This window comes from Fistularia commersonii, chromosome 6 (genome assembly GCF_037954325.1).
Source record: "Fistularia commersonii isolate RoL2024-O1a breed Wild chromosome 6, RoL_Fcom_v1.0, whole genome shotgun sequence".
Lineage (NCBI taxonomy): Eukaryota > Metazoa > Chordata > Actinopteri > Syngnathiformes > Fistulariidae > Fistularia > Fistularia commersonii.
The window spans coordinates 9,613,522-9,735,417 of NC_141289.1; the positions used below are offsets into that span (position 1 = coordinate 9,613,522).

The following is a 121,896-nucleotide window of genomic DNA, read 5'->3' on the forward strand; positions in this document are numbered from 1 at the left end:
GGACTGTGAATACCAGTTTTATTAATGAGTCTCATCCTGGAATCTCAAGGCCGATTCATTCACAGTATAACCGCTGATCGCAATGTTGTGATAAATACCTCCTACGCTCCTGAAAATTCTGCCAGCGTTTAATTAATCGGGAAAAGGGTGAGAGGATTGGTTCGCTCCACAAGGCGTGTTCATCTGGGAGTCTCATCGTGGCTCTGGGCCTGTTCTCGTCTGGCGTCTGCCCTTTCCCCGCCGACAAATCCGTGGAGAGCTCTCTGAAAGGGAGCAGCTGCATGGAGATTGATGTTGACTCCACTCCAGGATATCTTTTTTTTTTTTTTTTTTTTAATTTATCGTCTCCTATTTTAGAATTTCAAAAACTTCAGACTGATTCAGTTTCATCCTGAAAAACCACAATGGATTCCTGAGTCCATACATGTAAAACTGAAGCTCTTCTTTTCCTTTTGGCCGTTCCCTTCTGGGGTCACGAAGGCCAATCATCCTCCTCCATCTTCAAACCTCCACTCTGGTCATCCTCTAGACCAGGGGTGTCAAACTCATTTTAGCTCAGGGGCCACATGGAGGAAAATCTATTCTCAAGTGGGTCGGATGGGTAAAATCGTGACATATTAACTACTGTTAGTGTACCTATTGTTCAATTCACCCCTTAAACCTGGTATCGTTTATCTTTGCAAGTCGTATTTTACCTGTTTGTTGGCCTGATCCGGCCCGCGAGCCTTGAGTTTGACACACCTGCTCTAGACCATAGGCGTCAAACCCTGGTCCGCGGGCCAAATTTGGCCCGCACTGTAATTATGTTTGGCCCGCAAAGGCATACCAAATGACTATTAGAGCTGGCCCGTCAGTATAGTCTACAGTGCATGTATGGCTAATTCTACAAATCCCAGAATTCTCTGTTGGTGTTTTGGCACGAAAATCACTCTCCTTCTACAGTAGTCATAGCGACCTTATGCTAATACTAGCACCGTGCTACTTAGGCACAAGACAGGATTTTGCATGTGTGCAATATTAAGTTATGTATTGTATAGTATTAAGCTATGCTTGTTACATATTTAGTTTTTAAGCAAAACTTGTTTGGCTCCATATGAAAAGGTTCATTGTTATATCTGGTGTAAGATTTTTTTCAATGAATATCAATGTTGGCCCGCGACTTTGTCCCAATTAAGAATTTTGTCCCACTGCGTATTTGAGTTTGACACCCCTGCTCTAGACCTTCCACCTGGCAGCTCCAACCTCACAATCTTGCAAGCCAGATCTTCACCACCCCTCCGCTGTTCATGTCCAAACCATCTCAGTCTGAAATTTACCTCCAGAATATCCAACATGTGCTGTCCCTCTGATGGACTCACTCCTGATCCCATCCATACTCTACTCCAAAACTGAACCTCCACATCTTCTCTGCTTTGCCTCCTGTCTTCTCCTCAGTGTCTCCGACCCAGAAACCATGATTAACCTTCATCTTATACATCCTCCCATTGATGTGTATCAGAAAGTAAGTGTCGAATTTGACGCCTGTTGTTTTTTTTTCTTATTTCAAGGTCCATCTTGATGCTAAACTTTGCTCTGATCATTATTTAAGCTGCTTTTAAAGGCATATTTCAATCTTCTCTTCTCTCCTGGCTTTGTAAAATATCAGTTTATGCAATCTTTATTCACGGGATGCCTGAATTTATTCCCCTGCTGTTCTTTTTAATTTGAAGCCAGATGCACAGGTGGAATGAATATGAAACTACAGGAGCTGAAGTAACTAAAATAAGAGTAAAATGGGAACTTCCCCCCCTCTCTCCTCACAACTGGCTGTGCAAGTGCTGCCACAGGTGACAGCTGGTGGACATGATGACTTTGACTCAGGTTCCCTGCCGTGGCATCCAAAAGTGAACCAAACCGCTGCAGATGTTTTGGGACAGCAGCTGCTCATTTCTTTTCATAACCCCTCAAGTAATGACGGACACGGTCTGAATTTCCCCTGGGTGTGGCCTTTGTGAGGAGAGGGAATGCTTGGGACTTTGACATTTTTTTAACTTTCACTACAGGTTTTTTTTGTTTCAATACGATATTGAATAATTTTTCTTGTGTTTTACACTCCAAACCAGTGACGTGCGGTGAGGTTCAAGCTTATTCACCACTTTATTGGCAGCAGTTGACATATTTTGTTTAAAATATCATATCAGCATTCTTTACATATGCAAACTGTAGCATAGGAAAAAGCACATCTAAAAAAAACATTATTATCTCTTTCCTTTACTGATAAATGAAGTCCATGCGCCGCTCCTTCTGAAGCATCGATAACTTGCTTGTAGAAGTCTTCCGCTACTTTCTTCAGTTTTAAAAGTCTCTCTGTCTCAATGGAAATCACTGCCAGTGAAGACAGTCGTCCTTGATCGGTCCTGTTCCGACAGTAAGTTTTGAGCCTTTTCGGTGCCGAGGATGACCGCTTCACCGGACGGCGACCACCGGCCGGAGCAACTTTGTCGCCTCAGGAACAGTTTGAATGAGATCCTTCTGGGCCAAAAAGTTGAGAAGCTGCCCTGGAGATTTACATTCATCCCTCACCGTTTTTGAACTATACAGCCTGATGAGATTGGCAAAAAAGTAGTTGGATGGCCGCACTTGACTTGCTAACTGTTTGCTGTAGCTTGCTATTACTAATTCTATTATTCTGTAGCCGAGTAGTAAGAAGGATCCCTGGGATCAGCGGTGCCCCCTACCATGAGGCATTGTCACTGCGTGCCTCACTTAATGTCTCTTCACAGTCGTTCTATGATTACGAGTAACACGTTACTGTTGTTGACGGAATTCATTAGACACGTCAGCTAAACTATGGAAATTTAGTTCATATATTAAAAGTGTTCTTTTAATAGTGACATCCACAGAGACAGCACTATGGTCCCGGTGCATAGCATGGAAGCACAGTTAGCAGAATCATTGCTCAATTTATAGTGGGATCAGCTGGTTGCCGCGTCACCCCGCGTCTCTTCTTCTTCAAACAGTAAATGTGATTTCTTTTTTTTGAAGCTACATGGAAAATAACTTAACAGTACAAATCACTTAATAGATATAACCATTCAATTTATTTTTGTCCTTTGTGCATTCTTTTCTTTCCATGATGACAGGTGAGGCCCAGCCACCCCTGCCTCCGCTGACTGCACGTCACTGCTCCATATATCCTTTCAAACCAGATTGATGGGTAACCTTTCGCGAAGCTCTTTTGACTCCGCATTAGATATTGCACGTGCATGTGGGTGAACTGGTGCTACTTGAAAATGGGGACTCAGCAGTTTGAAGGGGAAAAACAGCTTTTATCTGCTACTGCTTTGTACTTAAAAGCAACTCAAGTGACTTTTAAGCATGGAAAAAGTCTGCTGTATGGGATTACTTTTTATAAAGAGACAAAAAAATGATCCTTGCATCTGTTCAGAGGTGTCAAAGTTTCAAAACCCTTTAAAAAGAAAAGAAAAGTAATGTAATTTTATAAGAAGCATTTAAAGAGACATTTTAAAAAGATGCTTCCAACAGAACCTATTAGATATGTACTTACTACACTATATCTTGTGTATCCCCTGAACCGTGATGTCAGTTTTATAGTTCTACTCATATACTTTTCAGAAATAATTCTAAGAAATATTTTGCACATTGATATGAAATGAATGTTTTATCAAAATAGAGTTGAATAGATTATTCCTTTAATCATCCCAAAGTGGGAACATTTCAACAGTTATTTCAGAAAGAAACAGAAAAGACCAACAAAGTGAACCAAAACAAAATAAATTAAAATACCATAAAATAAAACACAAAGGGAGTGAGACCTGTTGGTTCACATGAACTGAAGCTCATATGGACATTATCTGGGCCTGGTTCTGATGGTGGATCTTTCCTGGTTGTTTGGAAAGTGCAGATGGGTCTGGTCCGTGTGTGCAAATCCCTACGGGTATTGATCCCAGTATGCTGTTGTACATTTGTGAAAGGTTGCGTCTGAGAGATATTCAGAGATGGTTTTCCTGTCTTGACAAATTTGGCTTCTTTGACTCCTCTCTCAAACCATTAGTCTTCTCTGGTCAGAATATACATTGCTGTCTTCAAATGAATGGCCCTTGTCCTTCAGGTGTTGGTGGACTGCAGTGTCTTGTCTTGAAGAGGTGGCTGTCTTGTGTTTGGCCATTTTTGCAAAGATTGTTTAGTCTCTCCAGTGTAGATGTCATCACAATCCTCAGTGCAAGTGACAGCATACATCATATTCTCTATCTTGTGTATTGTTTATCTTGGTGTTTTGTCCTTGGTGTGCACCAATTTTTGCCTCAGGGTGTTATGGAATTTGAAATGTACCGGTATATGATGTTTGTTGAACATCCTTCGGAGTTTCTGTGAAACACCAGCGGCATACAAGTATGATGATGTTCTTTTGTTTGTTGTTGTCCTCCTCCTATTGTTCCTGCATGTGGTGGTTCCTGATTTGGCGAAGGCCCAATTAGGGTAACCACAGGATCTCAAGGCTTTTCTAATGTGTTGTACCTCGGTCTTGCTTCCTTCAGCGGTTGATGGGATGCTCTTGGCCCGTTGGCGTAGAGTTCTGATTACCTCCAGTTTGTACTCAAAGGGGGTGAGTCGAAAAGTAGATACTGTTTGGTGTGTGTTGGTTTTCTGTAACTCTTAATGTCCAGGCTTCTCTCCTGTTGGATGTGAACCCAACAGTCCAAGAAGGGGAGCTGGTCAGCAGTGATATCCTCTCTGAATTTGATATGGGTGTCAATCGTGTTGAGGAGAATGGTGGATAATGCTCTTGTCCGTCTAGAGTGTGGAGAGTACTGTCTTCTCTTTAGGTGTCAGATTGGACGGGTGTAGAGAGCAAGAATGAGGTAGAAGTGTCCACCACTCACCTCAACATGATATATATATATATATATAACATATTTATTCTTCCATTTATTTCTACCACTTTGTAATTTTTTATTCTTATTGTTTTCATTGTTTCTTCTAAATCTGTATTTTCTGGCAGGCAGAAGATGTTCTGCAGACAGTTCTGCATTTACTATTGGAATTATGAAGCAGCTCGTTGCTGCTCATTCAAGGCTTTGGTTCTGATAGTAGGGCTTTAGATTCCAGAGCGACCTCAACCCCTGCGATGTAGTGACCCCCCTCCAACCTCCAACATTTCCCCCCTGGAGTTTGCTGTGAGTGAGTTTTCATTTCACCAAGATGTTCCAGGTTTGTTTCCCGTGTATGTCACACGGCGTCTCTGAGGTTTCCAATTTACACAGGGTTTTCATCTCAGAGCTCCTCTGTAATACACTGTTTCAAGCTGTGCATCCTAAACATGAGACCTGCTCGGGGAGGCTGACTGGGCGCGGCTTCCACTGAGACATTCAAATGAATATAACTAGTTGTCTTTGACAATGACTTTCACATTTACCCTTTATTAACAATTAAGTATTCTCTGCCCACATCAAACTAGTCAGGAGCTTTGAAGCAACAATGTTCTGTCTGTAGCCCTCGGGTGGTCGGCATTCACCCGCCCAGCTGTGTTTTAATCATTCAGAGCAAGTAGACCAGGGACCCAAGTCTATGCAGAAATAACCATCATCTGAACATGTTTAATATTAAATTTCGCCCGTCGAGTGCGGTGGCTTTGGGTTCAAAGAGAATAATAAAAAAAAAAATAAAACCACAAGGACAGGAGTGTTGTCTACCACTGTGTGCCCACATGCAGGAACAGACGGACAGGCCAATGATTCGGTCTGTTTTTTCAGGAGGAAGAAAAAATCTCATATTCTCTCCTCGGTGTGTGTGAATATACAGAAAGGGAGATAGAGAATATGACACAAGGGGCAACTGAACCAATACCCTTTGTGGCAATTTAGCTCCCGAGGGGAGCACATCCTTCATGCTTTGTTGCCCTGAAAGTTGAAATTATATCTTAATTAAAAAAAAAAAAAAAAAAAAAACCTTTGCATGACCTTGATAAAGTTCTGTCTTTTATTATTTATCTATTTTTGTTTCTCATTTCAGTTTGGGGCTGTGTGACCTTTATTACTTTGGTCCTCGGAGAGTTCGTTGCAATGGTGAAATAGTGTGTTCTTTATCAATACCAATGTCATTACGTCACTCGCTGTTGTCATTTATTTGGGTAATTGATTTTTTTCTGGATTGAAAATATTCCTGCTTTGCTCACACATGCCAAATCAGGTTTATTTACCTGAGCAAACACTCTGCTAACAACTCTGATCTCATTATCAAGTCCCCGATAAATTGATGCAGCTGTTTTTCTGTCTATTTGCTTTTCCGTTCTAGCTTAATTAATATTAACTGAAAAGGGTTTCGGAAATGACACACACACACACAAAAAAAAAAAACAAACACAAATATTTTTGCATGGAAGGTAGTAAATTAGCTGTCTGATGCACAAACTATTCACATCAACTCTCAGCATCAACACTAGAACCACCTTTGCTGCCTTATTTTTCTTTCATTCCCTAAACCTGGCAACCCTACGTTCTGCAACAACCATTTTCAACCATTGTGAAGTTCTAATGAAATGTTTTATCACAGGTATTTTTTGAATTGAAAATGTCAACACGCTCTGCAAAGCACACATCATCAATTAAGGATATGCATGGTTTATTCAGAAGGTAATTCCTCTAAGAATCACACTGTTGTTTTGTGACTATTTGTTATTTACTTGGCTTTAGGTGAAGGAAACCCTCAATTCTCATGTTGCTGTGAATGCCTCCGGTGCAGCAACAATTTGTATTGCTATTTTTCCAAGTAAACCTGAACAGTAATGCTTGATAAAGGGAAACTGCATGGTGGAACGTGCATATGAATTCCCCCAGGTGGCTTATGAGTTCCTGCATGTGGTGCTGTGCAGGTCAAAGGGAAGAACTGTCCATGAAAAGTTTAGAAACCATTGTCATTTCTAATGATGGACCACTGGCAGTCATTGCCTCCTCAAAAACATGGTATCCCTCAAGACTTTGTGTCCCTTTGATGCCAACAATAGCTTCCATCACTTTTTCCTCTGCTCTGGCTTTGTCCTCTTGATCTTCCTTGTCACCAGAGTCATCCAACAAACCACCATCCTATGCTGTCTGGCTACACTGATCTCTTTCAGGTTACCTCTTCTATATGAGATGTAGTCTACCTGCGTGATCCTACCTCTGCTCTTATAAGTTACCCTATGTTCCTGTCTTTTCCGGAGAAAAGTATTCACTACAATCATTTCCAACCTTTTTGGAAAGTCTACCACGATCTGTCCCTCTGTGTTCCTATCTTGGTTATCAGATCTCCCCATCACTTCTTCATCACCTCTATTGCCTTCATCAACTTGTCCATTGAAGTCTGCACCAATTACCACCGTTTCATCTCTGGGGATATTCTGCATCACTTCATCTAATGCATTCCAGAACTTCTCCTTCTCCTCTAACTCACATCCCACCTGCGAGGCATAGCCACTAAAAACGATGAGCATCACCTTCAATTTCCAGTTTCAGACTCATAAGTCTATCTGACATTCTTTTCACTTCCAGACCATTCCTCACAAACTCCCCCTTCAAGATAACTCCTGCTCCATTTCTATTCCTGTCAATGCCATAATAGTACAACTCCTCTCCTTCTTCGACTTACAGCAGCCCGATTTCAACTGGTACCCTGTAGGTTATCGGTGGCCGTTGTTAACCTGAGCCTCAACCGACCCCCTTATGAGACTGTTATGTTCAAATCGCATATTTGGTTTTGGCACAAGTTTTTTGCTGGATGCCCTTCATGACGCAACCCTCTGTATTTATCCGGGCTTGGGACCGACTCAGGGAGAGACTGGCCTGTGTCCCCTTGAGGCATTTACAAATGATTCATTGTTAATTTTGTTTTACACACACACAGACATATATACATTTTGAGCATATATAATTATATGTGCATGCACATACATATAAATATACATATACATAAACATACACACACACACACACACACACACATATATATATATATATATATATATATATATACATGTACATATGCATGTGAACGTATGTTTGAATGTATGTAGGTATGGTAACATTAATTGGGTATCTAAATAACATGACTTGGTATGGTATGGTTATATCAGTTACATTACACTTTTTAAAATGTTTTGTTTTTTTGTCTGTAATTCGTTTTCCAAAATATTTCAAATTTGTGGGGTTTGTTGTGGTTATTTAGCTGCTGGAAGAAAAAGACCAGCCTTTTCATATTGGGCACTGGGCCTGCAATAATAATGATAAAAATGAAAATTGAATGATTATCTTTATTTTAAAAAAAAATAAAAAAAATGGGGGAGGGGAGGGGGGCGCTTGGCACAGGAAGTAGAGCAATCCTTTTTGAAACCGAACATTCCTTGTTCGACTCCTGCTCCTCCGACTGTGTCAAAATGTTGTTGGGCAAGATTGCAGAGAATGAATTTCCCCACAGTAATTAATAAAGGATTAATTATTATTATATGTTTACCTACAAATCCACACTGCTCAATTTTGGCTATTTACACAATAGGTAAGCAATCCATGATTGATCTGAAATGTTTCTGCTTTTAATATTTGATATTGGTTCCTGGAGATTGCACCATTCATACACAAGCCGTCACCATGAACAACTTGTTCTCTCTTTGTAATCTTTAAATTAATCTGATTGAGCCGCTACTTTGTTGTTTCCTTAATTTTTGGGGAGGACTTCCGCCTCCAAGAATAATGAATAAAATAAGATAATTGAAACTGTAAAATGTCCACTTTATATGAGAGCTAAACAGAGTTAAACTCAGCATTTATCTGTTTTCTCAGCAGTATGCCTTTTTCAGCTGTGATCAGTACAGACAGGATGTCTGGGAATGATCATCACCCCAGGCTTTTATTAATTTCTAAAAGCCAAAACTCTCTTTTAATTTTAGATGTTTGGAGAATTAAAGATCCCTGATGTTTACTTTTCCCAAGTCTGAGATGAGTGTTCTTGCGTTTTTCAAACTTTTTGTCCTTTTGACTTCCACTTTATTTACACAGGAGAAGCAAATCTAAATAATCAAGGCTAATGTCTGGAAATATAATTGCAATTACAATATAATTATAATATAATTGCAAATTATAATTTTCTGTGTGGAGTTTGCATGTTCTCCCTGTTAATGCGTGGGTTTCCTCCAGTAACAGTTGTTGAGCAAGACACTGGACCCTCAACTGATCCTTAGCTACCACTCATGGTCTATCCATGATGGGTTGAATACAGTTGTACAATTTTGCGGATGTTGTGCTCTATGTCTAACTGATTGTGACAATAAGGGCATTTCTTGTGCTTCAAAGACCTGTGGGTTGTATGTTTTTATATAACATCTGAATGGAAGTCTATACTGTGTGTGAATAACTGCAGGATAAATGGTATGTATAATGAATAAATGAGCAAATTAGCTAATTCAATAATTTCCCTGTCACTATCGAGAATTACCACACAGTTTGAAGGGAATACCAAATGAGTTATACTCATAAAAACCTCCCCTGAAAAATCTTAAAGAACTAGGGTTAGATAATATTACATGAATTCTTGGCGAAATCTTCTTGTTTGGCAACTGGACTTAAATTTCTTCACTTGAAGATTTCTCACCCCTCATCTGAGAAGCTTCTTCAGTTCTAATGACCCTTGCGGAGTTTCTGAATATAACTGCCAGGGTTTTGGGCGGGTCTCGGGTTATGGTGGCTTGTCATGTAAATGGAAGAGTTGATCTGTAGAAACTACATCTAATGGGGTTGTTATGCTAATGGAGTGGGGCTTGTTGGGGACAAAGGAGCAACTTTTGGGGATTACCTGGATTGGGATATAAAAAGGTAAAGGAGTAAAGGAGTGAAACCTTTTCAATCACGTGAACTAAGACTCGTGGAAGTTACTGGGGGCTGGTTCTGATGGGGAATCTTTCCAGATTGTTTGAAAGGTGCAGAAGGGCCTGGGCTGTGTGTGCAAATCCATCTTGGTATTGATCCTAGTACACCATTATACGTTTGTTAAAGGTTGTGTCCAAGGTCCCCTCCTCTGTACAGAAATGGCTTTTCTGCTTTCACAAGGATGGCTTCTTTGACTCCTCTCTCAAACGTTATGTGTTCTCTGGCCAGAATACAGAAATTGTTGTCTCCAAATTTTTAGCCCTTGTCCTTCAGGTGTAGTTGGGCCACGGAGTCCTGTCCTGAAGTTGGGCCATCCATTTGCGCAGAGGTTGTTTAGTCTCCCCAATGTAGACATTATCACAATCCTCAGTGCAAGTGACAGCATACACCACATTCTCGATCTTATGCCTGGGTGTTTTGCCTTGATGCACCAGTTTTTGTCTCGATCTTAACCCATGTGTCGTCTACATACCTGAACCAGTGGCTCGGCAGTGTGCCCCTGATAGAGGCAGGGGCTTTGCTTCCGACCTCCTCCATGTAGAAGTTCACCACTATGGGGGATACGGGCGAGCCAATGGCTCATCCATGTTTCTGTCGATAGAAACCACCATTAAACTGGATATAAGCGATGGAGGCTTGTGCCGTAACTTCCGCCCTCTGACTTCACTTATTTGTCTGTCTCTAGCTCGCATTCTCCACCGCTGCTGTTCAAAACCAAACTAGGTCAACGAACTCGGAGGTTTCATGCATCTGTCACTGGATATTAGCTATTATATTATCAGGCAGGCTGAGAGCCCCAGGGGGGTGAGGGATGTTGTAACTCATTCTATTACATGTAGAGATTAATTTGTCAAGTTGCCCACCATTTGAATTAGGTGTACTTTAATTTTTGTTGAGTAATGACAGCAAAAAAAAATGAATTTCAACCCTGAATAACTCATGTCTTCCACTAGGTGGATCCCAAAAGGTCTTCCTATCCCATCTTGCAATTGTGGCCCTTTGTTAGTGCATGATAGTGAGCTGATATCTTCCTCCCAGTCCTTTGGCTCCCTCATTTCACAGGTTCCCAGAGGGCTTGGCTTGATCTACAGCAGCTGTCTTGCCCGGCATCTCCCATTCTTATTTAGTTGATGAATAATAAAGCTATTATCCTATAATTCCAGCTATTAGCGTGTCACTGTAAGCGCTACTGGTATTAGTAGGAGATCATTTGCGCCTTTCCCTCCCAACCCATATGTTCTATCTCTCTGTCACCATCCTTTCTATTGCATTTGGTCAAGGCAGAAGGCCGTCCACATTCAGACAGGATCTGTTAAAGGTTGCAGTGTTTCCTCACCGCTGTCGCCAAGTGCTTGTTAATGGGATTATTGGATTTCTGTCAATTATTTTAGAGAGTGTCATCCAGATCTGCTCTTCATAGAAAGCATCAGCAGACAACTTTGTTGTGATCGCCGAACGATCATATGTCTCTATATGTGAGCGCTGCCTCTCACCCAATGACAGCTGAGATGGGCTTCCCCTGCCACCCTGAGCGTAGGATAAGTTGTATAGATAGTGAATGAATGAACATTTACATGCCATCTTGGACTACAGGTCCATGTAACCCCCTACGTGGGATGTGACTGGACTGAAGTCAGTAAATAATAACATTTGTCTATAAACATCAGTTGCATATTGAATAGCAGATTATGTTGTCATTATAATGTCAATATGAATATCTGGGGAAAATTATCCCACATTCCCAGAAAAACTAGCGGTTAAATGTAGACATAAAGACATATAATTAAGCCTGTTTCAGATGAAAAAATAAAAAGGTAAAGATCTGATTGCATGACATTAAAATCATGTAGTGATTGTCCTTCGATTGATTGTCGTTGGCTTGTGGGATTAGTGCATTTGAGACTGGTCTTGGTGTCCAATCCTAGGAGATGTTGACAACGATTCCTGGGGATCGGAGATGTTAAGGGAAGGTGAATAAAAAGGCATATTATAATGGGGCCACATGCATGTCCAATCACCATTAAACAACGGGAGGAACATGTTAAGCTTTTGTTCTCAAGAAAAAAAAGACTTCACAGAGGAACTTGACAAAAACATTATTTATTAATATAAGCAATGTACCACGAACTAGAAAAAAGATACCTATTTTCACTCCAGATCCTGTTTTCATAAAATATTTCCTGTACAAGTGCTGATCCAGGATCAGTATGGCTTTTCTTTCCCTCAAGCCAGGCCCTTCCACAGACGTCAGTGACAATCAAATGAAGATTACAGGGGTTGGGAGGGCGGTACTGACACTTCTACGCAACTTGTGCTTGTACCTTGCTTTTTTTTTTTCCTAAGGAGCTGGAGAATTTTTAATGGGGATGCCGAGGTCTGTGGAACAGGCTCATGAGGGAGTTCATTATACTCGCCAGTGCTGATCGTGGGTTAGCACTTGGGATTCCAAAGAGGCTTTAGAAACACAGGTCCCAATCAGTTGAAACACACACAAGTGATTTTCATTAAGACGTAGAAAATAGTGATTTTGTTTTTTATTAAAGTATCTCAATGGACTAAGACACTTATAAAGTGTAGAAATATCAGAGGTGAGGAGAGTTTACTGCAGTGTGGGCCGAGCTCTGTTCGATTCAGTCTGCCTGGATCGATCGACGTCGAAATTCGAAGGAAATGTCACTGTCTCAGTCAGTGGATTAAGACCTACAGGCCCTTCGCCTGTGTATTTATCATATGTGATTACAAACCTCTGGACAGGACATAAATACGTGGTGAGGCCTTATAAATATTCAGGTGCTCTAAATATACACTAATTTAGGCTGCTTGACTGAACTTGAACCAAATCGACTCGGGCCTTGCTACTGGCTTAACATACATTCTGTAACTGTATGAAAATAGAAACATTAATTAGATACATCTTACATAAAAGCTTTTTTTTTTTTTCTTCGAACATACAAATATCGAGGAAAAAAGTATGTGAGTTGGGAAAGAAGGGGTGGGGGTAGGGGGTGGGGGGCTGATTGTTCTACAAAGCCAAACGACTGCAAAAAACACCATAGAACAGTAAACAAACCCTAAAAATGTCAAAATGCCGTTGGTCCCATCCACGGTTTGTTCAGATTTTTGGCATCTTGTCGCATCCCGTCATATTTTTTACACAATAGCGTCCACAGTCGTCCGCCCCGAAAACAATCCCGCTAACACGGATGACAGTGGAAAGAGCCATTTTTCAAAACCACCTACTAATGATAAATAAGCAAATAATATGGAATTGAAATATTCGCCAGGATTGTGCACATTTACGCCATGCATGTGAACTGTATGGATGGTTAGAAGGTCATTCAGCATCTGCATCTGAAATAACACCATTTAACCATTTTGACAAGAAATCGTGTTATTTCACTGGAGTCTGTCGAAGCAGGTCTCCATTTCAAAACCTGGCGTGATGATTAAATCGGGCTGATTGGATTTCTATTGACGACTGGGATCTACAGAAAAGCACGTGCGGAACCACCGGTCAATCCTGCTTGAAACGTTCTATGGGCTTTACTTCAAAATAAAGTTTAAGACATATTTAGAACCAATACTGAGCTTTTACTATATTACTATATTACTATAAAATTGTCCACTGGATGCATCCTATTCATTGTCTATGCATTTATTGTTGCTTCGAGGAAATGTTCACTGAATGGTCTTTATTTAGTATTATTAGGCAAATCAGGTGCACAGCCATGATATAATGGATATTTAAATTAAGTCAAATCCGTTGCAGATTAGAAATAACGATAGATCTCGCAACAATATGGCTTTTTAGTCATAAAGTTTTGTGAAATACTGTGTATTGGGATGTAGGACTTTACAAGTACTCTTCCATGTTTGTTTTGGTCTCAAATCATCGCGCTTACAGCCCACAGAGTGAAATTCAGGGGCAGCCAAGAAGTTTTTGCATGCTATTACCGGCATGCCGATCAAGTGTCCGATATCAGCCAAATTTGACATAAAGCTGATGTGTAAAACTAACAGCCCAGTGGCACTGGTAAGGTTTGCCGTCTTCTTGGATGTGTGACGAGGCCACTGTCTTTGGCACATTTCTCTTGTCAGAAATTCATTGTTGGACAGTTTCTCTGTAAAAGTCTGATATTAAAAACAATGAAATAGTAGGCAACGTTTTGTATTTTTTTTTAAATCCTCACATTTTGGTTAAGACAAGAAATGCACAACGTAAAAATAATGCTTAACTCAATGCAATATTGTGGAATGCTCAGGAAACAGCGGATCGGAAGAGATGGAGACCAAGTAGGTCACTTGGAGACCTACAAAACTCAAACATTGTGCAAAACTCAAACATTTTAGAAGCAATTTTCCTCAGCATGAATTAATGGGATGTAAAGTAGTGCTAAACATACCTATGAACCATTTTGATTGGGAAGAGTTGTAGGCATCAGGTTCAGAATAATTATGTTAAAAACTGTGTATTTGTTAACCATTAAATGTTTGGGAACCGCATCCCCATCGTCCATCAGAATTTAAAATCATTGATGCGAATGGTCAATGTTGTGAAAACCATGTGTCTTTTGAAACAAATGTTGATGGAATTTCTTTGGGGTTAATTATCAAAACAACAGCTATGGGGATGGGGGGGCAGCATGGCTCAAGAGGTAGAACAGCCATCTAGTAGTGTGAAGATTACCTGTGTGCTTCCCCTATTAACTCGCTTGACGGTTTCCATGCCGTCGTTGTGCAAATTAAATCAAATTAAAAAGCAGTGAAATGATTTGTTATAGCTCTGGCAATGGTCAAACTGGTGTGGACAACCTATTCATTTCCATGACATATTTAGGGATGGAATTAAGCCTGTTCACTATTTTTTTATATGTGTTTATCTAGTTCTTAGGTGCATAAGAATGCAAACCAGCTTACATTTATACCACCGGGAACAACGTTGCCAGGTCAAAGAACATCATCAACAAACGCTCACTGACTAAATAAACATTATACCGACAGAGACCCTGATACTAACTCATATCTAACAATAAACAACTAATGAGTGAGCTAATTGACTTTATGTGAAAAATATTATTATAATGCATAGTACTATTATTAATATCATCACTATAATAATAACAATAGTAATATTCATAATAATAATGATAATAATGATAATAATACTTATATTGGAAAATAAACTAATCCTAAAGTACAACTAAAACTAATGTGCAAGAAAATGAATGAACACTTTAAATGTCTCCTGTGGGTGGAAATGTGTTTGAGTTTTGTTTCTTCAAAGAATAAACAGCTCAGCATGCGCCAGTGTGATGGATGAGGTAATAAAGATAATGGAGGGGACTCTGAAGCTGCTTCTGCGGTACTGCACCCTTTCTAAAGAAGGCACAATGGGTGCTTCGCCATCTTGTTGACAAAGATCCAGCAACCCCAACGTCAAACTAACAGCCGTCTGTTGTTTGGTTGGAGTGTCAACCAGGGCCCATCTATTCAAGTTAATATGGGAGGCTTGTTGTTCTGCTGTCGCGCCTTTCATGAGGGTCCGCAATACACTCAGAGTGTTGCAGCCTTGACGCCGAGCGCAGCAGCACAGCATCCTTTTTGTCACATCGCTCCAGAGTGCATCCCTCTGAGTTCACCTCATTTCCTCCTCCACGCTTGGTCCTTACCCTCCAATCACAGGCCACAGTTCAAAGGGGCAGGCTGACTAGAGGTAGAGATAGCTGACCCAGTAGACAATATTGAAGAGCAAGAAAGAGGTGGGAAAAAAAACCCGTGAGTATGAATCCAGCTCACGAATATTGACGTGGATGCGTCCCTTCTTCCAGCCACCCTCTTTACACTCATCATAGCAGCAGAAGAAGCTCTTGCAGTCTTTTCCGTCCAGGCACTCGTACAGGCAGTTGTCATCGTAGTCGTGCCAGAAGAGGGAGTTGCCCATGGGCATCATGGACCGGGGATTGCGACCCATGCTTAAAGACGAGTAGGCCTGTCGGGATGACGGAGAGGGAGTAAAGATGTTGATTATTCTATGGGCATCCATTGAGAAATGCATTTCTTAGCGTCTTGTTTCATTGGGTATTACTTCTGACTGCTTTGAGTTTTTGTCGTGCAATGATTCAACTCATTAATATGGAGATGTTTGCATGCTTTCTATCTCTGTATCCGTCTGGTTAAGGTAGAAGGCCACACGCATTTAGCTAGGATACTGTATGTCCAAGCTTTCTGCAAAAGTCGATGTCACAAAGTGCTCGCTCACAGGGGGAATGATGGGTTTCTGTAACTCGTTTTATAGAGTGTGGTCCAGGCTCTACATGGAAAGTGTCATGAGACAGCCGTGTTGTGATCTGGCGGCATATAAATAAAGCCTGACTGGCTGAACAAGATGTTTCTGCTCTCTTTAGGAGCAAACCGTTACTTGGTAATCTGCAATTATTAGCATGATATATTACTAATATATTACTGCCAGAAGAGGTATATTCACGGTCAATAAAGCTCTTTATATCATATTCATGTAATGGCATAATGCTGATGTTTCTTTCCTGTGACCATGTTTGTTTTCGTTCTCTTAACTTAAAATTCCTTTTTCATAAGAAGGTCCAGTGTTGTCACTATTTTCATACACAATCTGTTTAAAAGGCCGTGGCTTTGCTATTATTATAATATTTTTGGGAAGCGCGCATTGGCAAGAACACATATTCAACTATACAGATGATCAAAATCATCCTACTGTGAATGATTATAATCTAATGTATTTGCTGATATAATTTTATCCCAGCGACTCGACGTGTCAGATTCCTTGGAGGTATCTGGACTGAAACCTCTTGGATGAGAGGTTCAAATGTCATGAAGATATTAACAAGTCCAGTTTCCAAGAAAATAAATATCAGTGACCACCTTGACCTGGATGACCAAGAATCCACACAGACATTATTACTGTGTCACTCCTGCTTCACCTCGGGGAGTTTTCGTGGATTTCTGCCGCTTCCAAACATGGTCTGCTCACGCGCTTTCAGATCCAGGTAACTGCCATCCAAAACTGTGCTCAGCTTATTGGACAACAAGATAAACAGATGAATTAGTGTCTGACACCTGCTACAATGTTCTATTGTAAGAAGAAACTGAACATCAGTCATTATTATAATAATAATAATAATACATAGGATTTGTATAGCGCTTTTCATGGTACTCAAAGATGCTAATATGGCCAAAATTCACTGAAAAAGCGAGTTTATTGCGATCCCTCATCAAAAATCAAGCATTTCTGGCATTATGAGGAAACTCCAGCTACGAGTTTGAGGGCTGAGGCTGTTTAGCCATCAAACCAAGTCACCGCACCTTGCAGATTCATAGAATGGCTCACAGAAACAATAGGAAAAGTCCAATCATTGCCTGTTCACAACAAAATACCTGACTGCAGATCACAACTATTGAACTAATAGACTGACATCCCCAAACAGATCACAATATATAAGCATTTTATCTATAATTTTTCAATTCTTATCTCAATAGATAGTATGCTTAGCCCTGAATGAATAATTGCTCCTAAGAAAGTTCTCCACATGATGCTCTCCCAAAGGTTTATTAAATTATGAGAGCCAAATTGGGTTTTTAAAAAAAAAAATCCACGCATTTTTATTAGCCTCCTCGGCTCTTAAAGAGGGTTTCGGGAAGCGAGAGGTGGGGGGGGGGGGGGGGGGGGGCGTGAGGCGCGTCATGAAGAGCAATATTTGACTGAGTGGGTGGCACAAGGAGGGAATGTGGAGGGAGTGGGGTTTGAGGTTTCCCCAGCAGAGAGGCTGGGCAAAAAAAAATAAAAACAGCAGATGCACAAACAGATCTGGACTAAATGTATTGCAACACATTTATTCAGGTAGAGCGTACAGTTTCAGCCTTGAGACAAATTTAACCCCCACTGTTCCACACTTGGAAGAAATTATAGAGGAAATGGAGAGAAGGGGGGGGGTAGGGGCCGCAGCAGCAGCAGCATCTGACTCAATTTTCGGAGATGAGTGCCACTGCCATTGAAGTGTTTGCGACAGGTGCAGCCTTGAAAACGCCCACATAGAGCTCCGGGCTCTTTCGCGGGAGTCATCGCTGGGGAAGAAATGTTTTTTGCCGGCACACTTGTGCCTGTAAAGGCACATTTAATGCATGCGGGTAGATGCTGAACAGTACATTTTTTTTACGTTCTATTTCTTTTGAGGACAATGTTGGAATGTCTCACAGGGAGTGCCTGAAGAGCCTGTTTTGACCATAGAAATCACGAACACACACATAAATGTAACTAAATGTAACTATTTTTTTCATGGATTCGACTGTTTGTTTCTTTGTTCGGCAGGTTCAGCACAATCTCAGGGACTGACCTTATTGACAGCGAAGGTACTTGAGAGTTGCTGATGTTGCCATGGCAATCCTAGACTTTATATCATGTTTTTATACAAGCTATTTAGGTTTATTGTGGTTTATAAATCACAGATTCTCATAAGGGATTGAATATTCCTTTTCTCCCATTCATTTTAAAACTCTTGTTGATAATAAAGAAAAAGAACAGCAAAAATCAATGCCCTACTCGTTCTGCCAATACAGACTTACCATTCTCCGTGTCTTGGCAGGGGGTCTGCATATACTGTAGGAGTAATAGTTGAGCATGGCGTATTCGATCATTGCGGCGAAGACGAACAGGAAGCAAACAGTGACAAACAGGTCCATGGCCGTCACGTATGAAACTCTGGGCAGCGAGTTCCGGGCCACTGTGCTCAGCGTGGTCATGGTCAGGACTGTGGTGATACCTGGGTGGTGAACACAAGAATTAGGGACAAGTGCAGAACATAGATTCTTAGATAGATTTCTTTTTTTTTTTTAATTTTGTTTACGATTTACTTGCTTTTTTTTTAAATTAAGTGAATAATTCTTTTTTGATAAAAATCAGTTTTTCTGTTCTGTCTATTTTGAAATTACTCCTTGTATCTAAGAGTTAAATTGGAGTGGAAGCTATTCTATTTAACCTCTGAATCATCCATTCATTCATCCATATCCAGGGCTGGGTCACAGATGCAGAAAACCAAGTAGGTCATCCAAGTCATTCCCACCTTCGTGAAAGATTGCGGCACCTCCTTGAACACCTCAAGGGTCAAAGGAAATATACTGTGTAATCCCTCCAGTGTGTTCTGAATGACCCCAGAGCTTCCTGCAAATGGGATGCGCTCTTTGTTTCTAGACTAAAAGGATTTGCACGGAACAGCACTATGTTGTTTTTCACTCTATACCAGTTAAGGAACACTTGTGGTGACATATTTGGATCTGGAGTCCAACAAATGAAAGAATTGTGAATCCATTTGGAAATATTCAGGTAAATAGAACATCTCCAAAACAGATCAACAAATATCTTAACAGTATCTTGGCTAGATGAGAGGTAGCCGGTGGATAATATATGAGGTAACTATAAACTTGGCCTTGTTCAATGAGTTAATGAGCAGAACCAAATGAATTTTAGGGCGGATTTACTTTTATATTCATTTTTTTCTTTCTGTTCTTCTGATCTGTAGGAATTTCCATCACAGAGAACATTATTAATATTTCAACATTATCTCAATAGTTGGGGAATTCCTGGCATACGTATATGATGATGATATTATTTCCGTTCCAGATTTGCATACAACAGAGGGGTTGTCCTCCGGGATAGGCCACTTGTCTTTGTTGCATGGGTGTTTGATCACTGGATGGCGTTGAAAGAGCTTCACAGTTCTGAATCGAGGCGGCAGAATCGTGTGTAGGAGGACGGACACGTACTTTTCACTCCGTACCTCTGCGACCGCAACGGTGACGGCATGCTAAAATTTTAATGGACTGACCCGGAGTAGACGACGTCTCTTACAATAGTCTGTCTGTCACAAATGATAGATAATCCTCATGGAATTATCATAAGGTAGGTTGAGCTTCCAGGGTGGTAAGACTAGATACGCGTTGCATAACTTTGTTACGACCCAAAAAGAACTTAAGTCTGCACAAAAGAACGGTTCCTTCTTCGGTCAACGTTACATTTCACACCCAGCTTGTGAAAAATGTGTGCTTATTTTTCAAGATAGCTTTACACGGCCAAATATCCCATCATTTCGCTGCCCTCCTCCCTCCCACAAGCCTATTTGTGCTCTCAGATCAACGTATCTCCTTTTACTGGCAGTCGCTTGGACTCATTTCTAAAACCGGGGGGATCGTGCGTTTCAATTTTCGGCTCTCTCGTTATGAAATGCTCTCAGGGGGCTACCTGATTCTTCTATGAAGAAGGGAAGCGTGTATTCGGTCCGTCTATTTCTCTAGCCTCCTTAATGACACTTATTACTGTTACTTAAGTGTAAATGTAAGCATTGTTTTCATTCATTCATTTATTATCTGTACCCCTTATCCCGCACTCAGGGTCATAGGGGTACTGGAGCTCATCCCAGCTGTAACTGGGCAGGAGGCAAGGTTCACCCTGGACTAGTCTTCAGTTGCCACATGTAGACATACATCCATTCACCCTCTTATTCACATATTGGACAATTTAAGGTCACCAATGGACCTCATGAATGGTTTTGGACTGTCCAAAGAAACCGGGGTACCCAGAGTTCCCCCTGACAGCAAGAAGGTTCCTGCTTTGACTCTGAGAGGGGCATATGTGGAGTTTTGCATGTTCTAGTTTCCTCCCACAGTCCAAAAACATGCAGGGGGTTCATTGTGGGGTTCCTCAATTGCCCCATAAATTGTGAATAAGTGAATGGTTGTATGTCTCTATAAGAAATGTGAATGATAGAATTATTGGATGTTTGGTTCCATATGGTGTGAATGAGGGAGTGAATAGTTGTATGCCTCTATATGTTGCCCTGTGACTGACTGGCAAACGACTGCCTCTCGCCCAATAACAGCTGGGTGAATGAATGGTGAATGAATGAATGACTATTAGTTGGTATTACCAGAACATGCAATTATTATAAACCAGTTTAGCTTGTTCTCTATCTATGCAGGTTTTACGTTCATTTCAGGAAGTTGTTTTTCCATAAAGTTTCGCATAATAATTTATTCCTGTACCATAACTTTAAATTTTGTAAAGGATGGGAAGTCGTCACTTCTTTGTACTTTTCGTACTCGCTGTAAAATTTAGACATAAATGTACTTTCACTATAAGTGTCATTAGTGTCATTAAAAAAGGAATTAAAATAATTGCAATTTTAATGTATTCTGTAATTACTTACCTCATTACTACCTTCTTCCAAGACCACACAGGTGGACCCATTACCCACTGATTTCTTTTGGGCTCTGAATAAAGACAGCATTATCCCAACAGCAATATCCTGGGTGACGTATAACTTGTGGTTATTAGCAGGCTTTTGGAGAGGTAAAGCTCTCATCACATCCAGTCCGTTAATGACGGTGATTCATGCTGAAAATAAGGTTGCGCCGATGGCATTAGCTCAGCCGGTAAATGGAGTCCGGTCACTATCCGAACGTAAGCTAATCACCCGTCTTTTCTGAAACCGTTAGAAAAAAAAAAAGATTTGTCTATCGCAGTAATGAATGAGCTTTGTTGAACTTTTAATCACGCTGCGGCGCATAACCTTAGCCACTATCGGGAGCAACTACTCGCACATTGTGTCCTAAAGACATTAGGGAGAATACTGTATCCGGATGGACGAGTAAAATCAATTATTTCAAAGACAGATGGACACAGTGACATTAACGCCCACTGGGGACATCAATATCCTCCGCTCTGACACCCGGACATCATTCAGATAAACACGGCAAGTCGCCATCTCATCCTCTCCTCTCCCTTGTTCACGCCAAGTCTAGCCTTTTCTTTCCCTCCCTCCCTCCTGAGTCCCTCTGTCTCTTTCATCCTCGTCTCCTACAAGTCTTTCATGGCAGCGTGTGCCACTGTTTTCGCCTGTAGTTTCCATAGAGACGAGTTGCTCCCATCTATTTCAAGCTACCTCCTCTGGTCTAGTGCTTGTCTAGACTTTCTCTTTTTCCTCGCTCATTACATTTAAGTGCCAAGTAAGGTAAAGGATCAGGTCTTTGCTCTTCAAGTCTTACTTTCATCGGTTCTCTTATATAAACAATTTGATGACAGAGCAGATGCATCTTTATTTTCTTTATTCTTTCTCTCTCGGTTTTTTTTTTTGGAGAATTCCGAGTTCAGATCTTAGGGTGCGCTGTAAGGGTTATTTTTCGAACCGAGCTGAACGCGCACAGTCCAATTCATTCAAGAGGAATTGTCGCTCCACGGTACCATGGCAACTGGGTGATCCCTCACTGTGGAGGCAATCTGCATGACATCAAGTCTCACATCTCCCCGCGGAAAACAGGGGTCACATGCGAGGAGAAAGCTCCAGTGCATATGCCTCCAACGTAAACACAGACCGACAGTGCGATCACAGCTGAAAAACTCGATTTCTTATTTCTCAAAGCACATTGATTCCCCATTGGGTTCTGCAGGTTTGCAAGTTTGGTGCAATCATTATCTATAAATAACACCAAGGGATACCTGGCATCGATCAGTGGCCGAGGAGCTGGCAGTGATCTTTTTTGCAACTGAAACTGCTATTATAACTTCCATGGGATAAAATATAAAATAGTTGAGTGCTTCACATTAGCACTGGTTCAGTCCACTGAATGCTCAGAAATCCAAACAGTGGTTTTGCTGGTGCTGAAAGCCAGTGAACCCACCCCCCGTTTAACACGCCCCCATTAAGAGGGATGAATCAATATTTTGAATGTGAGATTTTAGACCCGCAAACACCAACTACAATCAAAACAATGTCTCGGCCAAAGGCTGTCTCAGTAAGAGTGCGTGTTTGTCGGATTCGGTGCATATTCCCTCATGGTCCGATAGCCATCTGTTCCGTGTGCGAAGGGAATATAAATAAATAAATAAATAAATAAATAAAAAATTCTGCGCTTGTTCATAGTCTTGGCCCGGTGGATCGGAAACAAAGTGGGTCAGATCGAGCCACGCAAGACTCGTCCAACCAATCAATGGGAAAGGCTCACCGCTATTTCTGCCATATACTCTGCCAACACACCAATGAGATTCTCAACTTGTCATTTTAGTATTTAAAAAACAAGAGCAAAAAAAACCAAATCATTACACGTCCTTTCCCTTGGACTGGGTGCCGCCAGAAAAATGTGCCGCAGAATTGGTGCCAGTCACCTTTTTGGGACAGACACTAGTGGAAGTCAATGTGCCAGATTTTGAGCTTAGTGAAAGGATGAACATGCCAATGTTCTCTATGTTGAGTATCAATAATTCCTAAAACCTGGGCTCCATAATGATTGATGTTGGACAAATTGATCTGCTGAGCAATGGGGGATTTGTACTCCCCAAATTGGCTCGTTTTTTTTTTTTACTAGTTGACCCGGCAAGAAAATAGTAACATTTCATAAAGTCTTATGATGCATTCAGAACACGTTTGACAAAACCTGAGGCGGCTTGCTTTGTCTGCTGGTTTGGCTCACAGAACTGAAACTACACAGCTTTGCCTGCGGAGCATTATTCAGATTAGTATTACTGAACTGAATTTACAGTTGGAATGACTTATATTGCTAAATACATCTTTTTAAAGTATCTAAGTGCATACAGACAATAGGTGATGATGAGTACTTTTGTCCCCAACCCTACTCTGTGCACTCGCATACCGAATTTGTTTGCTTTTTACTTACCGCCATGATGCACTGCTGAAGTATAATTATACTTCCTAATTGTTTTTCTATCTTAGGAATATTGCGGTATCATAATAAAACCCAAAAGTCCTTTTAAGAAAATGAATAGATTAAGATGAAACTTCAGCCTAAGCCAATTAGTGCTTCATAACATCAAGCACGCTGTTCAACAACCCAAAATAAACCCTGAAAAACTGTCAATCGCCTCAAGATTTTTGATTAAAAACCCATATGCAAACACCACAGGTACTTCCGTTTCGGACTTCATCAAATGTCAGTGCCTACGTATTTCCTGTCTGTCAATGCTGTTGTTAAACAACATATCCAACAGAGGGCAGTGCGGAGCTCAGTGTTCACGTCAGAGCTGTTTTGGACAATAATAAACATGGCAATGGCGGTGGAGCTGGTGATAACGGACATTCTGAGTAAGAATGATGGCATCTGGATGGATGATTCCTTGCCCTGGTTCCATTCTCTGGTCGTATTTGAGCACACCATGCAACATTGCCCCCGAAAGACTTCAGATGGTATTATATGTCGGTATTTCTTGATTCGTACAGATTTATGCAGGAAATGAACAAAAGAGATGACAGAAGTAGAGGGAGAAGACATAATGAGCGAAAAAACTGGAAGGTGTGCTCTTTCTTTTATAATTTGGTACTACATAACATTATCCCCTGGTGCTGATGGATCACTTAACTCTCTCATAACTGGCAGCACTGTCTGCAAGCTTTAATAAACTTTTAATAAGCCTTAATAAACACAAAGCTGGCAGACGCTGGCCCTAAAAACACAGACATCACAGCAGCCGCGTGAACTGAATATATATGTTCTGACAAAGTAGTACATACAAGGCTGAAATTATGCAGTTGGATAATCTGAAATGTAAATCACAACAGTGGGGAAAAAAAGGGGGGAGCTTTTCCTGTTTTGAGCTGCACTGGCAGATTTTCTGGCACATCAAACACAAAAAGTTGCAAGTCTGTGCGCTCAGGAGCCGCCGATCTCCTCGGCGTGGGCCGTGTTTGTTTGCGGTAATTATGCTGATGATTTCAAATTAATGTGTGAGTGATTGAGGTTAAAACGCCGCGCAAGGCAACACAGTTCTAATCTGATTAATGGTGCTAGGTGAACTGCGGAGGCCTTGACAGCAAGTCATGTCTTCCGTGCATGTAATCAATCAACTAGGTTTTTGCGCAAGACTCCTCTGGCCAAGCCCGTCCTCAGCGTCGTCAACAACTCTGTGATTCTCAGGGTAATTTGCTCAACCGAGCATACGTCGCGCGGTCAACTCCACATTTATGGACTTGAAGAACAAGGCGATCTAAATGGCAGGGAACGCTCTATTGTGTTTGCACCACTTGAGCTAATGAGTCACACTTTATGACAAAAACGCACGAGCAGATTGGGCTTTTGTTGGAAGTGGTGGTTGCCTAGAGGACTGGATTAAATGAACCTTGCTTTATCTTATTCTGTAATTTTAAAACGCTATTCTACATTTGAAGATTATGGTGATTGTGCAACTTTAAAATAAAATGTTTATTTTAACATCACTCAAATATGTATCACGACTGCCTGCAATGTAATTTATTGAGCTTTTTACAGCCCTTGTTGATGCTGTGCACTGAAGTTCAGTAGAAAAAAACACATCAGCTACCAGGTGATACTGAAATTCTAAATGACCATTAGTTTGCAAATATATATTTCAAATTGTTCACTAAAATTGTTGTTTTTTTCATTCAGGTTGACAGCTGACAGGACAGGTGTTAAAACGATGATGGCATGCAGATGCTGATGCCATTTTTGGCTGAAGGAGGATGATTTAAGTTTTGTTAGAGAGTAACCTTTAACCGAGTGTTTTTTTTTCCAAAATATTTCATGCTGAAATAATTTTGTTTTCTCTGTAGCAGTTCATGGTTTTCCTAGATGATAAACACTATAGTTTTTTTTTTTTTTTAGATTTTCTAGATTTCCTCATACAATACCAGAGTTCCACTCTTGGCACCTGTCATACGCTTTTTCTAGGTCTACAAAAACACAATGCACCCCCCTCTGGCCTACTCTGCACTTCTGTATGAGCATTCTCAAAGCAAAAACTGCATCTGTAGTACTCTTTTTAGACATAAAGCCATACTGTTGCTCATAAATGCTGACTTCTGCTCTCAGTCTAGTTTCCACTACTCTTTCCCGTAACTTCATTGTATGGCTCATTAACATTATCCCTCTGTAGTTGCTGCAATTCTCCACATCCCCCTTAAATGGGCACAGTTACACTTTGTCTCCATTCCTCAGGCATCTTCTCACTCTCTAAGATCCTGATGAATAATGTAGCCAGAAACTCTACCGCTGCCTCTCCTACACACTTCCATACCTCCACAGGTATGTCATCAGGACCAACTACCTTTCCACTCTTTATCCTCTTTAGTGCCTCTCACTTCAATTTTACTCATCCCTGCTACTTTGTGGTCTACAGTAGTCACCCCTTCTACCCTTGCCTCCCTTTTATTTTCCTCATTCATCAGCTATTCAAAGTACTTCACCCTTCTAGCACCTGTCAATACATTTCTCTCTCTATCCTCAATCACCTGGACCTGTTGAACATCCTTTTGATCTCTATCTCTGTTTTGTCAACCTGTATAGACCATTCTCACCCTCCTTCCTGCCCAACCGAACATACAAGTCATCGTACACCTTTTTTTCTTATGCTTTACCTTACGCAGTCTCTCCCTGTACTCCTCTACTATTCTCTTCAGTCCTTTCAGTAACCCTTCTTCTTTGATAACCGCTTTCTCTGTATATACACCTGTGCTTCCTCATTCCACCACCAGGTCTCCTAATCTATTTTCCTTCCAAATAATACACCAAGTACTGTCCTCCTTGTCTCCCTGATAACATTAGCTATAGTTGTCTAGTCATCTGGAGGCTCTCCCTGACCGCCAGAGCCCTTCTCAACTCCTCCTTGTAAACCAAACACTCCTCCTTTTCAGTTTCCACCACTTTGTCCTCTCGATCTTCCTTGTCACCAGAGTCATCCTGCAAAAACCACCATCCTATGCTGTCTGGCTACACTCTCACCTACTGACCTACAACTACTTTGCAGTCACTGATCTCTTTCAGGTTACCTCACCTATACAATATATAGTCTACCTCCGTGCTCCCACCACCTATGTTCTTATAAGTTACCCTATGTTCTTGTCTTTTCAGGAAAAAAGTGTTCAATATAGCCAGTTCCATCCTTTTTGTAAAGCCTCCCACCATCTGTCCCTCTGCATTCCTAACCTGTATACCAAAGTTGCCCATCACTTCTTCATCCCCTCTATTGCCTGCACCAACATGCCCACTGACATCTGCATCAATTACCACTCTCGTTTCTGGAGATATTCTGCATCGCTTCATCTAACTCATTCCAGAACTTCTACCTCTCCTCTAGCTACATCCCATCATAGACATAGACTCAAAAGTCTATCTGACATTCTTTTCACTTCCAGAACATTCCTAACAAACTCCTCCTTCAAGATAATTCCTACATGTAGCATACAGGTAAAACAACAATATAGGCAGAGGTATCACTTCAGAGGATATTAAATTTAGAAGGGGTTTTTTTGGCTGCCGGTGTTTTCTTTACTGTGTGAAATGGGTCCAAATGGCTCTTTGAATGTCTAAGGTTTCCAACCTCTTGGTTAGGAACTATGCAGAAATAAAACAAATATCACCGCTCATGTCAAAAGTTTGTCCCCTGTTGAGAAAAAGCAATTAATTTATATTCCTTCAATCTCAACCCCCAGTATGAATGATGTCCAACTCCCTACCCCTCTTGATGTGTACGGTAAAAGCTAACACTCGTAATGATTTATCGCTGCTGACAGCCGTTTGCGCGAGTGACGGGTCGACGCAGGTGAACCTTCGCTTCCTAGCTCGTCTCCCTTCGCTTCACAAGACGCGAGTCGCTTCGTTCTGGCGGCAGCTCCTTTTCTGCATGCTGTTTGCTGAAAAGCAAAAAAAGCGTCCAGGGGGAAGTCTACTGATAAATGACGAGAGAGACGCCTCTGAGTGGCACTAAGTTGGCGGACGGAGATGAATGGTAAACAAAACAAAAAAGGCTGCTGCTATTGGCTTTCCATTTTCCGCTGACGTTTAAGGTCTTTTCCTAATATTGTGTCCAAAAGTTAAGTTTCTAAAGGGTTTCCTAAAAATCAACAGAACTTTGTGGCAAATAGCTAAAGAAAATCAGGATCGCTACTTCTTTTTCCCGATCTGAGTTAATCTGTGATGACAAGCCCAAGTTCCTGTCTCTCCATATGCTTACAAATCCAGACAAGCTGTTTCATTTCCTCCCACATTCAGCCCATATCAAAGCGTATATTAATTAGCATATTAATCAGCTGCGGTTTATTGTCAAAATTCTGATCCAATATTCCTTTTTTTTTTTTCCTTTCTCAAGGATCTACAGTCACCGGTTTCATGCACGGTCTTTTCCGTGAATATAGAACTAGAAAGCATTTCAAAATTCAAGTTAAATGTTAACTGCTACAGCAAAAAAACAAAACAACCAAAAGAAACTAATAACATATAAATGCCATGAATTGGTAATTAGCCGATTGGGTGACACAAATTAAAATCTTAATTTTGAGAAGCGATAGTGGGAGACTTTGCATCCCACATCAACAGTTGCCCGTAATGGAGCCTCGTTCCCAATTTCTATTGGTTGGTTGCTCGATGGATGCTGGTTACCTAGGTATCAACAGCGGAATTCTGGCTTCGTGCAATATTTATTGGGAAGCCACATCAAAGAAACGTGTCCATTAGCATTTAAAAAAAACAAAACAAAACCAACTATTAAACCTTTGTATCCTTTTTTCAAAAAAAGCTGATGCTTTTCTTCCTTTATTTTCTACATATTAGATGAGACGGTTCTTTCACAGTGTCACGGTTCATGCCGCTGGTCTAAAGCTCTAAATCCTCACCTTGTTTCACAGGATAGGGTCTATTTCTCACCAGCAAACCCCAGCACCTCTTTTGGGCTCCGTCTGAGTGGCTGAGATTAATGTCTAATAGGAATGAACCTTGGTTCCGTTCATTCACTTCTAGCCAAGTGCTGTTCAGACATTCCCTCACGGAAGGGGTAGCGGCTGAGTGACAGATCTTTGGAAATACCACCTGAAACATCTTGGCAGCTTGTCAGCCTGCTATGCCGTAAAGTGGAGAGTATGGGAAGGTAAGTGGAGAGGAAGGACAATGCCATCACCTGTCTTTTCCTAGGATTTCAACCTCTATCCTGTATGGCTGATCCTTCCCAGGACAGTTCTCTTGGATGCGTCGCAGACCTCCGCTTTGCTTCCATCCTTCTATTTTGCAGGCAGCTTTTTGCACTCTTATCTCTACATTCCCCCTTTTAGCCTTGAGATCAGGTCTCGGCGCCGACATATAAAATGAAGGTGATGCACTAAAAGATGGGCTTAAATGCTTTCTGCCGTTAAGCTTAATGTTGGTGATTATCAGGACGAGGCCATCTCGCATGTGTGCTATCCGCGGCCGGAGGAATATCAGAAAAAGCTTCTCGCTACCTTCGGTTGCATATATAGGACGTAACCACATGCTGCGGGAGTCTACTGCTTTGTGCAAGACAATCAAAAACAAATCAACAGAAGAGGAAATACAGATTTTAGATATAAATATATACATATTTTACAGCTGTTAAGTGATTAATAGTTTTACTCTGAGGGCACTGTAGCTAAATTTAGATTCATCTTAATTAATACTCTTTCAAAAATGAATTTGTTTATTATTATTATTATTTTTATGATATTTGTATGTTTTTTGTTATTCGTATCTTAGCTAAAGAAATAAAAAAGATAAATATGCATAAATGAATGTATCAATAAATAAATCAATCAATGAATGACACATAACTGTACATACCACACCAGATTTACCAACCATATTTTTCCTTCTTATTTTAATCAAACAAATATATAAAATATTGAAGGCAGGACTATGTGTTGGGTACAATATTTTCCGAGAAGCCGCAGAGGTCAGAGGGGATTGAATTTGGCCAAGTGAGGAAGTTTAGGGGGTGTGAAGGTTAAACGGTTAATCTGGCTTAGGTCATCAGCTTTGGTCTGGACTACATTTACTTTTCAGAGCTGTATCACATTGTACTCAATTTTCACAGGAACAAGGCAAAAAAAAAAAAAAATCTGCGAAAAGTCTGAATCATAATGATTTGAGCAGCAGTTTTTAACAGGTGTAAAAATGTGAAGAAATACTCCCATGCAACATTAAAAAAATTGTGTTTTTGAGAAAGGACTCGCAGCCCTGTAATACAGTGTTCACTTCGGACAGACTTTATAAGAGCAAGTAGAATCATTGTGTCACAGTAGCCTTGATGGGTCACATCGTCAAAAAACAACATAAAAAGTTACATCTATATTAAACCTCCACCACCAAGACATCCGGCTTAAAGCAGTACACTTATATCTATGCATTTTGTGAAAGAAAACACTGTGTCTATCACACTTAAACTTTCTTGCAAAATAATTGTGCAATTCAAAACGTCCCCCATCTTCCGCAACACCAGGTTACTTCCGATGGCCTGGTTAGCTTCCTTGCATGTGTGAGCATGGATGAATGGATGTGAAACCGCAAGGTGTGAAAGCCCTCTATACTGTAACTGAAGAGCATTTTTTTACATTTAAATAAAATCAAAATTGCATTTGTAGATTCCACACATTTTTCAATGGATTTTCATTTTCACATATATCTATTTTTGTTGCTTTGTATGCTTCTTAGATGGTTTTGAATGAGCCATGCGTGGAAGCTTTAGATTTATTGTTTGACTCAACAGTCCATCAAGGGTTTGAAGTGACTTTTCATAAACTAGGTCGTACTTCACTTCGACGAGTCCCTGGGCACTCTCATTTTGCAGGTTCCCAGGGGGCTCGGGTTGATCTACTGCAGCATCTCGCCAGGTGTCTACTATTGTCATTTCTTATGTGGAGTCATCTAAAGCCATTATTGTCTAATTTCACCTATTACCATGTAACTGTCAGCGCTGCAGGAAATTGCAGCGATAGATGATGTGTGCCTTTCCCTCTCAACCGTCATTCTCTCTCATCACACTCTTGGTTTATCTCTTTTCCTACCCTTACTGGTTGAGACTGAAGGCTGCCCTAGTTGGTATCCAAGGTTTCTGCACTGGTAAAAGCAGTGTATCCTTGCCACTGTTGGTATCTGCTTTTATCAATGGGTTTCAGTAAATCATTTTAAAGAGCATGGTGCAGACATGCTCCACACGGAAAGTGTTATCAGACAACTATGTTGTGATTTGGCACCATAGAAATCTGACTTGACCAGTTTGGTTAACTTTTCAGTGAGTTTCCATCCATTCTGTCCAAAATGTATTTCAAAAACATTAAATCACTAATATGCGTTAATTTGTTCTGATATAAGGGGCCACAAACCAACTATGAGATGTATGCTTTCAGTATCTGTTTGACACAGTTTAAAATTTGAATCAGGTCAGCACAACACTTTGACACAAAGGAGATAGTCTGCAACAAAATCCGTACTCCGAGACCTCTTTGTACAGTTTAACAAAAATCTTGAAAAATACGGAAAAAATACTGGATGAATTGATGTATAACTGTGTTCTGCAGCACTTACCTCCATTTCTACCTCAAAGAAGAAACCGAGCACCTTGCAAAACAACCATCATCCACGGGAAAGCAAATGAACACAGACGCATGCAGTGGAGGAGGAAAACAATTTCAACGACTGTCGAGTCATGCAAACAAGAAATGATTAGTGCCACGTGCAACGGTGGAAAACAAAACAGGCAACAGATCTTACATGCATATTCACGTTTAATTGGCGGACATAAGACACGTAAGAACCCATTCTCATCCATTTCTTGATCAGCAATCAGCCAGACTGAGCAAAAAAAAAAACACTTGACATGTTGAAAACAGACAAAAAGCGCTGAGGTTTTGATCTCAAATCTTAGGTAAAATCCTAACAAAATCTTTTGCTATTTCAAACTAATAAAAAAAAAAGTGAGTAAGACTTTGCCATCAGTCTCCACAAATCTTGGATTAAATATCTGAATGGTTCTAAATCCTGGCATAAAACTTCTCATTTTCCTTTTACCTTGAAAGGCCAAGAGTTAGGCCACCTAAAAAGAAAACTAATTGAAAAGTGTGAACGGTATGAGCGGAATTGGTATTAGAGTGTGACCAAAAAGGAATATGATAGTAAAATGTGTTTCAGCAATTTTTTCTTTGTCAGGGAATTAATTCACGCCATTTTGACTTTTGGTCAAACAAGCTCTGCTCAGCAGAGTACCTAGTGCTGTCCTAGCAGGTGTGGCGTCGCTCTTGATCCAGAAGGAGACCCAGGACAGGACCACCGTCAGTATACAGGGAATGTAGGTCTGGATGGTGAAATAGCCCATCCGTCTGCTCAGGTCAAAGAATACCGTCATCAATACATAGTCACCTGTTGACGAACAGAAAATAAAAATAGAGGAGTCAGCTTGCTCAAACATGTTACTTCACGCTTCACACCTGCCAATGACCCCTACAAGGCCAGATACTGCGTCGGACTGTTCTTCCATTGCCGACAAAGAACTATTTCATTTGAAGGAGATGACCTGCAAGAACTCCAACACCCTGGTACTCAGTGGGGATCTTGCGATCTTTCTCCAGGGAGAAGAAGGTCCCAACCCTCTCCAGAAGGCTGGTTCCAGAGTCAGTGTGATGCGTGTATGAGACTCCAGCTAATTCGAGCTGCTATGATACCCCTTCTCACACCAGCTCTGGCTCCGTTCCTGCCAGAGAGGTAAGATTTCACATCCAGAAGAACCAATGTGCCACCTCGGCATTATCAGGTCTCCGCTTCTGTTTGCCAACACACGACCTGACAATGACATCTCTCCCTTTGCAAAATTGAACTCACATGACGATAGCTTCATGTTGTGGCTGACTGAGCCCTCGAGGGTCAAAGCCCAGACAAAGTGCACCGACTCCTTGGGTTGGCTCAAGCAAGGTGTCATCCTAGAACCAGCTGAAAGGAGACTGATGCCCCTCATAAACCAGCTCATATGGACACAGAGTAAGGATTCTTCCTGGATATATTGGTTAAGACTTAAATCTACTGCATGCACATACCTCTGTCTGAATGACCATATTTATCCCAGATATTATTCATATGTAAGCTAAAGGACAGGGGTCACTTGTACAATAAAATAAAAGTTGGGTAGTTCAATTGAATAATTTTATTCCTTTGCAAGGCAGTAAATCTTCACTTTAGTTTGATATACTTGAATATGTCTCAGCTATAGGTTGCCTCAGTCAGCTACATGTTTTAATAAAACGATGGTGTCTGCATTTTCCATTGATATTGTCAGAAGGATCTGAAGCTCTACTAAGATCTGAAGACCTCAGTAACTTTAATTAGCATCATTTCTGCGCTTTGATGAAATGATAAAAATTGCAGAAATTTGACAGAGTTATTATTATTGCCAGAAAATGTTCATTTCCTCTTCCGATAGTTTGGAAATAGAGACGCAATTGGTAGATAATCTGGATTCGCTGCTGGGGCGAGTGAGGAGAGGAAGGGAGAGAGGCAGTTGTGGGGAGAGCAAAGGGGAGAAGACGGTTGACAAAGTGTGTGAGATGGCAGATGAGATAAATTTTAATGGAACCCAAAAAATGTCTTCTCTTGACAACAGTACAATGGCTGTTAAAGGAAGAAAATAGTGATGAGGCTTTTCTTTATTTCTCATTTTCTCCGTAACTGCTAACCTAGAGAAGGGTGCCTTGTATTGTCGGATTTTATTGACAGGTGCGTTAAAACTGAGCGATAATACACAGAGAGAGCACAAGCTTGTATCCTGACAAATTTCCACTCCATCACTGGGTGGGTATTACATAAGATATCGCTTAAGAAGGCAGACAAAACAACTGTTGACAAACACACTTTTTCAAATACTTCCTCAAGATGAAAAGCGAATCACGGTGTTAATTATTTTATCCATCAGGGCATTGTTTCTTTGATTCCAGGGACCCTGAAACGCGGCCCATTCCAGGATTACAGGATTTACAAATGAATTCAATATTACCTGAAAATAGCTCAATATTCCGAGGGCGCCTTCTTTGCAGGATGGTCGTAAATCAAGATTTCAGCGTTGAATAGAAAAAGCATATCTGATCATCCATTAGATTATCAGATTATCAAATTATTCTTAAGCAGTGGGAAAATTGGACTGTATGGTGTAAAAAGGGAAACAAGATTACACTGAATAGCTAATTAGTCTTACGGTAGAGATGATATTCATTGATTTTCATGGTCGGCTTATTAAAGATGGCTAGATAGAACCAAATCTAATGAAAAGAGTTATGGGTACCAAGACTGTTGCAAAATACCTGCCTCTTTTTTCATCAGCAATGAGGACCCCAAGGGAAATCTTCATCACAACACAGGTGGCCCATAAACTTGTACTTTGTATAATTTTAAGCACCAACTCCCAGGAAAGGAGTGCCCTCCCAAAGCCACTCCAATCTTTCCAGTTGCAAGTTAGATTTAAAAAAAGAAAACCAATTACAATTTGATTTTCTCCTTTGGTTTCCTTCCTCTGAGTTCACTCATACAGCTAAACTGTGGACTTTTATCAATTTGATACTTTGACAGTTCATGGATGAAGATGTCACATATTCTTACAAATGTGTGACCGCACTTTGCGCACCTCCTTAGCTCCGTGACCCAATAGCCTTGATGCTACACTGCTGCGAACGATCACTTTCTCCTTTGTCTTTGGAGAAAAACCTTCCCCCTTTCACCGCCTTCTGCAGACTACTTATTAACATTGACTGCTTGTCTACAGTCTCCCATGCCGTGGCGTGAGCTCTCAATTCGCAAAGCGTCATGAAATGTTCTCGGAAATGCTTTTATTAAGAAGTTTTGGTGAAGGAAAATGTACCTGCTCTACTTGATCTGACACAATTTGAAGTGGGTTACGAAAAACAGCATATGAATGCATTTGTGTTGAACCTAAACCGTAGAAATTTTATGGACCATTCAAAAGTAGTTTCTTTTACTGAAGCCATTCTTTAATTGGGAGTATCCTACACTCAAAAAATGCAGCTTGACACATTCAAGCTGTTGAGCCATTTTGTAGACTCACATTAATTAAGCGTATTTCTGTGAGGAGGAAGCAGTGACATGCAGTCTCACATTCCGGTTTTACGCTGACTGGTGTGCTGATAAAAGCAGATCGGTTGAATTGTTAAAATGCACCTGGGGTTTCTTACTGCCTTTTTACCTTGCTGAACCTTACACTTATTGCTGTCTCAGATACAACTCTAGCTTCTGCCATATGAGGTATACCATTAAAATGGTGCATCAACAGTCCAATGTAATGTAAAAAAAAAAAACTGACATGTTTGCAGCGGTTTATTATGCACACTTAGAAAACTATTTGTAACTATCAAGCTTGCTAACGAAGCTAATGTTTTCCCGATCGTTCATCTCGCTTACAACATCTCTCACTGATAGCTAGCGCTGCTAAAACTGGCCAAAAGTGTGTAAATACTCCTGGGGAAGCGAGGAGTTTGTTAAGCTTGTACTCGACACATTATGCGGGCAGAACTTTTTTGGTCAGAAACTGGAAGTGAGAGAGTTCATGCAGAAAGGCAGAAGTGGTGTCATTCCCGCATTTTACTGGTGCAAAAATTGTGCAGTGATGGATGCAGGATGAAAGTATGAAAGCATGAAGAATGGAAATCTATATGAGGCATATAAAGACACACAAATGGCCAGTCTTGGAAAGAGGTGCCTAGACATTTGAGCGCAAAAGAGAATGTCTGTCTTAAAAGATGTTAATACCTTCAAAATGAAGCCAAACGATGTGTGCAGATAGAGATGAGTTGTGGGAGGAAGTCAGTCTCACTTTCCACCTTGTTCCAGTGACTTGATGCTTATGTTAAACACTGTGATATCACTATTGTGCCATTGTTGCTGTCACTATATTTTTTGTTTCTGTCAGATCCGTTCAATGCTCAACTCATGTGGACTATCAGGACATCCTGGAGTTCTGCACTTGAACTTCTCGGGAAGTATGGAATGTTGTGATCACAACATTCATCCTTCCTTATATGTGCTTTGACTTTATATTTTAGCAGAACTGAGCTCAGTTGAGTCTTATGATGCCAGGAGGGCTGTGAAATGAAAGGGTTTCGGTAGAGTATCGTAGACCTCCAGTGGTAGAGGGTACTGGTTGGAGAGAAGTTGGAGCAGGCAATGCGTTAAAAGTTGGAGTTGTGCATCTTCCCCTCGGGATTCACTGAATTCTAAAAGCTGAAGTCAGTAAATCTATAAGTGAGTTGCCAGGGCGATACAGTAGAGTCAGTAAGTTGGCTGGATGAAAAATAGTATCTTGGCAGCACCTGTAACAGTACCACAATAATGTACTTTAACAAACAAGTAAAATGGGAGGTGTCATTTGAAAACCCAAGCCAAGGACATAAAGGCGGGTCAAGGAGCGCACAAAAGGCGAGTAAAAGCAAGCGAGATCAAACATTATCGAGATCATGTCTCGGGCTTGGCTGCCACAGTCAGTGAGGCGAAAATCAGTCCACGATTGTGGAGATCCGGGGCCACAACACAATGATTGACATGACGGGTAATAGGTACACCGGCAGCCAGAGTTGGAGCAGAGGGGCACATCCAGGCAGAGGCAAGGGAGAAAGAGCTCCCAGAAAAACAACGGGAAGGGAAGAAAATACAAGAATAATAGCCGAATCACGACAGCGGTAACCAGGCAGATATCTTGAGAGCGCAGTAAAGCATCATGGTACGTTAACGTCCAAATGCAGATTGTTTAAGTCTTGGCTTTGAGCTGTAATTACTATTAAAAGAACATTATCTTTACAGAGGATGAGCACAATACTCCAATACAATAAGACATCTTAAGCAAGACCTCCTGCTCGACCTAGTTACAGTTGCTAGGCTATGACTAGAAGCTACTGATCGAGGGAGTCATTTAGCAATTACATGTTATAAAGGCTGCCCTGCACCTGCTTTTTAGCGCTTTCCCAGCCTGTCGATTCCAAGAAAAGTAGCGATTATGATCCATGGCCACGTACAGGTAAACAGGTACAGCCTCTGAGACACAGGGAAGAATCATCAAAATGAATATCCGTATTGAGAACCGCACTCCGGCTGGCGATTGTCAGCAATTTCACAGACGCCTTTTTAAAGGGGAAGGCATTTGAAATATTTCAACAAGTTAAGGGAGAAAAGGAAGAGCATCAGCATTTCTGCGATGCAACCACAGAACAGGACATAATAGAGCGTCTTGGAGAATCTGCAATGCGATGGCAGAACAAAGCGCCAAAGTGTTTGGGATTCCACACTGTGGCCTTCTGAGAAGGACGCCGCTGAATTGAACGGTGGACTTGCAGAGGGGGGGATTCCCAGTGGCATTGTGGTCGAGGATCTGTCCACTCTGTCCTCATTAAAAAAAAAAAAAAAAAAACAAGCCTCATGTGTTCACGAGGGATAAAGGAGAGAGGAAACAAGGAAGCGGTGGGCAGAAGGGGGGTTGAGAAATGCAGCACTCTTTTTTCGAAGTTTGTCATGATGTAAATTAATGATAGGTATTTTTAGCCGGGGATCTAATCATCATGCGTGAGGAGACAAGCACCAACGAGCGAAACAGGAAAACGAAACAAGGTAATAAATGAGGGGAAAAAAAAGGTGATTTTCTTTAACAGCATGAAGTAGATGTCTGGGTTCGCCAGCGCTTTTGAGCATCTCAGTTGAAAATTGGTTCGGCTCTGTTTTGACGATGCGGCCAGTGATGAGGAAAACATATAATTTATCATGCCATCATTGTGTCTAGGGATGAAACTGCTCATCAGTCATCTTTTTTTTTGGGGGGGGGGGGGGGGGGGGCGACAGTGCTCTGGTTGGATTTTCTCATTGGAAACAAACAGGATGCACAATCACCTTCCTGAGCGGGTTACATAAGAACATACAAAAAGCGACTCCTTGCATATTTTGTTGTGGACATGATTGATGCAATGATAGCTGCTTTGGATAGAAACATTCTAAGAGTTGTACAGCTTGAATTTTATTCCTGGAATGCTTTAATTTTGCATTGGCATAGTTAGTGAGGGGCCACGGTACAGACACCAACATCTGCATGGTGCACCAGAAGTACCTAAGGTCAAAAACAACCACAAAGAAGAGGGACACAACATAGACAACATGTAGATTGTTCCTGTTCTGCATGTTGCAAATAGCAACCATGGACTAGCAAATGGGTCTCAGTAGTTTTGTTTTACAGCTCTACTGCTTCGATGTGTGACATATTCTGCCACTAGCGAGTGCCATACTTATTTTGGCCAAAATGATTATCATTTCGCTGCGAGCCCTGGAAATCCCTCTGTGGCGCAGCAGGTCAGAGAAGCTTGGACCTCTTTGTCAGTCCATTCTTCACTGGTTCTGTCCATTTTGTAGCAAGAAGACATCTGACCTGTGATCAAAATTGTTTTTATTATAACAAATGAGTTCCAATGGAACTGTAACAAGATCTTGTCTTGAAATAGGAGCTAAAATTGTTCTAGGGATTGAGGTCCATGCACCCTAGTTTGCCTAGTTCCTGGAAAGGTTTTAGGAACTGCAAAAGGTTCCTTCAGTGCCAAGGGGTTATGAGTCACGTTTGTGTACTCTGATAAAACATAGGAAATCATTAGATGATATGCAGCTGGCTCCTTGGTAATGCATCCAACTATCTTGCCAAAAGCCTCTCCCTCCAATATTCATGAATAGAGGTGCGTCCCTTGAAAAAGCTGAATGAGGTCACATTACGCACAGACTCATAAACAAGGTTAAAAGAGGTTAACAACCACTGTGCCAGCGCCCATCTCTATCTCCCAAATTTTTAATGCTTCGCTTAATAAGCAATTACCATTTTTTCCCTGGCAGGAGTGATGAGCGGCCATTAAAATGCTATAAGATCTCGCCTGTCCCACACCGGTTGGGGCTGTAATGACACACACCTGTTGGACCAACAGCTGCCCTTACTCACAAACAAGAAACTTGAATTAAATGAGCAAAGGCCAAGACGCCAGATGCTGTGGTGGGAGCACGGGGAAGAGCAAAGGAAAAAGAGTGAATAATTAAACTTCCCTTTCAATTTTTAATCTATATGATTAATGTCAGTTGGAAAATGTATTCTCCCTTGTACCTGAGGGAAATACTTGAGGAGAGATGTGACGGTTGTGATGCCAAATCTGGAATGTACACATCAGCGGTAATTCCTGTGCCCAAAGTTCGCTAAGCATTGCTATCTAGAGATTCCAGTAACACCATAACTCAGTTATATCCCCATATTTTCCACCTGGTAACGATGGTATCACAATATCACGATGATTCAATTCTGCTATTATCGCATTGTGAACACATCTTCAGTACAATGTGACACCCGTGGAAGCGGAGGAGAAAATAAAAGGTCTTCACAGGAAATACAACAATAGCTACATCAAGAGAATTTATGTATTTGCCGCATTTTCATATAATCTGAAAACAGTAACACATACTTGTATCTCATTACTCACCGTGTGCCATCATTTCAATGCCAAAGAGGCCAATGATCACACTGCGGGAATGCGGGACAGTGGTACAGTTGAAATAATTAAAAGGAAAATAAGTGTAAGGCATCACAATAAGATAGCATGATAATTGAGCCCGGAAAAGTTCCACTATGTGAAACATTGATGCCTTTGCAGGTGGACCTTTGTACTACATTATTGTATCCCTTTACCAGAATACAAACACTTGTCAAATGTATTCGGGTCTCCAGCATGTGCAGAACATTTCTTTTTAACTTCAAAGAACTCAGTAGTAGGTGGCGGCTAGAAGCGGTATTGCTGGACCGTCCGTAAACACTCGGTTTGTTCGGTAATCTAATCGTCATAACAGGAGCATGGGAAAATATTTATATCTTAAACGTGCTGTCATCGATTACCCTCCAATCGGAGGGTTGGTGGTTCAATTACCCCCTGTCCTTGTTTCTAACCACGGTCTGGTTAGTTCCCATGCATGGCAGCTCTGCCGCCATCGGAGTGTGAATGAGTGAATGTTTTAACAATGTAAAGCGCTTTGAAACTGCGAGGTGATGAAGCTGCTATATAAGTGGAGACCATTTACTATTACTATTTTACCAATGTGTAACTCCTCTTCACTAAGCACCCCAACCCAAACAACTCTTCCCAACCTTTGCAAAGTGTAGTGGACGTTACATCGAGGATCATTTATTAAATCCAGCCTTGTACCGCGGTGATAGGCACTTCCGTCTCACAGCAGGAAAGTCCCTCGTCCCCCCCGTGGTCCAAAAACATGCAGGAGTTTTGTGGACATCCTAAATTGCACCGATTTGAATGAGAGGGTGAATGCTTGTTTGTCTCTATATTTGGCCCTGTGATTGGCTACAACCGGTCCAGGGTGAACCCGCCTTGCCCAATCCCAGCGGGTAAAGGCGCCAGTCCCCATTTATTTAACAGGGATCAATGCCACTTTTGTGATTCTTACCCATAATAACACGGCATGTAACCCATGGGAATCCGCTTGTACCACTGACTTCTGCCCTGACCATTTATTTGTGGATCTTACCTGCTGTTGTTGCGAGCACATCCGTGGTGTTTCTGAGCCCCATGAAATCAAACTGGTAAAGCCGCCAGTATTTCTGGTCCGAGGTCTCCACTGAGTTTCGCTTCCACTTGTACACAATTTCATCTCGGGGGTAGCCATCTAGGAAACAGCAGACGGTCGATTACATAGAAGGAAGCGCTTAGTGTGACACAACAGGGGAAATTTGAGAAAAGATTAATTCTGCAATGCAGTTTTTATGTATGCATATTTTATAGCTCAGTACGGATGAATTATACACATTTACACGGTGCATGGGAATTCCTGTGGACTGCAGGCCAACTATGCTGTTAAGATAAATTAATTTGTATCCTGTGTTTATTAGTGGTTCATTTATTACTGATTGGAACACGCCCAACTCTTGTCAAACATTAAAGTGCTTCAAGAATTGAGAAGGACAAATGTTATGAATTGATATTTTGGAAAGACTATAGCCTAGGGAATCTTCTACATGCTTCCATAAAATTCCATTATATTCATTTTCCAAGTGATGCTTGCAAAGGCAATGGCCTGCTTGGCAAAAGTATGATATTGTATTTGCTGATTGTGCAGATGCTACCTCCTTTGAAAACTTAAGTATTTCTCAGCTGATGGGGTCAAAGAGTTTTATACTGGAAAAAAGTGAGTGGCAGCCATAATGAGAGAGTGCCCTGCAGTCAGAACAAGACTAATTATGTAAATGGCCTCATTTAGTGGACATTCATTTATGACAAAGAAGAGCAATCATTGTAATAGCAGAAAAGCTAATATAAGCTTCGGGCATCTTCAACGTAGCAGCAGAACACAAACATCTGAGGGGTTGCTCTGAGTCAGCCAACAAAACCAACATCCTGGCCTTTATTAGTCCTTGATGTAAGATGGTTTTCCACTGGTTTCTGCACCCTTGTAGCATCGTTTGTGGAGTTCTAAAATAGTATTTTGAAGATTTGACATTGAGCAGCCACCCCTGCTGCTAAAAAGGAAGCTTGCACGTCTGTTGAGATTACTCGAATAACACGATTCAGGGTGGTGGTGAAGATCTAGTTTGCAGATTAGGAGCCAGAAACATATTCTATGGTCGAGATTAGTCAGAAAGAAGTGAAGATTCATCTCAAACCTCTGTGCATTTGACAGATAATGACAGTACAGGACAAAAATGGAGATCAGAGGATGATGGAGGCTTTATCTTCTTCTTTTCCTTCTGGCGGCTCCCTTCAGCGAAGCATCTTCCTCTATTTATCCCGACTCTCTGTATCCTCTTCTCTCACACCAACAAAATTCATCCCCTTTCGCTACATCCATTCATCTCCATTCTGGTTTTCCTCCAGGCCAACTACCTGGCGATTCCAACCTCGGCATCCTTCAACTCTTTTCCTCCTCATCCCTCCTCTGTCCATGTCCAAACCATTCCAGGCTGACTTTATCTCCGGAGCATCTAACATGAGCTTTCCCTCTGATGGACGGATTCCTCATTCCTATTTGTCCTCCATATTCCCAAAGAGAAACATCACATTTTCATCTCTGCTACCTCCAGCTCTGCTTCCCGCCTCCTCCTCAGTGTCTCTAACCAAGACAGCACGGCTGGTCTCACCACCAAAGTGTCCACCTTTTCTGTAATTTTGGCTGATACTTTATCACACCTGAGATATTTCTCCACCTGTACCAACCTGCTTGAATGCATTTGTTCACCTCTTTTCCACACTGATATTGTTGAAGATGATGGAGGCTATCATACTTAAAATGTAATATTAAACAGAGGTTATGAGTTTAACTGACTAACTACAATGATGGTAGATTAATGCGATGGTATAATAGGTTAAAAAAAAAGAAATGATTAAAATGTACTTCAAATTCATGAATTTCGAAGGAATCCAACAAAGCCACCATTCTATTACATGTTTCCTTACAGTGGATTAGAACTTTGAGGGGTGCTCTGCCCAATTACTTTTAATCAAAGTACCACACAAGACCACTAATCTGTCTCTCAAAAGACACCCATCTTTAAGGCCTGTGTTCGAATTTAATTTCCAAAGGTTTCCGATGAGGAATATGTCCAAACCACAGGTTCAGGATAAAGTCCCATGTATATTGAACTGAGACTCAAAACTTTGAAGCCGCTTATCACCCTTTGGGGTCAGGATATTGTATGACGGTTTGGAGATGTTGGAGTTGGTTGTGAGGTATTGATTACATTCTTGAACGTATGACCCGACATGATGGGTGATGTCATCGTGAAATGAAAGGATAGTATCCAGCCTGCTGGATGGATTGCCTCATTGTTAAAACTGATTTGTATCAGAAAAAAAAAATTAATTATATTTTACCTGGCTTTAATAGTATTTTTTGTTTAAATATTTAAATACAAAAGGTGACACGGAATTCGTCCCTCTGGCACTTGATAAAGTATATACGAGAAGATTCCTGGAGGATCCCGGATGATCCTGGGAGACCCTGACTGATGACATCCTAATTCATTAACAAGCACGCATGCCAACTTTGTTACGGGGGAGGAGGGGGTTGCACGCAGCGGATGTTGCAGAGAATAAAAGATTAAATGGTAGTGGAGAGAAGAGAGGGCAAGCCGCTGCATCATTTGACGGCAGGCAGGCTGGTGCGCAATGATTAAGGCAGAATATAAGTCACCTCTTCTACTCTCGCCTACTCTTCATCTCGTAAACCGTCTGCCACGCAAAGCGTAATCTGTCGGCCGGCGATGTGTGTAAGAGAAACAGACAAGGGCTGACCCCAGCGAGGCATCACTCGGCTGTTTCAGGCGCTCTCTTGGGGCGTCTGCAAGCATCTCATGAGGGGCTCGAGCACTGAGAGTGACAGAGATGGTTTCTGAAGAGCTCGGTTTTATTGGTTTTGTCTGGAGAGCAGCTAAACGTTTTACGGCTCCCGCTAAGAAAGCGAGTAACAATCGCCGGGCATTGACACCAAGCACCAAGATTAGGACGTTAACACAGGTTGGATCATGATGCCTCTTCTCCACTCCTGCTTGAGTAAACCTAAAAATGGCAGGTTCATTCTTGGAAACATCGGATTTATATTATTCTCAATTACCAGGCGAACCTATGCTGATTAAATAAATACATGAATGCATGTATATATTTTAAGGAAAATGTAGCTTCAAGTGTTTTTGAAGAGCATTCTGTCACTTTAAGTGTTTTTGAAGAGCATTCCGAGCTCATCCATCTCTAATGGCCAGGAGATCGTCCGTCCTTACATTTGAGGGCTGAAACAGGAAAAAGTGGTCATCACTGAAAACCCTTTAACCGAGTGGAGAGACAAAATAGGTGCCCATTTGTGCTAGATAGTTCTTTCACTGCCTACAGTACTGTTACATCCTATCATTACACTGAAAAAAATCAATGGATAAATCTGAGACCCATGAAAAAACTGCACTCGCTCACTATTATTGCCAAATTTAAATCAGACCAATCAGGATTAAATTGGACTCTTGGTGCTCTACATGTTTGGTATCTTTATGAGATATGCAATAAATGGAAAAAGATGTGTCTGGGGACAAGTTCAATCTGCTTCGATATCAGTTGAGTGATCTTTTAGTGCTAAGAAACAAAACAGTCTAAATGATTGATTAAACAAATAACGGACTGAGAGTAGAACATTAAAAATATATTGTGTTTATAATCCAATGTGATTATAATCCAAATATTTATCTAAGCTTCATGGGTATGACAAACTTCAGTGTGTTACTGTGCAGAAAATTTTGTTTAAAAAGTGACCAAATATTTGCATCTTTATTAATGCATTTTTGGATTTGTGAAGAAAAAAAAGATGGCAAAATAAAAATCGAAATGGATCCAAACAATCATACCCATGCATGATATATTTCTATTACAGAACTATATTTGACTTGCATTCAAAATTGTGTTTTATTTCCTTCATTTACTTATTTTACAAAACTATTTGTTTGGGCTGATTTATCAACAAAGGTCTGCAGGTGCATGCTACAGCTTAAAATGATTGCCTAAAATAATTTGATTTAATTATGGAGACTAACTGCCTGCATAAATATACTGGTTTGCCAAGTTCTATCCTCTGCCTGATCATTATTGCTGGTAATGGCACCACTGATGCTGCAGCTGTGGTCGTCACTTCGACTCAGAGCAATTTCCTACTCTGCTTCTTCCTAGTTGAATTCCTGGTATGGTAAAATATCATCCACCTGTTGTTATGGAGATCTTCTGTTAACTACCTGTAGTAATAGAAAGCCCAAAACAGTGTTCAAATCCCCTTAAATTCTATACTTCCTTGTCCAATTGCTGGAGCTTGACATACGCGAGACATTGATATCCCCATTTCTAAAAATCAACATGATAATTAGCCCATTAAAAGAATGTCTCGAACAGAATTCAAAATTGTTTGCAAGATTGCACAACTGGGAAATATGTCTAAACAGCTAATGTTCAAATTTAAGCAATATATGGGTTCGGTCAATAATGACTACAACACTGTGAAGTGGGTTTGCGTACAGCTTTGCTGTAATCTATCAATCTTTCATGTTTGCTGTGCAACAAAAACAAACCCTCATTTGCACTGGCAAAGTTCAAATTTCGTAACTTCTCCGTTTCAAAAAACGCTAACGCTTTGAGACTTTCACCTTCAACACGGTAAATTATATTGATACAGATGAACCCGTAAATGAAGTGTGCCTGTGTGAGTGAGTTTTTCTGTGTGTTGTTGCCAATATTCACAGCTGGAGAAGACAAGAGGACAGGAGTGTTCATCCATTGGGAAATTATGGAGCTGCAGCTGACATTCTGCGTTGATGGTCATCCTGAGGAGGAAGAGAGACAGAAACTTAGACAAAGAAAACTCAACAGCCCAAGTGCTCATCCTTTCCTGCCCCATATAGCAAATGGTGCAAACATCTAGTGCTCATCTTCACTTATATCACATAATGCACATTTTGCACAACAGTGCCTGATGTTCAGATCAAACCAGATGGTGCAACATCACACTTGGTTGGATTGTTTGATGTGAGAAATCCCTCCATATGACAGATCCGTTTTATCATCGATGTTGGACATACCTTTTTTTTTTTGTTTGTTTAAATTAGGCATTATATAGGTCAGGGCTAAAAAAAAAACAAAGGTCTATACAGCCAGGTTGAGACAAAAGGGATCTAATATATTAACTTTTTGCAATTTGGGTAAAAAGCAAGGTGTAGGGATGGGCCTCTGAGCATTGTCTCTGATAAATCAAAAGATGTGAGCACCAGCACTCACCCCTGGCTACCCTTATAATGGGATGATCCTTTTCAAATGAATAACTAAAAAGTGGTGACAAAAATAAAAATAGATTACTATTGAAAGACATTTTTCTAGGAAGTTTACTGTGATGGGGAGGAAGAATTTAGTTGTTCATACTTTTGAGGGGGCAAGCATGTTTATTAGCATCATCACTCAGATGTGCTGGATGATGGTTGATGTAATAAGGCAAGCTGTTGTCAAAGGTGTTGTTGTCATGGTAACAAAGGCCACTGACAGCAGAGACAAAATTCGATATTCTACAATATGCATGCATAGCAGACTGCAGCTGAGTGACTTTGGAATCATTACTGTACAATCGAACAAGAAAGACCAAAATGACAAATCACAAGGCTGCGAGGAAAAATTTTTATGTGTATAAACGTTACGGACAGTTACCGACTTGAAACTGTGCCAAAAAGCACAACTGCTGACCACTGGCCAAAGTCTTGTCTGAAACACACTCCAAAAGATGAAAATGGGAAAGGAAAGAGATGAAATACATCTTCCCATATCACATTTAAAGGTTCTGACATATTTTTCAAGGCCACATTTTTCAGTGCAAAGAACAATAGAACTATATTCTTCATAGAGTCAGAACCCAAATATCAGAATCAAGGAGAACTCATCGCCCAACTCGCGCACAACACTTTTCTCTGGGAAAAACAGTCAACATAAAATATTTGAAATAGGAGGTCCAACAACAAACAAACACACAAAATTGGATGCTCCTCTGTGAAAACAAATCAACATATAAAGAAACAGTAATAATAATAATAGTAATAATAATCATGATGATAATGAATAAAGAAATTGATATTCGGCGTTAACTTTGCGAATAAGATGGACAAGTTAACAGCACTCACAAGGAGTGAGGGGGTTTTCTGTGAGAGCTTGATCATGTGTTTCACTGAGACATGGCTGCGCGACAATTATGGATTCGACTGGGAGTTTAGCTTTAAATTGATGCGAGGGGACAGGAGTTGCCGGGACAGCGGCAAGAAAAAGGGAGGTGGAGTCGCTGTTTACATTAACAGTGGTGCAACCCTCTACACATTACAGTGAGAGAAAGTCTGGGCACCTCCGTCCACATTATTTGCCCAGAGAGTTTTCCCGGGCCATTGTTATTGTTGTTTACATTCCTCCCATGGCAGACGCGCCGTGAGCTGCTGACATCATCAGCGCTGTGACTGTGAGACTACAGACTCTGCACCCAATGGCTTTGTAGCAGACACAAGGGACTTCAACCATGCCACCCTTAAAACTACCCTTCGAACTTTTAAACAGTTTGTAGACTGTAAGGCAAGAGAGGATGAAACCCAGGATCAGCTGTATGCTAACATTAAGGAAGCATACAGCTCCATACAGACTTACAGGAAGCCAATGAATTGAACATTTTCTTTGACAGGTTTGATAATAGGGCCTAAGCCCGGCTACTCTTATGACTCCCTTCCCCCTGTACGCTCACCTCGACCCCCTCTGTCCATCCCCCTTCCTTCACTCTTCCTAAAACCTCGATTGCCCCTCTACCCCCCACTACCATTCACCTTACCTCCCCTCCCCGTCTACCTTCCAGCCGCACCATCTTCACACCATCTCTCCTCAACGACCCTCCCTGCTCTTGTCTATTCACCTCAGCCCTGAACCCTTCCCCATTGGGGCTCTCTGACGACTCGCTGGCCCCCCTCGTCACCACTGTGGACCATGTGAGAAGAGAGTTCAGTCATCTTCAGCTGGGAAATGCTGCAGGCCCTGACGGCCTCATCCCTAGAGTGCCCAAAAGATGTGCCACTCAGCTGTGTGGTGTTTTTCAGCATGTATTTGACCTGAGCCTGAGCATGATGGTTGCCCCTTGTTTGTGGAAAACATCATGCTTGGTCCCTGTGCCAAATAAGGACACCCTAACACACAAAATGAATAAAGACCGTTGGCCTTGACATCCCACGCCATGAAGTCACTGGAGAGGCTCATCCTGAGGCACCTTTGCTCTGTTGTTGATGCTCCTTGCTGAAGCATCGAACCCCCTGCAGTTTGCATACCAGCCCCATATTGGAGTGGAAGATGCCATTATCTTCCTGCTCCATAGGGCTTACACTTATCTTGAGGAGGCAGGCAGCACTGTGAGAGTCATGTTCTTTGAATTTTCCAGTGCTTTTAACACCATTCGGCCGTACTCACTCAGGAGTAAGCAACTGGACATGCAGCTGGATGCTCCACTAGCGGCCTGGATTACTGACTACCTCACAGGCTGCACACAATATGTGGGGTTGTAGAAGACCGTGTCTGACACGATCATGAGCAGCACTGGGGCACCACAGGGGACGGACCTGGCTCCCTTCCTGTTCACACTCTACACCTCTGACTTCAGCTTCTGCGCACAGTCCTGTCACCTGCAGAAGTTCTTGGACAACTGCCATCATGGGTTGTATCAGCAGAGGCCAAGAGGCTGAGTACCGGAGTGTGGTGGACAGGTTTGTGGAGTGGTGTGGACTAAACCACCTGCGACTCATTGTAACAAAGGCAAAGGAATTGGTTGTGGACTTCAGGAAACTGGTGGACAAGTACCTTGGCGCCCATATGGACAATAACCTTGACTAGACTAAAAACACAGATGCCATATACAAGAAAGGTCAGAGCTGCCTGTTCTTCCTCAGGAGAGTCAGGTCTTTCAATGCCTGCAAAGCCATGTTACAGATGTTTTATCACACAGTAATGCTCAGCTTCATCTTCTATGCTGTAGTGTGCTGGGGCAGTAGGCCGAAAGCAGCCGACGCTAACAGACTTAATAAGCTCCTCAGGAGGGCTGGCTCCCTCCTGAGAGTTGAACTGGACTTGTTAGTGGAGGTGTCTGAGAGGAGGATGCTGAAGAAGCTGCTCTGTATCAGGGACAACACCTCTCATCCCTTGCCAGCCAGACTGAAGTTCTACCAGAGCCAAATCAATACAGAAGAATTTCCTTCAAGATTCATAAAGTTCTATTCTATTCAATTCTATTCTATAAATGCATGAATACAGTTGTTTCATTACCTGCGATGTATCTCTGTCTGCCCCCAAAATGGAAAAAAAAAGTACTACTACTACTACTACTACTACATTACATTACATTACATTACATTGCATTTGGCAGACGCTTTTATCCAAAGCGACTTACAATAGAGGACGACTACTACTACTACTACTACTACTAATAATAATAATCATAAAATAATGATAATAATAATGATAATAATAATTAATACAGGCTCTATAAGTCTCATATTAAACAAATCAAAGGACCACAAAGGTAGTGGACATTAGCCTGCTTGTTTTGTTATGGTCGTGTTGGTCGTACAGTGGTAGGGATTTACTTTTTCAAAACAAGCTTAGTATCTGCTTGGTAAGGTATGGTGTTAGTGGAAAACAGTATTTAACTGACCATAGGCTGCTGTTCATCTATACTGACAGATATTAATCTTTGCTTTGGAGAAAGTGTAGGAGAAACATACAGTATGTATTTTCCTCTTGTTCGTAGGTTTATGTTCCTTGAATTTGTTAATCAGCTAAAATACCTGGCAAGGTTGGCATATATTATCATATCGACTTGATTGGCATATATTATTATGTTTTGTTTTGTTTGACATTACGCCCATTTGTGATTCCTTCATCGTAGTGTAGGTGTTTACCTCAACGTGTACAGAATCTTTCCGTTGTTCCAGATCCGGAGGAGCTGATTAGGAGTGGTGATCCAATGAGAGTCGGCATTCTTGGAATTCCTGAAAATGGTGTCGGGCAGCCAGATCAAGCCGACCATATTGCTGGAGGAGCGAGGGAGCAAAAGAGAAGAGGCCAGCGGCTGTGAAACGATGGCGCTTGGACTTTCCTCAGATTTCCTGTGAGGCAGCTCCATGCCCGAATAAGAGCACAATAATATATGCAGGAGATGCACGGGAAGCAAAGCATATCTATCAGTTTGTCCCATTAATTAGATGCCTCCTCCAAATACAGAAAGGTTATATTCAAATGAGATATTTGCATTGTGAGAATGTTACTGCTCCAGTGGAATGAACACCAATATCTTTTGCAGTCAGATAAAAAAAAAACAGACACTCATTAATACAAGTAGATATGAATCCATGCTTCCACAAGCTTAAAGTGAACATGTTTGGGATTTAAGGGATATTGGAGTAGTGTTGGTGGTCCAAACAATAAATACCTGTTAAGAGTTAGAATGCGCATGCTGCTGCTGTTGTAACGCAGCCGGGTGTCGACCCAGGTCTGGGCGAAGATAATATCGATCTGGTACTCCTGAAGAAAAAGAAAAAAAAAAAGGCAAAGTCAATATACTGATCCCAAAAACCCTTCTGAAAGTGGTGTCAAAGCAGAGGGAGACATGTGCGGCAAAGAGTCAGTCTGATTCATCTGTGGGAGTCAACAGGGTGTCTATTTGTGCGGAAACGCATCAGCACATGGAGGGGAAACAGCGAAGCATCCTCTGCAGCTTCTCCGATACACGTCAGACTTTCGATATGAAAATTAAGTCTTATAAAGTGTTTGCTTCAGCAAGGTTCCCTCATCACAGAGGTGACCCCCCTCATTTAACCCTGAGCGATTCATAATTAAATACATAAATAAATATCATAAGTAATAAGTAGAGTGGTTCCGCCTGGCAGTGAGAAAGTCCCTGGCTGTCCCTAGGGAGGAGTTTCTGTATTCTCTGCATGGGGTTCCTCCCATAGTCCAAAAACATGCTGGAGGTTCATTGGAAATGCTAAATCGCCAAGATGCAGTGACAGGGTGAATGGTTGTCTCTACATTACGTGTGAATGAGACAATTCTATATTTGGCCCTGTGTTCGTGGCTGTAGTCTCCTACCTAGTATGCAGGATTGGCGGTATTGATAACAAATGAATGAATGAATGAATGAATGTATGCACATATATACATACATACATAAATAACTAACTGAATCCCTGCCTTTTACCCAACGACAGCAAACCAGTGCTCCAGAATAAGGGGTTTAGACAATAAATGAATGAGTGATTGAATAAAACATAAATAAATGCATTCATTGGCATGAGACACTTGACGGAGGAAAATATTTTTTTCTTTCTTTCTACAAGTTCACAATGTGCTGTGGACACGAAAACACCGAAAGCAGGTGTTACTGCAGCCCGAAGGCCTGCATCGGACATTTTCAAGCGGCAAACATTATGTATTTTCTAATGTAAAGGGACCGTGAGAGTGTGAATATGTCACACAGAGTTGGCCACAACTGTCAAATTGACCATGACTGCGCAATTTCCCTGAAGTGGTGGCATCCAAATAATGGCACAAAAAATATAACTGGGCAAAATATAGATGACAGAGAGAGTCAGTCATCACTTCTGTCTGTCTTTAACCGAATAACATTTGCCTTGACTTTAGGGAGTCTCTGGGCTCTGCTTACAGCAGACTCCACAGCTGTGGCTTGGAGCTGGATCGCAGTGTGCCCTCATGCATGCACGAACACGCATGCGCACACTCTCACACACACACACACACACACACACACACACACACACACACACCCTGCTGCTGCTGCTGTATCAGTAAAGTGAAAGAGCAAACCAGTCTTCAGGCTGGGTTGCCATTTCTAATTTACTGCGCAAATAAGTGTGACATCTATGACAACAGAGAGGAAAACATCCAATTGAATTTAAACAAACTAAACAAAAATGATAAATAAATAAATAAATAAATAAATAAATAAATAAATAAGTTGCTGAACTGCCACCCTGTCAAACATGGTGGAAGGCTGAGAGGGTGGGGATGCGTGCAGAGGCCGAGCCTTTACATAAACAAAGACCAATCATTATTTGTTTCTTTAGCTTTGCACCTGCATACAGACAAATTTAAAGAAGATTGACATCCAGGCAGTAAAGCAGGAATGTGGGCATTTCACTACATGCAACAGCTACTCATCCATTCATTCATATTGCATATCGTGCACTCAGGGTTTCTTCTGAAGCCTATCCCATTGGGTCATTGGGTGAGTGGTGGGCTTTTTTAAAATGAGAAATTAACGTGTACAAAAAAAAATATATATATATTTATATCTCTCTCTTGCAGTCTTTCTCTCTCACATTATATATGTCAAAATGACAGAGGGAGAGAGAGGGAGAGAGAGAGAGAGAGAGAGAGAGAGAGAGAGAGAGAGAGTAAATATAGATTTATTTCCTCCTTTTTTGTAAATAAGTTTGGTTTGAGTTTTTGAGTTTCTGAGAATCTCAGGTAGGGCAATGCAGATGTGGTCCCAAATGCAAATGTCAGACCACCTTCCGACAAAATCCATGAGGACGGAACAGCAAGAGGAGCCCTGCCCAACGTTCTCAGTGTGGGCCACCGCTTACGGGGGATAAAAAGGTCAGTGATGCAAGTGTGATCCTGACAACACAAAACCCCAAAAGTTGAAAACAAAATCTAAAATTGCTTCTAAGTTAAATATAAAGATTATGAGAAAGCTAAAAGGCAGGTTATACAATTCTGTCTTATACACCTCATTATAAGCCTTACAAGAGCTTGCTATACCAATTATAAAGGAGGAAGGATGTCATTAGTATCATAGAGAGTTGCAATGGAGCTATCAACAGGTAAGGAAGGCACAGCAGATCTTCGTAAAGTTGTTGAAAGAGTGACCTTATTAATAAGGAAGTAGTGCTGCTCCTCCTTGAATCATAGGTCAAAACAAAACATGACAAAGGGGATCAAAATGCATCATATTGAAGATGCTAAATTATAAGAATGTATTTGTCCTTGAGCGCTAAATGTCAGAGAGGCTGTTGTTATTAATATTTATGTTAATGTCAAAACACAGATTTGTGGGAATATTTGAGTGTGTAGCACTTGTATAACAAAGAAGTTTAGAAGATAGGACACTCATAACATCCTTTCATTTCCTTTCTTTTTCACCTAGAAATTAAGTCGGGGTCATGGGTTTACACCGTTTCATCCACGGATAAGTTTTCTCGCTTGCACTTCAGTGTCCTTCAAAACATTGCCTTCTCTTGCCGCTGGTGAATGGTTAACAAACAAATGAACCCAAGGAGATCCTTGGGCCATTTGTATCCTTCCAGGGATTTTCTCATTGCCTATTGCTTGATTTTATTCCAACAATGGTATCTTTCACTAAATCACCAACACCGACGATTCACTATTTAGAGTTATGATTTTTGACTCCTTTGGGCATGGAGTGCATCTTCATGTAACATATTTCAAATGTAAAATACACAAAATAACCCATCTCTTTATTTAAACAACAAAGTGTATATTACTATTCTACTGTAAAAACAACTAAAATACATAATTAATGAAGGACAAGGTTTGGAACCCCTGCAAAGGTTCTCGGTCATCTAGGTCCTGGTAAATCGTTGTAAAGTTATCGAGGCGTATGGACTTATCATCTATACTTGAATTCCTTTCACTTCTCATTCGAGAGGCTTCTTCAGTCCTGATAGACCGTGGGGATTTTTGGATGTACAACTGCTGGGTTTGGGTTGACCACGGTCAAAAGCTCAACAGGTTAGTTATGTTAATGATTGAGTTGTGCAGCAACTGGATTGAATGGGGTCGTTCTGGGGAACAAACATACCATACTAGCAGTTTTATAAATATATGTGTATATATATATATTCGAAAAATCCCCACAATTTTCAAATTTTCATGGACAGAAAATGAGTCCAATTGCGACAACAAGATTTGACAACTTTGCAAATACAGTATATTGTTACATTGCCAATAAACTTCAACATAAACACCATTCTTTTTTTCAATAGATATTCATCTACAGTTAGGCCCCAAAAAATTTTGACAATCTTTCTGATTTGGGCTCTGCATGCCACCACATTGGATTTGAAATGAAACAACCACAACAGAATTGAAGTGCAGACTTTAAGGTTTGATTCAAGGAGTTAAACAAAAATATATGATTAAAGATCTAGGAATTGTAGCTATTTTTATACAAACGGTCCTCATTTCAGGGGCCCAAAATTAATTACACAAATAAACATAAGCATAAATAAAATGTTTTCCTTTTTTGTCAATATTTTGTTGAGAATCCTTAGCAGGCAGTGACTGCCAGAAGTCTGGAACCCATGGGCATCACCAAACGCTGGGTTTCCTCCTTTGTGATGCTTTGCCAGGCCTTCACTGCAGCTGTCTTCAGTAGTTGCTTGTTTGTGGGTCTTTCTGCCTTAAGTTTTGTCTTGAGCAAGTGAAATGCATGCTCGATTGGGTTCAGATCTGGTGATTGACTCACCCAGTGCAGAATATTCCACTTCTTTGCTTTAAAAAAATTCCTGGGTCGCTTTTGCAGTATGTTTTGGATCATTGTCCATCTGTACTGTGAAGCGCCGTCTCATCAAATTTGCTGCATTTGGCTGAATCTGAGCAGAAAGTATATCCCTATAAACTTCAGAATTCATCCGGCTGCTTCTGTCTTTTGTCACATCATCAATAAACAGAAGTGAGCCGGTGCCATTGGAAGCCATGCATGTCCATGCAATCACACTGCCTCCACCGTGTTTACAGAAGATGTGGTGTGCTTTGGATCATAAGCTGTTCCAGTTCTTTTTCAAACTTTCTTCTTCCCATCATTCTGGTCCAGGTTGATCTTCGTCCAAAGAATGCTGTTCCAGAATAGGGCTGGCTTCTTCAGGTGTATCATTTGTATTTACTCTCATCTTTATGGTAGACTTGGATACTGATACACCTGCTTCCTAGAATATCCTTCACTTGAGTGGATGTTGTGAAGGGGTTTTTCTTCACCATGGAAAGGATTCTGCCATCATCCACCGATGTTGTCTTCCGTGGACACCCAGGCCTTTTTGAGTTCCCAAGGTCACCAGTGCACTCTTTAAGCCCGTATTGATTATATAATTGTATCCTGAATATGTTTGCGTAAACAGCTAAAATAACAAAACTTGTGTCAGTGTTCAAATATTTCTAGGCCGTAATGTATAATGCTTATCCTGCCCTTTAAGATTGCTGTGGGCTAGTTGCTTTTTTCAACTCTTTCATGATTCAGATCAGAAAACTTTAATCTGATCAGATCAGGCCTGAGTTATAAAGTGTTTAAAATATATTTTTGCATGTATTTAACTCAATTATACAATTGCCATTGACTGATATATAAAAGCAGAGATCCATTACCAGAGCCCGTAGAAGGTCAGCTCCTCTGCAGAATAAATACAGGGTCACACTGATATCCAAGGGATAAGGTCGTACTATGAGCCTTCTTTGCAAACAAACTCCATGTTAGATAAAAAAAGGAAAAAATGTAAAAGTCTATTGAGCACATAGTGAATTTTAGCATATAAAAGTTGCAGGCAAGACATGTTTATTTCTGTAAGCGGAGCGCACACACTCATTGCTTACATTCACAAACTTCTGTCACTCACCAACTGACTCCACTGACCTTTTCTAAGAACAAACAGTCGAAACCTGGCCCTCCTGATGCATCTGTCACGAGAATCCCCATTCCTACTGTCGGCCCCGTGTGACCTTTGGAGGATAATAACGGGGGGGACATGCTGGAAGTGATGTGCCCATAACAGAGACAGATACATCAAAGCAACCGACGCTACACGCTACGCCCGCTGCAGATGAACTCTCACGGCAATCCTCAAATGGGATTTTCTGCTTCCACTGGGCTCTTTTGGGGACTACACCTACAAGACAAGGCACAGAGGCGGGTCCATTATTCATGGGTATTATGCAAAACAATTGAGCTCAGTGTTTGGCTATATCTGACTGAAATTAAGTAGGCAGGCTTACATAATTCTCCCGAGGATCCATTCTAAAGTCAGAAAACAGAGGTGTTTGGGGAGTCCATTACTCCCGGCTATTGAGGAAGAACAATGAGACAATGACCTGTAGGGTAGATTATCAAAAGGGGTGGATCCTCCGCTGGGAAATTCAATGTAAAATCACAAACCACAAGAAGCAAGTTTATTATTTAAAGCATAAATATTTGATTTTGATTCTTAAAATATTCAGACTGTGATAAATTGGGATCCCTCCTTTCCCTTACTAAGTTTTACACAGCAGGTGATGTGTATGAGGAAAACCCTTATGTAGTCAAAAATTAATCCACACTCTGCTGAGATCTGATTCGCTTCCAAGGGCTGTGTATGATGGAAATAAAAATATCAGAATGGAATAAGACATGTTGTGTTGCTGTGAAATTGTGAGCGAATAATACGAACAGTGAGCGGACTCCACTAATATTGAACTTTCATCACCTCGCGGTTTTCATAGCACTTTGCACTAGATTTCTCATCCAGCCATGCGCTCACACACCGACTATCGGGAGCTAACCAGACCATCGGGAGCAACCGCGGATTCAAGGACACGAGGGGTGGGGGGATCGAACCGCCGACCTTCCGATTGGAGGTGTTAAAACAAGAACATTAAGAAAACATCTTGGTCCAAAACATATGGTTTTGTAGCTTTTTGAAACTATTTAGCAAAAAGCCCACTATCAAATACTACAATGCACATGTATACATAGCCCATTAAACACATTATCACCACACACATGTCTTTTCAATCACAATAACACATTTTATCCATGTAAAGTTTCTTTACTTTGTGAGGGTTGTGAAAATGAAGATCATTTTAATTATTTCCAGGTGCTGCCCTTACCCTTGTTGTATGCATTTAAAAGTAGTCTGTTCTTGCCTGTCTGTTGCCGGGGTCTACCACATCTGCCATTCACGATAGCACGCCATTTGTCATTTCAAATAAGCGGTACACCATCTAAAAAGTCATTTTCTTTCAGCACACCGTGGCGAATACACTCCCCACTAAGTAGAGAGCGACTAATTTGTCACTGCCCTCTACAGCAATGCACATATCAGACAGAATGTGGTAATATGTAATCCATTGTGAAAGCCGAAGGATGTTGACGGCAAAGAATGTCAGGCTGAAATTAATTAGCATGACTTGAAGAGCCTCCGAACAATTAGCATTCTTCTCTGGCCTCATGATTTTTGCACAGGAATAAATCCCTTTCAATCAGTCATTGCTCGGCCATATATGACGTATTTTCCTTGTCCACGTCACCAAAACGTAAGCTACACCGAGCCAGGTAGTTACAACTTTGTTCTTAGAAGGAGTTTTCAACAACAACAGTGTTGCACATACAATCCCAGAATTATTTTTCATACCTGAGGATTTCGGGTAAAACATATCATAAAAAAAAAAAAGAAAATCGCTGATACCACAAATATCTCCATCAGATCATTGGTTATAAATTTGAGTGATTCGCTGTTGCAGGGATGGGCATGTAGAAATTAAGCAGTGAATTGAATGTAAATGATGAGCCTATTTTCTAAAGAGCATTTTACCAAATTGGAAAGAAGCACACTTCAACTATATGCCCTAATAAACCACTTCATTCAAGCACCAAATAAAGGGAAAGGATGAATGCTTGCATGTCTCAATATGACAAGTAAACGAGTGAGTAAATGTCTGCATGACGAGTGAACGAGTGAGTGAAAGGATCTATATCTCTATAAGTCTTGTTAATGAGAGAGTGAGCGATTTTATGTCTATACGACACACGAATGAGGGGGTGAACAGACTTATGTCTCTATGAGGTGTGAAAGAGAGAGTAAATGGTTTCACTCTTCATGACATATAAATGAATGAATGCATGGCTATATGTCTTTATATGATGTATGAATGAGTGAGTGAATTGTTGTTTGTCATTTTGATAGTATAATGAGAGACTGACAGGTTGTGTGTCTCTCGATGATCCATAAATAAATGAATTGTTATATGTCTCTATAGCAGTGGTCCTCAACCGGTCCATGGATCAATTGGTACCGTGCCGCCCAAGAAATGATCAATTATTTCTGTTGGAAATTACTATGTGAGTCTGAACAATCTTTATTTCGGAAAATGTTTTATTTTGAAAAATGACCGGAATCTCTCGCTTACATCTCGGTCACTTGATCGCCAAAAATCTAAGCCACAAAATGAGTAAGAAACAGACGTAAGACGGAAAGTTTCTTTTAGAAGGGGACAAGGTCTAGTGAAGAGCAAGAAGAGAAGCCTACAACTTCCAAGAAAAAGAAGGATTTTAACAGACAATACCAGGAGTTCTACTTGAAATGTGGATTTATTGTAACAGATGATTCCCACAGACCAAACCCCTCTGCATAATATGTGTCAATGAGGCAATGAACACTCATGTTATGTTGCTGGTGCAGTGTTACGAGGAAGCTGCTAATAAAGCTGCACACGAGTACACAGGGGATTCACGTTAATTGTTATTATTAATTATTATAGAATGAATGAATGAGTGAATAAAGAGCCTATTTTTCTTTAAATTTTATTAGCTCTTTTGGGGTCTTGGGCTGCATATTTCTTGTCATATTAACAGGACAAGAGGTCCTGTGATGGAGTAGCTTTCCTTTTTTTCCTATGCTGGTGACATAAGCAGCAAGAAGACATGTCCTAATTGTCAACTGCAAGAAACATCTGTTACCCAGTAACAGTGTTCCAATCTACCTTGTTGTTGTAATTACTTTCAATCAGTGTCAGTAAAAGGGGAAGCTTAATAAATCTTTACAGTGTATTAAATGGTTATTATTGCCCTGTTCTTGGAGCAGGGACAAAGAAAGGCTAAAATCTGGATGTACTGGATATTATACAAGAGGAAAATGCTGCATATATGTATATTTCTAATTGCATCACCTAAATATGTTTTTTCCTTTTTATATGCATTGTTTATGGAAACTGGAGAAGGGTTGCCACCTACTTCTTATCCCAATAACCAACCCTCAAAAAGATAAGATAAGATAAGATAAGATAAGATAAGATAAGATAAGAGAGGGGAGCAGAGAATGGATGGACGGACGGACATATGAACAGACGGACAGACAGACAGACAGATTCTTATAAATGTCAATTTTTAAAATGTTAGTTAAAAAATTATAACTGTAGCGGAAATGCTGAAAAAAAATTCTCGTAGTCAAAGGAATTTAATAACCGCATGATCTTAAATTAACTCTGTAGCCACCTTTGCATTCCTTGTTCATGATACGCAATTTTTTTTTTTTTTTGTAGAAGATCAAGCTCTCAAATGTTCTGACTTTAATAAATAAAGTTTTTTAGGTGAAACATTAAATTCACTGGATAATGTGTTTATGAAGTCTAGACTGATTCCGGTTGATATAAATATTTATAAGTGGAATGTTTATATCTCGCAGACCTTGGGAAATTGGTTGCTGGACTACCGTTTTCAATCCCCCAGGAAAGGCAAGAAAGATAAACACAACAATCATAGCATTATTACATAATATCAGTCTATTTTTTTTCAAGGTGGATTCTGGTGATATTTTATCATTGCAGGATATTTAAATATCCAGTTTCATACTGAAAGCACATGGACCCATAATGCACGGCTGTACCTCTGTCCGCTGCTGGCCTCTCAGTGTGTGTGTTATGGGCGCAAATAACAGTAAACACTACCGTTCAACCAGAGCTTCAAGGCGATGGTGAACTTCTATCACACGTGTAATAAACACAACTGTACCTGCAGATATGAATGGCATTTTAACACAGGACTCCATGTGTGTGTTTATGCACATGGCTTTGTCTTCATTGCTAAGAATGAAATAGCAAGACCTTTAGATAAAGAAAAGAAAATGTGGAGAAAATAAATAAATACATTCAGAACAAAGAGAGAGATAGCTGTGTATTTGATTGTTTATTTGATGTTTGCTTCTAAAGAAGAAAAAAAAAAAAACAGAAACAAATGGCAGCTATGCTTCACCGCACTGTGCACTCTTTTGTCAGCCCCTTCCAAAAATCATTTCCCTCCTTTTTTCTATCCATCAAATCGGTCGTGAAGTACCAGACGAGAAGAATGAGAAGTTGGCACTCATCAGCTGGTAAAGCCGCTTCCAAGGAAAAACAAGAGAAGAAGCAAGGGAATGAAAATGGGCTTAAGGCTCTTGGTTTTTATTTTTTTTTACGAGGATTAGAGTCAAGATGATGCCAATAACGCTGAATACAACCGTTGGAGACACGGGATGGGATCGCAGCTGATTGGCCTACACGAGCAGCTGATCGATGGGGATTTGCAAAAGCCGAAGACTCGGGACGGAGTTTTCAGCTGGTGGAAAAAGGGTGAGTTTAGTCGAGGTTTGCTAGACTGGATCTATTTATATTGTGTTTCGGTGTGTGGGATAATCCAGTTGTAATTGAAAGCTCTTTAATACTTTTCTCCATCAAGGGTCAAATGTGTGAACTGTGCACAGTTGGGGAACATGGGGAGTCTAAAAAGCAGTATATATTACACAATACATGCTTAGTAAATTAGAGAAACATACTAAAATACAATTACGGGAGAATGAGTTTTGTGATCATTGCATGAGTCCTTATTAAGTGTTTGCAATTACTCTGGTTGCGGTAGGGAAGAAAATGATGGTTCAATTCTTGGCTCCCACTGTCAGCATGCAAAAAGGGCAAGACATTAAACCCCCCTCCCCCAAAGTTACCTGGTACGCACCTTTCTGCTGTGTGAATGAGTGAATACAATCTTGTGTAAAACCCTACACAAATGTAGACCATTCACCATAGATTATGGTTTCATCTTCTTTTGATATTGTTCAATGTATGTTCTTGAACAAAGAACATGCATGCTGACAAAATGCATCAAATAATACTTAAACAAGTTTAAAAGTGAACTGCAGATTCGTTCATTCATTCATTCATTCTTCATACTGTTTATCCTGCACTTTGGCTGCGAGAGCCTCATCCAGCCTTGATCGCAGCCCATTCCAGGTCCACATATGAAGACATACAATCATTCACTAAGTCATTCCCTCATCCTATACTGTAGAGGCACTATTATTCACCCCCACATTCATAAGTCTGGGCAATTCAGGGTGTCCAATGAAGTTTCTGCACATTTTTGGACTATTGGAGGAAACAGGAGAACCTGAGGGAAACCCACACTGACATGTGGAGAAGCACTTACCACTTCCCACTGATTGGTTCACTCTTGTTTAATCCAAAGCAAAACACACCCTTTGAACGCCACGCCTGGATGGTTCAGTGGCTAAACACTGCACCTTCAAAATAGCAGTATGTTGATTCAAATCAATGAAACCCCATTTGCACTTTGGACACTGCAGTTTAGATCATCAAAACAGGGGAAAGAAAGGTTTTTTTTTTTTTTACAAGTTGGACATAAATCTTTTGAAACTAATTACCACAGAGGAGAGTCATAACTTATGATCAGAACAAGAACATTAGCTTATTAAAGTTAATGAGTAGTCGCAGTTGTGTTATGGGCAGTGACAACTTTGTCATTTGACCAGTTTCAATTTGTCTATTATGATATGAGGTAAACAAGTGAAATAAGCCCCTTTGTGGCATACTTGCGGCTGGAGAATGACAGACAACTTTTATTGTTCTTTGGATTGTCGAAGTTATTTTTGCTGAGTATGTTGTTATCTATTGCAATTCCTTGATAGCATCTGATACGGTGCCATGTCAGGATTTCAAGGGGCTTCTTCAGTTCAGCTACTATAAGCTGGAGAGGCCTCTTGGATGAGAGATGAGATGTCTTCAAGGAAAGTCAAGTTGACACGAAATCGATAAAATAATTCCTGGGTCTCCGAGCGTCGACCAGCAGTGCTTTGCTTTAAATGGTCTTTCACTACTCATATGTAAAAGTGAATCTTAAAATGTTCATCTTCCTTCATCCAATAAATATTTACATTAAATGAATATTTACACAGTTGATGACAATAAAAGAGAACAACTGATCAGTGATGAAAGCAACACTGAGTCAATTTATTTCCCTCCTGCCAGACTTTCGTTGCCCGTGCTGAGGACACGAAGCCGACATCATGGTGGAGTCAAAAGAACAAGTTTGGGTCTTGTTTTCAATTAAGAAAAAGATGTTGAGAACTGAACAGTCCGCGGGTACCCCGCCATGAACTGTCTGGAGGATCTATCTCCGGAAATAAGCTGTACAACATACAAACGGTGTTTCTCATTTTTTGGCTCCAGCAACTTTTTAACAAATGCATCTCTTGCTCTCTACCACACAACTAATATATTAGTATTAGCGTTAGCATCCTCTACATGTGAAAACATGCTGCAAATTGTTATTTGTACTGCTCATCATCGATGGATTAATTTTTCATACCTTTGCCAGCGCTGAGAACACACAAGACTTCTGAAATATATATATTTTTTTCCCATTGTAGGTTGCAATGAGACAAATATTTGGGTAAGTTATATAAAATCAAAGACAGAAAATTCTCTTCCTTCCATCGCAGGTTGTTTAAAAGTAGAATGGTTGCTAAAGGAGGGTATTGCTGCTGTGTTAAGACACCAGTGACGAACTACCTGTCTGTTTCTCAGTATGATGCATCCCTCGCTCCCGAGGACGGCTGCAATAAAAAGATGATGTGGCGGCTTGGGAAAAAAACAGCAGATGATGGCGTTTATACTGTATTCATCTTTCCAACAGATTTTCTGTCCAAAATGGATTGAGAGCATTACTTCTTCTTATTATTATTCTTCTTCTCCTTTCAGCTTTTTCCTTCAGGGGTCGCCACAGTGAATCAACTTTCTCCATCTCACCCTATTCTCTGTATCCTCCTCTCTCACACCAACTACCTTCATATCCTCTCTCACTACCTCCATAAATCTCCTCTTTGGTCTTCCTCGAGACCTCCTGCCTGGCAGCTCCAATTCCAGCATCCGTCTACTAATATATTCACTATCCCTCCTCTGTACATGACCGAACCATCTCAGTCTGGCTTCTCTGACCTTCTCTCCAAAACATCTTACGCGTGCTGTTCCTCTGACAGACTCATTCGTGATCCGATCCATCCTGGCCACTCCCAAAGAGAGCCTTAGTAATTTCATCTCTGCAACCTCTAGCTCTGGTCTCACCACTGTCTTGTACACCTTTCCTTTCATTCTGGCTGATAGTCTTCTATCGCATATAGTCTATCACATAGTATCCCTGACACTTTCCCCCACCCATCCCAACCTGCTTGAACCCATCTCTTCACCTCTTTTTCACACTCTACGTTGCTCTGGACTGTTGACCCTAAGTTCCTGAAATCCTACAACTTCTTGATCTCCACTCCCTGTAGCCTCACTGTACCACCTGAGTTCTTCTCATTCACACACATATACTGTGCCTTGCTGCGAATAACTGTCATTCCTCTCTTTTCCAGCGCATACTTCCACCTCTCTATATTATCCGCAACCTGTTCCCTGCTCTCTCTACAGATCACAATGTCATCTGCAAAAATCATGGTCCATGGAGATTCCTGTCTAACCTCATCTGTCAGCCTGTCCATCACCACTGCAAAATGGAGGGGCTCAGAGCTGATCCCTGATGGAGTCCCACCTCCACATTGAACTTCTCTGTTACCCCTACAGCACACCTCACCACTGTCTCACAGCTAGCATACATGTTCTGGACCAGTCTAACATACTTCTCTGCCACTCTAGATTTCCTCATACAATATACCCTTGCCTTCGCCTTCCACCACTCTGTCCTCTGCTCTGCCTTTGTCCTCTTGCTCCTTCTTGTCACCAGGGTCATCGTACAAACCACTATCCGATGGTGACTGGCTACGCTCTCACCTTCAACTACTTTGCAGTCACTGATCTATTTCAGGTTACCTAGTCTATACCAGGTAAATGTAGTCTACCTGCTTGCTCCTACCTCCACTCTTATAAGGTACCCTATGTTCCTTTCTTTTCTGGAAAAAAGTGTTCACTACAGCCATTTCCATCCTTTTTGCAAAGTCTACCACCATCTGTCCCTCTGCATTCTGATCCTGTATACCAAATCTGCCCATCACTTTTTCATCCCCTCTATTGCCTGCACCAATATGCCCAGTGAGGCACCAATTACCACTGTCTCATCTCTGGGCATATTCTGAATCACTTCATCTAGCTCATTCCAGAACTCCTTCTCCTCAAACTCACATCCCACCTGCAGGGCATAGCCACTAACAACATTGAGCATCACATCTTCAATTTCCAGTTTGAGACTCATAAATAAGTCTATCTGACATTCTTTCCACCTCCAGAAGATTCTGAACACACTCCTTCAAGATAACGCCTACTCCATTTCTCTTCTTGTCAGTACCATTATAGTACAACTTAAAGCCTGCTCCTCAACTTCTGGCCTTACTACCTTTCCACCTGGTCTCCTGGATACACAGTATGTCCACTGTCTTTCTCTGCATCATGTCGAACAACTCTACCTTTTTCTGTCATAGTCCCAATATTCAAAGTCCCTATTCTCAGTCCCAGACTCTTGCCTTTCCTCTTCTCTCTCTGCTTCCGAACACGCCTTCCTCCTCTTCCTCTTTGACCTACAATAGCCCAGTTTCCATTGGGTCCCTGTAGGTCATCGGCACCAATGGCAGTCATTGTTAACTTGGGCCTCGACCGATCCGGTATGACCTGGTTATTAGATTTGATTTGCATGTTTGGTTTTGGCAAAGGTTTTCCGCCTGATGCCCTTCCTGACGCAAGCCTCTGCATTTATTCGGGCTTGGGACCGGCTTAGGGAGACATTGGCCCATGCCCCCCCTGAGGCCTGTGTACATAATTGCTGTAGCTTTTTCAAAATTCTGCTTACTTGTATTGTTCTGAAGCAAAGATAAGAAACAAAAGGTAAGAAAGTCTTCTTTCCTTTTCGGCTTGTTCCTTCAGGGGTCACAACCACCATCTGCTCCATCTAACCCTCTCCTCTGCTACCAACTAATTTCCCATCATCTTTCCCTCCATCCATCTGGTCTCCTTCCAGGCCTCCTTCCTGGCAGTTCCAACCTTGGCATCCTTCTATATTCACAATCCCTCCTCTGTGCATGTCCAAACCATCTGAGGCTGATTTTGTCTCCAAAGAGGACAGCAAAGACATCACCTATTGTAATTCCGTGCGTTACTTCCTGGCAGCTGTTTTTCACTGGAATAGAAGAGTGCAGCTCTCAGCGAAGAACATGGTGCAAGTAGGGTAGTCTGTTACAACCATCATTCATAAAACGGAACACAAAACTGTGCTTTTAGTGTGTCTGCATTACATTCGATTCAAACAATAAACAAACAGATAAAATAAAAATAAAATAAAAGTCATGAGGTTAATAAGCACTTGGATTTGTGATTCAAGCTCATATTTAATGCCTATGGTGGGCACATTCATTTCAATTTGAGAAAGAACATAGAATTTAGCCTTTCATTTCAGGTCCAGTTCAGAATGAGACTTGTTTTATGCACCAAAAAGTACGAGTGGGATGCACGGCATCAGTGCCAGACAACTTGGTGATGGAACAGTTTGTAGATCCTTCATTGCAAAGGAAATATGGAGCCACAGCACAGCGAGTGAGGGTGAGTCATGTCACATTATACTGGATATTGCATGCTCCTCTGAAGCAACAGAACATATAATGAGCATTACAAAGAGCAGATAAATTATGGTGAGGCATCAGACGAAAGGACGCATCTAAGATAACTGGACAGTTCACAGTTAAACACACGCTTAAGTCCCACTGAGAACTTACCAGAGCCATCTCACAGACATGATTTGACACAACTATAGCCTGCAGTGATAATGTGTCAAAATAACCACATATTCTTTGTTTCAACAACATTAGTCAATAGGCAGCAGCTACCCATGGCTCGGATCACATGCAGGAACTCAGAACAGCTCACTGTGCTACCTTGTGAAGTCTGAAAAATAAAGAAATAAATGAATATACAGTGTCAAGACAGAACAGAGTGGAAATGTTGGAGGTATCACCAGTTTCAAAGAAATCATCACGAGATAAAGCTGTGCGTGCAGAATCTGCTTTGTTCTTTTTGCAGTTCTGAATACCTTTTCAGGAACTAGGCCATTCTTGGTGCATTTGGACGGCATAGAAAACAGAGACCAAGTGCCTCAGTTCCTAAAACCCTTCACAGTTCAACCCATCTGATGCTCCATCAATGCACTTGGCTCTCAAGGTTGACCATGTGGTCTTTCTTTTCTTCGGGGTTGGTTTGTTTTTCAGTGTGGCATTTAATGCTGGGCTAATGCCAAAAGATTGTCCCTGCAGATTCACATTCTCATTCACAGAAGGAGATTTTAGGAGCTTTACTAGAGTCTCTCCCGTAAACTTGATTGTGAAGTATAAGGTGGTCATCTGAGCTGTTTTAGACCAGTCTTGCCTGAGTCTCGGGCTTACAACATTATCAAACGCATTTGATATTCTTGCACGTCTTTCAGTCTTTACAGTGACATTATTGGTGAGCGGTATTGGTGAGAATGCAAAACTAAAAGGCTCTGTTGGAGCAGGCTAGTTTCTGAAAATGAAATTTAAGCTGGACAGAGAGGGGTGATTTCTGTTACCACGTAATTATATTTCTTTTCCCTTCCTTCCCTGCAAGAGGCTGTCACAAGATTATCACAATCTGTGTGTTTTGAAATAAAATCCTGCTACCCGAATAGATCCATTGGGGCCTGGTGGGGAACATGGTCTTTATTTATTTATTTTTGAAAAATGACTCAGCGTGGGAGAAAGTGTCATTTCAAATGCCTGCAAACTCTGGATAGGTGGAATAGTTTCGATGAGGTTCCCCGGAATGGCCGCCTCAGGATCACCCAAGTGTTACCGTTTTAAAGGTCATATTTGCCAGCTCTGAAATAAAAGCGCTTTCTGATGTTATGGGGACAAATGGGTGTTACCCCTGCCTAAGAGAAATTAATTAACACCATCATATTTTTCCCAATGAATTCGGAAAGCTGTCATAATGCCGTCACGACGATAAAAGGGTAAAGAACCCTGACCCTCTGCTCTGCAGTCAAATAACCTTTTCAGATGAATTTTGCATTTCACTCTCCGTGCAAGTAAATGACACATTCATCCAGCGAGGGAATGTTGCTAAAACACACACGCACACCCACAGACATTCACCACGACACAAAGGTTCCTTACAATTGGCATTTCACTCATTCATTATCTATCTGCTTGTCTGGATATCCTCCAGACAGCGAGAAATGGGCTTTGTCCTGGACCATCACAGGGCAACAAATAGATACAAAAAAAACATTCACCCTCTCATTCTCACATTATAAAGGACAGAGAATCATTCAACCTCTCGGTTAAATGTCAAATAGAAAAATACAAGTCACACTCTCATTCACAAATCATATAGAGACATAATACCTTTCACTTGCTCATTCACACATCATATAGACAAACCACCATTCACCCTCTCATTTACACGTCATATATAGAGATAAAACCATTCACTCTTTCATTTACATGTCTGGACAATTTAGGGTCTCGTATGAACCTCCTGCATGTTTTTGGACTGTGTACGGAAACAGGAGAACCTAGTGGAAACCCATGCAGATACAAAGAGAGCATGGAGACCCCACACAGAATGGCCAGTTATTAGAGTCGAACCAGGGAGCTTCTTGTAGCAATAATAACTGCTGCACCACCTACTGTCCCACCCTTAATGACAGTAATGTTAACTTTCAATTGCAAAGAACATCAAAGTAAATCTTTGATTGATTATACGGGATATTCCGATTTCACCATCACCGGACGACAGACACAGATTGACCATTGCTCTGGCAAATCTCTGCATGAGACGGCTTACGAATCTCAGGAAAAAAAAAAGGGTTATGGATTATTGAAATATTACCGGCAGCGCACAAAGACAAATGAGTTGAGGATGCTGAGGAGGAATGAAAGCATTGGTGAAGGAAAAATATTGTTTCACAATAAGACTCTCCTTTCACGGGAGAGGTTGCATAAAGCAGAGACCAGTAGCCAAAGGTCCCCTTCCCTGGATTACATCTGTACTCGCCCGGGGTAAACATGCAAAGTGACACAAATACAAAATTCCCTATTAAAGAGACATATTGGACCTCTGGGTTTAAATCAGCTGAGGCCATACTTTGTTATGCTTTATTGTTTCCTTTAATGTCTACGATGCTCATAAAGACGGCAACTTTGCTTGATGTGTGTGCAGAGCGACATTTTAGTAATTTGATGTTCCTCAGTTCTGTTCCCCTGCACCGGCGGACGCCTTTGTCACGTCCATGAGGGATTCAGTTAACCCGACTCTTCACACTGTCAGCATGGAACACATTTTCAGGCCTCTCTTTTTTTTTTTAAATACTACCAACTGCCTGGAAAAAGATCCTGTCCTTGCCGTTGGCTGTATTTCACTCCAAGGTGAGGTAAGTCTCAGCGGTCAACAGGAAAATCAATGTCAGTCTTCGAATTTGCAAAATGAAGGCAACTAATTCCATCCGTAATCATATTTGTCCATCACCTGCATTAAATGTGCCGCAGCTCAGTATAATCATTGTGAAATTTCATTAACTTTAATTGTTTGTTGTACTGTGTTAATTATCACAAGTTAATGAAATGTTCGTTTGGATGATTTCTGCCTTTACTCACATTTATTTACTTTGGCTTGTCACATCACTTCTTGTTGTTGTTGGTTATTATTTCTGTAATAATTACTTTCCATTTGAATTCCCTCCAGGAGTTTGAGGTCTGCTGAGCATATCTCCTCCAAGGTGTCCATTGATATGTCAATGTTCTTTTCCACCTCCCATCTCTGTCTTATCTGTTGGGAGTTGTGTATATTCAATGATACATATATATTATACAGCTTACCAATTATTTTCTTTTCTCTATTTCTTATTAGTGCTATCAAGAACTTTTCTATGGAAGTAGGTCTTCTAAGTTTTTCCCACTCCTTGTGTGTTGTCAGGAAAGATGTTAACTGTCGATATGTAATAAAGTCTATCTTCGGGAGATCAAATTCCTTTGTCAGCTGGTCAAATTTTTTAAGTCTGTCGTCCTTGATCAGTTGATGCAAATAGATTAGACTATATTCTGACTATTTTATAAAAGAGTAGTTTTGGTAGTTGATTAGCTGACTGTATTTTATTCAGAATTATTGAAATGGTTTTTGTCCGGGCTGCCATTTCTTATACAGGGACATTGAGAAAGGATAAGATTTCCAAGGACTCTTTGCAAATGTTTTTTCATTGTTAAGCCACAGTGTGGATGTATTATTCTGTATCTATGCAATCATCGACTTCATTTGTGCAGCCAAGAAATAATATTTCAGGTTTGGGAGTTTGGGACCTCTATCTGATGTGAATGACTGTAAAGTTTTAAGTCTAATTCTTGGGTGATTATTTTGCAAGGCAAATTCTGATAAAATTTATTGAGGTGATCAAAGGTTGGTTTAGGAATTTCCACAGGTAGCATCTGAAATAAATAAAGCAATCTGGGTAGGACATTCATTCGGATACTTTCTACTTGACCCAGTCGGGAGAGTGGGAGCGGGGACCATCTTTCCAGGTCACTACAGGTCACTGAATTATTTTAAAGCAGATTACGTTATGGAGGTCATATACCGTCATGGCCAAAAGTTTTGAGAATGACACAACCATAGAAACATCTGACAAAAACCTAAAAACCCTGAAGGAACAGACTTTGTGAAAGTGTCATCGCCCAAATATTAATACCTTCTTTGGGCCCTCTGAATCTACTCTGTAGCTTCAGTGAAACCAGGTCATTTGCATCTACACCCTCTGTTTTATCTACATTTACCTTATATACGGAATAATACCCAGAACTAGAATGGTAGAAACAAGGTACTAGATGCAAAACTGTCAAGTGTAGCAGTAGATGGTGTGCACTTACTTGAGATATAAATTGAGAGGAAAATGAGAAACTATCAGAAAATATATCAATTTGGGGACACATCATCAGTAGTGTGCCTTTGATTATAGGGTGTTTCATGGATGGATTTAACCGTCGTCTGAAGAGCCTGTCCTTATATATCAAGGTCTTTGAGCAGCCTGATGATGGAGGAAGGCACCAATCCTCTACATACCTTTGCTACCTCATTGGTACCAGTCGCGGTCTTTTATGCTGGATGCCCTTCCTGACGCAACCCTCTGCATTAAAACCGGCTCAAAACCGCGCTCAGGGAGACACTGGCCGATGCTGCCCTGACACTGCATTGCATGTCTACTCGAATAAAAGGTAAAATCCCTTTGTCTTGGAAATGTACTTATCCATATGTCTACTATGCCCACTATTTCTGTAGTCTGGTATCTAAGCAATTTACTCATTCTTGGTAGAGGGGCTCTAGAGCGTGCCTGTCTATCCACAGTTAAAATCCCCCCCCCCATCAACAGTAAGCCAGTAATGTACTTCATTACTGTGTTGCGCAGTGTCTTAATAAATCTGTGCTCATCTTCATTGGGGGCATAAACATTATTAAAGACACCTCTATCCCCTCATCAATCCGTTAACTAAGATATATCTCCCCTCTGTATCTTTATGCAACAAGGATTTTGTGAAATTAATTTGCTTATGTATAAGTATGGAGACACCTTTCTTTCTCCCTGAGCAGTGAGAGGAATAGTAAACTTTATCTGCCCATGATTTCAATTTCTTGTGTTCTGCATCAGATAGGTGGGTTTCTTGTAGGAACGCTATCTGGCAGTTAACTTGTCTTAGCTGGTGTTTTTTTTTTTTTTTTCTAATTGGGTCACAAAGACCCTTAACATAATAGCTTGAGACTTTTAATTTATTCATTGGTCAGAGTTTAGCTATACTTTAATTGTCCAAAACAGAAAGCAAGGGAGGAGAGGCAGGAGACAAAGGCATATATACCATATGTATCACATCCAATTCTGAAGATTTTGGGGAGTGAGACCAGATGGTATAACTGGACAGAGTGGAATAAACTAAGACAATTGCTACAGCTATAGCAGGGCATTTTAGCTGTGACGAAAACAAAAAAAGCCTGACAATAGGAAATAATCTCAATGTTCTCATGTTGAACACAGGATCCCTGTGGATCAGAGGGATCAAATCAAAAAAGACACAAAACCAACTAAGACTATCATTAATAAACACTACCAACTGCAGTTGGACTTAGTCCCTAGCTGCCAAACAAGCAGCAAAAGTGCACAGCCGAGATTGAAGTTAACTGTGCTTAGGTGTGCTGAGACAAAGAGATGGAAATTAAATAGAAAGAAAGTAGTCATCATTCAAGCTCTGCAGAACCAACTTATGAAGTTTCTATCAAAACAAACAGCTATTTACAGTCACTTAGCTTCAGCATTTTAACAGAACTTAACTTTGAATGACAATTGTATCTCCTCTCATAGTATTTACTATGGAAATGAGGGTAACAGGGATGGGAGCCATAAAGTGTCATAGCTTATCTGACTTGAGGAATATATTCCATAAGCTCATGTTGATCATGAAAAATAGTTTGCTCCTACTGTCCCACCATACGGTTTCACATATGAAAATTCAAGAGCATAATAAAGACAACTTGTAATACAAAAGTCTCCAGTCCTGATCATAACCAGTTCTTTCCATTTTGTTTGCTTCTCAGCTCCATCTGTTAGATGGGAGAAAGGTTCTGACATACTTTATGGCCTTTTGGGGGTCCACAAATTCCTTATCTTCACCCTGATATGAGACCTGGAGTCTTGCTGGTTAGAGGAGACCGTAGCAGATATCTTTCCAACCTCATAGTGCTTTTCGTACATTTGTAAATGCAGGTCTTGCCTTAGCTACACTGGTGTTGTAGTTAGGGAATATAGCAAACTTTTGCCCGTTGTAGGTCAGTGGGGCTCTTTCCTGAGCTTTCCACAGAATTCCGATAGTATCCCCGTCGTAGTGCAATTTCGAGATGATCAACCGAAGTTTCTCCAGATCTCTTGGGTTCCTGGAAGCAAACCTGTGGTGTGAACGGTCCACCTTTTATATATTGGTCTTGCCGTAGGACTTCTCTGATAACTTTGGCAACCTTTTTGGGAGAGCTAGCGTTCAGTTGCTTTGCTACGCAAGCTATCTTGATGTTACTCCGTCTCATCCTCCCCTCCGTATCCTCGTAACGCTCTTTGACAGTTGACACCTGGTTGAAGGCTGGTAACTGTGGCTCGAAGTGAGCATGTTGACAATCCGCCTTTCATATCCCGTAGAGCTGCCATCATATGGTCTACTTCTGCCCAGATAGCTTTCACGTTTATGGCAACTTCAAGTCTCATTCCTTACAGTTCCATTTTAAGGTTGCTGAAGTCCTCCGACAGTGCACTTTTAAGTTTGTTTCTTATGATTTTAAAGATCTCCCCTCCTTGAGAGGGGAGATTAAATCTTCAAATTGACACTATGCATGCAGTTTGTTTGTTCGTCTCTTTACATTATCTGTCGTTAACTATTAGGCTGGTTTTCATATATATGTAGCTGTTTATTAAATAAATCTTATTTGCTCCGTGGGAGCTCTGGAAAATGTGACTTACTCAATGTCCTGCTCACTAGCGCCCCCCAATGGGAAACAAAAAGGGTGCCTTTCTGTCTGGAGTCCCCATGGTCTTCCCATGTCTGTGTGGGCTTCCTTCAGGTTCTCTTGTTTCCTCCCACACTCCAACAGCATGCAGGAGGTTCATTAGAAACACTAAATTGTGTGTGAATGGACGTTTGAATGAGCAAGTGAATGGTCATATTACTCTATGTGCAGCCCTGTGATCACTGGTAACCGGTCCAGGGTGACCCCGACCTACCCCCATGACCTTGATTTGCTGGATAAGCGGTACAGTTAATGAATGAATGTATAAATGAATGAATGTTAAATTTTCATAACACCCTGTAGTTCTTTTAAGTTAAACTCCCACAGTGAGTGATTCTCCATCACTGAAGTACCATCTCTTGTCAAACATTCTCAACATAAAATGGATGAATCTATGTCATGAACCTATTATTTTCTGCCGTCTATGAAGATAACATTGATCTTCAAACCAGTTTCTCACTGAGACTTAAGTTTGTTTAGTCTTTTTTTTTCTAACTATCTCCCACAGTCCCAAGTCTTGGAGGAGGTGAATTGCAGACTAAGGTGCACAGACGGGTGAATGATAGAAATCTTATAATAAACAACAATTATATTGCTGTACAAATGAGAAGAGATGAGAGTAGGATGCAGATGAAATAAACATTTCACATTCATTCATTACTATAGCTTATCCTGTTGTGAGGGACATGGCGGACACCCCCATAAAAATTGAACCATGGACCGTCTTGCTGCAAGGCAGAAACACTAAGGACAGCCAACCAAAAGAGAGTAAAACCCAAAAAACAAAACAAACAAAAAAAAAAAAAATGGACAGAAATTGCCAAGCTTTGGAGGGATGCTCACTCTTAACAACTGAGCCCCCGCAAATCTGTATAAATATATATGTGTATATATGTCTATGACAAAAAAAAAAAGTTCAAGTTTAACCCTGGAACTCAAACTGTGCCAGAATACGTTATAAGAAGAAGAAAATCCTTTTTTTGTGTGAACTGACACAAAAATAGCCTCATCTGGTTTTCATAGTGGAGGGTCCTTCAATCTCTATGGACTCAATTATTCAGTGAGTGTGTCTCTTGTCGCAGTTATATTGTTCCAGTTTAAGTGCACATGCAGGTTGTTTGAGTCATGGGTCCAACAGGTACTTTTATGATCCAACGGGTATTTTTATTTACTTTTTATTATTGAGGACGGTGTGCGACGGGAGGTAACACAATCGCCTTTGGAACTGAACATTCCTGGTTTGATTCCCGGCTCCTCCGAGTGTGTCAAAGTGTTGTTGAACAAGACACTAACCGTTCCCCTGGCGCTGATGGACGGCAGCCTACTGCTCATGGTTCATCCATGATGGGTTAATTGCACAGAATGAATTTCCCCACGAGGGATTAATGGAGGACAAATTATTATTATGTCCGACAACCATTCATATTCATAGTTAAAAGAGGTGTTCCACTTGTCCGGAGCATTAGTATGCAGGGGTATTAAATGTAATGAGGCGTATCACCGCAATTATTGCAAAACAAACCTGATTTGTCAATCGAAACCGCATAAGTGGCTCTGCAGGAAACAGAAGCCTGTTCGTGGTGATTTGATAGAAATTAAACTTAGCTGTTGGGATTGGGTCCGATCGACTTTGTCAAGCGATGGAAGCCTTCTTTTTTCCTTTCCCCTCCCTCCAGCTACTGTTTTTCATTAAAAAAGAGAAGATAAAAAAGAGGAAGCATTCCTATATATATTCCTAAATATATATCTTATATATAGCATTCCAATTTGCAAAGTGACATCAATTATCGAGATATCCAAGAGAAAATAAAGCTTCTTCTGCGGTATTATTGGGAAAAAAGGGTAATAATATATATATTGACGGAAAAGATCACCTCTCAGTTGTCCTGCTCTGGCCCTTCTCTAATAACAGCTAATCACTTTCTCGCTGTCAGGAGAAAACTGAGAGCAAAATTAAAATATTAGCTGACAGCCATCAATCATTGTGAAATAAAATAAAAGGCCTGCCAAAATACTTAAGCAACCCGCTTGCAATCTGGACCAGTAACAACATTCTCAGTATGTGCACACTGAGTAATGGAGGCTACGGGTTCCTGCCAAGATGACTGAAAGTTGTGCTGGATGGATGGCGTGCCATTTAGAATGATAATCCATCCACTTCCTCTGTGATTGACTGTGCCTCTCTTCCTTTTTCTTTTAATTATGGAATGATAAATGTGTCCATTGTGAATATGTCAGGGGCTCAACACCCGGCTAATTTTGTTAGTCCGCCTCTCCAAAAGGACAACCTTGATCTTGAACCTCGATGGGTGAGGATTTGCGGAGGCAATAAATGACATTTTTTTTGTTTTTCCTTTGTCATCCCTGCCTCCCAACAGCAGCACGCGGTGCACTGAGAACAACAGCAACAGAGGGATCTCGACTGATCAAAGAAGTGTAAAATGTGGGATAAAAAACAAAAAGAGGGCTGAAAGTACTGTGCTTAAGTCATTCTATCAACCTAAACACCAGCTAGCACAAAGGAAAGCTTTTATACACACACACACACACACACACACACACACACACACACACACACACACACACACACACACACACACACACACACACACACGTAGTGAATGTGTGTATGTGTATGTTCAAGAGGCAGAAAAAAAGGACAAGACTAAATTCACACAGCCCAGACATTGAGAGGCACTTTGAAATATAAAATCAGTCAGGAATGGGATGTTTTATTTTGGCCCAAGATGACACATCTTGAAAGATTTTTTATATAAATACAGTTTTCTGGGCTAAAGTAGATTGTTTTCTCTTCTAGAAGTGCCAATCCCCTTCCACTCACCACAGGATGATCGAGACTGATGCCATAGGGAAAAAAGGGTGAAATCTGATGCATGTAAAAAAAAAAAAAAAAGAATCAAAATCAAAAACATAAATGAATAAAATATAAAATATATATATACACACACACACACACACACACACACATACACAGGGATATATATATACACACACACACACAGATATATACATACATACAGTGTAGATACACACACACACACACACATTTTTTTCCTCTCTTTTGTCCGTCTTTTTTTTTATCTTAGGCCCTGGAGAAATGCTTCACTCTGGTTCATATCTATCTCATCTGGAGTTTGCTCATTTACAAAAACAAAGCAAAACAAAACAAACAAAAAAACTAATTTGTTTTTCTTGAAACAGAAATTATTCATAAAACAAAGGCTTTATCATGAAAAAAACATATGGTTCACATTTTTGTGAATAATTTCAAAGTAGCCAGCAAAAGCTTATAAATGAATATTAATATAGAGTGAGAAAAATATTTGTACAGTATAGTAATCGCTAAAATAATCATCATCATCATTATATAGTGATGTCTATACATCAATAAATTCTTGTTTCAAAACAGTTTGATTACTATCTTTAAAATATTTAAGTCAGCTAATTGCTATTTTAACAATATAAATGAGTATATGCATAAATTAGTACATGTAACCAATTTTATCCACTCTTCATTCTTTTACATGTGGATTACTTGATAGGTTTTTGATTGAAAATAGATCAAGACAATCTAACTTTGTGGAGAAATTCAAATAGGATACACAAGACAACTTTCCAACACATTTCATTATTTTACCCCTCAATGAAAAATAGGTGTTTTCATCTTTGAGCTGAAGGTCATTAAATAAAGTCATTAAAGAGCAGGCCGTAGGATTTAGTGGCCAAAATGTTCTGTCACTTGTTGTTTTGATTAATCGATCTACCCATAAACAATGACAAACAAATGATGAAAAATGTCACCAGTCTCTCCAAGTCACTTGTCAACATTAGTTAGCTGTCGTTGGACAAAGTCCAAAAAAAAGGTCTGATCATGATGCCCCCTCTCTGTCCTGAGTGGCTGCCAATGCAGCTCTGGAAAACCACACCATGATTGTCGGTCTGACCAGCTGTGGGTACAAAGTAGCGAAACATGGGGTCACTCATTCACCTGCAGGCTGAGCAGCAATCTTCTGAAACAACCCCATACAAAACAACTCAACCTTTTCAGGGGAACCTCTGCAACTTTTATTGATGTCAAAAACTTTCTGATAATCTTGGCATCCATCTTCTAGAACAAACTTAGCCTGCACAGCACCAAGTGTCTTTTCCATGGTTCTTTTTCCAGTGTTCCTCCATGTTGCTGAAATTCTGTTTTTGACATCCATCGTCTCTCTCTTTGGGTTTCAAATCAACAAAAATCCCTGAGTGCCTTCAGGATGTATAAAATCCCCTGAGGTGTACAACTCCAGCTACTCATTGGCCTCCATTGCTCTATTTTATCAAGCCTCATTAACCATATAGCTATCATTTACTTGGTCTCCAGACCACCAAAAACCTCTTTAACCCAAACAATGCTCTGGAGATGCAAAAAAGGGGGCTATAAATGATACAGCTGATAAACTACTCAATTGGTAACAACATCAAAAATCAATGTAAGTTTCCAAAAAAAACAAAAACACTCAATCTCACTCCTACCAAAATCTATGAAACACCTCTTGTATTTGCAATCCTGTCAAATCCAAATAGCAAAACAACAGTCTAAAGGAGAAAAGGTTATCAGAGAGAAAACAGACACACAGCTTTTCAAAACAAAGTAAGATGCGCTCAACCTGAACGGCATTGTAATCGCACTACTACACCGCAACAGGGCATCCCACTATAGCAAAAACCTGGCAAAAAAAATAAAAATAATTTCAATGATGCCCAACAGAAGCCACAATACACAAGCTAAGCTGTCAGCCACAGTTAGCTTGGCCATGCTTTACAAGTTTTCATATCTCCATAGGGCACCACAAATCTTACTGTTACACTTGGCCAAGGTTCCAAGATTATTAGCAAACTATATCCAGCCAATAATTTAACGCCTTCCTAAATGTCTTGCAAAAACATGAATGTATGACATGGACAACCCCTGAAAACCCCACAAACCTACTGCTTTGGACAAGAGGAGGTGAAGTGCGTCACCAGAAGTCACCAGGTATAGGACCAACAGCAAAAGAGAACTTTGATTTGCTTACTTTTCATAGGTTACAAAAAGGGAAAAAAATAAATCAATATATACATACACACACATTGATCAGGCATAAAGTTATGATGAACTCATGAATATTGAACTGGTTGCCATTTTGCCGCTAAAATGGCCCTGACCTGTCGAGGCATGGTACTCTGACCCTATCGTCATCAGATCCTGAGGGTGAGGCATAATATCAAGCACCAAGATGTCATCAGCAACGTCTTGCTCCTTGAAATATTCCTAAACCATTTTCACTTAGTAGCATGCAATCTGTCGCTGAAAGAAACCACAGTCATCAGCTAAAACTGCAGATTGTACATGCCAAAGTTACATCCACATGTCTAAGACCCAATGTTTCACAGCAGAATTTTGCCCAAAGAATCATGCTGACTCTGCCAGCTTGCTTCCTTCCTATAGGTGATCCTGGTGCCATGCATTCCCCAGGTAAGGAATGGATAAGCACCCAGCCTATCACGTGACGCAAAAACAAAATGTGAATCATCAGATTGACTTGCATCCTTTCATTGTTCCCTGTGGCAGATCTGATGCTCATGTTCCCAGTCATTGGCACATTCACTGCCAGACAGAGGTCAGAATGGGCACCTTGACCGATATGTGGCTATGCAGCCCAACAAGCAACAAACCGCGATTATTTGAATTCTTATGCCTTTCTATCACAGCCAGCATGCACTTACTCAGCAATTTGAGCAACAATAGTTTGCCATTCGGATGAAACCACAAGGAGTGGCCCTCACCTCTCACCAGCATCAATGAGCCATGACCTCCCAGTTTCAGAAATACTCCAACCCAGTGGTACAGCCACCAAAATTTGGCCAACTTGCTCATTCCTTATGCATTTTTTTGCTTCTTCCACATCACCTATTAGGACAACATGTTCACTTGCTGCCCAATATATCCCAACCACAAAAACGTCTCATGATTCGTCAGACAGTTAGACAGTCCCTTCGCTGTCAGTGGCCATATTATGCCAGATAGGGGCATATATTCTAACTCGAAATGTGCTGGCACAAAATGAATATTTATCATTTGCCAGTCATCGTTCTTAAAGTCCTTTGGGAGAAATTTCCCTGTGCAGAAAACTTGCTGTGACCATCATGTTTAATTAAAATCAGTGTGTGTTGCATCGGTTCTATCTTACTGTAAAATCAGGTCAATGCAACTTGACACGGTCAATTTAGGAGTTTATGTTTATTATTATTAGGAAGATTATACACTAATGAAAACATAAATATAAATTTTGCGTTCACTTTTGAAAGTCTGCACAGCGGACCATAAATTTGATGCTGGACTAGGGCGATAAATAAAGCACTACACTTTGAATAATCTTCAGTAAAAAGCTTATAAATAGATATAGTGCACCCTTACTGTGTGTGATGAAGAAGCTGAGCTGTGACACAGCTGTCAGTCGGCTGCAAATAGAAGGCCAACACATCTCACAGGTGAAAATGATCTACTTTGACACTCCAGTCAGATGCAAATGGCGAAGAGGCTTAACTAATGTTTGAAGGAAATAGTGCCTTTGTGACCGAGGGCAAAGTCTCCTGCCCGATGGTGCAATGGATGAGGCACTTTCATTGGACATTCTTATATGATGATCAGAAACCCCCCTGTACTCCGTAAGATTTAAAGTATTGTTTTATTTCATGACAAAATTCCTACATGCATTATTCATCTTCAAGTCTTTTTTAATCTGACAACATTACCATGATTTTACGGCATATCATTCATGCAATATTTTTAGGATAATCAAATTGCAATCTCATCTATGATGCATTTTAAGCCGCAGCCAGAGGCAGCTCCTTAAAATTTAATAAAATGAAAGTTTAAATTCAATTTATCATGTTGAAAATTGAATTTCATGAAATGGAGGGGAAAAAAGTCAAATCGTTAAATTGTGAATATTAAAAATTCTTTTCCCACACTGGCCTGGTATTATTGCTATCTGAGCTTGAAAACTGACCTGTCCAGGATTTGGAAGCCTTGCTTAGCCCCGGGAAGCAGCAAAAAACATCCAAACCGACAAACGTCCAGTCAACACCAACTGATTTATCGCATAGACATTACTTTACAAGCAGTCAAATCAAAATAGTCTCTAATATGATGTACTGGTATCCATGATAACAACCGTTCATTTCGTGCTGCAGCGAAGAGCTTTAACGTTGCTAATTTGTTATCATAATTTACTCCCATAGATGAGCTTCACATTTTCCCCATTGCAAATGATGCCTGTGATTTCTTGCATGCCCGGGTGGATTCTTCTGCAAAACGGCATTTAATTGTCTTTCTGCCGAGCTGGGTGGTGACTGAATAATGATGTGAACATGAGCATTCTTGCTTGGAAATGGGCCAAGTCAACTTCACTTTTTTTAAGCTTTTAGGAGTTGGGCTTAATGTTATCTTTTTCTCATTATTTGCCATGACTTGCTTGGATTTCGGGGTACGACTGTGATCAACAGAACATGTTTAGTTTTGCTGCTCATTTTCCTACTTTCCCATCTTCGAGTGTAGATATCAATGTCCAGACTGTAATGTGACTGTTTAACTGTTCAACCATTCAACCATTCATCCATTCATCACTGCATGTCCTATGACTATCAGCTTCATTTGGCAGCATGTCATCACAGCCAGTGCTCGTTATCATCGAAGCACATGAAAGAAGAAAATATATGTTGCGTTAAAGACGGATGAGGAACATCCTGGAGTTTAGTTATAGACCGTGACGCATGAAAACTTTTTGTGATCAGCATGATCATTCATCTGCAACCCAAGCATTTGACCTGTTTTTTTTCATGTGGAAGTCACACATGTACATACAAACAAGGGAACATACACATTGAGGGCAGAGACCAAAGCACTAAATGGAGGTCTCAAGATGGATGAGGAGAACTTGAGTAAGAATGCAAGTGTGTGCAGTGTTGTGTGAATCGGGGGCTTTTAAAACAGAAAGCTACGCCTGGCCCTGTGAGAATGTGAGAAAAATCTGTTGTTTTCTGCAACAACATTGTAACCTTATCAGAGAAATTTAAAGTAGGGGAGAAACACCAAGGCATGGAAAGAGATGGAGGTCTACAGATATAAGTTTTGGACTAATTCCAGCACAGGGATTCACATTCCAGCGACCAGCAACCATTGGACCTGACAGGTTGAGGCCAATAAGCACTTTCAGAGAGAAAATATTTGCTTTGAGAAAGCTAATAGAGAAGTACAGAGAAGGCCAGAGGGAGCTGCATTGTGTTTTTGTAGACCAAGAAAAACCATATGACAAGTGCCAAGAATGGAACTCTGATACTGTATGAGGAAGTCTGGGGTGGCAGAGAAGTATGTTAGATGGGTGCAGGACATGTATGCTAGCTGTAAGACAGTGTTGAGGTGTGCTATAGGGGTAACAGAGAAGTTCAAAGTAGAGTTGGGACTCCATCAGGTATCAGCTCTGAGCCCCTTCTTGTTTGCAGTGGTGATAGACAGGCTGACAAATGAGGTTCAACAAGCTTTTCCATGGATCATGATGTTTGCAGATGACATTATGATCTGTAGTGAGAGCAGACAACAGGTTGAGGAAAATCTAGAAAGGTGGAGGTAAGATCTGGAAAGGAGAGGAATGAACGTTAGTTGTAGCAAGACAGAGTATATGTGTGTGAATGAGAGGACCCCAGGTGGAACGGTGAGGATACAGAGAGTGGAGATCAAGAAGTTGGAAGATTTTTTGTACTTGGGGTCAACAGTCCAAAGCAGCAGAGAGTGTGGAAAAGAGGTGAAGAGACGGAATCAAGCAGGTTGAAATGGGTGGAAAAAGTGTCAGTGGTACTATGTGATCGAAGACTATCAGCCAGAATAAAAGGAAAGGTGTACAAGACAGTGATGAGACCAGTGAAGTTGTATGGCCTAGAAGCAGTTACAATGATGAAAAGACAAGAGGCAGAGCTAAAGGTTGCAGAGATGAAGATGCTAAGGTTCTCTTTGGGAGTGACCAGGATGGATAGGATCAGAAATGAGTCTGTCAGAGGAACAGCACATGTTAGATGTTTTGGAGCAATGGTAAGAGAAGCCAGACTGAGATGGTTCGGTCATGTACAGAGGAGGGATAGTGAATATATTGATAGACGGATGCTGGAATTGGAGCTGTCAGGCAGGAGGTCTTGAGGAAGACCAAAGAGAAGATTTATGGATGTAGTGAGAGAGGATATGAAGGAAGTTGGTGTGAGAGAGGATATAGAGAATAGGTTTATATGAAGCAGGTTTATTTGCTGTGGCGACCCTTGAAGGGAAAAGCCGAAAGGAGAAGAAGAAGAAGAGGAGAGGAAAATCACTAGAAAGCCACATTGGGACCTTGATCTCCACTGAAACAAAGTTAGGGCTCCCACTGTGAGTCAAGTCAAGCCATGCAAGCCATGCCTGACTGACCCGTTTACATTCCAAGCTGCAGAGCACTTTATATAGACCTATACTGCTGCCGTGTGTGTATGGTCACATCAATGTTTGTATGGTTGTCACTTCAATACTTCCATGTGTGTGTGGACACTGTGTGGATACATATATATGGGTCTATATATATATATATATATATATATATATATATATATATATATGTGTGTGTGTGTAACAAGGTGGTAAATGGTGATTGTTAATTAGCCTAAGAGCCCTCTGAACTGTCTTCGAGTTCCTGTTTGTGGCACTTTGTGCATTTTTTATGTTGGATAGAAGGAGGGGAGACAATGTGATCCTGCTGCTCAAACTGACCTCCATGTATTCTTAAGTTTGTTTTGGCTTATTTTTCACATTAAGCCACATGTGTCAGGTCCGTCACTATGATTTATGCTCAAAGCCCATTCACCAGAAAGATGTTTCTCCCGGATGCAGATAGTGCTGCTTTGCAAAACAACCTTCCACTTGTAATGGGACCATTTTATTGGCTATATCCACTGTCATCAATTGATAAATGTATTTTGTACACAGCCATGTAATAAGCAAGATGCAGTGGAAAGGAGGTCATCATGGTAAAATAAACCCCCTAGTGTTCCCTTGAGCGGATGCTATATATTATACTTTTGTTGTGCAAATCACTGGGAAAGAGGGAAATAAATAAATAGCACCTGTGCAATGTAATGCAAGAGATTATACATTTGCTCCAATTGGAATCAGCTCTTGTGAGATTAAGGTAATGTGTGCGAGTGCTGCAATATTTATCATGCAAGTGGAAGGGTGGTAGCTGAACCAGTCATCTACATGTGTGCATTCTCTGCAGACTTCTCATAGTTTATTAAGTTGTTTTTGTACTCAGAACCCAGAGATAACCTCAGACCATTTTACAGATTAAATTGACCTTATCTAATTGTACTTTAGGAAGAACCAAAAAGGCCAGCACAAAATGACAGCAGAGCAATGCTTTAGTAAAATAATAGCAGCCGCACTCAGTTTGACTTTAACTAAACTTCCATATTTCATAGTTATATTAACATTTTTACACAGTACAAAATCACTCATGATCGGTTGCAAATAAAATTAATTTTTCATTTTATTAATTTTGATTAAGTTCAATTATTTTTTCTAATATCACAATTGCAATCTGGTTGGCAAGAAAAGAGCTTTTTTTTTCAATCAATATTTTTTTTGTTTTAAGAAAAGACAAAACTGAACTGTGATCATTTCAGAATCTTGAGAAATAAATGGTGAAGGATATGCTGCATAAGCAAGACACCTCTGCATGACGCTGACATTTACTTTGGAACTTTTACATACATTTCACCAGTGGCTTATATATATGTATATATTTATCTATTCATTCTTTCATAAGCCATACTGCTTATCCTGGGTGAGCGGGGTGGTACGCCATGGACCTGTCACCAGTTAATTACAGACCCACATATAGAGACAAATGACCATTCAACCTATCATTCTGACATCTGGGCAATTAAGGGTCTCAAATGAACCCAGATAAATATTTAGTATGAACCAAGGTCAAAAAAGAGTAAGTCAACTTGCACATCTATTGCATCTTCTGCCAGCTGATAGGAAAAATTCAATATTTTTCATTAGTTGCCAATGCCCCTTTTGATACCCCCATAAAATTTACTGTGGTTCCTTTTATTAGAGGCTTCACAAATATTGTTCAAAATAACATCAACCGGAGCATATTGGTCTCTAAAATAACCTTGGGCTTTTCTGATTTAATTTCATAAAAGGAGATCTGATCTTAATTGAACTTGCTGCAAGGGAAAGGAGCCTACTTGCCTTTGCATCTGGAGTCATTTAACGTTGCCTGGCAACAGTCACGACTCCACATCTGGTGATCTGCTACACTAAAAGATAAGATTTCATTATTGTGTCTATGAAAGTTGGGATTTGCCAAACAGGGAGGTGCAAAAGAGAATGCTTTGTGAGAATAAAACATATTATGTATCTAATTGGTCTTCTGAACTCTAGTCAATACTATTTGAGATGGTTATCCTCTCACTTGCCAGAGAATTTCAGTTTGTGACATCTCCACTGAGCTTTTATGACAAGGCAAAAGAATGTATGCCTTATACACACCCACATCTTTCATTCTCGGACTGAGCTTCATTTTTAGATCCCTTCTTCAGTGAAAAGGATGTAATAAATATAACCTGGAAGAAGACCGTGAAGCTGGAACATTGGGCGGGGCCTCTTCCTGTCCCTGAGAAGCCAAACCTGCTGTCTGACCTGACAGTTCAGCTTCCAGCGCTAAATCTGTGCTGGTTTTCTTTATGGAGGAGTGGGTTTATTATTTTTTTTAAACTCACTCATATGCTTAATTCAAGCTCATCCGTTAGATACAAACAAAGAAGCTGCACCAGCCGTCTCAGCTTTCCTCACTGCACAAACAGCCGTCGTTCAAGGTGGACATCCAAATAACAGGTAAGCAATGAGACTGCTCAAAGTGTGGGGAGGGCGAGTGCGTGTGTGTGTTTTTATGTCTGTTGAAGGCGGACAGACAGGCACATGACCAGGAAAAAAAAGGAAAAAAAGAAGGAGGTGATGCTAGAACTCACCATGTCGATGGATGACACGGGCCCGATGCTGTTGACATATATGCCCACATCGATGACTGTCGGTTTCACTGAAAGAGCCAGAAGGTAGCAGAGTGAGCAATGGTGACTGCCCTTCTCGTAGGTGGGACATCTGTTTATTTCACACAATTCATTATGTTCTATTTCTTTTTATACAACAGTTATACTGTGTATGTCTTCATTTGTACCATTGCCTGAGCAAAAAACAAAAACGAAAAAAAAAAAATCACCCTCATCATTCCAGAGTTTGTGTGGCTGCAGGGTCTGCTTTGAAAGATAATAATTGTAATCTGTAAATCTCAATGAAAAAATAAAAAATAAAAAAATGTAAATTTGCAAACAAGTAAACAAACAAACAAATAAAACCAATAAAACCATAAATAAATGCATTAAAAAAAATCAAAATTAGAGATAACCTATTTCCTGGTTTGACCATGATAAATCAACACATTAGAAAATATACATTTCAGAATCAGAAAAGGTACAATGCCATCCCGGAACAATTTCCATGTTACCATGGCAACTAATAGCACTGGCCCTCAAAACATCTCGAATTTCAGAGCATCGACATTTTGGCTGTCTCTATTAAGTGCAAATAAGAGCGTCTGTTCAATGGAACGGTTGTGTTTAATGACACCAAACTGAAATGTTATATATGGTACATGTTTCATTCAATTTAAAAAAGACCGAGCACACCTGATGACAAATTTGAATTGCTGAAGAAGAAAGATTGTGATTGTTGAACCATCAGTCACACCTGACATACGTTGAATGACAAGATGAACATCACATCATTGGCTGTGTTCGGTTTTAGCCACGCCAGCAGCAAATCTTTGGATGGAAATGTTGTTCCATGTCTGGCAAAAATAGCTTATTTCAGTGGATTACCATGGTGTTTCAGGCTGACATCTATCTAAAAGATTCCCTTCAAACCTTCAGTAAGGCAGACAACCGTGCGTATACACACACACACACACACACACACACACACACATCATTTCCACATTAAAATCATTAAAAGATGCCAAAAAATCAATCGACTTAAATATGAGGAATCTATTTGAATGTTGCCTTTTTTTTTCCACAAAAAAGTGACAACGCTACAATGAACCTGGTAGTCACTGAAATATGCTCGTAACTGGGATACTAGTGTCAAAAAAAAGAATGTTATTTAAAAAAAAATTAGAGAATAAAGCAACAACAACAACAGAAAACAAAAATCATCATCATCATCACTAGGATACATTTTATTAGTTGCAGCTTTCTTCTGAACTCCAAAAAGGACGGAGAAATCTAAATTAAAAATATGATTATTTTTATCTTAATTGGATGGTGCGGGGAGGGGGAGGGGGGGGGGGATTTTATAACATGTTTTTCATGATCAGGACCGCAAAACACCAAGGCCAATGATCCGGTGCAGTTATACATGGCAATTAGTGGTACAGAGAAAATGTTATACTTTTCTGAAAACAAACACAACAAAGTATTGATCTCAAAGAAAATGGCCCCAAAACAAACTAAATGATAAACTCATTTCAATGAGTTTCAATAATATTTTTCAGCATGTCTGTTGGATGTTCAGCCATACACGCCAAGAGACCAAATGGCCAAATAGGACTTTTGATTTACTCACCAGGTAAAGTGCAAAGTCATTGCACCAGCCATTAGAAAGTCTGCTGTCATTTTTTATCTGAAAGCCTCATATGCATTAAAGTGCTTAACATTTACATGGAAATAGCTGATTCACCTTTGAGGCCTGTCCACTTTACGGGAATGGCATCTCTAAAACTTATGATGTTATCTCATCTGTCTGACGGAGCTGAAGAATAAACTGTTTCTTTAACTCCTAAGACATGCCCCGACCTGAAGTGAGGCCGGCGAAATAATTTCATTTACAAAAACACTGACCTGATGATAGGACAAAAATCTTCAATTCCCTTACAAATAGTCAAAAGTGGACCCTATGCAGCCAGACTTAGGGTTTATAAGTTCATATAATATTCACACCCTTTCTCCCTCTCTTTCAGCTGCACTGTCAATACAGAAGATATGGAATAATGTACCCGGTTAACTCAGTTACTCAACTAACTGGATTGGGTTAATTTTGAAAATGCAGCCTATGCATTCATCTAGTAGTGGTTTGAGGGTTTAGCACAGTTTTTTAACACAATTGTACAGTTTAACTTAATCGAGTGACAATTGCATTCTCTAAATAATCAGATTTTATCACTTTGTGTATCACTGCCGGTATGTATGACCTTTTAAAATAATACATTCAGCTACTTGGCTCTACCTTGTATAACCAACCAGAGTTGTGAAATTGAAGCAACCTCAAAGGATTAAATTGCCCATTTGAGTGAATGACAGAATAAATGGTTTTATGTTTTTATAGGATGTGTGAATGAGGGGGTGAAAGGTTGTAATGTTATTGCCCTGAAATTGACGAGTGACCAGTCCAGGTTGAACCCCAAGCTACTACAGCTGGGATAGGCTCAACAATCCTGCAACCATGAGTTCAATATTTACAGTATAGAAAATGAATCAATCACTGAATAGTTAGAGGTTTCTGTATCCACTATTTCCAATCAATCATTAAAGATATCTTTCACAATTCTAATACGTGCAAAAACAAACCATCTGCATGCATATTTGTATCTTGTCTCTAGCACATAATTCTTTTTGACGAAATCTCCTTCTTTTAATTATATTTATACATATGTATATGTATGTGCACATATGTTTATATAGATAGAGATATGCATATATATCTGTCTAATCATATATTACTTAATATGCAACTTGAACTGTCTGTGACTGACTGATTTTGATTATTGTACTGATTGTTACAGGGTTATCGAGCAGAATAAAGTTAATCGATAACTTTGTGCTGCCATTTCCATATTACAGGTGGCTACAGAATGGTTATAGCACAGACAGGGAAACCTTCAAAGACCCTGGAATCATGTTAGCTTTGCCCATTTACACTTGCTCTTCCCCCATAGGAGTATGTTTGAGCAGCGTGCTTAATCTCTAACCTTGATCAATCGAGCTGCAAGCCCTCCTGTGAGAGCAGCTTCCAGGTGTGAACATCTTCCCCGGTATGAATACGAGGCAGAGGGTTTTTGAGAAAGAGCAAATTTTCACAGCGCAAACAAAGTTTGATTAAATGCGTGCCGACAAATAACAAAAGCAGGCTGTAATGGGGAGGTTGAGATTTTTTGATACTCACACAGCAGCTCTCCCGCTCAGAAGCGCGAGACAGATGGCAACCTACATGTCATCTTTTGGTGTACATGAAAGCACTTCTTCATTAATCCATGACGCATGTTATATTCATTTCAATTGTTCTTTATGGATAATAGATATGAAAGGATTTCCATCTCTCTCAATTATCTGGGATTTTACATGTCACAGAATTTGAGGGCACCGGGATCTAAACATGAACAACACAATTTAAGTGGGTGTTTTCTGCAAGTGTACATCTGCATGTTTGTCCCTGGAGACATCTCTCTACCGGTTTTGTGAACCAAACCGTTTTGGTTGACGAAGGCCTGCTGGGAGGCATTGACTGTACTCCAACATGTTCTGCTCCACCAAGTAAACAATGAGTGACAGCAAAGCATTCTCAGTTTTCAAATTGGTTTATACCATCCTGACAAATGCATTCTTCAAGATCATCATGTCCAAACGAGACACAAGCAAAGCAAGACTGGATACAGTGTGCGCTTTTTATCAAATTGACCATTGGAAATAAAATAAAATGAAATTAAAACAAAGTAGACACTAGTGTCTGTCTTAGAGTTGATAGCGCGCCAGGGTATGGCAGAATATGTAAAGGCAGATTACACTATGGATCCCAGGGAATATAATAAGCTACCTAATAAAAAACCTATGTGATCAACTGGCGTGCAGTCCAGGATATACCCCGCTTCTCGACCAATGACAGCTGGGATAGGCTCCAGCCTCTCATTGTGCCTGACTGCAGTGACAACTCTGGCAGTTTGTTTTACAACCAAGTAGAAACTAACTTAAGAGTCTAAAACAGCTGGAATTAAAGTCTTTAGTTGGGACGCACAGTCACAATGGCAATGTTGATTACATAAGACATTACTTTTGGGCAGCACGGCTCAGAGGGTAGAATGGCCTTGGGCAAAACACTGAACTCCTAATTGTTCCTGATGAGGTTGGCACATTGCATGGCAACCCCTGTCATCAGGGAGTGAATAAGGCGCCACTGACAAGTGCTTGTAGAACAGCTACTACAGTGAAGGCACTATATAAATCAAGTCCTTCTTCCCATTCCCAATGAAGTATTTAAAATGATGGGTTTGAAGTGTAGAGGACACAAATGTATTCACACAGCATGCTGGAAGAAGTCACAACATCCAACATCCATCATCAGAGCTGAGTTAAACCATAAATACGTACATTTTTATACTTCAACGCCACCCCAAACTAATCCAAAACTAAATATGCAAAGTTTAGGAGCCAAAATACCTTTAATCTACTTTTGTTCCACCAGTTATTTAAAGACATTAATTGTACATGTCAACAATAATAATGTGTAAAATATATTTATACAAAGGAGGTTTGTAGTTGTTTTATTTTCATGTTGTTGACATATGCATTAAGCAGATTTGTGCCACTACAAAGTCCAGACATTGTGTTTGCATCCATTAGACATTAGATATTACGATTAAAACTGGTTTTCCATTGGAAAGAACAAATCTGAACAAGTCTGTAGCTTGAATACCAAAAGTATACCATTAATATCTTCCTTCAAACTTGACATTCTTGACTTGGGGTTTGATTTCAGGTTTGACTCAGGTTTGGCTGGGGATAAAAAAAACTTGATTTGATATAAACACCCAAACACAGTTGATTCAATAATTGGAAGTTAGAAATTCAAGAATATGTTGCTGTTTATTCAAAAACTACGCCACTTAACTCACAGCCAGGTGAATCCACAACGAATGAGCCATGCATGTGGTGGATAACAATTATTTTGACCGCCTTGCACTTCAATAGTTTTCATGATTCCTCTTTTCCTCTCTGCGGCATTTTCTGTTTTCATTTTGGTCACCCTTTACTTATCTAACCTCCTTCGAACACCGTGTGAGAAATTTCAGACTAACGATCAAATCTCTAGGTCCATTTTGGGAAACCGGGGATTTACATACTCGTGATGGCCAAGTTGCAAAGAAAAACACAACACAGTTTTAATGTTGATTTGCAGTATCCGGAGGCGGAACTGTGCACAGCACAGAGCGAGTGAAAACAGGGAAACCCTGGGATATAGCCGCCGATAGTCGGAGAAAGCGCAACAATATTACCATTTTTTGGAAATGTATTCTGTAGACCGACTGATTTGCATGTCTTTAAAGGATGAGGAAAAACACCTACTCCCCTAGGTGACAATAAATAACACTGTCCCTCCAGTGAGACCCATTTGCCGTTGAAATGGAGGCGCGTGAAAGACCTCAGAAGTGGGGGAAGAGCCACTCCGTTACAGCGAATCCGGTCTGCAGTCTTCTGAAAGTGGGCCAACCTGAAGGGAATCGTCCTTAATTTACATCGCACAGACAATGAGACGCCGAATCTTCCCAAAATGTGCTTTAACAAGTCCGTCTTTTTAGCAACTATAATCTCCAGTTCTCTCACTTAGATTCCTTCAGCAGAAGGAAAAGTCTATTCTATTGTCCTCCTTCATTCTGTTCCCCTTTTTTGCAAATGAAGACGAGCCTCTGAATCCCCTGTATGCGTAAAAGCTGAGCCGATCTGACATATGTCCAAATATAGCGAGGCAGATTCATGTGTGATGGTTCATAGATAGCCATGACGGCACTGTTTCTATTTTATATTTGCAGCCTGTGTGAAGGACGTGTTTTGCTGTTTCTCGACAGCAAAGCAGGAAACCGCGAGCACCAACCTCAGGGTATATCCATATACCGAACCGTCTTTCTACCTTTGCTCATCATTGTAGTCATCTGGCATCTGAGAAAATTATTTCAAGTCCAGTCTTACTCGATTACACTGGATGAAGAAGGAAGGGTTTTTATATTTAGCTTTGCTCGGTTGTTAGACAAATGTCTTACATATTGTCTGGCCCAGCGGACACCAGAGCATGCACATGTCCCAACTGGCCTCACAGCTCAGGTGTGTGAGGGCTGCAGGTATCAGTGGCCTGCCAGACACTATACTGACGGATACTCAAACACATGCTCGGTCTCGGCCTCAAAATTAATGTGGAATGAACTAAATCATTGCATCCGGATGAGTAAGACATCTGCCATTTCTCAAATTGGCTAGCTGTTCCCTGTTTCTAAAACATTCATTGCTGTTCCCTGCTTCTCCGCACTTACCCGTTCAAAATGAGATTTTCAAAAAAATGCATACTAACTGAGACAAATTAACTTTCAGGCTGCCTATAAATAAAAAGCGATCGATAAATGGAGTCAGGAGGATCTTGCAGGAGGTGGAGCAATCGTCTCTAGAACCAAACATTCCTGGTTCAAACCATGCAGCCAACTGCTCGTGGTTTATCCATGATGGGTTAAATGCAGAGAACGAATTTCCCCAGGAAGGGGCGAATAGAGTGTAAATTAAATGCGTCTCATTTGATCTAAATGTTGAGCATAATGAGGTTTTTGGCGATGTTAATTACACACTGTGTGAAGTGGCCATTTTTCAAACAAATATAATTTTGATGGTGCAATATGGTGATTTTGGTCAGTCCACTGAGCCTGATGCAGCTGAACAAGGTCTGGTGAGAATCAGCAGACGCATCAGATCATATTATCATAATGGTCATGAAATTATCACCAACAATATGTGGTTGTATGATTAGACAACATTCCCGATTTGTCATAGTCATTTAGATTTATTGGTTCAAAAGGTACATGTAAATGAAAAGGGAATTACCACATTAATATTCAGTATCCGTTTATTTAATATTTGCAAAATCATGATCCACTATGCTGCATCACGTTTTGGTTTGTTTTTTAGCTCCATCACTGCTCACTGCTAATTATGTGCGTTCAAAAGAAAAACACCGGAACAATGACTCCTTCCTTAAATGGATTAGTAAACCAAAAGTAACAATCTCACGGAAATTAGTAATTGTATGTAGTTAAATTGTTTATTAAGATGCACCAGCAACTCTTCCTGAAATCCATTAAGCAACAGAAAAACAATACACCCAACCTAAGTTCTGCAGAAATATAATTAACAATAATAATAATAGAGAAGAAGAGTTTGAGCTTAAAAATTCCCTTTCTTCAAACACTGGGATCTGACAGGTATACCTTTAGCAAGAACATGTAAAGATACTCATATCTTTATAGCTCAGTGGCAGGGAATCAATTCAGAATGAGTTGGTACTGGTTGGGTATCGCCCAGGGAGAACTCAAGTCCCAAAAGTTGCCAGTTAAAGAAAATAAATCAAAATCTACGTTAAGGCGAGTCTTAATCAATGCTTTTAAGGCCATCACTGGACTCTCGTTCCCTTGATCACTTTCTTCTTCCAGGTCAGCCAAATGGCTATTTGGCAGAGCCCAATTAAAAGTTCAGCACAGCTGACACCCTCTTGTTGGTCTTCAAATATCTTGAACCACAAAATAAATAATTGGAAGTCTAGGGTAACCCTCAAACCAAGCAATAATGCAATAAGCTTGTGCCAAAGCATCAAGGCAATAAGATTATTGACAACTAGCACCCTTGCCCTATAGGACACCTCCACTTTGACAGCCATGCACTAAGACAGGCGCAGCCGTAGCCCCCCCAGGCGGCAAAGCAAGAGAAGCACCTCCAGCTGTGGCAGAAGCCCACGGCACCATCATTAACCGAACTGTTCTCCAATTCCGACTTCTTGTGCAGACAAGCAACCCGTTGGTGGCCTACAGTCAAAACATTTCATCTGCCTTGAACTGGCATACACCATATATGAGGCATCTCCGTACTTCACCCTGAATGAGACCTTCAAGGTTTGTGACGGCACATGCTTCAGCCTAGGACACTTGCACCCCAGGCTCACTGTTCTGAAGCCACTGGCGAACTTTCCAAACCTTTTGAGTTCACTTTCCAACAAACCATTTGGAAAGAATGGCAGGATACCAGAGACGATGATCCACAATGAGGGTGCGGACACATCTGCATTGCCGATGATCGCACCGCTAGCAATCAGCTGGTGGATGAGCGCTTCCGGCTTCAGGAAGGCAACCACAGCTCGGCTCATTCTGGACGCATCGGATTTTCATGTCCCACCTACTCGCTGACTGCAAGCAGTATTCCTACCACAGACACCGCTCTGTCAGGCGCCATTATCTGTCAGGCAACACCATCTCTCCGGTTAGCCGGCACCGCCAGGCAGGTGCACATTCACGCCTCCTGGACCAATCGAACAAAGCAATCAAAAAATTGCAAACATGAACAGAAAAAAACTCAGTCGGGCAGGTGCACGGGCTAAACAGCCCAAAAAGACGCTTCAAATCTCCCCTCCCTCTCGCACATCTGCACTGGAAGAAGAAGAAGAAGAAGAAGAAGAAGAACCGAATGGGTTAATTAATTACTAAATTAAAAACCACCACATATCTATAAGTAGCCCGCAACCCTAAATGACCCAAATCAATGTCTATCACATGCCACAGAATTTTGAACAGGACACACTAATCTACCAATCTTCTCTGGCAAGGTGCGCAGAGCGACAGATCAGCGAATGCAGCAACATCCGACAAATAAACTTTCTTCCCCATTAGACATGCATGATGTTGAGGACTATTGAAAGTAATTAAATGAGAATGAAAATGTAATGTTAACACAAACCATCAATTTCAAGTTTACAAAGAGGGACCTTTAGGAAAAAAAAAAACATTCTTGAGATGGACCAGAGGGGCCTTAATATAGGGTATGTGAACTCCATGATACCTGGCTTTTCTGGACCAGGACGTCCTGAGGAGGAGGCCTCTCTCCAGTCGTCCGTGACTGAATTTGGGCCTTAACCCTCAGAAAAGGACAAGCTGGAATTTGCACACCTGGTACATCATATTAGCCTGATGTGCCCAGACACTGTATTTAGTCTTCCAGCCCCGGGGCTTCAGAGGAGGAGGAGGCTGACGCTCAGGCATTTGTGGCCCGGAATGGAGCCTCATTCCTGAGTAGAAAACCCCAAAGACCTCACCCTAACCATCACTTCTCAATTTTCAGGTTTTATTAAGTCAGTTCTGGGATTGTGCTGGCGGTATGCACATTAATTTCGAAAGACATTTTGTAAAATGAAATTTGAAGAGGACAAATCTTCACCGATGACAGTATACTCATACTCTGATTTAACATAAATATCAATTATCCTCAGTGGAAAAAAACAAACCAAAGTAGTTGCAGCTCTCTCATACTCTAAGGTTATACGAGATGGCAACCTTATCAAAATGTTTCCAGGAAACACTTGAACTATAATTATTCCAATGGGACAAATACTACTTGCTGGTAACAACAGACTCTATTTAAGTCTGAGAACTGTAAGTCAGAGATCTGTATAGAGTTATCACAGTCTGCGATGGTGCAACCAGTGCGGTCCAATCAGTTCATGGTCTCTGGCACTATAGCGAAACCAATGAAATCTATAGTAAACACACATCATGTCCCGCATGACCTCTCCGCTCCCTTGTTAGTGTGTGTCGAGGCCCTCTGGCTCACACTGTCTACTCTGGGTTTACTACGACACTAATCCGCCTGCAGTCAGTAAAGCATTATAGTTCTACATCGCAATAGGAAAAGACTAAACAGAAATGTAACCGTAAACCCACATTGCATGGGCTGTCAATGGAGATGAAATTTTGACTCAAACATAAAGTGATTAACTATAAATTTATGCTTGTATGAGCCAAGTCAGAATGGTATGAGGAACAACCCTGAGTACATCGCTGTGGAACTGACTAACAGTTTGTTCATTTCCGTTTTATTTTCATGCGCATTTGTAGGTGCAGATGAATGTATAAGTCAGCAGAGCCTCCTCAGTTTCAGACATGCGCACAAATGTTCACTTGAGAAAATAATTGTGAATGTTTATGGCATAGAAGGTAAGCTCCGAAGTAATGGGAAAATGGACAGAGTATTACAAAATCAGAGCTCTGAGCCGATATCAGCAGGATAAACGGACAACCTGGGCTACCATCCTCAACTGGGATGTTGCAGGAGCTGGCATGAGGAGTTGACCCCCAACAGGGCCTGGCATCCATGAGGGGTAAATTGCAGAGAACGAATTTCCCCTCTGGGATTAAAAAAGGATAATTTATCATTATCAACTTATTATACTCGATGACACTTCACTCAGTCCCCAGGACTGGCACCTTTTGTTTGAATCAGACACGAAATGCCAACTATGCTCTTTCCAGAACCCAAGGAAGAGGCATATCCTCTCAGGCTGACAGGCAGGCTGGACAAGAGGGCCAGAGCAGAAGGTGCCATAACCAGGTGCTTTGGAAAACCTTCCAGAAATACTGGGCACGTGCAAGCCGAAGTCATACAGGGCACCCCCAAAAAAATCACAGCAAGGATTCATTTCATCAGGCATGGGTGAGGGCCAGAGCAAAAACCCAGGGGAATAGTCTCTCCTTTTTTAACTTTGCCAACCTCAACTACCAGTTAAAGCTTTCCAAAAAAAAATTACAAAAATTTCCATTCAAGAAGACAAATGAGAACAACATTGAAATTCAGCTATAATATAGGTTTTATCGTAACTCGCTTTTGGGAGAGAATGGCGTTTATGCTCAACGTTAACTATGCGTGCAAACGGAGCCTGAACTCTGACCTGCCCTCTCGTGGATCTATTGCATAAGAACCATGGTTACCAAAAACACACATGGGAAGTATGTGGGCAGTGACGATCAACAGTGTTTGAAACTGACATAGCTATCCACATAACATTGTATAGAACATGAGCATAAATGGACCTCAAGGCTGACCATGCTCGATCCAACATGATTAAGTTCTCCGTTTCCTTTTATAGAACGGTCTTGAAGGTCATTATTCAGGCATGAGGTTCAGTGAGGAAAACATGTACACCAATGTTGTTGCACTTTGACGACATGGCCTGCAAATGGCCAATGCATTTACAGGCAGCCATCTGGTTTGTAAATAGACAAACAGGATCCCTATTCATTTTTTTCTTCCATGTTTTTAACCTCTTTTTGATTATTTCCTTCTTTTTTTTTTTTTTTTTCAAGGGCGTTGTATTTTTGGAACAAACAATCCCGCAGTCACAGACGTGCGAACCCTGCGGAAGCATCATGACATCTGTGGCAGATATGTGGTGAAGGAGCAATTTCTCGTCAAACACAGTTGGAAAAATGTCCCATCATGGTGCAGGCAGGAGTCAACGCTGTTCATGTTTGAGTCAATGTTAAAAATAAATAAAATAATCATCACTGTTCTGCAAGTCATCTCCGGATTCTGTTCAAACCAGACATTCACTGTGCTCTTGCTACTCTAAAATTTTGATTTAAAGTGTGTCTAAATGTCTGCTTTTCATACATCTTGGTTTCTCATCTATAAATTTGAAACTTAAAACTCACAAATATAGATTTTTTTAAAGACAAATTTAGCTTTTTATAGCTGAAGAGAGATTAGTACTTTATTATTTATGAATTACAATCTATCTGGCTTCTCTATGGATGACAAAATAAGAATTTCACTGTGCATGGAAACAGGTTTCCGGACTGTGCATATGACAAGAAGTGCTTCGAATCTTGAATCTTGATAAGTCACTGTAAAGAAGAGTAAACCAGTAGCTGTGTTTAACACATATACTGATGCAGCAACTTTCTTTCTCTTTGTTTCCTCAAGTAACATTTATTAATTCATTCATTATCTATACTTCTTATCTTGCACCCCTGGACCTGGACATAACACCATTCACCTTCATTCACATGTTATAATTAGACATACAACCATTTACTCATCATACAGGGAAACAACCACGCACATTTTGGGCAATTTAGGGTCTCCAATGAACCTCCATGCAAACTGTGCATGAAAAAACTACAAACAAGACCCTTCTCAGAATCAAACTAAGGCTTGCTCTGAGGCAGTTACTACTGTGCGTCCCATCGCAAATAACAAAAATAAATAAATCGATAAAGCACAAGACACTAAAGTTTAGGCACCCCATTTGGTTGTGCTGCATTACATCACAGCTCATTTTAATGTATTCTGACTACGTTGATGGAAAAACCTCCATCATCTGTTTTTTTTTTTTTTTTTTTCTAGTGTTACTCTGCTTGCACAGCACTCAATGCAATAAACCGGCACACATATAGACAGGCGCACACAGAAAGATGTCAAAAGCCTCAGGAAATGCCAGGAAACACAAAGGGGGGGGGGGGGTGATTAACACATGAAAATCCCTCCAAACAAAGTTAAGTTTTACTGAAAGTGATTTCTTTGATGATTCATTTAAATCAAATGTCAAAACACACCGCACTCAGTTTGCTGAAGAACTGAACCCATATGTTGACTTAAAGGACCCTGGTTACCCATCGATTTTTACACTGCATATGAAAGTATCACTGAATTTCACTTTCAACTTAAATCTGTGCATTTCTGCAGAGAGAAACTGCGGTGGACCAGCTGCACTGCTGAGAGAGACATCAGCTGCAATCACCCACCTACCGGGAGACGGGAACTCTGCATTCATAGGTGTTGCTCACTATCCCCGAAAATAAATCTGTAACATTCAGAGTCCTTACCTCCAGCAGACAGGAACCGGGGCAGCGATTTCATGTGCTTTTGTCATCTTTGTAAAACAATACCACTGTACGTACAAATCACAGAGCGAGGATCATCAGCTACTTTGAAAGACGGCGGGAAAGGGAGAGAGTCAAGTACTATTCATAATGCATCCGAAGTGCAGGACTAGGGTTCATATATTGGTCATCTGGTTAATGAAACAACACCAAAAAAACTGCAAAAAGAAAAAAGGTGTTTCAGCAATCTCTTGTTTTCACTTTTGTTTCTGTCGTCACGTCATCAGCTGTTTATCAGTGTCAGGATTGTAAGTGTGCATTATGTATAGTCGTTATATATTCAAGTTATATTCACAACTTGAATATAACTAAATGATTTCCACGTATATAACTCTTTCTTCAACTTGTTTCAAAATGCTATAAAATGGTTTACATTCACAGACACAAACACCCCCACACACACACACACACACACACACAAATGCCACTATCTGTTAGCTTAATTGTGACTTAATATCCATACATATTTCATTATTTCTAAGATGAAAGCAGATTTATCTACACATTACTGTGTTTCTTGACTGACATCACATTAAAAACAAATATCATATTTCATATTTTAAAAACCAAATGCAAAGTCACATCTAGCAATTAAATTCACTGGGGCTTAGTTCATTTTCCGTTTTATGTTACGTGTGTATTTGCTAATTACTAATTCATTCATGTATTTATTTTAATTTAGAGAGTTTTTTCATATAAAGGTGCAGCATAATGGCTGATTACTGACCCATTAGAATGTCTATTGATGACAAAAGCTTTGTTAACACTTTTGCGATCTTGTTGAAGCAGGAATGTTTGTTCGCTGCTTTGGAAAAGTGAGTTTTGCAAAAATGTTGGTCTTTTAAGGTGTGTAACACAATGGCCACCCCAACTTTAGTACACCAGTGAGTGACTCGGTTCCAAACGTACACATTTACATTCAGCAGTACAATTCATTTCGAGATTTTGGCACCGATATGAAAAGTGGCTGGATTTAGAGGTGCTGCAAAGCAAACTACTTGGATTTCACAAATTAAGTAAGTGAGTAACTACGGAAATTCAAATGACTTTGTAATGTAAAAAGTAGTGCAACAAAGAACTCAATTTAATTAAGGCAATCAAAGCAGATGATGAGGTCTGGAGAGGTGAGCTAGTCCTTTATTAGTCCCACACAGGGGTGATTAACAAAATGTATTACATTTTTTGGAGAGTTTGGTAAAAATGGCTACAATGTTTTTTGTAGTTTTTTTTTTGACTAAGCAGCACAACTTCTGAAAATGAAACGACTGCATACTAAAAAATCAATCATTCAATCAATAAACCCTGTTGTTAACATAAATGCTGTTGAACCAAACACCTACAAAGCAAGAGATGGCTCTTTTGATCAGACCTCAAGGAAGCGCAAGGTCAAAGAGCAGAATCACTGGATAAATGAAGTTTGAAATTTCTTTACACATTGTATATGTGGATGAACTGAGTATCCGTCCATCCATTGCCCAAAGTGGGTTGCCATGACCACAATTAGAAAGAAGACAAAAAATACAATTACCACAGCAAAGCATAACATGAAATATGACCACTGCCTTTAATTGATAATGGATGAATTAGGGTTTGGTGTCTTGCTCAACAAGACTTCGACAGGCTAGGAGGAGCTCAGGAACCGAACGAGGCCATTCCGGATCCAAGAACACCAATCTTATCACCTGAGCGACACACAACCTTGCGTATCTTTAATTTTCATTAATTCGTTATCTATATTGCTTTTCCTACACTCGGAGGCGCAGTCTGGCGCCGCCTTTCATTGGCTGAGAGGCAGGTTTCACCCTGGATCAGTCGCCAGTCGATCACAGGGCCTCATATTGAAAGCAGCTCTTGAAAAAAGCCCTGCTCAGACCCACGGAATGGGGTTTGATGACAGAAAATTCTACCTCCTAACACAGAAAAGGGAAAAGAAAATGGTAGGAAGTGGTTGATAGTTATAAGAAGTAGAAAACCATGTCTCTTCGTTCCATCTATTATCGACTGCCTGATATTTCGTGAGCAAAGATGCTTTTATAGGCTGGAAAAGCAGTGGTTACACACCTGCTGCGAGTTATCTATACATCTTCTGTAAATGGAAAAGAGGTCATTGTCGATGGATTTATTTTTCCAGCAAAACACGGCAAAATAAATGCTATTAAAGAGCAAAGCATCATCAGGTGACCCTGCAGAGTCTAGGTCATCAAACCAAGCTAATAAACACGATAATATGCATCTCTGCCTCAGTTCATTAGATTGAAATAAAAACATGACAGCAACCATGTGGTAGATTTGGTTGAAACCAAAGAGCTCACTTTATGAATCATTAAACAGTCTCAGTGAAAGGACTTCGCCGGTGTTTGTTCAAAGTGCACTTTGGCGAGAGGATGCACGAACAAGTACACACTGTGTTGTGCCAGGCAGTCTTTACCGGCCCAAATCAAATCTAATGGATCTGGGAAGGGGGGTACTTTGCTGACCCCTGAAGTTTAATGAGAACCAGGCATGGGAAAGATTCTGCTGCTTATGAATCACAAACAGACAATCACACACGGCGAAAGCAATCACTCCGGAAAATATGGTCTATACGGCTGGGAGAGGAGGGGGGAAGGGCGTGTATCCGTGGTAACATTCCCATTGCTTAAAGTGTACCCTAATGAAATAATTAGGACTAGCTTTGTTTACCAGTAGTTTGAGACTAAAGACATGTTGTCTTGTGTCGTGAAGTTAAATCTTCATGAAGCCCGTGAGAAACACACAGCAGTAGTCGAAGCAAATTAATGAATAATGCTGGAAAATGAATTCCTCCTTGAATTAATATTATAATGGCTATTGGGGTATGAGGATGTTAAATCACCCGCTTTTACAGAAAAAAAGTCTTTATACTTTAAATGCCTAACTATTGTTTGCTGTTTGTTGGCTTTTGAAGTAATTTAGTAAGCTTCAATTAATGTAAGCAAGGTGTTAGCGTTCTTCTGTGGAAGATGGTCTTTACTTAATGTGTTCACACCTTGCGGTTTGCGAGCGCTGCCATGCTCTCACCAATGAGCTCCCCAAGGCACAACTATGCGCTCGGCATCTTCAAGGACGCTGCGACAAGCAGACAGGAAGGGTTAGGAATGGAACCACCAACCCCCCGACGAGGGGGACGCTAACTGTGTCGACTGAACCGCTGCCTCTTGGCATCACTAAATGTGGTTGCATATTCAGCTCGCTTCCATGGCATTTCTGATTTTCCACATTTACATCACAATGCCTCAGCTCGGCTTTGTAGAACGAGGGTACTGCACTAAAATGTAGGATAAATCTCTGTTCTTATTAGTGGCAAAATGCATGTTTTAGACTTTGGCAGAAAATGTAATGCGAAATAGTTCTTTTTGTTACAAAATTAATTCAATTAAAAATTGAAGAAAACTTTACTGTCTTCACGACTGATCCTGTTACAGGGGCTGTTTGTTGTCTTTGTCACTGTCTGCTAACAGAAACAATATGCAACATTCAACTGGATATTAAAGTTTAGTAGTGAATTGTTTTACCCTCCAATGTGTCAAACTTAAATGTTCACTTTTGGCATGGAAGAGCCGTGGTTGGCAATAAGAAAGAAGGTCCCGATTCAATTCCGTCGGGGAGCCTTTTGATACGGAGCCTGCACGTTATCCACAGGTGCGCGGAGGCTATCTCAGGGTTCTTCGTTTTCCCCCAAAAGTCCAAAAACATTCAGCAGGTTCATTGGAGAGCCTGAATTACCAGAGAGAAAACAGATAATTGTATGTCTGCGTCTGCTAGTGATCAACTGATAATGGGTCCGGGGTGAACCAGCCTCTTGCTAGGCTAATGAGTGAATGTTATTTGAGGAAATAAAATGAAACATTACTGCATCATAACATGCATTAAACACAGGGGCCACTTTGTCACCTACTGCAGGATTAGCGGCATGGATAATGAATGAATGAATGCATGAATGCTATCGTACAAATATGGCTGCCATTTCTAGGGCTAATACATACATTGTTTTTAATCGTCTTATTAATTCATAATAGCGCTGACTGCTTGGACACTGGCCATGACAGAGTGAAAACCTACTACGTCTCTGGCAGGGGAAGACAGAATCACAGGGCGCCTCGACTCCCTGTATGTTTTGTTTTTGCTGACAAGCTCAACTTCTCTCAGTTTGTGAAGAAAGAGCAAATACTTGTCAGAGCTGGGGAAGTTCTAAAAATTGAAAACATCAGGTCCATCAGGTAAACAATGAATTATGCATTACTTTGCTCCCAGGTGCAATTACACCACTGGAAACTGCCTGATATGAAACGGGCAAATATCTGAAATGAGTTATTTATTTATTTGTTTATCTCTTCGGGGAGGGAGGGGGCAAAAATTATTTTTCTGTTGAGGACAGGCTTCCAGAGTCGGAAGCGACAGGACTAGGTTTTCTCAAATCAAGAGTTCAAATCAAGACCAATCATAAGGAGTGTAGCAGGGAGGCACGACACGCATACCTGGTCGAGAAATAAAACGGCTCATCTGAAAGTGCACAGGTGTAGGCCTACGAGACCGTTGCTACAATTCGAGAGTTTACCCCCCCCCCCCCCCCCCCCCCCCCCCTCCAAAATGACATTAAAGCTGAGGTACAGTGGACATGGATGAGGGACCAGATGGAAATCGATTAAATGGTTAGAGCTCACAGGAATGGGAAACGTGTCAGCCATGATCCGGACCCAGCTTGGTCTTATTACCACCTAATGCACTCCACTTAGGTGTCAGCCTGCACTTCAAACCCATAATAGCTTTGTCCGTTCCTCCAGGATTTCTTATTAACTCTGAAAATCTGAAGGAATGAAAGACACGGGTTCGTGAAGCTCCTTTGACTTTCACTTCGGAAATAAATCGCACCTTTTCAGGCCGGTTGAATATTTCCACTTGAGTGTCTGCTTGTGCTCTGAAAGTTGTATTTTCAAAAAAAAAAAAACAAGCAAACAAGGGAAGATGTTTTCATGTGCAAATATCTTGGTCAGCACACTTGAGTGCAGGCAGCATGCAGAAAAAGTTACAGAGCAAGAGTTTTCGAAGTATGACATAATTTATTTTTTTTTCAAGTTTTCAATTGCGCCGAATAAAAAAAATGTTAAAAACACAGACAGAAGGATGAATGTTCTCCCTGTGTCTGCATGGGTTCCCCAGTTTTCTTCCAGCAAACCCAAACACGCAATGAATTAATTAGTGAATTTAAATCAAGGGAACAAAGAATGAGGGAGTGAATGGTTGTATATTGTGCATTTGCAAGTGTATTGGCAGTCCCTATGTCCTCTATTGTAAGTCGCTTTGGATAAAAGCGTCTGCCAAATGTAATGTAATGTAATGTAATGTATATTTCCAGACAGTGTGCGCATGAGAGAATGAATGGTTGTATGTCTGCTGCCCTGCAACCGGGTGAACCCTGTCTCCAGCCCAATTACAGCCGGGATAGGCTCCAGCATCCCCATGACCCTGACGGCAGGATAAGTGTGGAGTTCACGTGTTCTCCCCGTGTCTGCGTGGGTTTCCTCCGGTTTCCTACCCCATTCCAAAAACATGGTTAATTGGAAAAAATTGGGAAAATTGCCCCGAATGAGTGAGTGAATGTTGTCTGTATTTGTATGTTGCGACTGACTGGCGACCAACCCAGAGTGTACCCCGCATCAACACTCGACAAGACTCTTGAAATCTGTTCTGAGGCGATTCAATTGTCGTTAATTACTATATACCTACCAGATTGATCAACTTTTACAAAAACTTGACTGTGGAGGTGCTCAGTCATCCGGGTCACGGTTAATTCTTGTCAAAATCTTCTCCTGGAAACTGCACTTGATTTTATTCCCTTGAAGACATTTCCCCACTTATCTGAGAGGCTCCTCAGAAAATTTACAAAAATTAAAGTTTTAAAAGAATTCAGAATAAAAGAAAATACATGTTTATTGTTCAAAGCCTGAAATGCTAAATCCACAAATCCTCATGCACAAAGTTACATTTGCATAACAGCTGAAAAAGGTTATTCCACACTACCAGCTCAGTCTGTGCAAGTGTGTGTGTGTGTGTGTGTGTGTGCGCATCAGTGTGTTTGTACCATGTGCATGCGCGTCTGGCTCCACCACCTTTCCCCCTCAGGTAATTGTCAACTTGGCTAACCTGCCTACCTGAGATGTGTGGAGACGCTCTTGCCAGGATGCTAAAACTCCTCCTCGTCTAATGAAATGTCAGCAGGCTTTAAATATTGAGGAGGCTCAGCTGAAAACCGCCCGTTCAGCTGGTGAGGTGTCACCGCCGTGCCGAATGTCAGCTCTGTGAGGATTAAGGAGGAGAGGCCTGCCAAGGCCGGGTCAGTCTCAGAGCCTGTGACATCTGAGCCACGGGTGCAAAGGACACCTTTGAAAAACCAGCACAGGGATATCGATGTAATGCTGGAGCCTTCTGGGAAAAGAATTTCCTTCAGAATTAATAAAGTTCTATTCTATTCTATTCTTCGATCTGACTTCTTTGGTTGGCTTTGGGCCGATATGGATGTTTAAAGACGTGACTGTGCATAAAGGTTTACATTTTAACCATCAATGTAATGGAGTAAAGGGCTTGAACAGTTTTGTTTCCTATAAGAAAATGCACTTTACAGTCTGATAAATAAACACAGTTTATCAGACAATGTGTCAATGTCAATATAAATTAGAAAAATGGTAGTAAAATGTTTTCATATATAAATATGATTATAAAAACAGCAATATCTTCTCTATGGATGAAGAATATATTTAGAAAGTGTTATGTATTTAAACTACTACTAAAGGGGCTATATAGTATCAGACTTTCAGTTGAAATTATACTTAAATTTGATTACAGTTGAAGCCTCAGACTAACCAATGCCCACAGACCAAAAAGATGATTCTAATCAAAGCAGGTAGCAGGAATGTGAGCAAGTATCTGTCTCATATCATTGTTTACTCTCTTATTGAAGCAGGGGCTGCCATCATTGTAGCAAATTATATGATCTTCACATTCAGCTGCGAACCGCTCCGGTGAGACCTAGAGATCATGGAACATAACAGAACAACATCATCTGCAAAAAAGCAGAGACTAAATACTGGATCCCCTCAATGCCCTGGCTGCACCTAGAAATTCTGTCCATAAAAGTTACGAACAGAATATGTGACAAAAGGCGGCGTTGGCGGGGCTCAACTTTCATCGGAAACAAATCCGACATAGAACCGGCAACGCAGACGAACCCCGACACCGGCCAGGCAGGGAAAAAGTGAGTTGCAAGAGGGCAAAGATGAAAAATCAGCAGTCAGCACTGTATCAAATAATTGTACTCACTACTGTGCATATATATATACATATAAGTTTCTTTTTCAAAAGGCTCCTATTTGTCATTAAAAGACAGGAACTAATGCAACAAACTGCAAACAGACACTTGCCTACTATTATCTTAACTGAGCATTTAAATATAAATCGAAGGTGGTTACTGAGACGAAGTACGTGTGTTTTCATTTTATTCCGTCGGTGCAGTGTGTTACGCAAACATTAATGGGGAAAATCAAAATCTATAATCAAACAAGAATAAAGATTTTTAACCTTTCCGCTAAATGCTCGGCATGAATTTAATTTAAATAATGCAACATTATCTTGACGACCTAGTCTTGCTATAATTTTGCTGCAGCTCAGTTGCTACATTATGGAAATCCCACCCTTTAAATATCAATATCAATCCATTAACAACTAAGAGGCCTGGCAATTTGCAAATTAGATCACGCACAATTTGTTGAAAGATAATTTTTTTAATTGACTCAACACGTTTTAGGCTACGTCATATGCCGTTATGTCGTATTTCCCATTCCACTCACTTTGAAATGAAGAGGCATGGCGGTTTTGGTTTGTGACTTCTCAGCATTGGTACTCACTTCCATTCATTAGCGATGGCCAACTCAATTTGAAATACCACCTGTGTTTGTGATAGTTTACTGGTGTTTCAAGCAGACACACAAATTCAGGGATCGAGGAGCATCGAAATCGGTTCAGCCGAGGAGAGCTACTTGAAGATATGAAACTCAAGAAGAAAAGAAAACATAAGGTTCAGGGCTGTCATGTGGAAACAAAAATTTAAAAACGGTGGGGGTCATCACCCACAACCCTTGTACACTGAAAATGTTATGCTGAACTTCTATTGGATGTCATAGTGAACACACTTACATAGATGAAACAAGCAAAGCCCGAAAAGTCCACGAAGTGTGTTTTGTGCGTTTATTGGCACATATTCCACAGCCATTGCTTTCTTCTCCAAGAAGAGCCAACCCACCGCCATGAATAATTACAGGCCAGCAGTCCTCACTCACCCCGACCATCATAAGGTGTTTTAATTTGCACTTTTTCACAATGCATGTGTTTAATATGCACAATCAATGCAGAATTTGTCAAAATGGCACATAGTTCTATTTGCATAGTTTATATTTCTGCACAATACCATAATGACTTTCAAATGTAGCGTTTTTGCTTTTTTGTATTTATTATGTATTTATTGTATACTGGACATTCACTGTATTTTTCTTATGTTATTTTATTTATTTCGATATACACAAACCACTCAGCAAAGACCTTTCTACATGGGCTATTGAACAAATGTGATCAAAGTACTAAATGAATAAAGAGACCAATCTTCTACATATTTATTTATTGATATATTTCTTTATCAATCTATTTCATTATTTAAAAATGTAATTGTTCTGTTTTTTTTTGTTTTTTTTGCTGCATTTGAAACAGCAGAATCATCATCTGGGATTGAAATACACCGCAACTTAATTCATACAATATATGTGTATAATAAATAAGAACACGTACTTCTCTGTGTCTGCGGGTGCAGTTCCAGTATTTTAAGTGCAGTTGCAGAATTATAAGAATTATTATAAGAAAATATCCTTTGGAGTGTTGCAGTTTGTTCAGGTTCAAGAAACAGCCAGCAGGATTTTAAAGTGAGGGTAATGTGAAACAGCTACTCTATGGTAGTACTTCTCAATCACATGGCAAATACTTTAATTAAAATTGCAGGTTTTAAGGAGTATGTAAACAGAATGGCATTAAGACGTGGGATCTGACTGAGCCCCAGTGATATAATGCCATGAAAAGACAACAACTACATGTCAATAATCATTTTCAGAAAGAACTTCAAATTTGATTTTGACGATTCAGTCGATTCAGGTCAAAGGAGCAAAAATATTGGTAATGATAAACAGCTGATAAACATACTGATAAAGGTGCAATTGTTACATGTCCTTTCATTCATTATTTATGTCAAGCATCCCATTTTCGATGTTTATTAAATGCATTTTCTGTTTTTCAGAAACTGCTGAAGGCTTTTATGTCGTTTTTTTTAGTGTTATTATTTTTCAAACTGAACTCTCATGAAGTTATTACTAATAATTGACGGATAATTTCTTGTTGATTTCAGTGTTCTGATTACTTTCCAGTGGTTGCTTGTAGAGTCCCTCACAGTGTGAACCCATTATTTTCATACAGCGCAACTGTTGAGAAGTAAAGTGCATTAAAATTGTCTTTTCGATTTTTTTTAGGGAAATTCAAAAACAACGTGCCCAAGGAACTCAATATGAGTGGGGTTAAGGTTGAGTGAGAACAGAGACCATTCAGCACCCAAAGTTACTGACAGCTCTGCCACCATTGGTATGTGAGTTTGTGTGTGAACAGGTGAATACAATCTAATTTATATATATATTTTTTAATATTTTTCTTGTAGATAAAAGCAGAGTGCCGCTGTTGACATGCAAAGAAGCCCCATCCTCCTATTTTTACTATTTGTACCTGACTTCTATATGAGAGCTCCAGACATATTCAAAGAGACAATAATGGCAGAATCGGTTGCGGCAACCCGGCCAGTCGGCGAGGATCGATAGCTTGTTAGCTCAGGACAATTACAGCCTTCAGTCACATTGTCTGAATGTGATCACTCACGGGCTTTGACTGGATTAAATACCTGACATTACCCCAAAGCTGTCAGGTTGAGTATATTTCCCAGACGGCTCATAATTAACCTAAGAAACGGTGATAAGTGTTTTAAGGAAAACCTTCTCTGGGTCAGATGAACTTATTCTATATTGAATACAATTTGCTTTAAAAGGTTGAAGTGTCATTTTCTTACAAGTTTAGATAGGGACGTTTATCCCAGAATCTAGTTTATATTGTGTTTACATGCTTTAATATAAAAAAAAGCCAATATCAGCCCCCAGCAACCAATTTAGAATTCCTTTAACACTTTCAGGATTATCTTTATCAACAATATGGCTTCATAGTCCATTAGAGGATGCTTAAATCCTGGATTTGTGGGGTGGCAATGAAACGTGGCTATTTTGGCAAGTCAATGGAAACCTAATTTGGTTTTGCTTCTACTTTTTTCTAGCTGCATTGGCAACAAAATAATGAAGTCAATATAAGAAGTAAATACTCCAAAAGGTTTTTTCTTTGATAAAACCATCTCACAAAACACAAGTTGTGTTGCATCATGGTGGACACAATATGCACATGTGCTTACAATGGAATGAGTGAAAACAACATTGTTCTCACACAGTCTGTGGGACATACAGTCTATGTATTTCATAACTGTCACTTGGTTCCCTCCTTGGATTGATTACACATTTTCTCAAACATGAGTGCTTGTGATACTGGAGAGAAACAAAGGCATGGCTCATTTATATGAATTAAATCCTCAAAATTTCTTCACAACAACAGTTAGATAATGATAAAGGGAGGGGGCTATTTGACTATTTGGCTTTTTTCTGTTTTTTCAAGGAAGGGGAAAGAAAAAAAATATTACATTTTAAAATATTGACGGAAACTTTCTACCGGGTTGCCTCACTGTAAATGTGAAGGAACTTTCAAAACACATGAAGATGAAGATTTGTTAGGGGTTATTGCATCCTATTCAAGATGTCACTGCATGAAAGCTGGGGTTCACTCTGGACCGGTCGCGAGTCGATCGCTGTCACATAGAGAGACACACAACTCCCTCTCTAATTCATATGCATTTTTACGATAAAGTAAATGAATGGTTAATTACAAAACCACAGAAATAATGGGAGATGTCAGGGAATACTGAAGTTTTGAATAAACAATCTAATTAAGCGATTAATTACCATGAATTCCGGACTAAAAGCCACTACTCTTTTCACACGCTTTGATCACTGCAGCTTAAACAATGATGCGGCTAATTTATGGATTTTTTGGGGGCTATCGAGATTCATGCCACCTAAACATTTGGCCTCGTCACATCCGACCAATGAAATTACCGTGAAATTCCGAGGCCGTTCAATTCCGACACCGAAGACGAGGACTTTAATGGTTTAGTGCACGGGAAGAAGACAAAGATGGCGATCAGCTAGCTCGTGCGGCTTATATTCAGGTGCGCTCAATAGACCATAAATTATGGTAATATAAAGTTACAGACTGCAGATTTTAAAGCTATTTGCCTTTGTAATAGCAAATCTGAATCCATCTACTCCCATCCTTATCTGTCATTGCTTTAAAAATTGAGTTATTTATTTATTTATTTATTTATTTCAATACGGAAAGCAATCACTCAAATTAAACGCTTGATGCTCATTGCATCGAATTACCAACATGAGAGGAAAACTATAAAAATGTATCGGTACCGGTCAACTCCACATCATATGAAAATGCAAAGCCGTGCTTGTCAAACCGAAACCGAAAATCGGAATGATGTTAATCCATGGAAAGATGTGCGCACGTGATCAACAAGACGGTGACGACCGTTTTACATATCAATCAACGGAAACCAAATCATATGTTTTTGATTAACTGTGATGAACTTGAACTTTCCAAAATATACCCAGCGCGGTGTATTTCTGAAATGCAAATCAGACCAGACTTTACTCAAACTCCTTATATCACACCGGCTCCCAAAGTCCAAAGGCAGCACAGTGGTTGCAGCATACAAAGCTCTGCACTCCAACTCGGTTAGTCCTTGATTCCATGGCTGGCAAGCGCGCACGCACACACACAAATCACGGTCTGAATCTAAAGGGAAAGTGACACAATAAGGACACAAAAGCATCTCATTCTCAGCGGAGGCGAACCGCTTTCTATCATTTAAGGTGAGGTTCAACACTTATTTGGCTTTGGGAGAAATGTGGGTTACTTTTTTTTTCCCCCAGCAAGTGGACCAGTCACCCACTTTATATGAAGATTAGGCTCGAGGCTGGTTTCACATGAACGGAGGAGACAGGAGGGAAACAAACAGGGAAGTGAGACAACCAAGATACACCATGACCCTGTGATGATGTATCTCTATGTTTTCTACTGTCGTTCTTTTTCCTTTTTTTTCCTCCAGTTTTACATCTCATCGTGGAGCTAAAATGCACTTAAAGACGTCCAAGTAACACGATAAGAAAACCAAAACAAAGGAAAAAATACTGCTTGAATTATTCATACATACATACATAACAAGGTGGATGTCGGATCTGATTTTGCAGGATTAACTGTCAAAAAAAAAAAAATCCTTAAATGATCACCTTGTTCTTTCATTCTTTTATTATCTATACCACATTTAGAGACATACAATCATTCACCCTCTCAATCAATTTGAGTCTCCACTGAGACACGGGGGAGAACATGGGGACCCGTTTCTGTATCCAGAACCACAGACCTTCTTGCTGCCAGGACGACCTCAACCACAACCTAGACCTCTTGCAACGATTTTGATAATTGATTTTAATTTTGATTTAAAGCATGGCTTGTTTTTCCTGGTTTAGCTTTGTAAAATGCTAAACCCTGTGCAGCACTATCTCACCTTGCAGTTTCAGAACGCTTTGCACTAGACTGCATTCAGTCATTAACACACTGATAGCAGGCATGTAAAGGATACTTCGGCACACATAGTGGAGGAGAGAGGAATTGAACCACCAATTAAAGCCTTAAATACCTTCTTTTTACGTCAACCTGTCCTGCTGTTGCAACGCTGGACAGCGAAAAAGAATCAAAGAATGAATAAATTATACATTTATCACAATAGCAAACATATTTTCTCCCAGACAGACTTTAGACAGTTGTAGTGTCTCACTTCTGATAATGCAGCCTAGGGGCGCACAGGCCAGTCTCTCCCTGAGCCTGCCTTGGGGGAGCACAGCCAAGTTTCTCCTTGAGCCTGTCCCAAGCCCGGATAAATGAAGAGGGTTGCATCAGGGTTAGGGTTAGGGATCCGGCATAAAACTTTTGCCAAAACCAAATATGAGAATCAAACCTAAACAATCTCATACCGGATCAGTCGAGGCCGGGGTTGACAACAACCGGCATTGGTGCCAATAACCAACAGGGTACCAGTGGAAATTTGGCTCCTGTGGGTTGAAGAAAGAGAAGAGGAAGGCGTGTTCGGAAGCAGAGAGAGAAGAGGAAAGGCCAGACTCTGGGACTGAGAGGAAGGACTCTGAATATTGTGATGATGACAGGACAAGGTTGAGGGTTGGTTGACATGATGCAGAGAAGAAAGGTGGATATACTGTGTGTCCAGGAGACCAGGTGGAAAGGTAGTAAGGCTAGAAGCTTAGGAGCAAGTTTTAAGTTGTCCTATTATGGCACTGATAGGAAGAGAAATGGAGTAGGAGTTATCTCAAAGGAGGAGATTTTTTAATAATTATTCATCTTTAATTAATCCTCATGGGGAAATTCTCTGCAATTAACCCATCATGGATGAACCATGACCAGTAGGCTGCCATTCACCATCGCCAAGGGAGCTGTTAGGGGTTCAGTATCTTGCTCAACAACACTTCGACACAGTTGGAAGAGTCGGGGAAATCGAACCACGAATTTTCAGTTCCAAAGATGACTGTTCTTCCTTCTGCACCACACCATCCCCAAGTTTGTGAGGAAGGCTAAGGAGGGGAAAATAATTCAAGATAGACTTATGAGCTTTAAACATGAAATTTTAGGTGTGATGCTCAATGTTGTTAGTCGCCATGCCCTGCTGGTGGGATGTGAGTTAGAGGAGAAGGAGAAGTTCTGTAATGAGTTAGATGAAGTGATGCACAATATCCGAAGAGATGAGAGAATTAAAATTGTTGCAGATTTCAATGGACATATTGGTGCAGACAATAGAGGGAATGAAGAAGTGAGGGAGTGGAGATCAGAAGTTGGAGGATTTCAGGCACTTGAGGTCAACAGTCCAGAGCAGGGGAGAGTGTGGAAAAGAGATGAAAAGACGGGTTCAAGCAGGTTGGAATGTGTGGAGAAAAGTGTCTGGGGTGCTATGCGATGGAAGACTATCAGCCAGAATGAAAGGAAAGATGTACACGATAGTGGTGAGACCAGCGATAATGTATGGACTAGAAACTGTTCCAATGACAAAAAGACAGGAGACAGAGCTAAAGCTCACACAGATGAAGATGCTAAGGTTCTCTTTGGGAGTGACCAGGATTGATAGGATTAGGAATGAGTCTGTCAGAGGAACAGCACATGTTAGATTTTTGGAGAGAAGGTCAGAGAAGCCAGACTGAGATGGTTCGGTCATGTACAGAGGAGGGATAGTGGATATATTGATAGACGGAAGCTGGAATTGAAGCTGCCAGGCAGCAGGTCTCGAGGAAGACCAAAGAGAAGATTTATGGATGTCGTGAGAGAGGATATGAAGGTAGTTGGTGTGAAAAAGGAGGATACAGAGAATAGGGTTAGATGGAGAAGGTTGATTTGCTGCGGCGACCCCTTAAGGTAAAAGCCAAAAGGAAAAGAAGATGTGTCTCACTTCTGATGCAGGAAGTCATCGCTGACATGAGCCTTTTGGACCAAATGGATTGCATAAAACCATACTCGACATGAAAAATGAATATGGCTCGAATTAAACAAAACCACTAAAAGACATGACTGCCGAGCACTTCCAATATTAACCTGGCTTATTTGCTTTTTCCTTATTTGCTTTTTTTCCTTTTTTTTTTATACGAAATATGTGATGTGCTTCAAGTGTATGTGTGTGTGTGTGTGTGTGTGTGGTAACATGAGATAAAAATGCATAAATGCTGCCACATCTTAGCTTCACATTTTTATATTTGAATTTGAATGACTGATTCAAAATGCATTGTTAAACTACTAAATTTGTGCTGAGCGCAGACGCAGTAATCATACAAATAACTGACCATATGGGTAGAAAGTATTAACTATAGAGGCAGATAGAAAAATTTCCTCCGACACTCCATCCATCCATCCATACATCATCTGCTGCTTATCCCGCTCAGGGTTATGGGGGATGCTGGAGCCGATTCCAGCTGCCATCGGGCGAGAGGTGGGGTTCACCCTGGACTGGTTGGCAGTTAACTGTACGGTCACGTATACAGACGGATAATAAGTCACTCTATCATTCTGGGCAATATTCCCAATTTTTCTAATTAACTTGCTGCATGTTTTTGGACTGTGGGAGGAAACCGGAGAACCCGGAGGAAACCCACGCAGACACTGGGAGAACATACAAACCCCAAACAGAAAATGTCCCAGTGGGAATCAAACCAGGATCCTTCGTGCTGTGAGACCAAAGCGCCACCATGCCGCCCTCTCTGACACTCCATTCAGACAAAATCTAGATGTGCGTGGCAAATGATGGACCTGGATTTGACTCCAGCGGCTGGCTGTCTTTGTCAATCTACTTTGACAGGTCTGAGGGGTGTGTTTCATTCATCAGAGCAGTTGTCATCTGAACCGCGTTCCCTTTTTTTCCGATGCCTTAAACGCCCCAGATCTATCTTTGAATCAGCATCATCTCACTCATCCTGTGTTTTTGTGTGTATTTTTGTCTGCGCAACCCCCCCCACCTACTTACACACAAACACGCTCATGCGTCTCCAGCCTTTTCACATAACAACTCTGCAACATTAACATTTCATGTGAAAACTCTGAGGTTTGTCAACTCGATTGTGAGCAAACCTTCATCCCTGATTTGTGGAGCTGAAGGGAGATTCCCATGTTTTGGTCCTTGTGTTCCCATGTGTTTGTGTGAGCCAAAAACCCTTTATCCCCGATGACGGTTAGCGCCGGAAAGCACAAGACAGCTGGTCATTTGGACCAGGCCGAGAACACAAACACGGACTTAATGACCTGTAGATAAGTGTTCCCACAAGTGTGTTCCTCCAAGTCTTCTGAACTTCATTTGCAGCATCACACCACTGAAACCCACCTGAGTCCTTCATAAGTGTCGACTTGACAAAAAGGGGCTTTGCTTTCAGAGATATTGCTCCTCCAAACCACTCAGCGAGCCCTCTTTAAATGATATTTATCAAATAATACTAATTGCACTAGTATTTAATAGGATTTTGAGTGTGAGACTTGAAATTTTATCACCATATGGGTCCTTGCAATTAGTATTAATAGAGGAGTGTCAAAAACGGCAGAGTTATTTCTGGTATTGAGGTGTAGTAAATAAAACTAAATCTAAAAAAGCTGAAAATCTGAAAACTGTTTATCCCATTTTTCTGTCTCTCTTTTTTTCAAAACCTTGACACCACAATGTGCTTTGTGGCTTTTTGGAATACAACCAGAAAAAGTAATTAAAAGCAGATCTTTTTTCCTGCAAAAATTTTCAGCTAAAAAAAGAAAGACAGCCTCGCAACTGAGGTGTTAACACTTCGTCACCCAATAAGAATAGTAACAACTTCATTACACGTCTGCTGTCCTTGCCAGTTGGCTCGAGTCTCTCCTACAAACACAGATTTGGTGTCAAATTATTCAACTCAACTTTAAGAGGCTTTCAAATTGATGAATGTAAGATCTGTTTCTGGATGGTGCAAACATCACCTAATGGTGTTGATGGACCTGCTTCCATGGCTCTACCGGAAGCTATCCAAGCACGGAGTCTGAGAAAAAAGCTGTGGATTTCAGCCGAGTAGATACTTTCTTTCTTTCTTTTGAGGGAAAAAGTTCTGTTCAAGACTGCTGGAACTGCTTGCTATTAATATAATATTTCATTTGTGCAAATAAAACTATAGGTACCCATTTTTGCAAACTCAAAACCAGACTGTAACTCGACCCTTTCGCACTGGAAGATTTTTTTGCAGTTCCTAGAACCTTTTCAGGAACTAGTCCGTTTCTTGGTGCAGTCGGACAGCAGAGGAACCAGAGACCAAAGTGCCTACTCCGACGCAGGGTCAGTCTACAGCATCATAGGAACTCATGTGAAAATAAGCGCTTTGTGATTGGTGGAACTCATGAACCACACCCATTACTGGAAAGTTCTTGTGGACTGCGTAGCGCCATTCTAAAAAACTATATTCTTGCAACAAAGTCAGCTAACGGCAGGGTTTTTCACAAAGCAACGCAGGGGGAGGATAAAAACACTTCAAACTATCTGATAGTCCGTGGTTATCATTCCCGCCATGCAGAACAAGAATGCCGTTTCAACTTTTCCCTCCATGTTGGAGTCTGTGGCACTTAGGGTACTCTGGTCCCTTACTGCCTGTGGGAATGCAAAACGAAAAAGGTTTGAAATTCAAGCTGGGCAGTTCTTCATACTGTGGTCTTAGAACCTTTTCTGTCCAAAACAAACTTCTGACAGTGACACAAAGCGGGTGTCTATTGAAATGACAGGATTGAAAAAGGAGTAAATCACACTTTGGATCCATCTAATGTCAGTTGATCTCAGAAGCTTTGTTATCCAGTTGGCATTCAAAAACATAAAAACTGGGAAAATCTTGTGTCTATTTAACCTGTAATATCTAAGCAACGTTCACAAAATAATTGGTTGTAATGAGTCTGACAGCTCTTTGAGCTATCTTCAGTTGGATGTCTGTCCTCTCAGGTCACGAATCAACTCGCACACATCGAAGGCTAAACAAAGTTCTATATCGTGTCACATCTTCCAAAGCAGGAGATGAATGAAAATAAATTCCGCTGCCTTCGTCAATAGAGTCGCGAAATTGTTTAGACTCATTAGCCATTGGAAAAGCTCCCAAAGCCACTTGCCTGCGAGCATTAGTGTTTTCTCTCCATAAATCTGACACAGGTTTATCCGCTGATCTGTTTGGATTCGATGAATTACCTTTCTTGCACTTCTTGGGAGAAAAAAATCTGACGATTAACTGATGATAAAGCCGACCGGAGAGCTTAAAATATTTCATCCTGAGTCAAAACAAATGTGGGGGTTTTGTGCTATGTTTCTATACTGAAGTCAGTAGGGTGCAGTGATAACCTTTGAAAACTGCATTTCATTTCCATTTTCTCAATGTACCTACACACTCTACTTTCTAGGTTAATCACTCACCGCAACACTTTGCAAAGCATTGCGTTTTTAACACTAAAAGCTTCATAACGGGGGCACCAGCAGTAAAAGAAGCAGTAGGTTCACTGGAGTCCCTAAATTGGTCAGTGGCTTGAATGACAGAGTGAATGGTTGTACAGTAAACCCTCGCTATCACGCGTTTTTTTAATACTTTTTTTTTTTTTTTACAGTACTATATGTTGTGTTCTGCATTCTGATTGGCTAAAGGACCGTAGACCAGTGTCAACAATCTCCATGCCTTGTCTCTGTACAGCTTGCCAAATTTACGTTTGCAAAATTTTTATGTGACAAAACCCAAAATGTCGACAAAACGTTCTGCACCGGCAAAGACACCTGATGACGCACCCAAAAGGAAGAGGAAGATGTTAACTATCACAGAAAAAGTTAAACTTCTGGACATGCTGAATGAAGGTAGAAGCTATGTGGCTATAGGGCGCCATTACGGAATAAATGAATCTTTGTTTTTTTACATAAAGAAGGAGGAAAATAACATATTGACTATTAAAAAACATATTGACCATTAAAATTATTATTTTACTGTACAGTATTTCTAATAACTTTCATAGTTATTTGTAAGAAAACCTTTATATTTTTAGTTTTTGTTAAAATGCTTTGGCCTGAAAACAGATTTTGATCTTCAGTTTCATTCTATAGTACAGTGTTGTATTCTATAATAATTGTAAAATATAAAGGTGACTACTTCGCAGATTTTGCCTAATGCGTGTTATTTTTAGAACGCAACCCCCGCAATAAACAAGGGTTTACTGTATATTTCTATATCGCCCTTTGATGGATTTGCTACCGGCCCAGGGTGAACCCAGCCTCTCGCCCAATGAGCCTGAGTGCTGGATAAATGATATGAATGAATGAATGAATGAATGAATGAACTTCATAAGATATCTCAAGTCTGTTTTTGCTGTGCTCTTTCCTGCACAAACAGATTTCTTACTGAATCACTTCAAATGACAAGAAGCATTATGTAGATGAAGCTACCGAAAGCAGCGTCGACTGTAAGGCCTTGCAATTGGGACGTGATGATATTCTAGTGATCACAAGACATTTCAAGTTTCAAAACAACATACATTTATCTGAAACTCCTTTTTGTCATATCACCTGTCTAAAACTCTTCAACTTCCAGCTGTGAAAATGAATTTAAGCAAAGAGAGGTTCCTTTCAACCCATTCCCATTCAGGCAATCGATAGTTAGCAAGGGGAGCTTTTCACATGATGTATGTTCGGTACATTAGTTAAAATCTGTTTTTGTGTTACATTTCAAAACCACGAGTCAAAAAAGGAGATGTGCTGCTGCTGCGGTCAATAGAGTCTGGAGTTCTTTAGACTCATTAGCCGACACAAAGGCACCCAAAGCCGTTCTCTCAGAGCATTAGTGTTTCCTCCCTGTCAACCAGATACGGGTTTATCCACTGATTTATTTGTATTTGATGAATCACCTTCTTTGCATTTCTCAGGAAAAATCAGACAGACAATAATAAAAGTGCCAAACATGGAGATTAAAAAAAGAGAAATACTTGCAGAAACAAAGTTTGAGAAAGGGGTGATCGATTGGCTCATTTCTAATCAACACTGCTGACAAGACAGCGGTTCAGCAAAGCGATGCTTCTCTAATACAGGCTTTGTCGAAGTTCCACGGTCGTCGGACTCATCCAGTCACATATTGGAAAGCCGGCGGACACTGCAATATGTGTGTGTGTGTGTGTGTGTGTGTGTGTGTGTGTGTGTGTGTGTGTGTGTGTGTGTGTGTGTGTGTGTGTGTGTGTGTGTGTGTGTGTGTGTCCATGTGCGCCTCATGTCAACATCTACTGTAACTTGATTCAAAGTAAATAAATAACTATTTAATGAACACATGAGAGTTTAGACCAGGGGTGGGCAATTCATTTCTACGGGGGGCCACATGAAAACCTGAAATATATTGGAGAAACAACAATTACACTAAGAATTTAATACTGCTCAAAATACATGTTCTCATTCAATCTTTTTTATGCATTCTTTAAATCAGATTCTTTTGGTAATAAGAAATAAGAATATTTTGTAAATATTTATAAAAATGTATAAATTTTCATTTATAATTATTAATGATCTTATCAAAGTAATTGTTTAAAACAAACACAATCATACAGTTATATTTTAATTGTATTTTTAACTTGTTTATTTCTTTACAACTGTAATGGTGTGTATTATGCAACAAGTGAATTTCTCCATCGTGAGATCAATAAAGTTTAATCTTAAACTGATCAATTTTATACATTAGCGATAAGTGACTTCAATCTTGTTTATAGTTCAGTGAGTCAGAAAAGTTTAATCTCTCTTGGGCTTCAACAAGTGCATTGAAATCCGGTCCAATGTCTGATGTGGCTGTGTGCAAACAGCTGCGAGGTGATCATCAGTGAGGGAAAACACGTATCTGGATTTGTTAAACTTCATCACTAAAAATGGCTGCTCACATACATGTGTAGATCCAAAGTACACAAGGATCTTTTGAGCGTGTCTCCTCATTTGTGGAAAGTTCTACTCTTATAGTGAAGAGTAAAAGTCAAGCAGTGGGACTGACCCAAAGCGCTCTGCCAAATGTGTGTCAGACTGAAAGTCAATAAGTTCCATCTGAACATCACTGGATGTATTATCAACACTGCAAGCGCAAGGAGAAGAAACCATATGCGTTTCACTCTCAACTGTTTTAAAGTCTTGAAATCGCCTTAAAAACACGCAGGGCATCTGACATGGATGAATACCTGTGGAGCTGATCTGCTGATGGAGTAGCATGCTTCAGTATTGGCACGTGAGTACGAATATCATCTCTCAGTTGGCTTGACAGAAGCTGTAACTTTCTACTGAAAGCTTTCACTGCGCTGTACATTTCATACATAAAAAGTCCTTCGCCTCCAGTTTGACATTTAGTTCATTCATGTGAGCAGTCACATCTAAAGTAAAACCAAGATCTGCTAACTGGCCTTCCTCTGCAAGCTGAGGGACGGCATTTCCCTTCCTCTCACAAAACTTCAGAATCTCCTCTCTCAGGTGCCAGAAGCCTTTCAGCACTTTTCCCAAACGGAGCCGCCTCGCAGCTGCATGGTAGCGTAAGTGACGGAGGTCAGTCTCGTTTCCTCTAAAAGTGCAAAAAATTGGCTGCGATCAGAGCTCTTGCTCTGATAGTGAACCGTTTTAGTTACAACTTCAACAACATTATTCACTTTATCCACTGACTCATACACTTCCTGATGTATAATACAATGAAAAAAGTGAATTTTCTGCCACTTTCTCTTGGATTCCCTTTAAAACACCATCATTTTTTCCTGTGAGATTTGGACAGCCATCTGTTGTCACGGCCACCAGTTTGTCCCATTTCAGTCCCAAGTTTTCAACACATGCCTTTACATCTGTTAAGAAGTCACTCCCCGTTGTTGTTCCTTTCATTGACCACATGCCTGCCAGCTCCTCCGTGATTCTGAAGTTTGCGTTGATCCTGCGCACGAAGATGAGCAGCTGGGCAGTATCCCGTATATTACAGCTCTCATTCAAAGCCAGGGTAAAGTACTCTGTCATTCACGCTGTCCTTCAGTTGAAGCTCCGGGTTTTTCGTTATGTCCTCAATCCTTCTCGTTACGATGCGGCGGGAAAGGGAGACGTTCTTAAAAGCCCCCTTTTTTTTGGGACATAATAGCGAAGACGAGTCCACCAAACACTCCTTAGCAAACTCCCCATCGGAAAATGGTTTGCTCTTTCTAGTAGTCTTGTGAGATATGACAAGACTTATCTTGACTGCTGCACCTCTGGATATCAAGCGTTTTGTAAAAAGTGTTTGAGTTTGCAACTTGGCTAGCAATACAGACGACTCAGTGGCTCTTCATCTGAAAAGTTCTTGGATTTCTCCTCGTGTTTATTAACGTAGTGACGATGGAGATTGTAATCCTTTTACACAGCCACTTGTGCAAAACAAACTTAATACACAGCTTTACCTTTGACTTCTACAAACAAATATTTTGCTGTCCATGCCTCGTTGAAAATGCTGAATTCACAATCAACTTTTCTTTTTTTTACCACAACTTTGGGGATATCAGGGATATTTGGCTGCTAACATAACCTGGCACTATGAAGATAGTAGCATCAACGTGCGCGCACTCATAAACAACGCGTCAAGCCTTTTCAAAATAAAAGAATATTGCGTCGCATCCACACCAAAATACTTGTTTATTGATGACTAGCGGAACACGGGCCAGATCGGGACGCCCAAAGGGGACGTAAAATGCCAAGGTCTGGTTTAGACTGTAAAGACCGACCCGAAGACGAGCGGGGAATTTCCGCAGTCATAAGCAATTATCCAAACTATCCAAATTATCCAAACACGGTCAGGAATACAGTGAATACAGTGAAATTGGAGTCCGGCTCAAAAATACAATTGTGGATTAAAATGTCTTTAAATGACAGAAATTATCTACTTGGGCTCATATGGCTCTATGTCGTCAATTGTTGATATTTATTTAAAATTTGCTTTTTGGTGGCAATTTGTTGTTAACATATAAATGAAATTATGCATTGATTCACATCGCAGAAAGCTTCTCAGTGCAAGTTTCCGGGTGACAGATTAAAACAACACACAGTGAGATAGCAAGGACAAGGTAGATAAGATGGAAGTATTGACAAAAATGTCGTTCTTTGCACATTCTGCTGGAAGGAGTTTGTGTATCACAACAGCATTGCAGAGTGTCAGCAAGTCAGCACTTGAACACACACCAGGGTTCAAATCCAGAAACAAAATTCTAAGTTCATGTTGAAATAAAAAAATTGAGTTTAAGTTTGTGTAAAATCCATTCATTCATTTCTGTTTTGTCAAATAGTGAAATGCGGCTAGACTGTGATTAATTTTGATCAACTAATAATAAAGCCTCTAATGAATTGGATTTTTTTTTTTTTTTTTAAGTTGAGCCACAACCTTATTTCAAAACTACTCTGATTGTTAGTTCCCCGTCCACATCGTATTTCCTCCTCAAAATGCTGTGGTGTTACTTTTTCTTCTGCATCACTTCTGAACATTACCCATATAGTTTTTAATCGTTCAGACAAAATAACTAAGCAGAGAAATAAATGAGAATTAAAATCACCTTAACCTTTTTTTTTTCTTTTTTAACCTCCGGTAATTAAGCCAGCGATGGGTCGACACTCTGAGCAGAGGTTCGACTCAGAACGTTTAAAAACCTTGCACAGCCATCATATTGTGCCGAACCCCTGATATAACACCTCACGCTCATGCATTCACACGATTTCACCTCTTCTCGTGACATGCAGCGGCCTCACCGAAGCCTTTCAACAGGGAGAACTTTTTTTTTTTTTTCCCCCGCCACAAAAGAGTGCGAAGGCCCGAGCTGATCCCCCCTCCTCTCAGTAGGGGGGCTATTCTCCACTTCAGAACCTCCAGGTTTGGTTGCATCAGCAGCGTGGCAGAAATAATTTGGCTCCCATCGCCCACTCCTCCAGTCTACCCACCGACCCACCCAGACACACACACACACACACAACCCCACCCACACAAGCACAGCCTTTATATATGTGTGTGTGTGTGTGTGTGTGTGTGTATGAGAAACCATCAATCTCTGTGCGACGCGCCCCGAGCCCATGATTAACAAAAAAATAAATAAACAAAATAAAATAGAAGTGTGGAAATCATCCATCATCTTACCGCCAATGTCCGGCCGCAGCGTCTTGTCATATTCCTTGAGCAAATTGTTGAGGATGAGCGTGGCCTCCTCCTGATGGGACCTGGGGACCAACATCTGATTGACGGAGGTGTCATGGAGATCTTCATCGTCGTCGCTGTATTCCAGCTGATCAGGACTTCATGTGCGGAGGCAGGGGAGGGAGGGAAGGGGAGATGAAGATGTAGAGGAGGAAGGGGGGAGGAAGAGGAAGAGGAGGAGGAGAATCATAAATCATGCAAAATGATTGTGAGACACTGTTAAGAGAAGTTTGACGATGGTCTCATGATGTTTATCCCAATAAGTTTATAGGTCTGATCATGCAGGATTGTTATGGCTTGTGCTCCCACAGTGATGGGTGGTCGCTGTCATTTTTTTAGTGCGTGTGTGTGCGGGGAAAGCCCCCCCTGGAACAACAAAAGAAAAGACTATCGTGCACATCCGTTCACGACCGCAAATGAGGAACTTTTTTACAGGTTCCAGCTGTTGCCCGGGAGACTAATGCGGGGACTCACCGCGCACTTTGGAGGAGCAGGCAGAGCAGGAGCATCACCGCACACTCGGTTCTCATTTTTCTTCCCCCGCAAAGAGAAATCACGCAAATGAGTCTTCTCGGGGAGGATGGAGATCCCCTTCAGCGCCGCCGATGCTGCTGCTTCCGCTTCTTCTGGAAGAAAAGTCGTCGTCGATCCGCGCTCCCAACTTCCTCATCCGCCCACGCACTTTCTCCTCCGCGGCATCAGACCGTCAGCCGCGGTTGTCCGCTGCTCTCCCCACGGAGGGTTCCTCCCCGGGACGCGCCGGCGATCGATCGGCGTGATCAGTCGGCGGAAGTAGGGGTGGAGGGGTGGGTGGGGGTGGGAAGGGGACGTGGAGATGTGGAGGTGTTTTGGGGGAAGGAGGGTGGAGTAAAGTGGACGGGCTCCGGCAGCGCCTCCTCCCTCATTAAACGCCTCTTTTGCAGACGCGGAGATGTTGTTGCTGCTTCTGCTGCTGCTGGTCCTTCAGGAGCAAAGCATCTTCTGCGTG

The 121,896-nt window shown here is 40.7% G+C and overlaps 1 protein-coding gene across 1 annotated transcript; it reads right to left on the reverse strand.

Moving 5' to 3' along the window:
• Nucleotides 1–11,985: 11,985 nt before the first annotated feature.
• Nucleotides 11,986–121,624, reverse strand: LOC147233345 (gamma-aminobutyric acid receptor subunit gamma-3-like). The gene is made up of 11 exons (XM_086148045.1): nt 121,383–121,624; nt 120,852–121,006; nt 84,056–84,123; nt 49,743–49,834; nt 49,213–49,344; nt 44,996–45,078; nt 40,263–40,400; nt 31,932–32,084; nt 18,492–18,688; nt 16,853–16,945; nt 11,986–15,885 (listed from the first exon to the last, which is right to left on the reverse strand). Exons 1-11 carry the CDS (start codon nt 121,436–121,438, stop codon nt 15,604–15,606), a joined length of 1,449 nt encoding a protein of 482 aa, XP_086004171.1. The 5' UTR covers nt 121,439–121,624; the 3' UTR covers nt 11,986–15,603.
• Between the last annotated feature and the right edge of the window lie 272 nt (nt 121,625–121,896).

Excerpts from the sequence above, each read along its gene's own strand:
- LOC147233345 (XM_086148045.1), bottom strand. The coding sequence starts at position 121,438 with ATGAGAACCGAGTGTGCGGTGATGCTCCTGCTCTGCCTGCTCCTCCAA. Across the intron at positions 49,835-84,055 it reads CCGTGTCATCCATCGACATG|GAGTACCAGATCGATATTAT; the intron begins GTGAGTTCTAGC and ends CTTTTTCTTCAG. Across the intron at positions 45,079-49,212 it reads AAGATTCTGTACACGTTGAG|GATGACCATCAACGCAGAAT; the intron begins GTAAACACCTAC and ends CTTCCTCCTCAG.